General features: G+C 36.2%; 9 protein-coding genes across 13 annotated transcripts in view; 5 read left to right on the top strand and 4 right to left on the bottom strand.

The window, feature by feature from the left end:
* Positions 1-1,915, top strand: part of dbn1 (drebrin 1) — a 62,104-nt gene extending 60,189 nt beyond the window's left edge. The window contains 1 exon segment of the mRNA XM_043220894.1: positions 1-1,915. This exon segment is cut by the window's left edge and continues 481 nt beyond it. The gene's annotated coding sequence lies outside the window, so the exon portion shown is untranslated.
* A 2,607-nt stretch (positions 1,916-4,522) lies between these two features.
* Positions 4,523-11,028, bottom strand: LOC122326180 (proline-rich protein 7). 3 transcript variants are annotated; one of them, XM_043220898.1, is made up of 3 exons: positions 10,678-11,028; positions 8,560-9,248; positions 4,523-5,803 (listed from the first exon to the last, which is right to left on the bottom strand). In XM_043220898.1, exons 2-3 carry the CDS (start codon positions 8,894-8,896, stop codon positions 5,370-5,372), a joined length of 771 nt encoding a protein of 256 aa, XP_043076833.1. In that variant the 5' UTR covers positions 8,897-9,248; positions 10,678-11,028; the 3' UTR covers positions 4,523-5,369. The 3 variants fall into 3 exon arrangements, with proteins under 3 accessions (XP_043076833.1, XP_043076830.1, XP_043076831.1); XM_043220895.1 differs by having other exon boundaries at positions 4,523-5,806; positions 10,678-11,026; XM_043220896.1 differs by lacking the exon at positions 10,678-11,028 and adding an exon at positions 9,632-10,615 and having other exon boundaries at positions 4,523-5,806.
* An 8,682-nt stretch (positions 11,029-19,710) lies between these two features.
* Positions 19,711-49,895, bottom strand: grk6 (G protein-coupled receptor kinase 6). The gene is made up of 16 exons (XM_043222083.1): positions 49,739-49,895; positions 42,982-43,077; positions 34,444-34,556; positions 32,037-32,114; positions 31,812-31,912; positions 31,490-31,582; positions 30,819-30,882; positions 28,935-29,075; positions 27,924-28,114; positions 27,740-27,777; positions 26,688-26,777; positions 26,388-26,596; positions 25,853-25,990; positions 25,404-25,541; positions 24,445-24,579; positions 19,711-22,711 (listed from the first exon to the last, which is right to left on the bottom strand). The coding sequence occupies exons 1-16, from the start codon at positions 49,788-49,790 to the stop codon at positions 22,661-22,663; spliced, it is 1,728 nt and encodes a 575-aa protein (XP_043078018.1). The 5' UTR covers positions 49,791-49,895; the 3' UTR covers positions 19,711-22,660.
* A 1,306-nt stretch (positions 49,896-51,201) lies between these two features.
* Positions 51,202-53,435, top strand: nop16 (NOP16 nucleolar protein homolog (yeast)). Its single transcript, XM_043221947.1, has 5 exons — positions 51,202-51,392; positions 51,833-51,941; positions 52,027-52,081; positions 52,182-52,288; positions 52,361-53,435. Exons 1-5 carry the CDS (start codon positions 51,286-51,288, stop codon positions 52,496-52,498), a joined length of 516 nt encoding a protein of 171 aa, XP_043077882.1. The 5' UTR covers positions 51,202-51,285; the 3' UTR covers positions 52,499-53,435.
* Positions 52,713-57,121, bottom strand: arl10 (ADP-ribosylation factor-like 10). Its single transcript, XM_043221946.1, has 4 exons — positions 56,859-57,121; positions 55,780-55,954; positions 54,787-54,962; positions 52,713-54,466 (listed from the first exon to the last, which is right to left on the bottom strand). Exons 1-4 carry the CDS (start codon positions 56,994-56,996, stop codon positions 54,299-54,301), a joined length of 657 nt encoding a protein of 218 aa, XP_043077881.1. The 5' UTR covers positions 56,997-57,121; the 3' UTR covers positions 52,713-54,298.
* A 1,177-nt stretch (positions 57,122-58,298) lies between these two features.
* On the top strand, positions 58,299-94,521 carry wwc1 (WW and C2 domain containing 1). The gene is made up of 22 exons (XM_043221415.1): positions 58,299-59,267; positions 63,681-63,790; positions 64,595-64,798; positions 66,381-66,457; positions 66,664-66,743; positions 69,343-69,472; positions 77,356-77,502; positions 77,657-77,727; positions 79,021-79,263; positions 80,311-80,400; positions 81,282-81,808; positions 83,010-83,127; positions 83,212-83,379; positions 84,442-84,634; positions 84,758-84,877; positions 85,867-85,925; positions 87,145-87,292; positions 87,369-87,530; positions 87,632-87,724; positions 88,658-88,888; positions 89,003-89,121; positions 90,813-94,521. Exons 1-22 carry the CDS (start codon positions 59,149-59,151, stop codon positions 90,877-90,879), a joined length of 3,276 nt encoding a protein of 1,091 aa, XP_043077350.1. The 5' UTR covers positions 58,299-59,148; the 3' UTR covers positions 90,880-94,521.
* Positions 94,522-94,869: 348 nt separating this feature from the next.
* On the top strand, positions 94,870-98,902 carry cnot8 (CCR4-NOT transcription complex, subunit 8). Its single transcript, XM_043222132.1, has 7 exons — positions 94,870-94,996; positions 95,706-95,893; positions 96,557-96,750; positions 96,871-97,032; positions 97,660-97,804; positions 97,885-97,995; positions 98,097-98,902. Exons 2-7 carry the CDS (start codon positions 95,777-95,779, stop codon positions 98,223-98,225), a joined length of 858 nt encoding a protein of 285 aa, XP_043078067.1. The 5' UTR covers positions 94,870-94,996; positions 95,706-95,776; the 3' UTR covers positions 98,226-98,902.
* Positions 98,903-99,473: 571 nt separating this feature from the next.
* gemin5 (gem (nuclear organelle) associated protein 5) lies at positions 99,474-112,278 on the bottom strand. Of its 3 annotated transcripts, none has more exons than XM_043222123.1 (28): positions 112,002-112,278; positions 111,773-111,927; positions 111,000-111,181; positions 110,750-110,901; positions 110,259-110,360; positions 110,023-110,155; positions 109,760-109,922; positions 108,745-108,957; positions 108,555-108,640; positions 108,323-108,405; positions 107,836-107,972; positions 107,684-107,757; positions 107,078-107,259; positions 106,795-106,934; positions 106,065-106,236; positions 105,548-105,766; positions 105,291-105,407; positions 104,817-104,939; positions 104,082-104,177; positions 103,830-103,967; positions 103,443-103,590; positions 103,240-103,359; positions 102,530-102,740; positions 101,706-101,960; positions 101,209-101,371; positions 100,472-100,910; positions 100,301-100,379; positions 99,474-99,729 (listed from the first exon to the last, which is right to left on the bottom strand). In XM_043222123.1, exons 1-28 carry the CDS (start codon positions 112,141-112,143, stop codon positions 99,565-99,567), a joined length of 4,389 nt encoding a protein of 1,462 aa, XP_043078058.1. In that variant the 5' UTR covers positions 112,144-112,278; the 3' UTR covers positions 99,474-99,564. The 3 variants fall into 3 exon arrangements, with proteins under 3 accessions (XP_043078058.1, XP_043078059.1, XP_043078060.1); XM_043222124.1 differs by having other exon boundaries at positions 100,301-100,376; XM_043222125.1 differs by lacking the exons at positions 111,773-111,927; positions 112,002-112,278 and having other exon boundaries at positions 111,005-111,114.
* Positions 112,279-112,781: 503 nt separating this feature from the next.
* On the top strand, positions 112,782-114,768 carry mrpl22 (mitochondrial ribosomal protein L22). Its single transcript, XM_043221697.1, has 7 exons — positions 112,782-112,863; positions 112,961-113,003; positions 113,190-113,325; positions 113,421-113,486; positions 113,613-113,690; positions 113,807-113,876; positions 114,489-114,768. The coding sequence occupies exons 1-7, from the start codon at positions 112,836-112,838 to the stop codon at positions 114,695-114,697; spliced, it is 630 nt and encodes a 209-aa protein (XP_043077632.1). The 5' UTR covers positions 112,782-112,835; the 3' UTR covers positions 114,698-114,768.
* The last annotated feature ends 21,430 nt before the right edge of the window (positions 114,769-136,198 follow it).

Below are 136,198 nucleotides of genomic sequence, written 5' to 3'. Positions count from 1 at the left end.
ATGCCCACAATGGCCTTTTGCTTTGATGACCCTCACCTTCGTCGAAGCAAAGGCACGTCAGAACGCGATTTTAGCTTCAGTTGAGTCAAATGTTTAGCAAACGGAAAATGAAGGGGGTTTATGTGATTACGAAACAATTTTGTGTTGTGCCAATTATTTCGAGTATGACGTGTTGGTGTAACGGCCTTTTAGGACTTTAGCGCCAGGTGGCATATGTATATTTTGACTACATATGAGACAATGTGTATAAACAATGGCTGAAACTGACTTTTGGTTTTTTTTGGAAAAACTGCAATAGAGCTTCGATTTGTTGAGAAATTTAGGCAATAACAGTCGTAGTGGAATCCATTGGAAAAATCGTTTTAGTTATATATTCGGTAGTGTGCGTATTTGTATTATTACTGCAAAGGCTCAGTACTCATACTCTACGTAAGTACGCAAATGGTGACGCGAATAACAAGTGTGTAATCCTGTTTAAAGATCAGTAGTTTAAAATGAAAGTTTTGTCATTCTCTTGCAGAACAATGTAAGTCAGGCAGTGTTTGGAACAACATGAGGGTGAATTAATGGCAGAATTTTTATTTTTTGGCAGGACTAACCCTTAACGAAGCCAAAATATTTACCTTCGTATCACCATTATTCCAATATCTAGACATAAAACGTGTAGCTTACCAGGATTCAAACTGTCATTCAGGCAGGTCTCTTACTGTCATTTTTGTCTTAAAAAAGCTGGTTTACTCTAATGCTAGTTATAGAACATTGTGTGGCGGTGCTAAGAATGCACATTTTAGGAAGCTGCGGCGAGCAAAATCAAAGCATTTGTGTTAATTTACTTGCGTAGAGTATGGTTTCGACCTTGTTTCTTTTTTTTTTTTTGTGGATGTGATTTTGAACCTTTTCATTTAGTTTTACGCTCTGAGGGAAGGCTCCTTATAATCTCAGATTTCAAGCCACGGTAAATATAAAATTAATGTGACCCTTATAATATTCCTTTAGGTTGTTGCTAGTTGACCCAGGAATTAATGAGTAATGTGACCTTAGCAAGTCCAGCAATTTGTAAAGACATTTTTATTACCCTAAAATTGCAACAAAATTTGGATTTGTAACTGACTTTTACACACAAAAAAATGCAGGGACACGTTGCCTTGCTCAAGGGCAGAACGGTGAGAGATTATCTCACTTATTCAACACTGACTCAGTCTGTAATATTTGTTGTACCAGCCCACATCCTTAACTGCTAAGTTATCACCACCCACTGTCCCGGCCTTGACTGACCACTGTCTTCCTCATACTTTTAGTCAAGTTGTAAAGCGGCATCGTAACATCTTGGTTTTACAAAGGATTTATGGAGTGGAAAAGCAAGCAATAAGACTAAACCAATAGTATTGTTTTGTAAATAGCTCTAATTTTGTGCTCATGTAAAAATGTGCTACAATCACTAACATTGATTCACCGCCCATGAAAAACAGAGGTTGGCATACGTTTGGATTGGGTTTCTTATGTTTCTTTAGTGAGAGAGGAAAAAGGTCGCTCAGTATGATACCTAATAGGGAGTAACCGCATCTTTAACAGTAACTTAGCCCCTTTTGAAATAACTTTCATGTATTCCTGTTCACCCTCCTACCTCCTTAGTAGTGATTATTACTCTCTTTCTCCCTCAAACTACTAGGAGACTACTACTACTACTACCACTACTATTATTACTATTACTACTACTGTTCTACTACGGTAATTTCTTCTTTGCCCCTGAAGCAAGGCTTAGCGACTCCTGAAAGTTCTTTTTTTAATTATTTTTTTCTATCTCTTCCTTTTTCCGTCCGCTTCTCACACGCTGTTTTTGAAACAAGCACAAGATCTTTTGTGACATGCTATGTGCTTATGTATGTTAATAAAAGACTTTAAAATCCTTCAAAAATTTGGACTTGTTTTTTTTTTTTTTTTTTTTTAAATCTGCAACACACAGACACAGAAATGTTAAAACGCTGTCATAACTTCAGACTTTGTACCTCGGTTTTATTAATCAGATATCAGGCATTCACTAGCCCTGTTTGTGTATTGTGTATATTTTTAGAAAACCAACCAAAATTACTCATATGAGCATGAAAATACTGTACATAGCAGCTATGAAATAGTACAGCTCCGGCTATAGCGTGGCCGCACAAACAAGCACACTTTGCATGCTACATGAACATTGCATGAAACACTTTCACAGTTTGCCATTCACAGTTCATGTGACGGAGGAAGAAAGTGTGCTATGGAGAATTTGGAGTGTAAATTTGGTGTCAAATGGGGAGTCTAAATTGAGATTCATTTGAGATCAAAAGATCTGCACAAAACCCCTTTTGATTGATAGAACACAGACTCTTCATGATGGCTTTCATTGTAAATGGCACAAACAGGGTACATTTGGTACATAATACTTCTCGTATACGCTAATTTGCAAACCACAATCCACTTATCATAGTGGATGTGAGAAAGCAGTGTACCAGAGCAGTGACGATACTGCTCACTTCATCTATGCAAACAAATTCACACGGCTCTTCTATGGTCGCTTAGCAACACATTGCTGGCAGAGAGAAGATAGTTTACATCTCTGTCTTCAGCTTCTGTTGTGATATAACTGAATATAAAGAGTAAAAGCAGATACAGTCATTTTAAACAGCTATATTCTCCCCAAACAATCATAAAAACCTTTCTCTTAGATTCGGTATTTTGGAGCTGTAGCCATTTTGGAACATTTTAGTGTAACCTAACAGTATGTTTTTGACAGTAAAGTGCTATAAATTTAATCGATTGTCTAAATATTGTATTTTGGTCTGTGCAAAAATATGAATATTTCACCTGAACTGATCCTTTTTTTTTAACAGGAGATTACAGGGTATTTTTTTTTACATAGAAATAAAAATATGTTGTACTTTGGCCTTGAAATTGTACTCAAGGTTAACATTAATAGCATTTATTAGAAGAATAAATTTTTACCCTAGTTTTCATGTCCAACATTTAACACAGACACACTATTTCATCCTTGTAGGGATGAAATTTGAAAATTTATGTATTCTCCATTTAATTGCATGATGTAATTTAATCAGAACAGGTTATACAGGGAGCAGGGAACAATGCCTCGTACACTAAGTCTTTATAGCGTGGGTTGTGGGACGTATGATTCCTTTATGCTTTTGTTATTTTCGGGCGGTCTAGTAATGGCTGCGCAATTAAAAATAATGAACCAAAGACATCACTATGATGTAGTAAAAGCATTGTGCTGAATGTGTGCCCACATACGCTGCTAATTGCTTTTTCACATTTCCAAAATGGAGCTTATTTTAATCAAATGTCATTTGAAAGCATCCAGCGCATGCATGAAAGCAGAGTTTGATGCCGGGAAGCTGACAAAGACAGCCATTAGATGGATTGAGGTAGAATCGTTTAAGGGCATGGAAACATACATAATAGAAATGATGGCAATAAAAGAAAAAAATGAAATCAAGCATTTTCACAATGTAGCAATCACTACATTGATGACGAAAAATAGCCTAGCAATAGTGATTCAGTCGGTCTAACTCTGAGAAGCACCAGTATATAAATGGAGTTGGTTGAATAACTGCCAGAAATCCCACATGTGGCTGCAACAACAGCAGGGAACAACGTGGGCAACATGGTGAAGCGTGAAAATGTTGACAAACCCTATTCGCAGGTCATTACAAACAAAGTCTATCTTCAATCTGATGAGTACTTTATGAGGATGGATTTCATATTCCCAAAAAAAAAAATCACTGTTCATACAGAGATGCAGAATCAGTAAAAAAGAGAATTGACATGAAATAAAAGGCAGTTCCTCGATGTATCTGTGTGATCTAATGCATTAAAGGGGTCATGAACTGAGAAACCAAAATTCCCTTGTTTTTTTTCACATATAAGATGTCATTGTACTATAAATACATCCTGTCAGTTTCAGAACTCAAAACCTTTTCGTTACTCTAACAGCTTATATTGAAGCTAGTCTGCCAAAACAAGTGGCTAAACATGACGTCCGTAGAGTAAGATCAACGCCTGCTTCTACATTGCTGCCTGTTCAGCCCCGCCCACCGATTACACATAACGAATGAGGCAAATGCAGGTTGCGATAAAGATGATAAAGACGCTCCGGAGAAAGTACCAAGCTGTGGAAAAACACAGTCTTCCCATTGCTTTGCTTCTAATCCTAACATTAGAAAAGAGTGAATGAACTTCAGTTTTAATAGTTCCAGACTTCGTCAGTAAGAATTTGGTCCTTTGTTTACTTAATTTTATTGTGGTTTCATTTAAAAAAAGTTAAATTTGATGCAGGATTTTCAGAAAGATTCCAACTAAAAAGCAATGCTGTGGCAACTTTATTGGATTTGACAGTAATGTTGCACCACACGGGGCGTGAATTATTTTTTCATTACATTGTTACTATTGCTTTGTCTGAGGTCATTTGATATGTACTGAGTATTTATGCATTTTTAACCTAAATAACAGCAGCGTTCATCTATGAAAGAATGTACTGTCAAACATCCACAACTGTTAGCCTAACATAGCAGTGTGTGTTTACTTACAAATCTACACTCACTACACTAAAACATGACAGAAAATAGCCTATTACTTCTAAATCATAATATTTTTATGTAATATTCTTGAGAGAACAGTGCAAAATATTAAAAAGGCAGCTCATGACCCCTTTAAGCTGTAAAAGACAACTTTCTTCCAATGGACACCACCGACATGTTTCAAAAATCGCAGTTCTTCAGCCAACTTCCTTTTGAAGATTTGCGATTACTTTGAAGCTTTTCCGTCCACCCCCAAAAGTTCAGGCTCCTTCTCGAGAAAAGAACTGGCAGAAAATGTAAAAAGAGATGCCAGGAATTGTTTCCCAGTTTATGAAACACCATTTTTGTACAGTTGAGCAGCATTGTGTAGCTACAGTACGGACCTACCACTGTCATTTCACCATGTCATACTTCTGTATTTTGCCCCACAAAGACAGGTTTGAAATGTCATTTGTATTATATCAGTAAGCCGCAGATGAGAAAGGAAGAAGAGATGATGTGAGGGGCGAGGTGTTGGTGGGCTGCAGACAGCTCCCGGGAGCCATGGCAACAGCATTCACATAATAGCTGCTGCTCTGCATCAGGCGGAGATGCCACGGAGAGCAAGGAGGAGGATGAGAGAGAAAACAGAGTATGATGGATCTGCAAATGAACCCCTGAACAAAGCTGAATCATCCTGAACTGATGCGGCCCCCAAAAGACAGAGTTCGAAATGCCATTGGAAAACTCTTCAGACCACATATGACTCAGCATTGTGAGTATTCATCTCAGGAAGTGGTCCGGAGGTCTATTTTTGTGGCCTCATACTGCTGTGCTCCGACCCAAAAGGGGAAAGGCTGTAGGCAAGCCATAGTGTTGATCCAAACCATGGAGTCCCCGCAAGCCCAAGTCTGTGTGAGTCCGGCCCTCACGAGGCATGGTGGCGATGGCAGAGGCTTGAGGCTCAACCGGCAGGTTGTTGTGGTTAAGGTCCATGGTGGACAGTAGGTGTCCCAGTGAGTCCCAGCGTCTGACTGAAGGTAAGCGTATTAGGGAGGAGTAGCCACGTTCTGGAAACACGGTCATGGGGGCCATCTTGCTTGTCTCTGTCTCCTGGTGCTCTCTGGAGGACCTGGATGAAGGTTTGGTGTAAGTTCCTCCCCTGGGGTCCGCCAGAACCTCACTGTAAGGGGGAGGTGGGTCCTCCATCAATACGGCCTCTTCGTAGCAGGGAGGTTTTCCAAAGACATCTGTGTCTGCTGAGAAAAACAAACGGTTCACTAAAGAACAGCAAGTACACTGAAAGCTGCACCAAGTGTACATGAGTTTAGTGGCAAAGTCCTTTACATTTACGCTTATTAGAACTGTTGCCTTTGACCCCAATATATTGTGGCTCTTTTTCTTTTTCCAAGTCAGCCCAGACATCATTAAATACATGCAATCACAGAACTTATCAGATAAAAAAAATTCAGCATGAAGTTATCATAGGACATTAGACAACATAAATGAGGACTCTGTATATTTTATCAGGAGAGGGTGGAAAACTGAAGCTTTTATCATTTCTTCCAAGGTCACCTCTCACTCCTAGATGAAAGCTTGGATAGATTTTTTCCTGTAGAGGGAACTGATAAACCAGCATATTGAGGTCAGAGATAAGAATGTTTGGCTGTGACAAGGCAGTGTTTTTACCCCTATCATCTGTGCTTTTGCCAGAATGGAAGATGAAAGCCAACCAAAAAAAACTTGAGTCCTAGGGGCTAGCAGTGCCATGTAGAAGCACTTAGCTTATAGGCTTTTCTTAATTATCATGTGTTCTGACGTAGGACTACAGCAAAGCGGTGCTTCATAAACTGCACTTTAAACTCAACTTGTAGGGAAAAAACAAATTTTGACATTCACTGAGAACAATGCAAATTATTCTTGCCCATGCAAAACTCCATCCCAAATTGCACAAAAAGGTTTGTGGTGGTTGACAGCTGGTTGCAAGAGGATTGCTAGGGTGTTCTGGATAGATAACATATTGCTATGCTGCTAATATGGAATTTAGTAGGGAAAAGAGCCTTAAAAGGTGGAATACATTTTTGGCCAGATTTGGAGTTTGGATGCATCAATGCTAGCTGCCAAAATGCCACCTTAGAATAATAAGGATCTGTCTGCATTCTAAGCAGTTTTGAGATATGGAGCTTCAAGGTTTTTGCGTTCCATTGACTTCTGTAGATAGAAACCTTTTTGTTTTCTAAAAAAAATGTACACAGCTCACAAAAGAAACATCACATAATGCAAATACATAATGCAAATACGTTCTCACACAATATGTGACTAACTCAATTTGGACAAAATTGTCAGATGAAACTTTATAATTCCAAGGTGATGATAAAGTCATTGCTTAAGTCAGACTGCAGATTTTGGTCAATTTAGTCACATTTTGACAGATTTCACAAAAAAATGTATTATGTGCACAGCCTTTTTTAGCTTCAGACCATGATTCCTTGAAGTCAGAGAATATCAAACATGTTTGATATTTTGAGCCGATTTTAGAACACACATTGTTTTCATTTGTCATGTGTCTCCTAGCAACAAGGCACATTTCTACAGTATGTGCGTTTGTTGTTTTCAGAATGACCTTTTTTAGTCTTCTAATAATTCAGCAAGGGTTTCATACCTAGTGTTTTAGATGTTCAAAGCACATACAGAGAAGTTAGTCACAAATGGTTGTCTTAACCAGTCCTACTAACTAAACAATAAATCAATTCCAAACACTCTAAAGGGTTCAGAACTACTTATAACATTAACAAAAACTGCATTTATCATTAATTTTCAAGGGCAATGCCACACTCCCGATGGTGGTGTATATTCATATACAACAATGAATGCATTCTTTGGGGAAAATTTACTTATCATAGATGGTGGTTTGAATTATTCCTAATATTAAAATAACATATTAAAAATTACTGCAGATTCTTTAAAACTACTTTATATCAAATGAAATTTTCTCAAGGTATCACAGGGGACATAATGAGCCTGTTGTTGTAAAGTGATACAAAGTCTCTTTAAAGAGCACAATTCCTTCTGACTCGTACTCTTTTGTGAGCTGACATATTACTAAGACCTTGTTTTAATGTGTGGTCATCCATCCTGTGTGTTTGGCACAGGTTTAAAGGGACATTCTTCACCCATGGCCAGGGATCCACCAACTCTGGCAGACTGCCTGTCTGCCAAACCACATGATTAGCCGGCTCTAATGCTGCTAGCTCAATGCTGTGCTCGTCTGCCTACACAACACCCACACAAGACACACTGTTACCATGTCATACATGAAAGAATGCAGCTCAGCCTGCCCTCACTGCGTGAGGTGATCTGAGTGGTACAGCTCAAGATGGACGGTTGTTGTTGCTTGAAACACAACATGCTTAATGTACTAATAGAGGCTAATAAAGGTATAGCATCATGTGTTTGGTTTTTGGATTTTGCCGATTGCTCTATAAAAGGTGATAATTCTAAATTGGATTGAGAAGGTCGCCAAGTTAATTTTTAGGTTTAAAGGTACATCTAGCCTATATAGCATCATCTTTAAGGCTATAGGAATTTTAATCAGGTTATGTCTGATTATTAAGACACATTGAGCACTAAGTTAAAACAGGTTAAAAGACTTCAATACTGTGAGACATTGCATATTAGAAGGATGTAGGACAACATTAGGCCAACATTAAAGTGACAAACCAGGAACCAAAATCTGGAGAAGGACATATTGAAACTTTTGTCATATCAAAGGGTTAGTCTTATTTTGTGTTGAATTTACCTATATGCTGCTACAGGTTCATTTGTCAAAAGTCACAAACCTCAAATATTGATTTCATGTAATTTTTAAGGCATGGTTAATTGAAAATATTCTTCTGAACAATGTCCTCCGAAAATATGGTTGTACGAATGTAATTCTCAATTTTACCAGTCCCCATATCTCTGACTGCAGACAAAAATGCATCGGATGATTGAGCTTGTTTAAACATCCTACCTTCAGGGACAGTCCAGTTTGCCTGAGGGAGAGTATGTGTTACAGGCAGCTGTGGAGACATCATTTGAATGGGTGGGCAGAACTGAGGGGGCTCCCTGGGAGGATATCCCCCTCCAGTGCACTCCAGAGGCTCCATCTCCAGAGCCCGCAGGCACTGTTCCCTCAGCCTCTCTTCACGTCGGCGCTTCAGCTTGCGCTGGGCGAAGCTGCAAAAGCAGCAAAGCATGACAATGAGAGCCCAGATGAGCCAGAAGCCAGCAAAGCACGCCAGAAACGTATAGGTGCCCTGCGACATCACCATGATTATCACCTTGATGAGGTTTGGGCCCTCCAGCATCCAGTGGGAAGATTTAAAGTCTGATTCTGCTGAAGTTTAACACCATTAAGAGTCTATCCAAGTGTTTGCCGAGTTCATTTTCACATAGTTAACCAGAGGTCAGTTTGAATTGTGTTCCATGAAAATGCAAGTTTTTCGATATAATACAAGAGGGAAACTGAAGAGGCACTTTCCAATGGTCTGCCAAAGGCCTCTTTTACAAGAAATGAATATCTGCAGATGCTCTTTTCCTGACAGCTGGTGCAATGAGGGAATGCTAAAGTCTCACAGTGCCTGGGTCTCCTCCTGTGTTGTGATCCTCCGCTGAGCAGATCAGGGCTCTTCAGATCTCCAGAGGACATCGGCAGTCACGCTGCTCAACAAAGGGAAAGAACATAGAAGGGGGCAACCGTCATAAGTTATGAACTTGTCATATTTTCAAAACACAGACCTTTAATATTTCACACACAATGACCCATTTCATAATTAATCTCAGCTGTTCAAGCACAACTCGCACAATGACTTTAGGGGGTAAGTATCAGTTTCGTACATTGAGAGAGTGGAAGTACACATAGTTTTCCACAAATACTGTGAAGAAATGGTGTTAACAGCATGAATTTTCATTGCCTCATGCATTTTAAGACGCTTGAACATTAATGATGACTTTCAACATGACACCTCTTTGTCTGTTAATGATAGCTCTCAATTGCCAACAAACAAATATGCAATTTTATTAATAAGATTAAGAAAACTTACATAACCAGCTCTGATCTATTCAAATGATCTGCTGTATCCAAATAAGATCTTGGTGACCTTGAGGAAATAAATTAAATCCTGGGCATTTCCTTGGTTTTTCTACTGCATGTGGTCATCCATTTCTGACTGTATCAACATACTGCCTTAAAATTTATTCAGTTATATCATCTTTGAAGAACCTACAGATTACCTGAAAGAACTAACAAAGCTTCATTACACTGGAGACAAGTATAGGTTGAAAAATATTGATTCCTAAAATTTTACAGTTATGTTTTGTGTAACATAACTACCTTGGTAGGCATGCATTTTAGAGAACTGGTCAAATAACTCTATTAAACACTGGCGCTTTTTTTACATAAATGAGGAGGAGGCTGTCATCGCCTCTTACTTAACTGAAGAAGAAATGTGACTTTGCCTAACCTCAATAATGTCCCGTATTATCACAATGACATTGGTGTAAACGAATAATACATTGCATAATATTGCATGGTTCTTAAAAATAGGATACATAAATGAACAAATAAATAAAAACATACTAGAACCTTCACTATATGATTAAAATTAGGCTATATATGTTTTATGAAATAACCAAATATTGTTTATTTCAAAAATCTAAATTTAAAAAAAGAAGACTGTGGTGCAAATGTATTTAATAAATGAAAACTGGTATTTAAAGTTTGGTACGCTTATATCTCAGGTCCTTACAATAAATAAACAAATCCATAAATAAACAATCCAGTTATATCCGTCGTTTAATATACATGCATTCATGTGCAGTCTCTCAGGCGGGTGATATTTGTGGAAAAATGTGCGCAATTGGAAATGACAGATGAGCACAGTATTATGTTTTACAAACAGTGCAGGGAAAAATAAAAACAAAACAAATCAAGGACATGAAAATGTTTGCATCTGTCTGCATCACCACTGATCTTTTATTAGGCGTATACTACATTACCTTATGCGTGATACCTTTAATACCTTAACCACCTACAGATAACATGTTCGTAATTTGAAACAAATACACATGCATCTAAGCTCGTACTTACAGGATAAGCGTCTTCCAGTCACGATGAGTTCATTTTCAGACGCGTGACACCGTTTCAATGGACTGGACGTGACTCAATCCAAATAAAGTTGCGATAGTAGTCAGCGGCACAGAATATTACCAGCAGACCTGTTCGCAGAGGAGCGTGTTCTTTCGTGTCTTCAATAATGTTTACCTGGATAAACAGAAAGCGTTTCGAGTTCCGCGTCATTCCTCGAGATCGTGATGCGCGCGGTGGTTAATGGACACCTGTAATTGACGCGCGCGCGTCACGAAACACCCACATTGGCACTCCGCGCGCGATGCGCTGCTGCTGTCACGAGGACTCTGTGTATCAAATTGAGAATAACGGTTCTCCAAACAAACTGACATGATCGCTCCTCCTTTTTAACCGTTTGTAGAACAAAGCGATCGAAGTGGCACGATTTATTTTTTTTTTCTGAATAGACTTGTTTGTTGTGTGTTTAATGAGATCAGTTATCTCTTCGTTTGTTGGTGGTGTGACTGTTAAGGTGCGGGTTATTTGATCATTTCGAAACATGACATTTTTCACATGGACGGTTGACCTTTAAAATATATTAATATGAATTAATACAGTTACATTCACGCAAGACAAAGACTCATTTCAGTATCAAAAAAGTTTTTGAATATAGAAAATGTGCAAGAAACGTCTGTATAGGAATAAGCATGGCCAAGAGCATCGTTTATTGGAAAGAACATTTTCAAGAGCATCCTTCAAAAAGAACAAATAAACAAATTGCAGAGGAGAGAACATGTTTAAGTTCTTCTTGCATAAGAGAGAATATGTTCAACAATATTTTACCTGGGAGAGTATGTATGTTGATCATGTATAGTTCTCATGAAATAAAAACAAAAACTCGTGGTATTGCTACGCAAAAGGACTTTGGCGTATATAACACATGCACGTCTTTGGCGTGCATATAATTAAACAGTTTTCTTGTGCATATGATACCAAATTTGCTGAAGTGCATACGATATGCTGTTTTCGAGTATATATATCTAAGTACCCCACGACCCTAATCCTACTCATCGCGTATACACGACATTTTTGCTTATCAGTACCGCGAGTTTTTGTTTTTATTTGGCATACTATTTATATGCACTTTCATGAGATTGGGTAGAGAACATTCTCAAGAATATTTTGAACATTCTCAAGAATATTTTGCACAGAAGTGCATGCTCAAGAACATTCTGTATAAGGAAGAACCTGCATAAGAACATTCTTTATAAATGAGAATATGCTCAAGAACATTTTGCATATGCAAAAGCATGCTCAAAAACATTATTTATAGGAGCGAATATGTAAGCAAACATTCTGAGAACATTTTGTGCAGAAAAGAACATCTGCTCAAGAAATATAGGAGAGAACATTCTCAAGGACATTTTGCAGAGACAAGAGCTTGCTTGGTAACACTTCTGTATAGGAGGTAATATGCTTAAAAGCATTAAACGAACATAGAATTATGCTCAAAACATTCTGTATAGCAGTGTTTTTGCAATTGCTGGAGGTGCCCCAACAGTATCCATTTTGGATTTCTCCCTTGACTGGCCCATCCGTTTCAGGGATTGGAGTTTGAACTAATACATTTATTTGGGTGTGTTTGAATAGTTTGGATATTATTAATGGGGTGCCTCCAGGAACAGGGTTTCCAAAACACTGCAGAAGCAGCCTTTATCCCCTAAGTATTTTTTTTACTATTGGGAATTTATAAAGCTCAGGGTTGAATAACAACATTGTACAATGTGAATCGAAATCACTAAATTCCTGCCAACAGACAATTGACATTTCATTAGTACCATGCACAAAAATGCTGTTTGATCGGCTGTGTTATTTATCTGAGAGCAACGTCTGTGTTTAATTTTAGATGTTGTCTCTCTACTCACTTCTCACTTTATTAAAATATTTCTGGTATGCTGTGGACACCATCAATGCCTGTGTTCAGGTTTAAAAGACTTAGGCAAAACCTCCTTGAAGAAGCCTTTGTTTTCATTCTGAACAACAGCCTTTTTCCTCGCTGGCCCTGTGGACAAATAAAAGACATCAGACAGTCTGGTTTTGCTTTTTATTTTCAGGCATCACATACATTCTTGTGTAAGGCGGTTTAAAGACATCAACCTTGAGCTATGAGCATTTTCTTTATAGAGCAGAAACATGGAAGCATTTTCATTACTAAACAATTACGCTTTATCACTTCACCAGTATATCTCTGTTCTGTCCTTAGGAGCCTTCCTTGTGTTAAAAAATGCAGTATTTTAAAGATTTAGTATTGCACTATAGCTAAGTCATGAGGTGATGGTTCCATTTAACTGTAAGAGCCCTGCGAAGTGTACTTCACAGGATATTCTGCGTGTTAAGGGAGATGTCAATCTGAAGGGAGCAAATACACACAGTTTGAAGGGCAGAAAAAATGGAATAGGAAATATGGGAACATCAACTTCACAAAAGGTGGAGAGGAAAATTTACTCACCAATGATTTCGCATCTTTCTAGTGCTTAAAGTTTGAATACAAATAAGGCAGTGAAGTTTCCCAGTATACCAGTGCATATTCAAGTGTTTCAAATATGACAATTTATATGAATTAATTTATAGTAATTTGTAATGTACTTTGTATTTTCAGAAGTGTATGTATATATATATATATATATATATATATATATATATATATATATATATATATATATATATATATATATATATATATATAACAGTAATTGTTTCTTTTCATGACCATTTTAAATCTTTTAAATTATGATACATACAATTGTCAGAGCTATAGAGTATATAGATTCAATTCTTAGCGCAATACTTTTCCTATAGGCAAATGGCAAGTTATATATTTTTATGCATCACGCATTATATACAATTAACCCCCTGGATCCGAGGTGGTCTCAACTTAGGTCAACAAAACTAGCACCAAACAGACCTGCAAAAATAAGGACTGTTTCCAAACAGGTTTTCTAAACACTGGGGTTGCCAGGTCTACAATAAAATGGCAACCCATACTCAAACTTGCAAATCTGTTAATAAGTGTCCATACAAAATCCATGGATGAAACTACTCAAATGATTTGTTTTAATGTACTTTTTAAAGCATAAAAATGTTTATCATTTAAACTTGTGTAAGAAAAATGAATGGAAATCTTATGGATTTGGAATGAAATGAGGACAGAACTTTCATATTTTGGGTGAACTAACCCTTTAAACAGATTATACACATATAGGTTTATAATTAAGTTAAAGAAAGAGAGAGAGAAGAGAGAGAAAAAAAGTGGTAAAGGTTCCATCTACCACATATTATTTACTCACCAGGGCTTTGAGTCATTTTCCTGCTTATATCCCACAAGAGACAGGCAATGTCATTCATTCTGAATGGGGTAAGTGATTTAGTAAAAAAATGACACCGTGATCTCGAAAGAGGCAAAAGGTCACTCTTTCTGATTGGCTGACCTCTTTCTGCCTCGCGTGGTGCGCTCTCAATGACAGGAGTTGACCCACAGACGCTATGTATGACGGATCCCATGCCAGCAGACTTAGAGTGTGACACAATTCACCCTTCCTCACAATACAGATACAATCAGTGACACACTGACTCACACTCTTGAGACAACGAGAGTCATTGTCAGATGAGTAACAGCAAAACTTTCATCGTCACAAAGGCCTTCTTGCGTTTTTCTCTCTCTGTTTCAGCGATATTCACAGAAATTTTGCATGAGCGTAGCCGTGTGAAAAGTAAGCCTGCGACACATATTACAGAGCATGACATCACAATGATTCAAACGGCGTGACCTAACCTTGATTCCTAAGGAGACAAAATGGTTTTATTCTCTTAGAAAGGAGCACATTACTAACCTTTGAAGTAAAACTTGTTAATGATAATGAAAGTCTATAATTTACAAAGACTGTTTTTTGCTTCTTTATTAATTTGACCTATAATGTAAGCAGAGTAACGAAGGATCTTTCCATAGTTTATCAATAATTTTCAGGCTTTTTAAAAATTAATAATATTTTTTTCAGGTTCCTTTGATGAATAAAGTTCAAAAGGAAATCATTTAATTGAAATAAAAATCTGCTAACATAAATACCTCTAATTTCACTTTTGATAAATTTAATGTATTTCGATTTTTTTTTACTGTATTTTGAAAGTTTTGCTGCATTGAATGTGTTTCAGGAAATATCAGAAATGTCTGTATAACAGATAATCTCCTCGCAGAAAACGACTAGTAAATTTTCCCTACGCCTTTCCCACTCCACGGTGTATATAAGTACACTGGAAAATACAAGGGTCTTATTAAAGGGAAATAAACTGTATTATTCTGTTTTGGTGGTTTGGTAAATATGCGCGATCCATGATTACTAGCAGTTGTTACTTGAGTTGTTAAGTGTTTGGTTAAGTTCACCCTTACAGGACTTACAAAACACAGGATTTCCTCTGTTTCAGCTATTCAGCTGCAGTCTTGTGTTTAGGTTCTTTGTTGTTCTAGACGACCCACTTTCTTTTAGCTTCATCTTACAGATGGATACCCTAATACTCTTCAAGTACAATCTGCAATTCCCTAGTGACTACAAACCGCCCAGTTTCTAATTAAAGGTGGTGTTTAATTTGTCTTGACTATATTTAAAATACATTTATCCAGATGTCATGAAGAACCTAGCCCAGGATTGCATAATGTTTGCATTTTGAAGAGAAAGAGTCATATTGCTATTTGAACAAAGATTGAACTCTGTATCATCATGTTTAATGAAGCCACATCTCCTTCTTTTGTCAGGCTTTTATGTGTTTTATAATTGTGCTCACGTTTAAGGATAAACTAAGAAAGGATCCTTTCAGTGAACATTATTATTATGTTAAAATAAAATATCAATTTATAAAGCAGTGTGGATTATAAGGTAAAGCTGGCATGAGTAAAATACCTATTAAGGATTACACTTTATTTAAAGATGATGTTCTTACAGTGAAATAACACATATGAGTAATATTAATTATATACATAGAATAGGTTAAGGTAAGGGTTAGATTTTTGTTTAGGGTTATTTATTTGTAAGTATGAATACTTTAAAGAGTTACTCCATTAATCACTTAACCCCATGTCATTCCAAACCTGTAAAAGCTTTAGTTTATACTTGGAATACATTTGAAAATATTCTGGTTAGAAACCGAATGGAAGCATGGAAGACTTTATTCTCCATCTGAACACAGTGGTTCAACTGTAATGTTACGAAGCCACAGAAATACTTTTTGTACGGAAAGAAAATAAAAATAACAACTTTATTTAACAATTTTGTACCATAGAGCCACAGTAAAGCTATTTTGGAAGGTATCCACTGGACTCAAACTGTGTCAGCTGTGCAACATGGATATGTCTTCTAAATGTATTTATGCCTTGATTTGAATGAAAACAGCATATGCCTGTGTTTCTGCTGAAACAGAAGAGCATACACTATTCGCATCCAAAACTGAAAATTTAAATAAAGTCATTGTTTTCTTTCTTTACAAAAAGCAGCCTTTAACAATACGGTGGAACCACTGATGGCGGATGGACTATTCTGACAATGTCTTTCATAATGTTCTGGTCCTTGACAGTGTTATTTACTTGGCAGTCAGTGGGACAGTCACAAGCCTCTTTGTTTTCATCCAAAATAACTTAAATTGTGTTCTGAAGACAAACAATGATTTTACAGGTATGGAACGACATGGGGTAAGTGATTAATGGCAAAATTGTAATTTTGGGGTGGAGTAAACCTTTAATGTTATTACTGCTGTGAGTAAATGTAACTTTCATGATTTATTTTAGTTTGCAGTTCTGCTTGGTTCCTGTTTGGGTTGATTGTTCCGAGCTGTGTCTTGTTCATTCTTTATATAAGGCCTTTTTCTGTGTTTGTTGTATGATCTTGTTATTTATTGTGGTGTAGTGTTCTCATTCTATTTCCTGGTTTGTTCTATCCATTCCTGGACGTTTTTTTAATAAAACCAGCATTTCAACTTCAAAACATACCTAACCAGCATATGCTCTTTTTTTTTTCCGACAGGGGACGATGATATTGTGGATGATTATATCATTAATTTTTAAACAGGCATTATAAATGGCTACTTCTAGGAGTCCAAGTGGCATAAGATTTCAGAGGAAAATTCTAATTGGCATCCATTCCTAACGTCATTAGAGCCTTAGTTCACTACTTTTGTAATAGCTGTCCCTCAGATACTTCATGTTTGCTAGAACAACCTTGGTTAGGTACAGCAGAAATGCTTTTCAAACCTCTCGTCATCAACAATCCCCCCCCTCCCTCCGCGTTCTCGCTAAAGGCCCTTGAGCCAGATGCCATGTCTACACCTCACAGACGGTGTGTGACGGGCTCAGTTTCACTCTTCTCCAAATGTTAAAAAATCCAGAAGAGTCTATTTGCAGCATTATTTATTTCTTTTAAATCCCTCTTAAAGATCGTTGCCCAGCAACAGAGGGAAAAGAGTGGAGAGGAGAGCGAGGTGCAAGGGAACGCGGACGTGCATGGATGGTTTGCAGCCCGACAGGAGATGGTCTATCAGAAAATGGCACTCACGATTTGAGCTGTGTGTAATGAGGTTGAACTGAGTCTAGCGTGCTGCATAATAAAAATGACATTACCTTTCATTAGGATTGGATATCAAGGTATTGAGTGATCAGATGAAGCCCATCTGCTGTTTATCTGCCCATCTGATGTAAAAAAAGAAGGGTATCAAAAATTTAGAGACACCATTTCTTTCAGGAACACGGATGGCGTGCAGTAGTGGCCCTTTGGTTCTGTCTGTCTATTACTTTAGTTAGGGTACTGAAAAATCTGTGAACATACTGTATATATATATATATATATATATATATATATATATATATATATATATTTGCATACATATTATATGCATTAACTCCACAACTCTAATCCTACCCATTGCAAATTATATCCACATTTTGAGTATAAATGAGTACACCAAATCGAAACACTGTGCTACTGATACACACTTTCATAAGAAAAAAGTATTTAATATTTAGCAAATATTATTTTGTCTTATTCTGCTCCATCATAGAAAATAGTTCCAAACAAAGTCAAAACAGAATTATGCAAGAACTGAACAATTCATTCAAATGACTCACTCATCAAGCCCTTCTGGTGTATTGATGTAACCTGCGGTAATTGTCACTGAAAAAACCCAGATTGACAGTCTGTCTCAGAAAACTCAAACACAGGCAGCACAGAGATATCAACAGTGAAAATCTCAGTGCTCTTGGAATGCTCTTCAGAACTGGAACTTAAAAGGTCAGAACAGAACCTTTTAGATATGAACTTTTGATATGCCAAGTCGGTGCAAACATATTACTATCAAAAAGAGAAGGTGCAATGCACAATATGGTTGAAGACGTCTAGTCTACAATCTTCTAAATAAAAGATCAAGTCATCAATTGGTAAAATCTTTATCTCACTGCAGCTGCTAGTAGAAAAAATATGGTTACTAAGTGAACAAACTTATAAGAACAACTGGAAGCTCAACCCAGGCAGCTGAAACGTGCAATAAAAGTTAGATATATAAACGTGCAATAAAAATTGTTGCATGTCTCTTAACCAACTTTAAGCTGCATTCACATTTACCTTTACTCTGCTGTACATTAGCTTCGGCATTGCTATTGTGTTACAATTTGAGGATTACAAATGAATTCAAATATGAAGTAAATTCAACAACTACACAAAAACTAACCAAATAAAAATTTATTGAAGTTGAATACTACTGCAGAAAAAATTAAAACAAACAAAATTCTGTATGTTACACAGAAGACCTGCATGAGAGGCCATGCGCAATGTACAGGCTTCACAGGCCAGAGACAGACAGCAGAAACTAAACAGGGAAAATGAGCATCAGTGCTTTGACAAGAAAAAAAAAAACCAAAAAAACTCCTTCACTATCATTATCATCAATACAAATTTACACCAAAGTCTATAAGCAATGTTCCAAGTGGCATGTCTTTTATGCAACTTTAAAATGGGCAAATATAAACCCGAAACTTGACATTACATTATCAGTAAGGCTGTGTACAAATAATCAAATAAAAACATACATAACGATGGCAGTAACCTGAGTGAGAATTAACTATTGAATTCAGCAAAAAATTAGTATTTAATGTGCAATCCAGAAACCATTTTTTTGTATCACATACAAATAAGGCTTCAAGAACAGGGATAAATAGGTACAAACACAAAAGTTTTCATTGCAACAAAACATTCTTCTGGCCTTAAATGAAAGGGCTATTGGACTTCCACATACATATTATGCAAAAGAAAAGAAAATGATAGAGATATGTTAAAATTTCAATTAAGTCACTATCAGCAAAACAACTCAATATTAAGTGAACATAACAATGGCACATTGACAAATTAAACCTCATTTTGAGAAAAAAAAAAAAAAAAAAAAAAAGAATGGCCAGATTCTCCAGTTATATACCATTCTTTACTCATATTAGCACATTATACAGTAAAAAAAAAACAAAAAAACACATCTGACTCTATAGCCCTCAATGGCATGTTGTTTGCTAATGGCTTAAACTGACACCACACACTTTGAGGCTTAAAGGATGTAGGAATAATCTCATGTGTTTATACTCATGTTAAAAAACAACAACAACAACAACAGAAATACTAATATGACAGAGTTTATATCACAGGGTCTGTGTTTATTGTTGACAAATGAAATTAATTAATAACACTGACAAAGGTGGCTGGAAGTTCGCCATTTTCATTTTGACACAGAGCTCTTAAAGCACTGGCATGTCTAATTCTCAGTACAAGTCTTGTTTTGTAAGAAACTTTGAGTTTAGCTCCACCACTGCCTTGAGGTAAACATGAAATCTATGATATTGAAATGACTGGCATTACTAATAACAGATAACATTATTATCAGTGAGCCTGAAGTTCTCCATCTTTCCTCTTATAAAAGAAACAAACACTGAAAGCTCCCCTATAATGTAACATTTCACTGATTTAGGGCAAAAAAAAAAAAAAAAAAAAAAAAGAAAAAGGCATTCACTAGTGGTTATGGTAAAAAACATGGACACATGCAGTGCGGGTAGAAGCACACATACACTCAGACATACAGCATTTAGGCACACTTTCTGTACATAAACAGTTATAAATTTGCAAAAGGAAAATACCAGTGCATTGCACAAAAGAAACAAACAATGTACAACTGTGACAGAAATGATCACTTCACAGTGTTAAAAGCCTGGCTCAGGAAAACATTGAGTCAAACTAAGTTCCGTCTCGCTCTAGATTCAAAATGTTATCAATTTATACACATTTATATAGTAGTTATACCTATAAAATCCATTATTGCTAAACAAACGAAAAGATAAAATAAAACAAAAAAAAAAAAAAAAAAAAAAAAAAAAAAATCTAAAATCAAATTTACAACTGTACAGAGACTGGAATGTGTTTGAGTTTATCCAAGAGAATTAACGTAAACTGCAGATGGATGAGAAATGTGATGACAGTCAAGGAGCCACCATTTCATTAGCTGATGGTCTTTCCATGGACTTCCTGTTTTACAGACCCTTGAGTTGGCCGGTCACCGGTGTTACGCATTCAGCTAGGCTTCAATACAAAGTCCCAAAGCTTTTTGCGATTTACTATGGTGTCCAACATTACAATTCACAAGTTTTGAAACAAAAAAAAAAAAACATCCACAGGGCACAGTAATATCTGAGGTAAAACAACAGCAAAGAAAATAGAAAATGCTAAGCTAACTCAAAAACATGGCATTTGAATAAAAATACTTAACGATGTACCTTAATACTTCAAAAGGCACCTTCTATGAAGATGGAGGGCAAAAATTTAACTGGTTTGGTCTTAAGTGCATCTATCAAGATCAAATTTAGTTCCCAAGACATCATGTTTCCAAGCAACTGAAACGGTAAAGAGCTTATTGTGATTGCAGGGAATACATAACAAAACATTTCTTTTTGGCAAATTAATTTTTGTTTGACCCATGTATAAAAAAGCAGCAATTAAATGATATGCAGCCCATTAAAATTGCTCATATCTACTTTTAAAACATTAAATAACATTTTTAATGTCTATTAGCACATTGAACTGTTAACCGATGATGGCGTGCTGAGCATCAGTCGTGTATTATTTTTGTTTCACACTGGATGCTTAAGCAGAGCTGTAGAAGTGCGAAAGCTACAGAAAACAGAACATGCTCATTGTGTTTTCACTCTGGCATCTGAATTGTGGATTGTATCCTGCAGTAAAAAAATTAAAAAAAATAAATAATAATAATAATCAAGAATGGGTAAAATAAGTGTCTTCCCTAGTTTTGTTTGTTTTAAGAAGATTCCTCTGACCACTAGCTGCCATGTTTGTTTGTTACATGCTTTCATTTATAATGGTCAGTATGCTCTGCTGTAACGCTACAGTTTTCCCTTCCCACACATACCATATAAATATAGTTTACAGTCGAATAAATAAAACTTAAAGGGATAGTTCAAGAAGCTACAAAAATACTTTTTGTGCGCAAAGAAAACAATAACGTAATTTATTCATCAATTCTTCTGAACCGTATTTGAGTTACAGTACTTTGCCATTCTGGTGAGTGTACAAAAATGTAAATTGACGTAATGAGCGTTGTTTAGGTTCAGCCGAAAGAGTACGCATGTTGAACATAAACAGCACTGGTTCAGTGAAAGCATGCATGTGCTGAATGTAAACAATGCTGATTATGTTGATGATGTTCTGGGATACTCTCCAACATGCATGCGTTTTCAGGGATTGCATTTTTTCCTGGCAGTGCTAAAAGTCATTTGATGACTGTGTAAAACTCAGTAGACGTCACTTTTATGGTAAATTTTTTCATTTTTCATGTCGACATGCATATTTTGGCCAAAAATACTGCTCCTTCTGCTCTGCAACGCACTGCAGCATCGCCTCAGCGTCCAGTGTGAATGTTCAAATCTGTTAACATGAGCGCCAGCAAAATATATGCGCTGCTTACGCTCTGCTTACGTGTGCAGTGTGAAACAGGCCTTAATTAAAGTCTTTCGGTCTTCAGAGCTGGAATGACAAATTACTGTGTCATGTTATACCAGTCATGTTGTGAAATATATCGTAAATGGAAAATAATGCCTTGTGATTCAACTCATTTTGTAACATATGGGCCACACAGGATTATATCAGGATGTTTTTCCTAATTATCCAGAAAAGAATTATCAGGAAGACGCGCTGTAGACTTTACAGATGAGTGTCGCATATTTACAACATTGTACAACTGTCTGTAGTTGTTATTGTACATATATGCACTTTAGTCACGTCTATTTGGTTTTCTAGGCATCTAGCTAAGTAACCTAACATATTTGAGACTTCTGGTAGAGAATTCATGATGTTAAAATTTCCCTCTGTTTTATAGTCACTTACTGATTTTTTTTTTGTTTTTTTTTAAATTCCATTAATGCACATTTATCACGGTTTTATACAAATGGTGTCATTTGATTGTCGAGATTACCATAAGAAAATAAAATTCAAAATATAAATATAAAAATATCTGCAAAAGCAAATTTCCTTTGCTCCCCGCATCTAAAACAAATGTTCAGAGTGCATACTGTACATGTGTGTGAAATCGTACAAGAACAAAAAAAAAAAAAAAAAAAAAAAAGAAAAAAGCGCAAAGAGGCTGCAAGACATACTGAAGAAAAGTACAGGATCGGTTGTGTCAACCGGTTTTGAGACTTTGAGCAGTGTTGAATGATCTGTCCTTTCTACGTCACACTAATTTGGACACATATGTCCTTTTCATTTTGATGACTTTAAATAAGATACACTGCATGGCTATATAGTGAAAATATACATTCCAATGTTTATATAGAGCTATTTTAAAAATACAAATGTGCAAAAACTGTAAACAAATGAGATCCTCAGTGGTGTAGGGGAGGAGCCACAGCCAGGCCACGCCTTCACAGCCGTGTGGGCTCCTCCTCACTGTCGCTGCAATTTCCACAGCACTCCTGGGGGGGCAGCACAGACAAATGCACAGTCAAACACACACATTTTCACAAAGCATTAAAAGAATCAAGAATAAAAGGATTTAGGTTGTCTCTTTATGCTAGTGTGCTAATAGAAGTTCACAAGTATTTTGCAGATGCACACTATCTAGAAAACACATAGACTGACTAGTATTAACAGTAGAAAATAATGGTTTGGAAGTACGTCTTAAATTGCACAGCCCAAACTTCCTGTTTTGACACAGTAAAAAAAAAAAAAAAAAAAAAAAACTGCATTCGCTAAAACATTACATGTTGTTTTTTTATCATTTCACAATGACAGACATACTTTTTTGTCTGTAATACAAATTTGTTTACATTTACATTCTGATCTAAGAATGCCTAGAGGTCCAAATAAAATTGAGAAGCAAGGAAAAAACCTCTAAAAAGTTATACATGTATGTTTTATCAGAGTATATTATACAAATGATTTAATTTATCTGACTAAAGCCTAATCCCATTTCTAATCCTTACCCTACACTACCCTGTTCAAATCTCTTTCTTGTGGTTAGGGGTAGGGGTAGGAGGAAGGGCTTTTTTCAGGACCACAATTCGTATGAGAAAAGAAGACGCATGAAAATTATCTCAGCATTAAAAAGGCTACAGTGCTTTGATGCAACCTGTGTTGTTAAAAGCGCTATATAAATAAAAAATGATTGAAATGATTGATACAGTGGCAACATGGCTGTTTGTGCAAACAAAAACCAATAAATGTAATTATATTTGGCATTTAATTGAAAGTGATAATTTGTTTTATGCTACATTAGGTGTTCACATTTATTGTGCTTTTATTCAAAGAAATGCTTGCAAAAAAAAAAACCAAAACAAAACTCAAGTTTTATGATGTTAAATCATTACTGACGGCACAACATACGAAGAGTTTATTTGCAAAAACAGATAATAGTTTGAAAGATGTTTTTTTTCACCGCGCATTCCAGTTAAATCTCAGTTAAAACTGCAGTTGGGTTAATAAAACAAAACAGCTAACTAACACAAAAACATGATAACAAAATAAAAACATGACAAAAAAAAAAAAAATCTGATTTTGCAAATGAACTCTTTTCATGTATGATCCGAGTGATATCCACTATCGACACTCAAAATTTGATTTGAAAAAGAGATGAAAGTTGCATGTACTGAAAGCTGTATGTCTCTTCTTACAATGAGTGGATATACTTAGCGATTTAATCCTCTCATTGCTGCAAAATATAATTTTGCGATTCAGTATTTTAAATACGGCAACCTGTTTCATCCTGAAGTTGTGCAAATTACGATAAGTGTGTGTGTGTGTCAGTAAAAGCAGTGCATTAAAACAGTACAGCTGTGTGTGTTGTAGAAGCTAGACAACGTATGATAATAGGGGTGTCCCCTTTCTTAGGGGAATATTTTCCCCCCTTACCTTTCACATTCTGTTTCAAGGGACAAGGGGAAAGGGGTGGCATAAAGGTAGGGGTATAAAATTGAATTGGGATCAGGCCTAATTATATAGCAGGAAAAGGGAGCACACTGATATTTAATTTCATTAAGAGAATCGCCTGCAATGCCATATACGATTTCAGTATCAAACAGGATACAAAAAGTTTCAGATACACTTTGGCTGGGCTGACAAGCTCATTTACTAATGGAACAAACAATAATGCCATGGAGGAAAAAAAACACGGCATATAAATAATAGAAAACTGTGAGGGAAATCTCACCTGCCGGCCGAAGAGTCTCTGCAGTAAGCCCTGTTTGGGTGGGGGTGAGGGTTGACCTCTCCAGTCCAGGTCAGGGGGTACAGTGCCATCAAAATTCAAGATGTTGAGTTCTTTAAAGCACTCCGTCTCTATCATCTTAATGGATCAATGAAATAATACACTCAGAATTAAAGTCAAACTAATGTAGGGAAACATAGGGCTTGTTGTCACATGGACATTTTTATGTAATTCTGTCCATTGCTGTGATTGTTTTTAATCGTTTTTATCTTGGCTTACAATGTTGTTATCAGAAAATAAACATATTAGATAAAACACTTTATTTAATCTTGGATTACTGAAGTGCCTCTAAAACAGCCGTTTTAAATATATTTGTAAAGTTTCATTAAAATGACAATGTCAATCACCCTTGTTCATATTAAAAGTAATTTGTAAATATTAGAATTTATGAAGTTAGATATACAATTACCTCACATTCTAATATCTTGAATCTATGAAATGTATGAAATTTTCAGCGCTAATTCTTTGCTGTGCATCTTCAGTAAATCCCAACAGTACTATTTTAATGCTAAAAGACAGATTGTGCTGGCACAAGCTGTTAGTAAATCTGACCCTTAGATAGCAGTCTTTAAGCCATTGTGTTGCATCTCATGCCGATTTCTAGGTGTTATTGTTCATTTTATTTTGCAAGCACGCATCTTATGTAAAGATAAGAAACACATCAGATTCAGGGTGGGGTTGACCTAAAACCAGACCAATTATACAAGGCAGTTAATTTCATAACGGCAGGGGGGTTACATGCATGTCAAGAAAAAATATCACATATTTGCATTGACTGAAGTCTGCTTGCACACATTATCAAAGTCAATTATAATTTCCGTTTTATTGCACGCTGGTCGTAAATCGTCAATCAGGGTTCAGGGTAAAACATTTACTGAGGTTATTCTGGGTAGTGTTCTGACCTCATTTTGCCAGGGGATGGGAACGCTTCCAGTTGATACTTTGCTGTAGAAGGAGTCATCTTTGGGCTCCAGCTCCACCCCTTTCACTGTGGAGAACTGTTCGATGTCCAACACGTCCTTACAGTAGATGGCCTGAGGCTGATACATACAAAAGCACCAGATGCAATGTCTGATTCATGAACAAATCTTTTGCAAGTCACACTTTGTTCTGACTTTTGTTGTTTTCTTTACACAAATGTGTTTTATCAATAAATGTAAATCCAAGGAAAAGAGTGACTAGTATATTATTCAAAATGTCTATGTTCCAAGAAAGAACAACATGAGTCAGACTTATTTTTGGGTGAACAATTTATTAAAACAGTGAATAAGCAATAGTAATAACAACAGTAGTTGTGGTTGATAATCCTCCCCAAAAATGTGTCCAAACTAGAGGTTTAGAATATACTTACGTCTGGAATAAATGGTGCTTCGAGCATGCCTGCTGCAAGCCTCTTAAAGTTGATGGAACGAAAAATAGGGTGGGCTTTCACCTCTGTGGCGCCATCCCCCTGACAGCCAAGCCTCTCACTAGGGTCTTTGGCTAGCAGCTAAGGAAAAAAAATTATTTATATTATATATACACATACATACACACACATACTGTATATAAACAACATATACATACATATATATATACATATATATATATATATATATATATATATATATATATATATATATAGGTTTCACCTGTTACTACTCACAAGGGGTAGGAAATTATAACAGAATGTTCATTTTTACATGAACTATCGATCTTTCAAGGCATCTCAGAACTATATAGCCAACTAAAATTGTAACACTGTTTCCATTTTGCACATTTCAAAGACGAATGGGGATGGGGATTTTCTAAAGGGAATTTTTTTAAATGCTGTTAATTATTTAGATCAGTAAACGGATATAGCTTGCAATAAATAATTTGATAAAATAATTTCTTTGGATACTAACCATTTTACAGAGTGATTTGGCATCCTCTGAGAACACCCTGGAATATTCCTCCTCAACCTCTTTCACTAGCCGCTCCACTTCTTCTCTCTTGATTTTTTTCTTGCGCTGTTGAAAGGGTGATTGGCCCTCAATCATCTCATACAGAAGACAGCCGAGGGCCCACCAATCTGGACTGAATGTGTAACGCTCATTCTTCACCACTTCTGGGGCTGATGGGGCATAAACATATTCAGCTTACAATGATTGATCCAGCTGCTGCTGCTGATATTGTTTACATGTCATTAAAAGGCAAATACATACCCATGTACCCCACAGTTCCGACACGTCCTTTGATTGTCTGACCTTCTGGTACATGCACAGCCAGGCCCAGGTCTGATATACGTATATGACCTGAAGTGAAACACTTTGTTAAATGACTTCTTTCATGTAAAAACTTAAATGATGTCTGTAAGTGGTTAGTTTTACTAATAAACTATATGGAATTATATGGAAACAAAAAAAACTACATATGCCAAAATCATATATTCGAATGATCTACTTTTGAAATATTTCAATTACTGTTCCCATACTTTGATCATTTAATGTCTATGATTTGTCCATGATTTCCTTAGAGCTCTGTAACAACATAATGATTTATTATTATAATTCTGCTGAAATCACACTTACAAAAACCTTTGATTATTGCTTTCAAACCATTCAGTTATGTTTCAAATATTAGTAAAATTCCTTGCTATTACTAGGTTTCCATGAATGTGGGACTTCTGCAGCATGTCCTGTAATTAATTTGTGATAAAAATGTATTTTGTTAATAGCCCTAGTTAACAGCCTACAGCTATAACTGTATGTTATAAATGTGGATGTTGAATTGTATGGCTTGAAAACAATATTATGTACTCTACCCCCTCTTGTGGCAAACATAAATGCTACAGTTTAGAATGAGACGCTGCTATTCTTTAAAGGGATAGTTCATCCAAAAATGAACATTCTTACATTAATAATACACTCTCATGTTGTTCCAAACCTGTAAGATCTTCGTTTATCTTTGGAACACAAATTAAGATATTTCTGCTGGAATCCGAAAGCTCTCTGCTCTTCCACAGACAGCAACGTAACTGAAATGTTACCAAGGCGCAGCTGTGTTCAGTTTTGTTGCCATGTATGGAAGGTCAGAAAATTTGGATTTCACCAAAAATAAATTTGACTTAACTTGTGTTCCAAAGATGAACAAAGGTCTTATGAACAACATGAGGGTGACTGATGACAGAATTTAAATTTTTGGGTAGACTATCACAATTATCATTAGAGTAATCAGCTAATTTCATAGGAAATCACAAAGAAAACATGTTGCTAACCATGATCGTCCAGTAGTATATTTTCTGGCTTTAAATCCCTGATAGAGGATGAACAAAGAAAACAATCAAAGTAAGTCAACAATCAAAATTAGACACAAAATAACAGTATCTGAAGTAGAATTTGAATGAAATCAATTATCAGTTTTTTGTTGTTGTATGTGCAATTCATTTTGAATGTTTTCACCTGTATACTATCCTCTCACGATGGAGGTCTTCTAACCCGCAGCAGATTTCAGCAGCATAAAACACAGCTCTCTTCTCATCAAAACCTGCCTCTCCCATGTGGTAGATATGGAACTTCAGGTCGCCTCCGTTCATCAGCGTGAGTACCAAACAAAGGGCATCTTTTGTCTCGTATGCGTACGCAAGACTCACCTTTATGGGAAAAAAGAAAGGTACATTGGTTCAGTTACAAAACAGAATTCCCATATTTGATACAGCCTGTGTGGGAAAGCGTCTAAAAATGGAGGATAAATTAAAAGAAAATCCCGAGAATAACCGCCAAGCAAAACAACTCAAAATAGCGTGCTTGAGGTCAGGCCTTTGGATACACAAACCCCAAATACAGTTATCATTTCTTCAAAATAGGGATTACCATATGATGTTAAGGTTTTGAAAGACCTTTTTGTTGCATGTTGGGTGTTCAATTTGATATAAACAGTTTTTTTATTTGTGTAGGATTCTTATAATTTTATCTAACCACTGAGAGTTCAACAATTTGTCTCCTCTGCATCATCCTATACCACAATTTTGGAGCATATCACATACGTAAACAATGTATCCACATACATATATTGCATACAATGTTTATATGTGATTATTACGGTTATACCACAGATTAAGCCTTAAACATGTTAGGATACTTGCGAGGTCAGTGAGTTCTCAGAAAAAAAATCTTAATTTGTGTACCGAAGACTTATGTGTTTGGAATGACATAACATAATATACCTTTTTGGGTGAACTATCCCTTTATTTAGTCTAAATTTTAAGATCCAGAAAGAGCACTCAGTTGTGATCTCACAGGAAATGACAAGAGCAGGGCCTCTGTGAGCTAACCAGCCCAAAAACAGAAGTCAGAATTACAACAACTTCACATTTTTGTTCGTAGAAAAATGTGCGGAAGAGATAAAAAGATACGGAGACACTCTTAACAAAACACACAAGATCAAGTGATAGAAGCCTTTCATATGCTTACAACAAACCGACTGTTGACTTTCTCCAGAATCTGCTTCTCATTCAGAGCCATGGATTCTCCTTTCCTTTTTTTGATGCGTTTCTTCTCAAGCTTTTTACAGGCGTACATCTTCCCTGTGGCCCGCACCTGGCATGCACAGACCTTGGGGTGCAAAAAATAAATATAATAAAAAAATAAAAGCACAGTTAGAGGCATTTTTTTTTTTACATATTTAAATAAAAATACTAATTTATTACAAGGCTGTAGCCAGTATACAAAGAGATATTTCATGCTTTTTTGGGGTATAGATGGAAGGGATTTTTGATCAGTTTGGTAATTGTTTTTGGTTTGCTGGGATTCATTTTCTTGCCTTAAAAGAGCGAATTGCAAATTTTGGTCACATACCACCCCCCACATATATATATATATATATATATATATATATATATATATATATATATATATATATATATATATATATACACACACAAGACACAAGACACACTTGATACATATGAACAAAGGTGTCTGTAAAAATAAATAGGCATTGTTTATCCTTTTGATCTTTCATTAAAAAACAATCTTCAACTTATCATTGAAGAAATCTCATGATGAAATAAATATTTTTCTCTAATACATGTTGGCCACAGTTATTGTCACTCCTAGAAATTCTTTTGAGTAAAATATCTCCTGCTGGTGAATTGCAGAAAATAGTTGAGTCTCTGGGTCAGAAAACCTTAAAATTGTCAAACAGCACACCACACGTTTTTTGGGAGGGTTTCAAGAAAAATTCTCCTAGATCATACAAAATAAATAAAATAAAAAAAATACTCCAGTTATCAGCCCGGACTGGCTTCTATGGTCAGATGAAACTAAAAAAAAATATTTTTTTTCAGCAGCAAACACTGGTTTTGGTGAACACAAGGACAAAAAAGTACTGCATGTGTACAATGAAATGTACTGCTGTAGTTTTTTATGTTGTGGGACTATTTTTTAGGTCTTGGACATCTTGTTTAGATATATGGCATCATGGACTCAAATACCAACAGAAAATTTTTTTTTTTGACTCTTAATAATGGCCATGGCTGGCTATTCCATTGGGACAATAATCCAAAGCAAAAATCAACACAAAAAAATGAATCACTGAGCACAAAATGAAGCTTTTGCCATGGCTCTCCTAGTCATCTGACCTCAACTCTGAAGAAAATGAGTGAGGTGAACTGAAAAGAAGCACCAACATGAAGCTGGTATTCTGAAGGATCTGAAGAGATTGTGGATGAAGGAATGATCTCTTATTAGGTGTTCTCCAAACTCTTCAGGCATTAGAGAAGGAGAGAACTCAGAGCTTTTATCTTGGGAAAAGGACGTTGCAATAATTGTGTGCCAATAATTGTGGTAATTATGAATAACTGAATAATTGTAATAAATATGGACATATTTACCAAAGGTTCCAGTATGGACAATATAATATACACAATTATTAATGTTAATTCAGGATAAAGAAAGCATTATAATTAATATGCTACAAATTATAAAATATAATTTATATAAAACAAAACTAATGCAAGAAATAGCTTATATGACACAGTTCCCAAAGGGATTAATTTAAAAGGACCTTCCACAGGGCAGCAGAGAGTAATAAATAGACTCTCAATGCGATTAGCTATCTGGTAGGGAAATCAGAATTGGAGACTTGCATTCTCTATATCAGCCAACATTGAATGGCAATGTGTATAATAATCTGAAGGATTTATGTCTGATAGCGTAACAAAAATAGGATACTAGCCTTATGAACTCTGGAGCAGACAGATAGCGTTTGATTTAGTGACATTCCAGATAATAACTAATAACGCCTCAATATGTTTCTGCCATAAACAGAGCAATGCTTAATCATTTCAGACTCACCTCGCCAAAGCCTCCCTTTCCCAAAACCCTATACTGACGGAATGTGTTTTTTGTGACTGGCTGTCTGTCGAGGAGAGGAAGAGAATAATAAACAAAAGTTACATTTCATAAGAATGAATATGACCCTGTCTTTTTTAATAATAACATACTTTTACAGTAGAAAAACTTCCTGTTGCCTTCACAAGAAGCTTATATCTCAAGAGACACTGATGCACAATGTTAAAACGCATAACTTTAATCTAATTAAGACCATTTTTTTAACGTATTAAGTAGATGGTTAGTGTACTAGGCCTCTTAATGTGTACATGAGAGTGAAAGTATTTGTATCCGGCATATCATATTCTTCCCTGTAAAAGGTTTGGATGGGAATTGTCCAGACCTGACTTAGACTTTCAGTCAGAGGACATTTTTATGACTAAAAGTAAATAAATAGCAAGTTCAGAGTTCACATCTGGTTTGTATAAGCTTAGCTTCATAAATAAATCATGGCACCCAAAGGAATAATTAGAGTCTACTTGGTGGTGAAGAAAAACTTCTTAGCTAGCTACATATAATTTCTGTCATTTAAAAAGAGACTTAAGAGTTCAGAACTCCAAAAAAAAAAAAAAAAAAAAAAATCACATTATAAACAAAACTAAAAAGTTTAAAATGCATTCAGTTGATGTTTATACCTCTCCAGCCATTTCCACTGTAAGAAGCGACTGTAGTACATACTATCGAGGTAGTCTGCGAAGGGGGCCATGCTCAGGAAATCATGGATCAGTCTACAAGAAAGAAAACATTGAGATAAAGTGTTACTAGAGTGCACAGAGAAAAAAATCTGACGCTCACGTCCTGATTTAATTAATTAATTTGCATGAAAATGCTAAATTTCGTTTCACACAGAAAAACGGTACTCTGATGCCATGTGTTTGTCAGACAGTGGCAGTGTAGGAGTATCTACTAGTGCAATCTAATTGAATAATAAGAGCGTTTCCTGTCTCAAAGACTCACTTGGTGCACTCCATGAAGAGCTCTTTACATGCCTCCTGTTGCAAGCGTTCTGCACACTTAGTCACCATCTCCTCTGTTACCTCAGGGACATAGTCCTCTGACTGCAAATAGAAGAATTAGAAAATCTAAATTTTTAAAACAAATAAAAGCTTGCAAGCTCATGAATTTTGCTATGAACAAATCAAAGAGGAAATTAAAAAAACAACTATTTAAATGATGATATACCTTCAGGTTGAGGTACTTGTCTAGGAGCTCCTGTCCACACTCCTTCCTCTTTTCATCCGGCGTTACTTCATACTCCGCCTGAAAAGATAGAGCTCAATTAGCTGTAATATTTGTGATCTGTACATTCTTTATCATTTATAAACTTACGATGTCTTTGCATTACTGTCATTCAGTAAAGGTTTAATTTCAGCTTAGCATAGTGTTCTATGTCCTATCTGTAATTGCATGCATGGAAAACAAAACAAAAAAACTGAAAAAAAAAAAAAAAAAAAACAAAACACACACACACACACACACACAAAAAAAATTTAAATGCTAAAGCAGAACACACAAAACAAAAACAATACAAAAAATTAATAATTTTATAACTTCTTAAGTGTTCTGATATATACAATGTCCCATCAAAAGCAACAAAAATGATAAGAAAAGAAGTCACTACCAAAACTACATATTTCCCTACATCCTCACAAACATGTTACATAACTTATATGAGGGGAAATTTCTACAAAGCCTTATTTTTGGCTCTGCAATGCTGAAGGCTTTACCACCTGACTAAAATGCTTACCAATCAATTACTTGTCTTGATCATTTTCAAACATGCAACTGACTGTAGTCGCAGTCTATGAAAAACATACAAATATTGAAAGAGAGACCAGATTTTGACTCGGACCAGCAAGCAACCACAGTAGCATTCACATAGCAATGTGCTGGCAACCACCCGAAACACCCTAGAACTGTGGAAGAGGCATGCATCGCACAATCTGGTTTTACATTCACATTTATTTATAAAACTTCAAAAAGTAGTGGTTCAGTGGTTTCTCAAGTGAACATGCAACGTCAAAATCTTTAAAGGTGGAACAAATACCAGCATGTTTTTTTTTTTTTCACGTGGGTGTGCACATGTATGTGAAAGGCGATATTCACATTGTGATGTTTATGCTCTAGCTTGCAGAAACAGAGTAAGCGGTAGTCTGCATTCCATACCTGAAATGGCATGTCAACGTCAAAATATTTACAAATAGAAGATTTGCCTTGAAATGCAAGATTTTGAAGGGCAGAAAAAGCGTTTTTGTTTGAATATGATTTTATTACCAAGGCCACTATGTCAAGCTTTTAAGTTACGGGTGTGGAAGAGAAATTCTGACGTTTCTTATAAGTTGGACTTGCTAGTGTGTATTCACTTGAGGTAGAAGCATAGTGTTGCAGATGCGACCCCAAAATTCCTGCACAAAGTTAGGTCAACTTTTGAAAATGGTGAAGGCAGAGAAACAAATGGATGCAGGCAATATAAGACTAAATTAATGTCTGTATGATTGCTTTGATTAAAAAAAATATTTGCTCTGTTCAAAATCTTAGGCAGCAGACTAACACTGAAATGCTCTACATTCAGAAACTCTGTTGCAGGGCCCAATAGTAATAAAGGACAGTTTAAAAGCCCACTTGACTGAAAGTTCACTTTCTGTACTAGGTCAGTGCATTTGCTTACATCCCGTATTTTAGAGCTATGTACATGCATTTTATGCCTTGAAAGCTTAAACATTTTTTTAAACGTTTTCTGTAATAATAATAATAATAATAATAATACGATTTTAAATGTAATTTAATTTAATGGACTACAAGTTAACTGCAGATTTAGAGTCGCGTTATGCCAATATACATGTAAAACAAGAGATTTTCACAAAACTGCTGAAATTAAATGGCTTATTTTGCACATTATTAAATTTTCACTTCCTTCAACGGGTCAGCACTATACCTTGTAATTTTGACTATGCATGCCTTATACAATCTGAGACATTTGGCTTTCTTTGATTTCTAATGAATTCTGCTGGTCAACTTTTAAATTTGTCTAGCTTGGCAATAAGCATATAAATACTTGCAACAATATTTTTGTTAGCGCCCACACTTACAGACTTCAGTTATGGCATCTGTTGCTTTAAATGAACAAGATTATTCATTTCAGGTGACTGTTGATGTTTTTATCGTTCACGAGCTGGAAAAAATAAAATGTTCTAAAAGTCATTCCAAAAATATTGTTCCTCTGTGTCCTTATTATATCTGTAGTGTGGACTTCCCTATTCTCATAGGATAAAAATTATTATTAAACTTTATCACCTTAACGTTATCAGCCTTGGTGTGAACAGCATTTAAAGTCTATTTCCAAAGCCAGTTAATACGTTTTTAAGTCTAAGTTTTAAAAATCCTTCATAAGTCTTCCTAAGCCCACGCAAACAGCACATTGACCTAACAGGGTAACAAAGTGTTAAAGTAAATCCTATAGTTTGAACACTGCTCTAGAACTACCCTTAACTTACTAGTTTCACTGTATCCAAAGCAGGTTGCTGGTTAAGAAAGGAAACAAAAATGTTTCGTCTTTAAAGTGAAGAATAATTAGTGGTCTGCTTCTCACCACAGCATCCAAAAATTTGACACAGCGCCTCAACTCCGGCCTGGTGTCGCAGAACTGCCGGAATAGCAAGCGTCCGATTGGCTGCTTCTCACAAAGGCTGTTGTAGTCTTTCTCTGTGGAAATACAGCAACATATAACACAGTGACTAAGGGCTTTGAAAAGGTGGAGTTAAGCATGCACACACACACACACACACACACACACACACAAATGAGTAAATATCATTTGGAGACAATCGATGAATACAATAAAAATCAATAGCACTTTCCTTTCTTCTCGCTTTGGAAAGGAAACCGAAGAGACAAAACCATTAGTTGACCACAACGAAATGGACAATACCATCGACAACATCCTAAAAATATTAAAGGCACACCCCAAGGTTAGTAAGGCTGTTCCTTTTAAGCCAAATTCAAAAATAATGCATTTATGTTCATAAATCAAACACTGAAATGTCATCATATATTCTTAAAGTACACAGGCTGAACAATATGCAGAAATTATTGAGAACTAAGAAGTAACTGAGCAGTATGCATTGAGAATATGCACAGTGTGCTAAATATAATTTTAACTTAATATAATTAAAAAATTATATTTAAAATTACTTTTTTTTTATTTAATTTCATAAATGTATAATAAACCAAGTTCTATAGAGATCGGGTGGCCAGTGAACAACATGATGCAGATACACAGTATATGTAAGACAATTAATTTATGTAATTTGGAGTGACTGAGATTTACACAAAATTGCTGAAATGCAAAAGTTTTTTCCAAAATCCAAAATAAAACCAAACAGGCATGATTACCAATAAACTAAAAATGTCCAAATGTTTGCAGATTAATTGCTCTGATTTATATATAAAGCTCTGTCAATTTGATTATAGCCTATATGTACAATTGTAATATAGCCTTACGTACAATTAATTAATCGTTGCAGTAAAATAGCCAGTAAACCACACACCTAATACAGTGGTTGAAATGAGTGTGATTATGAAGAGAAAATGCATTGAAGTGAACAGAGTGGGAAGGCAGTGGCCAATGGCTGAGATTTGCATTTGCTGCTCAGGTATATGCAAAGAGACAGTAGGATTTATACAGAGGCATTTGGGAGTGTGTGGACCTGCAGCGATATAGAGGCAGTGTGTAGGAGGCTGGTATTGATAGCAATGCCGCATAAATACATGGAGAGCTTACAGCTACTTCATAACGCTGCTGGCAAAAAGTGCAAAGCTGTACTGCAGATAACAATCAACTTTACTTTGGTTGATATACATTTGTTTTAATTGGAGAAGATAAGATCTCTTGAAAGAATTATTTGTCTTCAGCACTATTGTTGAAATTGAATGGTGGCCACCAGCATACATTGTGTTTTTCATATTGATGCCCAGAATGAGTTGCTGGGGACTCCAAGAATCTTAACTAATGCTAGCTTAGCAAAATAGATTCTCATTTACTAATCTGAATTCCAAATTCAATTTTTTTTTTTGAACAACTTCTCAAACTTTAATATTTATGCAGCACTTTTCTTTAACCTTTTCTTTAATATATATATAAAAAACATTATTTTCCTTTCTTTATCTTTTAACCATAACAAAGTTACAAAATTTAAAAAGCGTGTTTGGGCTATATTTCTTTAAAACACAGTTTTAAGTTTTAAGTCTCCAAACATTTTCTGGGGCAACTGTATTTGATTGTACATACAGTTTGATGTCATAAAAATGGCATTTTGCCACACAATGAGCATGTAGTGCAAGATTTTGTTCAGTGGTTTAGGTCAAAGTCTTTCTGGTTGAAGCTTTACTGATGAGTTACAAACTGCCTCAATTGTAGCCAGAATACAGAATGATTATATGGTATTAATAATTGATCATGACATGAGGCCGCTTTATTTTCCTCTTCCCCCCTTCCCCCTCCCGGGGTGGTCTTTAACTATATAACACCACTTAAAAAACAAAGCAGGTTTGACCCCCATGAACATTTTATATAAATGATTAAATGAGCAGCAACATGGTTTCATTCATGTGGTCACAAGGTTTCCTTTAAACATACAAAATCGTCAGGAGAGATTGGCCTTTCGAAAAGGGTCTCACCATGTTATACTGTAACTTCTCAGAAGGGTTTAATGACCTGTTATTAAATTGACAAATGAGTTAAGAGATAGGAGTTAAGAGAGAAGCTCGTCATTACAGTCAACATTGAATACAAATTTTAAATTTAAATGTTTTATTACACAATTCATTGCTTAAAAAAACCCTAAACAACAACAACAACAACATCAAAATGCTATGCTCAAAAGGACTTCTATAATTCAAGATTAAATCAAGTACAACGTTTGCTCTATGAATATGGAAATGTGTCATAGTTGACACATGGTTGACAAGTGTGCAGCAGTTGCATATTGAAATTAATTTAAATTTTGTAAAAATTTAAATGTTTACAAAAAACATTTTTACCTCTTTTTTTTTTAAAAAAAGATTAGAGATTAAATAAATCATGCCAGAACTGTCATTTTGCAAACAGAATCTTAAAAGTACTAAAACAAATACAGCCTGTTACTGTTAAATTTTAATTCTGACTGTGTCAAGTGAAATAGCAAGCTTGGAATCACTGTAAAGATATGAAAATGGTCCACTGAAATGTATCTGTGCAATTCATTCATGTTTACATATCACTGTGAATGCTATGCAAAACATTTCAAAAGAATCCATCAACTACAGTCAAACCATTATTGATGCAAGACAATTTGACAGCATTGACTAGCCACTCAACATTTTCACTGGTCACAGTTTTCTTGTTGCTTAACTAGGCTCTATGCTATAAATATAAAAACAAACTTCCAATTTGATTTTTCTATTTTACTCCAAGAGCACTGGGTGATTTTAATTTCATTTGTCATTGTTTAGCTAGTGGGGGCAATTCTGTGATAACAAAGTCAAATATACAACCAGGGAAAAATACAGTCAATGTCGTAAACCTGAAAGGCTCATTAACAGTTGCAGTAGTGGCTCACAAAAGCCATATAGACAAAAGCCCACTGAAGCCTGACATGGAAACCATAGGCCCCATAATGACTGTTTGGAATATGTGCCTTGGCATGGATGCGTGTTGAGCCGGTTTGTTTTTGTCAGCCTTCCTGACTGTGTGCAGAGAAAGTAAAACCCAAGATGTCTGGGTGGATTAGAGTGTGCTTCTGGGCATGTTGTCATTTGCCATGAAGGTTGTCTTTTGGTTTCTTGCATTTAAACAGGAAAACTGAGAGCTTTCTAAGGTACTAACTGAAGTGATTGGGTTTTAAAAATAGAGAAAAGCATCTAAAAGTCTGCTTTAGTCTGGTCTGAAGCACCATGTAGACACCTTCTAAGCTTAAGAATCAATGACAATAAAATAAACACTTTCTCATATATAAAACTGAAACGTGACCTTTGACAAAAGCCAATGCAGACATGTTTTCTCAATTCCCTTCGGGTCTGTCATCACAATCTGACACAACTGGCTGAAAAATTCCCAAGGCTTTCCCGAATGACCTTTTTCATGAGAATACCAATGGATTTCAAGCACAACAATTAGACAAGACTGAACATGCTTGGAAACACTGTCTTGCATAAAGATGTGAGAAAGTGGTCTTTGAATCTATCTATCTATCTATCTATCTATCTATTCATATATCCATCTATACTGTTCAATCATGTTTATATGTAGCTGTGATTGTTATTTAAAACATTTCAGAGGATTTCAGTATTTAGTGAAACAAGTTTCCTTAATGATATATTTCCATGTGAAACAAGAAAATGAAAGTACAACAGGACTTGTTTTTATCCTTGAGGACAGGATCATGAACATAAGCAATGAATAAAGCAAGATCTGAAAACCATTTTGCAGTTTTTTAATGGAGAGGAAGAAAATTCAGAAGTTGAGTCATATTGTTAAAATCAAGTTCACTTCGAGAGCACTTCAAAATATGCATGACAATAAACGTCTTTGAAGTGCTCACATTTATAACAAAAGCTACAAGCGATCAAATTATGTATTTGTCATGTGTTCTATGCATCGTATTTCATGATATCATAATTGCTTAGTTAATAATGCGTGAGTATGGCACTCATCATGAAAAAAAGCCTTGAGAACACATGCTTTCACTGTGTGAAGACTACAGAATGTGGTTAGAATGGCATTGAAAACATTGTATTATTTATGCAATTGTTATTGCAGTAAATGCATTTATACCACATCTGAGCTGAATTAAACAGTATTTGTAAATACATCTACTGTAAATGTCACTTAAAAATGCAGCTTCTATGCAAAATGGATTTTTTAATACAGTTTTTTTATTTGATTGGTAGCAACCCTATAGCATATTGAAATTATTGATCAAAAAAAAAAAAAAAAAAAAAAAATAACATTAAAAAAAATATTCATTTACTTTGGGGGCGGAGCAATAGTGATGCGTTTATATATAAATAACATTTTAAAACACTACCAAGACAGTTGTTTTTTTGAACAATGTGCACTATGAATACTAAATAACATGGGTCCAATTCTGTTGTCGTTGAAACTGTACAAACTATTGGTTCTTCATAATAACAAATGGTCGTTTATGATATTTTGTTCATTGTGATATGAATGTACACCATGCAGCCTACTTTGTCGCAATTTATTGTTAAATATTATATAAAAACTGTAAGAGAAAACAGATAACGAACATTTGATATACTGTAACACTGTCGACAAAGTGAAGAAAACTTGATCACACTGATCTTTAGCCCCCCTCGAAGCAATGTGGCAAGACATGATGCGTTCACAATGTCAAATGATGAAGAGAGGTATTATTGAAGGAGCACATTAAATGAAAAGGGAACACCCCAGGCGTGAAAGGTTTAAAATAATCAGAGACGCCTAGGGGAACTTTATTTCTTTAGCTCTTTTAAGCGTCCTTTTAAGCATTTTCAATGTTTATATTGTTTGGTCCTTCATTTGTGGTTTTGCACTTAAGTTCCTGCCTCAGACACCTACGGCAAAGCCAGTGTGATTCTCATAAAACTAAAGAGGCAACACAGTTAGATGGGAAATCGGATTATTCACAAAAGTTTTATGGCATTTGTCACAGTCATAATTCTACTAATAAAAAAAACTTGCTGGAACAGCTTGAAACAGTAACTTTAACAAAGGAAACAGGAAGTAAGTGAGCAAAACGTTAAGATGTTCGATGGGCACAGTCGTACACACACACACACCAAGTGTTTCACTTCCTGCTCAAGAGCAGTTGGTTAATATTTGTAGGACTGTTTCCTTTTGAACCAGTTTCACCAATGAACTCTGATTAAGTCAGGTATTATGCTAATACAACTGGATAGTGGGAAACAGAGGAAGCCTTCTTCAACATCATGAATCAATGCTTTTCCATACAAGACTCCAGGGCGTCTCACAGCTGATTCCCATCTAAACCACAACTCATTTGCAGAATCTGGTGACATTAGGGTGAATTAGGCTCCAAATTTAGGAGGAAATTATATGATTGGATTTAAACTAATAAAGACTTTTTTGTACGTGCACTGTACATGACTTTTGTGGCATTTACAAATTAAATCTTATTATTACTTCAGCTTTGCTTATACATGGGGTTAGGGTGTGAACCATCTTCTAACTCTAAGTAGTAGTAAATATGAAAGGTAATTCATCCCACACTGTTAGTTACAATGAATGATAATGAAAACCACGCACCGCTGCACAGCCATGTAGCATTTACATTTTCAAAAACAAATGCAAACATCTTCTACATTCTTATTTATTTGATTTAGATACGAGGAGAAATTTTTGGTTAGAGACTGGGGGAAAATAGCATATTTCCCTGGCATTGCACATGCTCAAGATCACACTAGCAATGGTCAGGAAGTCAGGAAGAGTGGTTGTGCAACACCTTAAGATTTCTTCCACAACCATGCTGCAAAAAAACTGCTCTATCACTGACATTACCACCACCATCTAAGCTGTCAAAAGACAAATCTGTGACAGAATACCAGTATCGTGACCCTAACGATATTTTTTGTCACATCAAACCTATTTGAATCGCACATTTCCTATAATATTGAACTGACAAAGTTAGGAGGTGCAGAAGTGAGAAGATTGCAACTGTATTTAGTAAGAATACTATGTGATTTCTAAAGGAAACTGATTCAGCAAAAGTTGATCACAAAGCAAACCGGCAAAAATAAAATTAATTCAAAAATGTATCTAGTCTTCATTTACCCGTGTGAAATCAAAGATGATAACTGCACAATTCACAGTTTTTTGGTTTTTATTCTTGAGAAGGGTTAAGTGACAAACATTTAAAAAAAATTACAGTCAACTTCCTCTTTTTGGCCTGGCCACAGTTTCCTCTCCTCTCTACAACAGTAGCACATTTAATCTGTGTACTTTGTTGCTGACGAAGGCATAAAATTCTGTGGCCTCAACGTCCCAGTTTACGCTTATTTTATATAACTTTTAGCCAATATAGAAAAAACATTTTTGACAGAAAAACAGGCGAACTAATATACTATCCTCAGAAGGTGTAAGAGAGACAAAAGAAGATGGGAAAGTATTTTGTGTGGGAACCTATGCGCTTGCTATTCTCTGCATATGTGTGACAATAATGAATGCAAAAAACACCCTGTCAATACCAAGGTACTTTCAACTGAATTGTCATTGTAACAAAGAAACAACCATTTGTGGTGCCAAATAGTACTGCAAAGAAGCCAGTAAAGTCGCACTGCAATTTCTGCTTTTCCATCCCATATTTTCCTCTTCAATATAAAGTATAATAAATAGTGTGGTAAAGTGTAGTGAGATTATCAGTAGTTATCTGCTTGCTAAGGTTCTGTATTTTTCCATTCTCAAAGCAAACAATTTTAGGATTGGATCCCTAGCACATTGGCATATTGCTCTGCGAGTTCAGATAGTTTTTAATAACAGGTCCATTAAAAGGTATCTAATTGTTTTGCTTTAAGTTTTTAACTTCATTCAGTTTGTAATATTGCTGTTTTTTCACTGCTGGATGGAAAACATTTGCACATTTATTATTAACACCAAGCACTGTTTCTGAACTCCCTCAAATGTCTCAAATGCAGTTTTCTTCCGGGAATGCACACGTCACAATATCCCTCATTTAAATAATTCTCGCCCAAGGCATATGCAAAAAAATAGGAGTAGGCGAAACTTGGTTGAGTTGTGTTAATAGTGTGTTGTCGCCATGTCCAAAAGATGCTGTTTCTCAGATCTAATTCACTGACACACAGCTACTTATTCTCGCAGACAAATTTACGTGAGTTTATCTGACGTCTATGCACTTAGAAAACCATATATCAAAAGGCTTTAAAAAAAAAAAAAACATAAGAATAAACTTTTTAAAAACAGATTTTTGGTTAAATTGTTTGTTGTTAAGGGAGTAATCAATGCACAAGCTGTAAAATTCCAGCCCTCTCTTTTGCATTTAAAAATACATTAAACAGCATATAGTCTTTTGCATTTAAAATCCACAGTGAGGTAAATTCTACAAAGAAGGGTAGCCACACACACAAACATCGACATCACATGAACGCAGCATAGACTGGACAAACTAACACTGAACGGAAGGCAACTTATATGGGGAAGGTAATGATGTTAATTAAACAAGGATGTGCTTTCTGCCATCTTGAGTTCTGTGGAACGGAGTGCATCACAAATATGAAAAATCTATCTATTTTTATCTATCTATCAGGAGTGTAACGATACGTGTAATGCGTATCGAACGGTTCACAGGCATTTTCCAAATCAAAGTGATCATCTTTATCCCCTTGCTAGTGGGGACTTTGAAATGAGAAGGGCATATGCGTGTTATTATTTAATAGTTTGAAATGCATTTGTCAAAGGGAGCGATGTAATGTCCTCATTATCTTCAGCTGGGATGTTTCTGTGACAATGAACGCAGCACAGTGCGTTACAAATAAATAGACATTTTCCACTTCAAAAGGTTTTTAAAATATGCTAATTTCTAAAAACTAGTATGTATACAACTTTTTAAAAAATATATAAAATGTCACTTTATTTTAATGCCATCCCAGCTGAAGATAATGAGGAAATGATATTGCTCTCTTTGACGAGTGCATTCCACCAACAAGGGGATGAGGATGATCACACTGATGTACCCTTCAATACATGATATGTGTATCATTACACTCCTAATAGACTGAGTTTGGGAATCGGTTTAATTTTTGTGACACACTCCTCAAACGAATGTTTAGTCAACTATTAAATCCCTAGGCTTCCACCCAAACAGAGGCCCTTAAAGCACGGTATAATAAATTATCCTTGGGGTATTTTTAGCCGAAAATTCACAGACACGTTCTAGGGACGCTTGAGATTTATATCTTGTAAAAGTAGTATAGAAGGACCCCATGAAAATGACCAAGAAACTAATAATTGAAGAGAAAACAACCTTCTTTTTGTTTCTACATTTGATTATATGACACGAGTGACTTATATATTAGCTCATATATATGTCACGTAATGTAAGCACAAGATGAGTACCTATAGTCTGACGTAACTCCTCGCACAGGCTTATGTGAGGGAACTGAAGCATCTGTTTCCATTTCTTGCTCTTGCCTTTTCTGTTCCCACCCCCTCCTGCAAAAGAATCGAGCAAAGATCAAATTAGAGGCAGGAACTGCATACAGGCTCTAAAATGCTATTAGATTACTATCTTAACACAGGTGGGCTTTCGAAGACAGAATGGGATATGAATACATTTATACCCTCCTATAATGTAAGTTATATACAGGTGATTGTTTAATTAAGGCACTTTTGAAAGCTTGAAAAATAAGACTTCTTTAAACCGTTTCATCAATGTTAAAGTGTTTATCAGATTTATCAAGTGGATTCTGGTACGTGTATGGATGTTTGATATTGTGTGATGGTAATGACAAACTTCAGACTGGCTAACAAACCAGTTAGCTTTGAACTGGAAATAAAACTGTTTCTACGTTTAAAATTCTTAAATGCAGACCTACTTGCACATCATAATGTAAAAACCATTAAATTATTTGTTTCTGTTATTATTTAAGTACAGATGTGTGTTATCAATAACCAAATAGAAATGTTTTGTAATAATATTTGCTTGAAAACATGTAATGTGCAGATTGAATAACTATAGTATAATGATGGACAGGACAATGTTTTTATATTATGATACATAATGTATACATTTAAATACACACAGCTTCTTAAAACACTTCTGATTGTTACTTTTTTACATTACATACTGTATTACAGTTCGCATACCAACATGAGGGCTCTTTAAGAGGCTGACAGAGTAAATAAACCTGATTGTGCAAAATGTCAATTATATTAAATTGCGACAACATAAAAGTGTTCGTGTCAATGAAACTCTACCAAGAAAGGAAGATGCCGTTGCTAAAGGGCAAGAAACACGTGGCTATCAGTGATAAAATATTTTCAATTTCATATTTCGTTGATATTTTCCAGTCTAACACAAGCTGGAGATGTAGTCCTTCTTGTCTATCTATGTCCAAGTCCCTGGATTGAATTCAGGAAAAGAATCACGCCAATGCCATGAGAATGTCCCACTGGCCTGCGCCAGTCCAAGCTGACGTCATCAGACCAGCTCAGGCTCCCTGATTAGAATGACTGGCCCAGGTGCTGGGCCTGATGCGCTTGTCAACAGACTGCGCGGGGAAAGGTCAGGAAGCGATGCTGTGCGCTGGACGCACTCTCTGGGAATGGAGAGGACTCTTGTGAAAGCTGCAGCCAGGTATTTGCATTGTTGCTAGGCTATGAGGGGATTTGAGGAATAGAATCGACGCTAATGGGATAGGATGTGAGGTAGGCAGATCCAAAGATTACAAATGTACAGAACAAGCTTGTGACTGCAATCTGATAAGAGTTCAAAACACGACTGTATGTTACAACGAAGACTTTCTCACATGAGAGACACTAGATGAGCCCAGCTGTGAATCCTCATTATCTTACATAATCGAAATCTGTTGTGCAAGCCCAGGCATTGCACCTCAACTTACCTCATAGATATAACTCAAGAATAATTAATACGTAAAGTCAGCCAGGAGTGGAAGCTAGCAGGAAGCTAATACCACGGTGTTCTATTTGCAATTCAAACAAATGCTTTGCAGTTAAGAGATTGTGATGGTACGGGTACAGCAGCAAACCCCCGGCATTATCGTTGTGGGAAGCTGCCAAGATGCAAATGGCTTAAGAAATGTATTGTCTATGCAGCATCAGTGCAAAGGTGAAGGGGTTCCATTCACTGTGTGCGAAACTTGCCTCCAGCACAGTAACAAAAAGGCCCCACTTTCATCAAATTATTCACAATATAAATCAACAAGAAAATATAGAACATGATTTATATAAAACTGGTGGCAAACGCTCATCTTCCTTGTTCTGACGGAAGAGCTCTTCCGAGAAGAAAAAAAAAAGAAGTAAAATAAAAAAAGCTTGAATGTGACATTAAATAAGAACTTATCATGTTGTTAGGGCAAATGGAGTAAATAGCAGTTAAGTATTTGTTGACATTTAATGTGCGGTCAGATTAACAAAAAAAAACGAAATGTAAATACTTATGAACAAAGTAGTTTTGTCTTGGTGGTGAATGTGGCAAATTCACATGACCACCTTTAACATAGCAAAATCAGTGTGAGTAACTTTTTGCTTTCCCACAAAAAATGTGCAGCGTCTTATTAGCAGTGCTTAATTTGTAAATTTCGAGATCCTGGAACAAAGCGGGGTGATGGATCCGGCATGTGATTAGAGGAGGGAAAGGTAACAGAGCATTTGCGAAATCACATTGGTGGGCCATTTTAAGTGATTACAGCGTGCTTGCTATTATTAGGGCTTGTACATGAAAAACCTGGAAAAGTCATGGAATTTTGAAATGGCAAAGTACAGGCCTATTTTTGTTAATAATAATAATAATAATAATAATAATAACAACAACAACAAATATCTGTAATAGAGTTTGCTTAATCATGTCCAGATTTTCAGTTGGGGGATTGTGTGTAAACATCACATAGCTTTAATCATCCTTGCAGCTTTCAAGTTTATAATAAGGTTTCCTGCAAACAGATTCAACAGCATGCAGGTTAGATGGCTAAATACACACAAACTATAAGATTAAATCTGTCCTTTGAAAAAAGCGTGAATCAGCTGTACTGTGTCTTCTTTCTTTCACCAGCGTTTGCAATACAACGCGCTGCTGCACACTGAGCCAGCTCACATTTCAGAACAGTTGACAGAATTATCGCTTGCCTAATCTAGGGCCCTATAAAATCTGTTTGTTTTTTTTTATTTTATTTACAAAATTATTTTTTCCCCCCTCCAAATTCTGTTATTATCGTTAAAATTTTTCTTAACACCTTTTTAATAGTAAAATTCAATTTAATTTAAATTAAAAAGCATGTCTAATTAATTAAATCATGATTCACATCAAGTCTAACAAAAATTACATATTAAGGGCACTTTAAAATGTTTTATTTTTTTCTCACCTGTTTTAGCATAGCTAATTATTTGATAGCATAAATTAATTTATTATATTCTGTTTTAGAGTAAACTTGTGTTTTATTATATGTTGTTTATTTTTATTTTTGGATATCAAATGAAGGCATAAAACTTGAATTTCATTTATCTTTTAACAAAAAAAAACATTTTAGGTAATTTACTATTAAAATTAAAACATTAAAGAAAGGTTCTGTCATTATTCCTCAAAAAATAGGCAGACACTGTAAATACCGTGAACGTCATGCATGTAGTAAACAAACTGCATGCCTGCGCCATTCATTAAAAGACATGCAGAACATGTAGGTTTCATTTTTAAAATCGACATTTGTGGCTTAATATTGACAAATACTAGTCCATAATCACAATTTAAGTAACGACTCACTTTTGATCAGATCATTATATATATATATATATATATATATATATATATATATATATATATATATATATATATATATATATATATATATATATATATATATATATATATATATATACAGACGTGGACAAAATTGTTGGTACCCTTTGGTCAATGAAAGAAAAACTCACAATGGTCACAGAAATAACTTTAATCTGACAAAAGTAATAATAAATAAAATTCTATAAATGTTAACCAATGAAAGTCAGACATTGTTTTTCAACCATGCTTCAACAGAATTATTTAAAAAAATAAACTCATGAAACAGACCTGGACAAAAATGATGGTACCCCTAACTTAATATTTTGTTGCGCAACCTTTTGAGGCAATCACTGCAATCAAACGCTTCCTGTAACTGTCAATGAGACTTCTGCACCTCTCAGCAGGTATTTTGGCCCACTCCTCATGAGCAAACTGCTTCAGTTGTGTCCGGTTTGAAGGGTGCCTTTTCCAGACTGCATGTTTCAGCTCCTTCCAAAGATGCTCAAATAGGATTGAGGTCAGGGCTCATAGAAGGCCACTTTACAATAGTCCAATTTTTCCTCTTAGCCATTCTTGGGTGTTTTTAGCGTGTGTTTTGGGTCATTGTCCTGTTGCAAGACCCATGACCTGCGACTGAGACCAAGCTTTCTGACACTGGCTACATTTCTCTCTAGAATTCCTTTGATAGTCTTGAGATTTCATTGTACCCTGCACAGATTCAAGACACACCTGTGCCAGTCGCAATCAACAAATCCTATGAAGGCTAACAGAGAAGTCTCCATCTTTCAATTAGGGACACAGGTTGTCTTGCACAAACTTTTTTTCATCTGTGAACATACAGCTGATGCCTGAGGAGGGGGATCAGCCAGAATGAGGATTTGAGGTTATTAAAATGACAGAATTTAGTTTGCAAAATTTTCATAAATGTGACAGCACCTTTATGCACTTTAAAAGATCTTGCCTCTTTGTCGCCGTCTCTTCAAAACCTGCAGTTGCAGTTATTTGTGGAATTTAATTAAATAATTTTTGTATCACAGGAACATCTAGTTGCTTGGTTCTTATAGTTTACAGATGCTAATGTAATGTTTTGAGGAATGTGTGTGGTACACACCATCAAAACACTGCATACCTGGAGCCATATATATAGGCCAGTAATCTTGGAAGAATAAACTAAATAAAAATTATCACCAGAAAAATGTTATATGAGCAAGTGAGAGTAACACTACTTTTGTTCTGACCAACTGAGAAAAAAGCATTACAATACATTCCAAATCTAACAATTGCTTAGCTCATATTGCATCAAATCATGCAAATGATTATTATTGTCATTACACTTTGTTATCAAAATGTTAATAATAACAACATCATCATTCTGTGACTAAGTTGCGAGTATTTAGTGTGTATTAGCTTTACTTGTTAACTACAGGTTGACTATGGGTGAATTTTCAGTTGTCACTGACGACTATCTGATAATAAGTTGATAAGTTTAATTACTCCAGCTGCTGTAAATAAATGCTATTAACGACACACCATCTGCAGCATCCGTATGTGCATTATTATAGCCAACTAGCCAGGACTCCTTTTTATGTTTTTAGATGGTTAACGATCGTAATGCAGATTAATGATGATTTGAGGAGCATGGCTGTGTATTTTCTTGGAAAACCTACTAAATAAAAATTATCACTACAAATAATAACACAAAGGCTTCTACTTTTTTCTGACCAACTGAGCCAAAATTAGGAGAGTTTTGAAGACTAGCTGGTATTGCATAAATCATGCAAAAATTGAATTCAACACTTTGTTTTTGTTAATAAAAAACATCATCATTCTGTGACTAAGTTGCAAGTTTTATAGTATTAGCTTTACTGCAACTACAGGTTGACTATGGGTGAATTTTCAGTTGTCAAATAATAAGTAAGTTTAATTACTCCAGCATGTAAATAAATGCTAATGACACACCATCTACCGTATGTGCATTATTATAGCCAACTAGCCAGGAGTTTGAGACATAAATGCATGAAAGATGATTTGCAGCATGCTTGTATGAAAACCAATAACACTACAAATTCCTGAGATCCCTTAGGAGAGTTTTGACCTGGTTAATAAAAATGCTGAATTAAAAAAGCGTAACCGACTGCAAGTTTACATAGTAGTCTACTGCACAAAATTGCAACAAATAGACATAAATCATAAAGTGATCTACAGAATGTTGAAAAGTTCCTGAGATCCCTCACACCTTAATAAAATGCTGACACGTCTCAAAATAAAACATTTATGAAGTGCAACATAAATATACAGCCCTCCATACTTATATGCTGATGCTAAATGTCATCTTAAAACAGGAAGAGGCAACATGTTAAGCAATCATACAGCGGTGACTAAACTGAAACTCGCTTTCAAAATTTCAAAAAGTCTTGAGAACTGTGAACAACAGTAACATGCAATACATTCCCTATTACACGTAGTATGAAGTTAACTGCTGTTTTGAGACTTGTAACGAGTGTACGCTTACAAAAACTTATACATGGCTCTTACACAGTTTAAATGAAACTGTATAATTTTACCTGACATTAGCTATAGCCACTACGATCTTTGAATGGACCTTATGGCACATTTTACGTATGTTTGTATATTCTAATTAAGCTTATACTGCAACAAATGTGGAAGCCCAAGTATGCCGCCCAAGAACGTTCGAACACGGACAAAAAGAAAGCAGGATTCCCTCATGTTCGAGAAATACACCTGCCCCCCCTCAAAATTATAAACAGCTGAAACTCCGTACTAGACCGATTTTTTTTTTTTTTTGCTGGCTCACTATCTAGTAGGTAGTTTACAATTTACAAAAACACTTTTGAAAACCAGAGGGTCCGTTAATTCAAAAGGTTCAGTTAATTCAGGCGCTTATCTCCAGCACACAGGCACTAAATGAATGTTGCCAATATATAACTACTGACTACAATGACTATCGCTTCTCCTTTAACGTTATATAGAAACTTAAGACTTTTCACAAAAAAAAAAACCCCGGTAAAATCTAAACAAGGTTTTGAAGGTGGGATTTAAGGTGGGATTTTATTTTGTTGTTTTTTTGATTGACAGGTCCATCTTTTTTTTGCTCAAGGTTATGAACACAACAAAGCAAGCTGCGAGCAACCCACCGTGATCAACGTGTAACCCTCATGTTTGATCCAGTGATTCGTAAATAAAAAAGCATCATAAAGCATGCATTTATTACATTGCTCTTGTCATTTTTGGCCTAACTTCCTTTGGGGGAATCCCCCATCGTTTTGAGAGAGCTAGCACGGCGTTTGAGAATAACAGCTGTCAAAAGTGACAATGATCAGGCGGGCTGTCATGTCTTACCTTCTCTCGCCTTCAGCAGAACAGTGTTGGCCACGATATTCTCGAGCTCCATGTTTCCTGGGTTGCAGGCAGGCACCGCAGGCCCAACCTCGTCGCCGGGTTGGCAGTTTATGTGTGTGTCTGTGTGTGTCCTCCCCCGCTCCCCCCCCACGGCGGAATATTATTAACCCTGAATGACTCTCCGCTCTGCCGCTTCGCTCCCCTGATTCCCCGCCCAGAAGCTTCAGACTTACGTCGATCGTAGAGCCTACTATGGCGAAAGCCTGAGCTTATGAATATTAATGAGACATGCTGACGTTGCTTGGTAACCAACCTCGAGCGTCCCGCTTGAATGGTCCTAAGCTCAAGCTTAATTTATGAATATTTATAAGATCAAGCTGAAATTAGGCGGTGATTATTATTAATATCTCTGTATAATTCTCTGGTTTGTGTTCATGTTTATTTAAGGCTTCACAAATGATCTAGTCCTTTAACCTAACGTTTATCATTTGTTATTATAGTAACATTATATAGATAATATGTACATTCTTAATTTCACATTGTAAATTATTTATATATTACGGAAAAATAACGTTTTAGTATGTTGAATGTTTTTGTATGAAAGCATTTATTTGTTTTCCGTGGTGTTTTATTTAGTTTGTTCTGCATATAAATAGTAATATTTACAGTAACTGTAATAGCCATTATTATTTGTACATTTGCTTTGTGAAGCAATTTTTTTTATAAAACACCACGTGATCTGTTTAATATTCATGACCAACGTCTTCGCCATAGTAGGTTTCATAGTCGCAATCCAGACTGCTAGTTTATCAAAAGCTTTGATCTTCGTACTTTTATAAAACACTCTTAATATTTACGAATCCTGTACAAACTGTTTATTATAGTTTAGTATTATAACAATATATTGTTTAATAAGTCGGTCGCTGTCTATATATCAATGTCTTCCATGTCTCTTCTTTGATAAAACAGATGCATATTTTTTTCAGACATATGGAGTGCCAAAACACATACCATGGGCTGCTTTGAACTTGTATGTACATGAACTGCAGATGATTAATGCAAACGAAATAACCCTGCTCGCTTGTGAGTTTTGCGATACTTAGTTTATAACACCATCTAGAGGTAAAACTGTTACACTGGTTATTAAAAGCTAATAATCTAATAAATCTAAATGCAATCATCATCATTATAATAATAATAATATTAATCATCATCATCATCATCATCATCAACAAAAACATATTTTTTGGTATGCCGCAAAGTTACATCTGAATATAAAACGTACTATCAAAAAACACTGCCTCCTCGTGAACTGAACAACCTGTTTAATGTTTTTATTGACGTGCGTTTTCTATTCGCGATTGCACCAAATGATTTCACTAACGTCTGTTTGTTTTTAACGATTGCCGTACAGTTCTTTCCGACAGGTGGCGATGCAGAATTATGTCTGCTTGTTTTCTGCTTAGAGAAGAAGTCGCTATTTCCGTGGTCCCGAAACACGCGTGGTAAATAGTCCAGGCGGTTGTTCGCTTGTGTGTTACGCGAAAATGGGTAAAACAAAGAAAGCTCGCAATCGCAACAAGTTTAATTACAATGCAAACAAAAAGAAACTGAAAAGGAAGATGAGAAGAAAGGAAAAACCGCAAATAGAATGGTAAGTTGTCTACGTGACAAATAGAAAAAGGTCTGAAGCTATATAAACAACCTTTTTATACAATTACTTGTTATTTTGCCCATCTGTCTATCATTGTAAAAATTAATATTAATAATTGTATTGAATGCCTACTTTTGTTCTGGTATACAATATAGTATTAATGTAATAATTGCACACACACACACACACACACACACACACACACACTTTATTTAAATCATTTTTGTCCAACTCTAAAGTACATATATTTTGTTGTTGACTAGCATCCTGGAGTGTGGTGATATTACTTAAGTTTTAAAAATGTACACATTAACTTGTAGTTACAAGTAATGACGTCAACTGTATATTTTAGTATCTGCTGTTGATTTGTACTGCATTATTTGTGTCATGCATTATGAAATTTGTCATATAATGGGTCGATTAACATGGCTGATTCGAAGTCCTCAGATACGTAAAGCTTGGGATGAACACAAAACAGTAAAACAAAATCTACAAGACATGGGACTGTCACTTGGGACAAAGGGTATGCTTCCTATTAAAAACAAAAAGGCAAGTACTTAGCTTAAATCACTTTGCCATAATGTAAACAAATCCTTTCTGCTTATGTTAACGATGCATTTAACTGATGTTTCAGGATATGGGAAGTAAACCAGCGGAGACAAAGGTATTGAAGCCCCACGTCATTGAAGGTATCTAGAAGAAACTAATGGTTCTCGGCTGGTTTTGAAATCTGTCACATAATAAATGTTTTCATGGGCTTCATAATGTGATTTGGTGTCTAAATTGTAGCAATGGAGGTAGAGGCCAGTCAGCGTGGTGAGGACAGAACCACATGCTCCACTGACATGATGGAGTATGTTCAATACATGGTGAAGGAACACAATGAAGATTACAAGGTAAAAGATGTGATCCTCCTAATCATTCAAATGTCTCATTTCACATAACTTATTGTATAATTGTCATTTCAGGCAATGGCAAGGGATGAAAAAAACTACTATCAGGACACACCGAAGCAGATTAAACGCAAAGTGGAATTATACAAACGTTGTCATCCTAAGGAATATGCTGCATTCATTGCGTCTCTGCAAACTCAGACGTCTATGTGATGTCACAGCGAAGAACTGGTGTCTTAAACTAATGGTCATAATGTCACCGCAGTGTCTGTCAAGTGTGTATACACAGAGATTCTCAACCGTTTATTTTCTACTATGACAACTTTCTTAAAGAATGTTAACTTTTAAATGGTGTGTTTATGAATCTAGACGGTATCTTCCAAATTACAAAAAATGTACATTTGGTAAATTCTGATTTATTAATGGGTAAGTTTAATGCATTTTGGCCAAAATATTCAATACACAGGAGTGAAAACAACTCTTCAGTGCAGTGCAACATGAAGAAAAAAATCTGGGTTCAGTGAAAGTTTAGCTAGTTTTTTTTTTTTTTTTTTTTTTGAAGAGGGGTATGACATTTTATTTTAAACATTCATTATTTATTATTAACTTTGTAAAGGTGCTACATTAGCATTACATTAGCAAACTATCAGTACAAAACATCTGTTGTTCACTGTCAGTAGTGAAGTAGTGCACAAAGAAGTCCATTTTAAACCGAGCAGTATTCTGCTGGTGCAAATTTAGTGTGGGCAATGCAAACTCAACTTGAAATATGCATGCAAAAATGTGAGCAGTAGATTCCTACTGAAATGAGTTTTTTGTCCAAAATTTCATAGAGCGACTTTAAATGTGACCGCACCTGATAATAACATAAAGTAATTATTGCACCATTAAAGTAATAAATAATGTTTTAAATGATAGATTTTGTGTGGTGGGGACAACCAACGAGTCAGATATTGTTTGTGTTCTGTTATGCCAATAATGCTGTGTATAGAGCTGAACCCAGAACATTGATTTAAGACACAATAATTAGAGATTTGTTCATGTTTGCACTGTAGTAGTGCTTCTGTAGACATGGTTGTTGCTTCATAAACTGTTTCTTAGAAATGTCACATGCTACATGCTAAATAAAATGCTCATGACTGGTTGTGTACAAGAAGTCTGAATCTGTCGGCAGCTGTTATATAACAAGTTATATCAAATTATTAGCAAGACAGAATTTCCAGGATTATCAAATGTGTAAGGGTTCCGATTAATTTAGTACTGCATATACTATAATATTAAAAACAATGCATTTGCATGTATAGAGGCCTTTAATTTGTTCATAAAGTTCTAGGTTAAGCCATATTTTTCTAGTGACTGAATGTGAGATGAAATTCATATAGTTTTTACTAATATACCACCAGCTCTTGAAGGTAAGTAAAATCGCTTGCTTAAGTAGACCATACTAATTTTACAGTAAAAAGGCCTTATTTTTGTACAGCTTCAAAACAAAATCTCCATTTGAAGCCTAAATCGCAGATATGAAAAGAGAATTACCTGAGGTATTCACTGTCAATAACACAATCTGGCATGCAATGATAAATTGAGTTAATCTCATGGAATGTCCTATTGGGTGTGTGTATATGTATATATATGGGAAACATGAACAAAGAGCATTCATTTTTGAGCTAAATATAATTTCTTGTTTTTTTTTTGTTGACTCCACATGCAGAGATAAAGCATATGTAACGTGCGCCTTGTAATACTGAATATAGTAATCCTATTAATGATAAGTCAATGTAAAATGTACAACTAGCAGCAATAATGCCCACAGTACTCATTTTGAAAAAAGTGTTTGCTCAACTCCTTCAGTGTCACAACATCAGCATTGTCATGATGCAAGTCCTGTTTACTCCTCGCACGATTTAAGGATGAAACCGATGCATCGAACGCTCCCTCATTCCTCAAGATCTCTTTGCCAGTCTTTTCTGGCACAGTGGTGGTGCCAATTTTGTGCCAAGTGGCAGCTTGGTTTCATACCAATGTCAGAAGCAGGTCTTGAAACTTTTGGAGACTGCAGGTTCTGCTTAATCCGTCAGATCCTGACTGAGCAGCCAGCAGGAAAAGCTTCCTCTGATCGGCCACTGAGCTCAGTGAGAGAGCCTCACGCAGCTCTGGGACGCTAACAGCATCAGGCTTATCCTGGATGAGGGTATAAAAAGCCTTTTATTCGAGATTCACAAAGAAACATAAACAAGAACCCTGATGCTCTGATAAAGAGATGAATATCATCAGAGAAAAAAATAACATCAAAACCTGTATGACTTCCTTTTGTGAAACAAAATAGGACATTTTGAAATGCTAATTCGATGTTTTCCTCTTCAAAATAGGATGAACTATCAAATCAAGTAAGCAGCTTTAGGGAACTATCCCTTTAACTACGATCTAGGAAATCAATATGAAGCCTTTCTGACATTATAAACATGGTTAAAGTTTAAACCAAGAAATGAGCCTTTGGTTACCTGCTTGTTTCCCAAGACCACCACTGGTAGATCAGTGTCTACTTTAAGTAATCGATGGAGCTCATCTTTGGCCTGAGGGAGCCGGCCTCTATCAGAGGAGTCCACCACATACACCAAGATATGTGTTCTCCTTAGGTAATCCACCCAGTACATTCGCAAGTCTTCACCACCTCCAACTGATAGGAATAGATAAAATAGGAATGAACTGTATGTTGTATTTTTACTGCCATAGACACAGACAAACAGGCTTTTCTGAAGTAAGAAATCATAAGGTATTAACTGAATCATTATTACTTGTAAAGCAAGAATTAAAGTATCCCGCATGAGAAATATGTGCGCTTAATTGTACTGAATGTGTACTAATAGTGTAATTCAAATCATTAATATAATATTATTAATAATATTAATGAAATTAAAGACAATGTAAGAGAGTACACTTGAAATGATTGAAATTACACCAATGTCTACACTAACTTTTTTGTACTTTAAAGAACATCTTAAATCTTCATGTTTTAAAAACATGAAAGCATACATAAAGTGTTTGATATTCATTTATATTTCATTATTAAACAATCTTTTTATTATTATATTTGCATAATATATTACACTTACGTTAATATATTCTAAATGTACTCAATGGTAACTTTATCATTACAAATGTCTAATTACAAATATATTTAAATACAGAGTATAAACATTTCAATGGAAATTATATCAAGGTATAGTTTACCATAATTGATTCTCAATATAATCAGCTTAACACTTTAGCCATATTAAAAGACAAAAGCGATAAGAAAATGACATATAAAGATAATGCATAATGGCTTAAATACAGTATATTCAAATGTAAATAATAACAATTATATGTCAGGACACATTACATTCAGTATGTTATTCTTTCTGTGAAAGTATTCTTTTTAAAATTAAGGTAAATTGTACTTCTTCCCCACAAAGGGATGCAAGTGAACAGGGTGGTCTGGCACTGATCCATACTTTCCAAGAAGTCCAGCTGGCATGCAGGTGTGTGTAGGCTGATGAAGTTGAAGCCGCGTGTGGGTCGGCAGCCCCTCTTGGAGTCTGTTCCACTCAGCCCCTGCAGAACACTGCTCTTACCAGCACCATCCAACCCAAGAACAAGCACCTGCTTCTCACTGCGCTCTTCCTCTTCCTAAATATATACATGGAAAAATGCAGTGAAATGAGCAATGGAACAGAATTGGATTTAAACTCTTGTTTATCCACAGTCTAGTGCTGGGATTTTAATGCAAGCTGCCGGAATTAATTATGCAACTCCGTGTACAAATAGTCAGAGTCTTGCCATCGTTAATTAGGGTCTTAGTTGTGTAATAACAGACAAACTTGACCCGGTTTCTGTTACTTTGGGTATTCTGTTGCACCCTACATCATACAGTGCAAATGTGTCTTTGCACCATTGCAACTTTATGTTCAAAATTAAGAATCTTAAGATTTTGATCAATGAACTTTCACGATCTTTCCCCAATGAATCATTCAGAACAGATGGAATTCATTAAAATAAACCAACTCAAAAGAACAACTAAACATCCCTTGCAAGCAATCTCTTCCAAAATCATTACCTAGCTAACAGAACATTATGATATTTTTGAGTATTCCATGACCTTGAGAACTATGTGCTCTTCTAAATATAGTTTCCTTTTTTGATAAAAACAATGTTTGCATCAGTTTTTGTGGTGTCTTTCAGGCAGATTTGTATTGAACTTAGTGATATACATATATCACTATATATATATATATATATATATATATATATATATATATATATATATATATATATATATATATATATATATATAAAGATTACAGATAAACAAAAATTATATAAAGATACAATAAGACAAGCATGATTACTCTTCTTTATGCTATGAGTTATCAAAAAGTAAATTTTAAGTACAATCTGTATGCACATGAGTCGTGGCAGGCTACAGTGCAGTTCAATTAACTGAGAGTTCCCTCGACGATTGTCTCTACCTCTCAGTCACGCGCGACAGTCGGCATCACAAAAAGAGAAACTACTTCTTTCGTTTCATACTCACCTCTCGGAACGTGTAGTAGTCTGACTCTGGTGTCCATACCCGTCTTTTATAAAAAAGATTGAGTGCGATAAACAGCGCGGTCCCGACCGCAGCCATAGCGGCGCTAAACGCCACGGAGATATGACGCAGTACAACCATGAGCGCACCTGAAGCGAAATGCCGTGTTCCGTGCGCGAGCTGCCGCTTTTGCTCTCCAGTGCACGTGATCCGCCCTGGTTTGTTTTGAAAAGCACGCGCCCAGTTTCCTTACAGCGGGTTACAGGCAAGGGGCGGAGAAATAGTCATGTCTTGAGATTACAAATGTTGGACGGTAACAAATTTTCGCATGGGTAAGCCATAGCAATAGTAATAATACAAATAATAATAACAACAACGATAATAATAGGCTAATAACAAAAATTACAATAACTAATTACAATTCAACTTAAATTTGCTGTATGTAAATTGTGTGGTACCGTGAATAACACTATTATATTAAAACATGTTTGCTTTGAAAACAAAACTAACAAAGAGACAGGCAAAAGAAAAAAGTTCAAACCGACTGATCAAGTAATACTTTCCTGCTCGCCGTTGGAGGGCGTTGTTTAGTTGAAATTTGGAAGAGGACGACTTCCCCGAGTCGACTATGCCTACGTTATGCCTACGTTATTTATTCTTGGTAGAAATGACCATGCACAGTTAGCAACTGCACACTGCTAGATTTTGATTCAGTTGTTTTAGAATAAAAAGCAATCAACACACAGCTACAAAAAATAACTAAATTATTATTTTTTAATTGTCGTTTTAAAATTATTTATTTATGAAAACTATTACAACGTTTATGTTGTGCTATATATATATATATATATATATATATATATATATATATATATATATATATATATATATATATATATATATATATGTGTGTGTGTGTGTGTGTGTGTGTGTGTGTGTGTGTGTGTGTGTGTGTGTACAATAGTCAGCTTTTGAAGTGGATCAAAAAGTTAATCAAAGATGTCGCGTTTTGGTTTTAAGCCGAATATTTTTAAGACGAATATAAAACCTTTGATGAAAGGTTTTGAACCACTTCAAATGCTGACTACACAGACACACACACACACATACACATACGCACGCATATATATTTACATAGGCCTATGTAATTTTTTTATTTTTATTAACTGCAAGTTTACTTTTAACATCAACTATTCCAGGGTTTTTTCAACCCTTCAAACCCTCAATCTCATCACACACTGAATATTAAAAATCCTCTTAAAAGTTGATCCTCATTCCAAAACATGTGACAAATGTCCCCAGACCGCCCATACATAGTATACACGTAGGAGGAATTTTTTTTCATCATTTATAACATGCGAAATGTCAAAACCTGTCTGGGCTTCTAATAAATAGTCTGCGCGTGCACTGCTATTAGAAGGGCTACGGCCATCACCTGTATGACGTAATCCATTCCAACCGCAGCATAGCGACCGAGCTTGACTACGGGGGAGAACCGCACACAGCCACTTAAAGGAAAAGACAACATTTGGAAACAAATGAGAAAGAAACGCGCTACTTTTAAAAGAAATTGCCGAAATGATGTGGAAGTGACGCGAATGCTCCGACAAAACGAGAAGATAAGGAATACGTGCGTGTGGAGTAACTGTTTGCGTTGCCTATATAACGAGCTTTTGGGCTAACAAGCTAGCACAGTTGTCGCTAAAACATGGTGGGCAGACACTGAGCGAAAAAACCCTCTAGACGCGCTCAAATACTTGTGGATAATGCTGGAGAATTAATCCGTTTGCTGTCTTCGCTGCTCGGAGGGAATTTTGTGGACTTTGAAATTTCTTTTTGGTTTACTTTTCTTGGAGGAAAACTCTCGCACGACCTTTGAAAGTTTCGCGTTCTGACGTTTCGCGCAAGTTAACCATCCATCAGGCTCCGCCAGAAAAGATGATTGATTGATGTATTGCGTACTTCACCGAGAATGCACAAGAAACGAAGAGTTTCTCACCATAAGCGCAACTCTTGCGGCAAAGTTACCCGATTTAGAGCATCACACCCTCATCCATTCATTTAACAGCATTCGCTCTTGAAAACGATGCCCAATATATAGGCTGCAGGAACTGAATTGGAATATTGGAAACCGTTTAATGGATTATATGGAATATATCTATGTGGCTAATTAATGGCACTTTTCTTATGCGTTAGCTTTACATTTGGACTAGTCCAAGAAAAGCAACACATGTTTTGCTCTCAAATCAATTTAGAAGACTTACAGAGAAAATTACATGGAGACTAGTTGGTCATGCCAAGGAAGGAGTTACCATTGCCAGAGGGTTGGGAAGAGGCCCGAGATTTTGACGGAAAGGTCTATTATATAGACCATATTAACCAAACCACCAGTTGGATTGACCCAAGGGATAGGTACGTGATGAGCACTGCATGTCCTGGGAATGCATACTTGCTTACTCAGTATGCAGATGCATGCTGAGTCCATTACTCATTATGTGCAGACTCTTTGGTAATTCAATTCCTATTTGTTTTGTAGTACAGTTCCCTTGCAAAGCATATACACACGTCAGTGCACCTAAAATGCATTTTAGGTTTTCTCAATGTTGAACTATTGCTTTGTTCATCCAGGAACACATGAGCATTGCCAGCTTTGCCACTTAAGTCCTCTTGGACTTTATCACAAAATCTGTACAGGAATGCCTGAGATTATATTAGAATGTTTTCAAGCTCCAGTGCCTTAAGCTGTGGTATGTTCAGCAATTTTGCACTGGGAGTGTTTTTCCTTTCCTCCTTTTGGTTTTTACCGATGTAGTAATTTACAAGGTGCGCAGAAATGGAAAGGTGATAGCAATCAGACTGCATATTTTCCCCTTTGTGTGGTGTAACAGGTTTGCCTGTAGCCAGGAAACCAAGATGGCAGAAAGTTGTAAACAAGTACCTGGGATACATTCCTTAGCATGAGCGAAGCCCACAGCTGATTCCCTCAAATCTGTTTCACAGCAAATCAATGTGCACGACAGGTTCAAAGTGCACCTCGAGCTGTGCAAACTTTAACAAGAATGGTCAAATAGTTTTCAGTGCATTCCACACTTGTTCATATGTTACAAGAGCTGTGGTCAGAATTAAACGGATACTTGCACATGCAAACCTGAATTGCTTTGTTTTGTGGGACACCAATGAAGACATGAAGAAATAGTGTTAAAAAGAAAAGGCAAACAGAAAATGTGATGTGAAGCTGGCTAGTCAGCCCCACTATTTTTATTGTTTATTTTTTTTAACCCCAGTGTAATTATTTTTGTTTATACTAAAATGGTGCAGAAAACTCAACAGCTTTGAGCTGAGCAACTGAACAAAAAGTTGAGGCATAACAGACGTTTCCATGCCTGTTCGGCTGGTCTTCTTGCACAGTGTGGTGCATCAAAGGCGCTGATTAAAAATGACAAATATTTCAAATCCTGACCCAAAACTGTCAGCGGACCCACCTCCCTCCCATCCCCAGCATGCATCTCTCAGATGGCTGGTTCTTACTGCTGAGCAACAGTTAGTTGACGGTGTTATAACGTTAGTGGATGTACTTGGTAATGAGCTCCTTTTTGACAACCTACCTGTGGCAAATGCCTGGAGTTGCTGAGGCGTTGACTGTCCTCCAGTCATTAAATAATAATAAAAGTGTGCTGCATAGAACTGTTATTAAATTTTAATTGGGTTATTTGTGTAATATTAGTGCTAGTGTAAGTGCTAATTTTTTTTTATGTAGTTTTTTTTTGAGTAGCTGTTTTGTTTTATGTTACTGGTTCCCTCATATTAATATACAACAATATGTAATTTTGATAAAAGGAAGTACCTGCAGGCCTACATCACTTTTGTGTATTGCCAGAATGCGGTTATGTTACATGTAATTTGTTTACATATTACATTTGTTTCTAATTTTCATACATTTTGTAATTATGCTGGCAACTGTCAACTTTGAATGGAATAACCAGATTTCCTGGTTGAGAATGTAGCCATGAATTTAAGCCTGTAAGGAGCCAAAGGTACACACCAAGTCATATAGACATATAGAAGGTGTTTAATTTAATCTAAATCATGGTTCCACTTTTCTCTGTCATATGATTTAAATTTTTATCCTATGTCTATAATATGTAAACAATATAGGACAGTTTATTTAAAATAAATGTAAAACATTTAATGTGTCTTATGTATTGTAATGATCTTTTTAAGCAAATAGGAAAAATGCTAAAAAAAGCAGTTTCAGTAGTGCTTTCAGACTTGAATCCATTGCTTATGATAGAATTAGAATCAGAATCAGAATCCACATAATTTGTTTTGTTGTATTTCTAAAGTTGCAAAGTTGATGTCTAACCTCATAAATGCAGAGAAAGCATTTTTGCAGCCTGCCCTCATGTACCACACTGGGCAGAACTGTTTTGTTTTGCTTCAGTGTGACATGCTGAAAACATGCGCTCAGGTAAATGGAATGTTATCTCGCTTTCTCTGATAGGAGACTGGCCGTCGTCGGGGTGTAGCAGCGCGCTTTTATTGTCGGACCTTGAGCGCGGTGTGCTGCTTGTTGGAGCCTCATAAATGACTCTGGAATTTATGGAGTGCGCTGAATGAAAGTGTCTGACTCATCAGTTAGCTATGTCCTGTGTTTGCACTCGACTGTGCGCTTTGTCATTTTGCATTAGACCATGGGTCCTGAGTCTTTGACTTCATAGGGTTTGCTAGAGCTTCAAGAAAAGAATAATTCTCGCTTTACATAATTTTAAAAAGCAGGCCATTGCACCATATTCATTCCGTTCCTTCCTAATCATTCTAATGCGCAAATCTGAACAGCATGCTTTGGGATTGGGATTTTGAGCTTTTGAGTTCCCTTGGCTCTTCTCCATTTTAAGATCTCAGATATGCAGGCTTAAACTCAGAGATTAATGTCACCCATTCAGATGAGATGTCAATGAGTCTGGAGAATTATGGCAGGAGAAAAAGATAAGTGTTTCTCACTGTAGCCGTGTTCTTTGTTGTGTCGCACAAGTTTCTATTCTCCAAGTTAAATATAGAACAGGCCAGTGGGGGTCTCTCAGCACAGTTTCATTATTCATAACATGAAAAAGGAGCTAGTTCAGTTTCACCCTCTTTGAAAGTCTTGAATCGGCATGGGAAGGCAACAGCATGCACTCACTTACTGCAGACGACTGTAAGATGATTTGAATAAAACTGTTTGCCTTGGAACTGAATATATAGAATTCCAAGGCATTCCATATAGATAATATACAAAATTAAGATAAAGGTACCACTCTTATGGCTCGGAAAAGTAAAGTTATTTCTGAGAAAATAACCATTTGTTTGAACATACCACTTTGTTTGATATTTTCTTATGTAATAAATTTATAGGCCTACATTACGTGTGGCTTAATGTGACTCCTTTTTTTGTGGAAAATAGTTTAATCCTTTAAATATGCTGCACAAATCAGATTTAATGTGGAATGTTCCTGATAATCTGAGAAGCACAGAGCTGAAATCATTGCGTAACCCTGCTACAGGACATAACAGCATCAGAAAATACTCCTTTTAAAGACTAAAATTGGAAGTATTTGAAATTGGGAAATATGACATTCCTGTGCTGCATGAAAAACAATGCCTTAACTCTCATGTAAATCTTTTGTGGTTGGAAAAAAAAGAAATGTATGTATATATCTATATAGTTATAAAAATAATATTATGCAAATGGTACAGAAGCAATATCTCTGACAAACCATTAGACCTCACTTGGTTGCTTCAAGGTGATTTGGTCAGGCTGTAATCTCTGATATGCAAGAAAATATCTCAGATACTGTCAAAAAAGAAATATTGCGAGATGTTTATGTATTTGTTTTACCATACAACTTTTGATGCATTAAATTGATCAGAAGTGATAGTAAATAAATTTATAATGTTACAATAATGTCTATTTAAAATAAATCTTCAATTTAACATTTGTTTTTGAAAGAAATCTGAAAATGTTGATAATTTTGAACAGTACAATTTCCATTATTTTAGGTATTGTACAGTGCAATTACTGTTTTATACTAAATCTACATCATAATTGAACAGTTTATGTTTTCATGTATTGGTATTAAGAAATTGTAAAATTTCATTCAAACTAATTTCTCTGATTAGTTGATCTAATTGTGAAATTACCCTATCAGAATATTAGTAGGTCATTTAGGGCAAATATATATATATATATATATATATATATATATATATATATATATATATATATATTTACCTGATGCCTTTGGTTAGCTTCCTCATTAGCATCCTTATATCAAGTGATAAACCTCCTACCCTAGGCTCTTTAAATTTACTCTAAAATCTCCACAAGCTCTTATTTTTTAATTGATTAGTCTAGCTAGCGGGTGCCAACAGAACTCTCCACTGAAGTTCAGCCAGACTACTTTGCTAGCATTAGCGAACGTCTGCTAATAAAAGTTTTAGCGTCACTGTTTTTGGCCAAGTGAGTGTCCCCATTGCTCTACGGTGATCCAAAGCGCTGGGCTTGGAGAGCCACAGTGTGTTGCCTCAGAAACCTCCAGGCGATGGGTCAGCAGGACCTGTGGAATGCCCGGCTTGGGTTTCCGGCTATTGTGCTCGGCCAGCACACTGGAGGTGAATAGCCCGACATTCCTCTGATGCCCCTCCCCCCCACACATGCTTGTGCCACACTCAGACTTTCAGTGATATGCCTGGAGTGACATCCTACAGAAAATAGGCATGAAGTGTAGAGGTCCAACAGCACACTGTCTGCCTTGTGATTGTCCACTGAGTCCCTGTTTGATTTTCCAGGCAGACTAAGCCTCTGACTTTTGCCGACTGTATTGGAGATGAGCTGCCTGTGGGATGGGAGGAGGCCTACGACCCCCACATTGGAGCCTATTATGTCGACCACAATACCAGTAAGTTGAGCGAGATTCAGCCCACCTCATGCATGCACAGGAGTGTAGGGTGTCTGATATGTGGTTCTGTGGGTTTTAAAAGATTAAGTGTCGTATTTAATTTGACACAAATGAAAACAAGGTTTTGAGAGGCAAAACTGAGTTCATTCAGTGGCCCTTGTATATAAAACATGACTAGAATAAATGTCTTTATAAATAATTAGTTGCAAATGGCCACTCTTTTTGCTGTTGTTACTATTTCAATTGAGAAATTTGGACATGCTTATCTAGGTGTTGTTTTATTATTATACACAATTATATATTTTTTAAAAATACTGAGAATAAGCTTTTCAGTTTTAATTTTTGTTAAAGTTTTAATAATTTTGTGTAAAGTTTTTATTTAGTTTATTTTTTGAGATTCTTTGAGAAAATGAAGCAGTTATTTGAAATTGATAAGCTATTTGAAAATGATAATTACAACTATAATAATAAAAAATGTTTCCTGAGCACCAAATCAGCATATCAGAATGATCTGAAGTATCATTGACACTGAAAGCTGCAGTAAGGATACAGAAAAGTCAGTTTTTCCATCACAGGAATAAATTACACTTACATAACAGAAAACATTGCTTTCATTGCATGACTGTTGTTATATTTTAATCAAATAAATGCTGACTTCTTTTAAAAACATCAAATAATTTGTATTTACTATTTGAATTACATATAAAAAAAAAGTCATAATGATTCCAAACGTTTGACTGGTATGTATGTATGAATTGTATGTATTCCACTAATTTCGAGGTATTTTTATCTCTCATTCCACAGAGAGCACCCAGTTGGAGGATCCACGGGCCCAGTGGCAGCGGGAGCAGGAGCTCATGTTGCGGGACTATCTGAATGTGGTTCAGGAAGCGTTGAGTGCCCAAAAGGAGATCTACCAGGTCAAAGAACAGCGACTTCACCTAGCCCAGCAGGAATATCGGCAGCTAAATGATGCTTGGCGGGACAAGTCGTCCTCACAGACTAGCTGTAAGATTCTATACCTGTACCTAAGATGCCTATACCTTCTTATTTATTTAAGTACTTGACACTGATTGTTGGAAAATAATAGGCTATAAACATGTCTTTTCATATAAGAAATTAGTTTGGATTAATCTGTTTAACACGTTTAGAATTATTCTTTTTTGAAAAAAAAATTCTAAAAATCGCTGTCCAAATTAGCATATTAACCTATGAAAAATATTTTATGCAGTTAATGCTGGGGCAGAGCTAGGGTTGGCCACCCCATCCACAACTGCTTCTTCTAGGTTTTTTTTCTTGACAAGAATTGCATTTATTTAGATGCAGAATGTCTAAATTGGCACATCAAACGGGAGCTTTTTCAGATGCGTACTCTACTTTGCCTCAGCTCTAGGTGTTAGTCAAACAAGCGCAGAAACGGTACAGGGATGTGGGAGCTTTAGTAGAAGAACTGCTGTCAGATGAGATGTTGTCAGCCCATATGTCAGTAAAATATTTTCCAGTTCCGTTACCCTTTATGCTGTGTTTGTAGCGTGTGCTCTTCAGTTGCACACAGATATATGTTGCACACACTGTAGTCTGTATCATTTTTTATTAAAGCATGATTGAAATCATGAGTATGCGTATTAGCTAAAGGTAAAAGTAATAGCATCCAAATAACCTAACCCGCCTGTTGTGATGCCTTTTAATCAAAGAACAAAATAATAAAGGAACATAATAACTTTGTAGCTTTAAAGATGAATCTATATTTAATTTCGAATTTATTCTTTGGTAACTTTATTAAATGTCTGTGTATTTTCTACTTGCTGAAGGGCATAGGAAAATATGACATTTACTGGGATGGGTTTACGTGAAGATTGTTTTAAATTGTCTTAAATTAGAAGTAATTTTTTTTTAAAGAAGTCCAATAAATGTTAAAATTGATAGATCCCAATTATACTGAATTGTTAAATGGCTGTAGTAATTGCCTTCATACTTGCCTTCAGTCATAAAGGAATATGCCATTAGATAAGTAAAAACAATATAGCATACTATCTTTGTTGTTTCTACATTCATTTGAAAATTGGGTGTAAAAATAATTTGAATGTAAAAGTATATTTAAAAACTTCAAGGTTAGATGGGTTAGATAATATTGATTCATTTAAAAAAACTTTGAAATCTAACCCCTAGATAAAAGGCATAATTTCTACATTATAATCTATACCCTATAGTAGTTTTTCCAACTATGTCAAGTTATAGTCTGAAAACAGAAAAAAAAAGATTAAAAACGTTTTGTCCCATGTCTCAATAATCAAAGAACAGTCATAATTAAAACCACCAAATCATCTGCGGAGATAAGATGGTGGGAGCTGCATGCTTAATTGATGGGGTTTTGCAATCCTGAATTCACTTTAAAATATTTGTGCTGCCCAACCAGCAGTGACCTCACTCTTCCAGCATCATTTGCAGGCATTTTTTTATTTGAAATAAAATAGTAGGTCTGGCTGTAGCATTACTATTATTATTATTATAAATCACTATGGAATTCCAGAGCCGTGCTGAGTGGTTTTACAGATAAGATAAAGCCTTTGAACTCTTATCTTTCCTACAGTAAATTCCAGATCCTCATCAAGCAGTAAATATGACCCTGAAATCCTCAAAGCGGAGATTGTTACAGCAAAAAGCCGGGTAAGAAGCTCTTCCACCTAACATGGAGCCTTTGATTATTTGCTGTGAATGCTCTCTTGTTTATGTAACACACTCATGTGGTGATTTCAGATGTGGTGGTAAGAATCAAGATTATCCCTAATGTCAAATGTAAGATGTCTTGTAATTATGCAAGTGTTTCATTCATTGACCTGCTCACTTTTTCTCTGTTGCTGTCTTTTGTTCAGGTAAATAAGCTGAAGAGAGATTTGGCCTGTATGAGGCAAGAACTCCTTTATAAGGAACAAGGCTTTGAGACATTGAAAGAGTAAGTGTAACCTGGCCTCATTGCATGATCACGTTCCAGATCGCTACCTTGTTTAAACTTATTCCAATCTAAAACCACCTTGTCACCATGTTATCTCTTGGCATTTTATGATCCCATTGTCACTTTATTGTGATGTAGCAATATCACACTTGGTTGGTCTGTGGTTGTAAAAGTTGCTGTTTTTACTATTTTTCAGAACATTGTGCACCTAAGTATGAAGCTGTTCATATTTCATATTATTTTATATCGTGGTTGATGGAGTGTCTTAACAGCTAGTCGACTAGTCCAGTGATTATAAATTGGTGATTCATAAATTTGTTTCTGAGGTCCTGTTTACGGTAGTGCATTTTACAGTAGTTTGAACTGGAAAACATTTCTGTTGACTGCATGAAAAGCATTAATATAATGAAAATAATAAATATTTTTGCTTATTATCTCTTTGGATGCGTATGGCAAAGGCTGTCGTTTTGTAAAGCTATTTTGGTTCTAATCTGATATTTTGACTTTTTGACAGTTGGATACACCACCCCAAAATTATTATTTTTTTTTCATTAATCACTTGTCAATTTAAGATATTTTGGATGATATCCGGAAGGCTTGTAATTGTCCAATCAACTGCAAAGGAAATTATACTGTCAAGGTCTAGAAAAGGAAAAAATAATACTGAATACTTCATCTGCCATCGGTGGTTCAGCCATAAGGTTATGAAGCAACAAGAATACTTTTTGAATGAAAAAAACACAAAAAACAATTTTATTCAACAGTTTAGCACCTTAAAGTCACATAGCTTATGCTCTTCTGTGACACACATATGCTTGTGAGTGTTCAAATCAAAGCATAAATAGACAAAAACAGTGCATCCCTGTGTAATGACTGACACAGAAGAATGTACGCCGATTGCGTCCAGAATGCTCTTAATGTCGCTTTTATTGTTTTATTTCCATACTAAAAGTATTCTCGTTGCTTCAAGATGTTACAGTTGAACCACTGGCACATGAAGCATTTAGACAATGTCTTTCATGCTTTTGTAGACCGTGATAGTGTTCATTACTTGGCTGTTGATGGGACAGTCACAAGCATCCTGGTTTTCATCAAAACATTTTAATTGTGTTCTGTGTACAAACTATGGTTTTACGGGTTTGGAATGACAAAGGGGTAAGTGATTAATGACAAAAGTTTCATTTTGGGGTGGAGTAACCCTTTAATAGTGTAGCTATTTGCAAAGCAGAGTTTGCATAAGGGATCGCTTTCAAATCAAGCTGCTATCTGCTGGGAAATTTTCTGCATGACGAACTTATAACCAAATATCTGAATCTTCATTCGGAAATCATTTACCTCTTACAAAGTAGTAATTGCATGGATTCCCATTTAAACGGCCCAAAAAATTTGATAATCGCAATTGTGGCCACACTTTTTATAAGCTCCGTGAAATAATAATCCAGAAAAAATAACCTAAACAAACATGTAAAAACTCAATGATATACCACAATCGCTAGTCGACCCTTGTCACCACTCCTGCTTCAAATAAGGAGCTTAATAATGTTCAGTCCTTGTGTTTCCACCTGTAATTGCTCAAGATATTTTTCCCGGAGGGCTGTTTAGGAAGCCGTTGACTTTAAGCTTTGGATTGGGCTTTTTGTATGTGAAAGGGCGTTGAGATGCTGGGCTGATTCCTGTTGACTGCCTCCCTTTCGTTCTTTTGCCCAGAGGAATGTGGACTAACCTGTAGCTCAGGTCTGCACATGACTTACCAATGACTCGCTTTACATGCCCACTTCTGCTAAAAAGAGGCCCCCTGTATTCTTGCCTCTAGTGGAGCTTGTCATTCCAGGAAATTGCAAACAAAGCATTCAACAGATATGAAAGATTCTCTGTTATGCATTCTATGGGACCTCATGCCTTGCTCAGGTGACTGGTTGACGGGTGCCCTGCGGTTTAACAAACATTTCAGTGACAAACCTTTGCACAGAGCGATTCCTTGCATTATTTTACTGTTCTTGATGACTCATATTACTGCTATGGTGGTTTGGTAGGAGCCATAACTAAATGTCCAGAGTATCAGTTGCTTTCAGATATGGGAAAGCATTTTAGGACAGTGCTCAAACAGAGATACTTTGGTAGTCATGCATGTCATTGGGACTACAAGTTTCAGCAGGAAGTATGTTTAGTCTTTTTGAATTGAATCATTCATATGGTTTGTTTCAATTAACTGATTCTATAGCTGAATGAAAAATCAAAACTGGTATTATGATTCAGACTTAGCGATTATAAAATCACAAAGGCTGCGATTTTAATTAAATATATGCTCTGGCTGTTTCACAGAGTAAAAGCATAGATCCTTTTCAACGTGGCACCTGTAAAGTCCCCTGTAAATAATCGATATGGCGCAGTAAAATATTATTGGTAAATCTTTGTCATTAGGATGCATACAGACTTGAGAATCTCAGGCTAGATGATCTCAAGATTTCAAATGAACTAAAAATAAGTCATGTTCCAAATAAAGTGTCTTTTAGACAGGGAGTTGATGCAAATGATTCAACCGAATCATCAAAAGAAACAATTAATTCAGATAAATTTTTCTTTTACTCTCTTTCACCAGAATCGATCACAAAGTGTCCAGTGCTTCACATGGCTACAAACTCCATGAAGCTCAGGCCATCCTGAAGGAGGTAAAGATCATTAAAGATGCCATCAGCTCTGGAGAGAAGGAGAAACAGGAACTCATGCAGGTAAAAATAAAGATTGATCGTTTTGAACCTTAATTCAGTATATTCTATGAGCAGTGAGACCCTGAATGAAGCATTTAAACATCGCCTAGGTCACAAAAGGTAAAAATGTTACACCTTGACGATGTTCTGGGAACACACTCCTGCATTCTTTCTTCATTAGGACATTGTGGAGAAATTTTTGTCTCAGTTCCAGGTGTACATATAAGCGTAGACAGGCCAGTGATACTCTATAATGGCTAAGTACACACTAGAGAAGTAGGCAAACATTTAATCCAAATAAAAAACGCAGTGAAGTGTTCTACTCTAGTCTTATTGTCATAATAAGCTAATGTGTAAGGTGGGGCTACAATGACAAGCACATAGTTTTACCGACATTATTTGTCTTTTACTCCCACAAAAATTATGTGTATAAATAATCGACATAATAAAGTCGTGTATATGTATAGTCACTCAAACTTTGTGAAAAATAGTGCTTTTTCAAGCTTTAGATAAATTTTAAATATTATTTTAAGTCATATCTGACTTTTGTTGCTGATGTGTTGGGTTTGGGGTCATAATATTACTATTTTTACAGTATTTTCTAATCCGATAAATACAAAATTGTTACCATAAAGAAACAAAAAAAAAAAAATAGTTTGAACATAATGTGCATACTGTATGGTACGCATGTACTACCATGCTATCTTTAACTGCAAACATGTTTTTTTTTCCCATGCCATTACAACAGTCAAATTCATAAAGTTGACATGAAACTGACAATGACAAAAGTGTACAGTACATACAGATAATGTCATGAAATTAGATTAAAATTTAAGTAAAAGTGGATAGAATGCAACTCAATCCAAAATGTACATTACGCTGGGTGTTTTTTGTTAATCAAACTGATAAAAACATGAGCGAGTTTATTATATGGCTATTATAATAATTCATATAATGTGACAACGGATGAATGTGAGGATCCGTTTGTTTGATCCAAGTGTTTGCACTAGCATTCGGAGTGTGAAGTTTCCTTGTTTGCATAATGTTTCGTTAACCTACTGCTCTTGAATGTAGGCCTAAAGATAATATTTGGTTATGTACCCTTTGCGTCCTTACCGTAATATCAGGTTTTACTGGAGGCTTAAATTTCGTCAAGTTTGCTTGTGTGTTGTTTATGTAATTGGATTCATTGCTTGTACTAACTCAAATTCAAAGAAGGCAGTAAAGACAAAGTGTTTTTGACGCCTTCTCAAAATTCAAATATTTTATATATATATATATATATATATAAATAAAAGTGTCTTATGCTCATCAATTCTTCATTTTCAAAATACAGTGAAATAGAAATATTGTGAAGAATTATAAACAAACCCTCTTAAAAAGACAGACACGTTTCAATCTTCATCAGCATTATAAATTAACTTTTTTTATAGTTATTTTTTTATGTACATAACACTATACTTCGTATTATATCGCTTTTGCATCAAAGTACAAAAACAACTAGTTGACACAAATTTTGTGTCCTCTTTTTGAAAGTCTAAAAATAGATTTTAAATTTTAAAAAAGTGTGCCAATAGAATGATTAATTTCTTTTAAAAAAAAAACACCTTACTGACCTCAAACCTCTAAATGGTATTGTGGCAGATGGAGTCTTCCCAAATGTCACTGTAGTGTTTAAGCTTTCAGAGAGCAGCTTTTCTGTTCTCAATGAGCCTAAGCTGACCTCATTTTTCAGTGGGTATTATGCTTTCTTGTTTTTCCTTTTCTTTGTTGTCTTTTATTAATTTATTTCCAACTTTTTGCTCTCACTGTTCCTTGAGCATATGGAGAGGCAGGCAGTGCTAAATAATGCATGCCCCCTGCTGCAGCTGGCAGACTTCTTCAATCATGCGTGTGCTTGCCCATTGCATGTGCACTCATAGCTTTGTGTTGCTTTCTTACAAATAAACTCTCGTCCCTGTAGTCTCACTGCCTCTCGTTGCTCATCACTTAATAATCACACAGGTACCTTCAGTTCTAACACAGAAGGTGTCAGACGAATGAATTATGCTAAAGCCCGATGGCAGTTGTCGTCGCGGAAATAATCTGAAGGTGCTGTCAGCAAATAATATCTGAGAGAACAGAAAATAGTTTAGTTTAGGTCAAAGTTTATCTGCACTTACTTTAAAGGTGTGTCAGGACAGACGAGCAGACCCAATTGCAGAAAGAAATTAACTTTATTTGAACAAAAGGTCTTTGTGTAATAATCCCACAAAGGGGTGAAACAGATGGCAGTCTACTCCAGCCACGATCCCAGCTGCAGAGGAGGTGAAGGATGGATCATCTAACTGACACAGTTCGATGGGGCAAAAGGTGAACCAGGCCCAACCGGTGGAGCAGGACAAGGGTGGCTGGCCAAAGTGGTCGCCGCGAAGCTTCCCACTGTAGCCACGTCCAGCATCCGCCCACTAGAAGACCGAGACAGGCACTGGCACCCAAAGGTCGTCGGTGAGGGGAGAGTCCTGAGCTGGGCAAAAAAGCGAGAAACTAATAAAAATAGAAAAAAACACAAAAAGCAGAAGGCATTAACTAGACCGAGAACAGGACTAAGACTGGACAAATGCAAACAGAACAGACTGGTCAACAGAGGTTCAGAGTCAGAACAAACTAACATTAGACGACGGACTGACAAAGGACAGAAAACACAAGGAGACTAAGTAGAGAGGGTAATTAACGGAAATGGGGTGCAGGAGTGTGAAACAATTAGGGTTAACAAGAGGGGAGGAGTTAACAGCAAAGCACATGGCGAGCTGTCAAAACAAAGACCATGTGCTTCAGGACAACAAAACACAAGACAAACACAACAGGCCGCTGCCAACCCCTGACAGTACCCCCCCCCTCAGGGACGCCCCCAGGCGTATCAAGGAGGATAATCCCTGCGCCGGCGGAAATCCTCGATGAGTGATGGATCCAGGACGTCCCGAGCCGGAATCCATGACCTCTCCTCAGGTCCGTAACCCTCCCAGTCCACCAGGTATTGAAAACCTCTTCCCCTACGACGAACGTCAAGCAATCTCCGGACGGTGTAGACCGGAGAACCATCCACTAGACGCAGGGGAATGGGGAAGAGGCATTAGTGTTAAGATGGGAGCGAATGACAGGCTTAACCTGGATACATGAAAAACAGGGTGTACCCGACCAAGGGAGGAAGGTAACTTGAGCCTAACAACCACCGGACTGAGAACCTTGGTGATCTGGTATGGACCAATGAACCTGGGCGCCAGCTTGCGGAAGTCGCCCTGAGAGGCAGGTCCTTAGTGGAGAGCCATACCTTCTGACCACAAATGTAGCGCGGGGCTGGAGTCCGATGACGGTCAGCTGCTGCCTTGGTGCGCCTAGCGGTCTGGGCCAAGACCCTCCTGGCCTTATTCCAGGTGTTACGACACCTCCGGACAAAGGCTAGGGCAGACGGCACCGCAGCGTCGGGTTCCTGAATGGGAAACAAGGGGGGTTGATAACCAACAGAACATTCAAAAGGTGACATACCTGTGGATGCCACTGGTAGAGTATTGTGGGCGTACTCTACCCAGGAAAGCTGCTGACTCCAGGAGGCAGGATTACGGCGCCAGGCAGCGGAGTGCTCTTTCAAGATCCTGGTTGGCTCGCTCACATTGACCATTCGACTGAGGGTGATAACCTGAAGACAGACTCGTAGAGGCCCCGATCTGTCGACAGAATTCTTGCCAAAACCGGGAGACAAACTGGGGACCCCGATCAGAAACCACGTCCGTAGGCATCCCGTGGAGCCGAAAAACGTGGTCGATAACCAGTAACGCGGTCTCCTTGGCTGAGGGGAGTTTGGGGAGGGCAATGAAATGGACCGATTTCGAGAAAACGATCCACCACCGTAAGGATAGCGGTGTTGCCCTTAGAGGGGGGAAGACCAGTAACAAAGTCCAAGGCAATATGAGACCAAGGACGGGTGGGAATGGGGAGGGGACATAACAGACCTGACGGAGGCTGGTTAGAGGTCTTCGTCTGGGCGCAGACTGAGCAAGCCAACACAAACTGCCTGACATCTTGGCCTATAGATGGCCACCAAAATCGTTGACGGATGGCTGCCAACGATCTCCTGACTCCCGGGTGACAGGTTAGCTTGGAGTCGTGGACCCCACTGGAGAACTTCAGAGCGAAGGGACTCAGGAACGAACAACCGACCCGCTGGACACCCCACAGGAATAACCACTCCTTGACCGGCCTCGCTGACAAGTCTCTCAATCTGCCAAGTAAGAGCCCCCACAACCACCCCATGAGGGAGGATCGGGTCGGTAGAAGCCGCTTCTCCCGGGGGCTCAAAAAGGCGAGACAAGGCGCCAGGCTTGACATTCTTGGATCCGGGCGGTGCGAAAGGGTGAACCTGAAGCGGTTGAAGAAAAGTGCCCAGCGAGCCTGCCGAGAACTCAGCCTCTTGGCTGAACGGATATATTCTAGATTCTTGTGATCCGTCCAGACCAAAAAGGCTGAGTGGCCCCTCCAACCAGTGACGCCACTCCCCAAGGCCAGCCTGACTGCCAACAGCTCCCTGTTGCCGATGTCATAATTCCGTTCGGCAGGGTTCAGACGGTGCGAAAAGAAAGCACAAGGATGTACTTTCCCATCCTGGGAGGAGCGTTGGGACAAGACAGCGCCGACCCCGACATCAGATGCGTCAACCTCAACAATGAATTGTCTCTTAGGATCTGGAACAGAGAGAACAGGAGCAGAGATAAACCGGGACTTGAGATTATCAAAGGCCTCCTGAGCCCGAGAATTCCATACAAAAGGTGACTTGGTAGAGGTGAGCGCGTTAAGGGTGCAGCCACCTGGCCATAATTCCTGACAAACCGCCGATAAAAATTGGCGAATCCCAGGAATCGCTGCAGAGCCTTTCTAGAGTCGGGTACTGGCCATTCGGCGACTGCCTTCACCTTGACAGGGTCCGGTTTAACCTCCTTCCAAACAATGAACCCAAGGAATGAGACCGACCTGGCGTGGAACTCGCACTTCTCCGCTTTGACAAAGAGCTGATTTTCTAGCAAACGTTGGAGAACAAGGTGAACGTGGTGGGTGTGTACCTGGAGAGAGGGGGAGAAGATGAGAATATCATCAAGGTACACAAAGACAAAACGGTTAATCATGTCTCCCAACACACTGTTAACCATGTTCTGGAAGACAGCAGGAGCGTTCGTGAGACCGAACGGAAGGACCTGATATTCGTAGTGTCCCGAGGGAGTGTTGAATGCTGTCTTCCACTCATCACCCTCCCGGATCCTGACTAAGTGGTAGGCATTGCGGAGGTCTAACTTGGTGAAGACCTTAGCTCCCTGCAAGAGCTCAAAAGCAGAAGACATCAAGGGTAAGGGGTACCTATTCTTAACAGTGATGTCATTGAGTCCCCTGTAATCAATACAGGGACGCAGAGAACCATCCTTCTTTTTAACAAAGAAGAAACCAGCACCAGCAGGAGATGAGGAGTGGCGAATGAGTCCATTACGCAGCGATTCCTGGATATAAGTGTCCATAGCCTCTCGTTCCGGAGCAGACAGGGAGAATAAACGTCCCCTGGGCGGAGAAGTGCCTGGGAGGAGGTCAATAGCACAGTCGTAGGGCCGGTGGGGAGGAAGGGATAGAGCTCGGGACTTGCTGAACACCCGACGCAGATCGAGGTACTCCACCGGAACGCCAGAGACATCCACCTCCTGATCCTGAGGAAAGGAAGACACAGAGACAGGAGAAGCAGCACCCAAACAAGACACATAACACGACTTGTTCCAAGACAAAATTAAGTTATGGGACCAATCAATGTGAGGACCATGCCGCCTCAACCATGGATGCCCCAAAACAAGACAAGCCTGTTGGGAGTCCAGGAGAAGCAGCACAATGTCCTCACAGTGATTGCCCGACACGACCAGACTTACACTGGGGGTGGAATGCGTGATGGTGGAAAGTTTTTGGCCAGACAGACCCCATACAGGAACAGGAGAGGTGAGTGGGATGGCAGGGATACCCCAATCTTTAGCAGTCTGGACATCGAGGAAGTTGGCCTCGCCCCAGAATCAATCAGAGCCTCACAGCTGTGAGAGGTCCCTTGACAGGTGACTACTGCTGGAAGGAGGGTGCGGGAATGGGAAGAGGGCATAGGAGATGAACCCACTAGGACGCCCTGGTACTCTAGTGGGCCTTGGCTTTTAAAGGGCACGTAGAGACCCGATGTCCAGAGTTGCCACAGTACAAGCACAATCCCCGAGTCAGACGATGTTGTTTCTCCTGAGCCGTGAGGTGGAGACGACCTAATTGCATGGGCTCAGGATCGCTGGAAGACAGGGATGGTGGGCCCTCGACGCTCTGGGAGTCCTTGGTGAAGACCCACACTGACCGTGGGGAAAGACGCTTTCTGCGGTTGGATCCGTGCCTCGATGCGTAACGCCAGGCTGATGAGATTCTCCAGATCTGCCGGGGTCTCCTGGGCCGCGATCTCATCCTGGATCTGAGGATCCAACCCCTCCCGAAACAAGGCACGCAAGGCCCCCTCATCCCACTTGCACTCGGCGGACAGTGTCTTGAACTGGACGAGGTAGTCAGTGACGGTTTGACCCTTCTGACGGAGTCGAACAAACAGCAGCCGCCTCATCTCCCCTGACGGATCGGTCAAACAACCTTTTCATCTCCGTGCTGAACTCTGCAAAGCTGGAGCATATAGGTGACCGAAAGTCCCCACACGGCTGTCCCCACGCTCGAGCCTTGCCGGTGAGAAGTGTGATGACGTAAGCCACCTTCGTTTGTTCGGAGGCATAACGGCCAGGCTGAAGGGCAAACACCAGAGAGCATTGGGACAAAAAGGCCTTGCAAGAGTTCGGTCCCCGTCATAGGGAGGTGGATTGTTGGCATGTGGCTCAAGGTGGGAATGAATGCTGGATGATACTCGGATCTCCCGCTGCAGATCTTGAACCTGGTCGTTTAAATTAGCCAGTTGAGAGGTGTGGGAATCAACCTCCTGAGAGGTAGTAGACAGCTGATTGGCATGATGACCAATCATAGCCCCCTGGTGGGCCAGGGCGGTACGGACGTAGTCTTCTTCCGCTGGGTCCATTTTGGTCAGTCCGTACTGTCAGGACAGACGAGCAGACCCAATTGCAGAAAGAAATTAACTTTATTTGAACAAAAGGTCTTTGTGTAATAATCCCACAAAGGGGTGAAACAGATGGCAGTCTACTCCAGCCACGATCCCAGCTGCAGAGGAGGTGAAGGATGGATCATCTAACTGACACAGTTCGATGGGGCAAAAGGTGAACCAGGCCCAACCGGTGGAGCAGGACAAGGGTGGCTGGCCAAAGTGGTCGCCGCGAAGCTTCCCACTGTAGCCACGTCCAGCATCCGCCCACTAGAAGACCGAGACAGGCACTGGCACCCAAAGGTCGTCGGTGAGGGGAGAGTCCTGAGCTGGGCAAAAAAGCGAACTGGAGAGATGGGGGACAGAAGACGGGAAAAACGAGAAACTAATAAAAATAGAAAAAAACACAAAAAGCAGAAGGCATTAACTAGACCGAGAACAGGACTAAGACTGGACAAATGCAAACAGAACAGACTGGTCAACAGAGGTTCAGAGTCAGAACAAACTAACATTAGACGACGGACTGACAAAGGACAGAAAACACAAGGAGACTAAGTAGAGAGGGTAATTAACGGAAATGGGGTGCAGGAGTGTGAAACAATTAGGGTTAACAAGAGGGGAGGAGTTAACAGCAAAGCACATGGCGAGCTGTCAAAACAAAGACCATGTGCTTCAGGACAACAAAACACAAGACAAACACAACAGGCCGCTGCCAACCCCTGACAAGGTGAACTTTTTTTCAGATCTGACAATCTGTTTATGATATTTCTTTTAGAAACTGGCTGTGCTGAAGGATGGTTTCCAGTTAGATTATGGCTCTCAATCTGACCTGTGGGCCAGCAATCCGTCCTTGGCCAACTCAAACCTCTCTCTGCCCCGCCTCTACTCAGACGCCGAGTCTCAAACAGACGTACCTGCTGAGGTGAGAGACAGCCATCAGAGCTGAGCTTTATATGGTTGTAAATGATGAATGAATGCGCTTTAGTGGTTTAATAATGTGCAAGTCAAGTAAAAAGTCTTTTATAATTGCTAAAATTTGCATTATTTGTTTAAATTGTTATGCTTTTTTTATGTAGTTTGTATCAAACTCAAATAAACTGGCTGAGAAGGTACGGCTGAGCCTGAAATATGAGGAGGCAAAAAGAAGGTATGTTTTTTTTTTTTTTTTTTTTTTTTTTTTGGATATCCTCCTAAATTATTCGTTTTTAATTAGCAGCAGTCATCACTGATGCCAGAGCAGGAGGACTGATGATCAATAAAATGAGAGAGACAAAAAATAAAAAGTAAAATTAAAAATAAAAATAAATAAATAAATATATATATATATATATATATATATATATATATATATATATATATATATATATATATATATATATATATATATATATATATATATATATATATATATATATATGTATGTGTGTGTGTGTGTGTATGTATATGTATGTATGTATATATGTATATGTATGCATGTATATATATATGTATGTGTATATATATATATATATATATATATATATATATATATATATATATATATATATATACATACATACATACATACATAAGAGGTTTAAAGAATGCTTAAACAAAATATTGTTAATTATATTTTTAATTAATCTTTGAGTCACTCATCAAGTAAGCAAGATGGCAAAGTTCCAAATTCTAAGGAAGAAGTCTCATGCTCACCAAGGCTTTGGGTTTGATTAAAAATATTGAAAATGTTGAAAAAGTGAAAAGTTACTTGTACAAACAACTTACAATGAATGTTTTATATTTTAATATATTCTAAAATATAGCTTATTCCTGTGATGGCAAAGCAGATTTTTTTACCTATGCCTTCTGTGTTACTTGATTCTTCAGAAATCATTCTAATATGCTGATTTGGTGGTCAGGAAACATTTTCCATTATTATCAATATTGAACGTTTTGCTGCTTTATATTTTTGTGGACATTATGATTTTGCTTTGATTCAAAAGTTTTGTCAACTTTTAATTTGTATTATTGTAAGCAAACAATAATTCGTACTTAAGAATGTATAATGTTGTCACAAAATGCTGTTTTAAACTTTATATTCATCAAAGTATAATTAAAAACATGTATGATGGTTTCTACAAAAATACAAAGCAGAAAAAACTGGTTTCATCATTGGTAATAATGCTGAGCAGAATTCAGAACATTTAAAAAATGTTAATACAGTACTGTTTTACTGTATAAATGAAATATTCCAGTTTCACTGAGACACAAGACTTGTGCATGGTTATATTTTTGACCCGTTTATGTACACACACACACACACACACATACATATATATATATATATATATATATACACATACACATACACATACACATAAACCAGTTGCTATGTTTGTCTATTACAGTAATTTAATGCTAAACCTTCTTGACATTGCCTTATTCATTTTGCTGCCATCAGGATTGCAAATATTGAAGTCCAGATTGCCAAGCTGGATAGTGAGGCATGGCCAGGCCTTCTGGACCCGGAGAGAGATCGCCTGATCCTCATCAACGAGAAAGAAGAGTTGCTAAAGGAACTGCAGTACGTAATGCCATGCAAGCGGGCACCCAGCGAGGCAGAGAAGATAGAATCTGAAAAGAAGCGTCTCGAGAAGGACTTGCAAGCTGCACGAGACAACCAGAGCAAAGCGCTGACTGAGAGGTAAGATAGATGAATATAAATATAAAGATATAAAGGTATGACCTAAACATTTTCCCTTTCCTTGATAGCATGTTAGAACATTTTATCTAAAGCTTAGATAAATCCATTCTAATGTGGACATTAAATGTGTAATTATTGTGGAAATACAACATGACTCTCATCTGCGACATTACAGCTGTGCTCTCAACAAACCCAACCCAACTTTGAAAGCCTCTTTCAGAACTTAAAAAATGTTCACTAAAAGCTTAGTGTGCGGAGACCACACCCACAAAGATATTTTGCATTATGCAAAACGAGCAGCACAGCAGTCACTTTGTACCTCATATCCTCATATACTTTACTGCAGGCCTCATCTATTATAACTGCACAATTTGGTTTTGTAAATCTACAGCTACAATGGCAGAAGTTGAACGTCATGTATGCAAATGATTCATAATCGTCTACTGATTTCCTGCGTGTGGTTTGTAGTGAGTCTTGCACTTTTAGAAGAGGCACCTGTGTTTTGAAATCAGGTTGCCTAGGTGAGAGAACCAATTAGGCCTTTTTTTTGCCTGACTTACTGTCTTTCATTCTCTCTTTCTGTTGGTCTTTTCTTCACTTGTTCTCTGTTATTTGAACAGGGTCCTTGTTCTCTACTCTAGATACTGTATCCTCGTTTAGCTTGGCGTTCAGCACTCTTCCTGTAACCTGAGTGGCACAAACGCTGGATCTAGGTTGAACACAATGGGTGCCTTCTTCAGCGCTGCCATTTAATAACAAACCAACATCATTTTATTAGACCCACGGGGAGACATTTGTATAAAAATATTCAGTCACTTAATACTTATTATGTATTTTTAAAAATGTGTCGATGGGCAAAAGACAACATCACTTAGTCTCTTGATTGTTGTCATATCATAGTTTTTTAAATCGATGTCCATGTGAAAACTCTTAACTGCTTGAAAAGTATGTGCTCACTTCTCTTGTTAAAAACACACTTGGTCTGTTCCAATTCCTAATCCCAATATTGAGCAATTTTCACAAAGTACTATTTGTTGCTTTGCTCAGGTTAAAGCTGCACTATAGAAGAAACAAACTAGTGAAGGAGCTAGAAGAGACGGTGAGGTTGGCATCTTCCCTGCATACCCAGCTGAAAAGGTAATTTTCAACCTCATGAAATTGGCTATGTTTATAATTATAGTGTCTGTTAGCTAATCTGGATGTGCCAATGTCAATTATTCTATACAATGAACTGTTAAATAATAAATTCATATTAACAGCTGTTATGAAAATGTTATTCACAATGACTATTCAAATTCTGTACTTTTTAGTCGTAACATTTGTAACATTTAATTTTTTTTTTTTGAAGATTAACTTTTTTAACCTTTTCTCACTTTCCTTTGGTTATAAATAGCCTGTAAGTGTCACTCTTAAATCCATAGAATTGTTGTTCATCTTTGGAACAAAGAGATTTATTATTCAAGATACAGATATTTGTAATATTCTCATTTATCAAAAAAAATGTCCATCCATTGAATTTTCATGCAACCAAACCTTTCAGGCTTATAAATGCAACTTGTAAATTTGGGCAGTTTTGAATATCAGCAGGAAGGGGAAGCTGCATGTCATTTTCATCACTGTGTATGATGTAATCATGCTGCAATGAGAATGCTCAAACTTATCCAAAGAATTAGACTTCTGAAGTTATAAAACAATGCAACCGAATGCTCTTGGTAACAATAGCTTTGCATTTACTTTTTATTTTAACTAATGCCTAATTCATCTTCAGCATCTAGTTAAGGCACATCAAAGGCATGTTGCATGGAGGAACAGTCCCTTGTGTGTCTAATGAGCCAGCCATGCCTTAATTAGCATGTTTGCTTTAAAGCAGAATGCATTTGATGTTAAGACATCAAATAGGGTAGAATGAGATGATATGGAGGAAGAAAGAAGCATGAACTGGAGCTGCTTTCTGAATAACTTCCTTGCTTTCCTTCTGTCCCTCCTGCTGTCTCTTTCCATCGACGTCAAAATTCCAGTCTGTCAGCCAGCACGCTGTCATGTTCCTCAGGCAGCAGCCGTGGATCGTTGACTTCCAGCCGAGGATCCCTGGCCACCTCCAGTTTGGGCTCCACTTCCTCTCTCAGCTTCACAGACATCTACCTGGAGCAGCCCGAACTGGGCGACCCTGACTTCCAGAACAAACTAGACTCTATTTTGCAGGAGGGAAGCACCTCTGGCTACAGGCCTTCTAGCTCCATCACCACCATCCATGAAAACGAGGTCTCGTCCTCCTCCAGGCAAGTTGGCAGTGGGCCAGGTGTGGGCCAGAGAACCCAAGTACTGCGGCTGTCAGAGACACCTCACTCCATGAGCTCCCTGTCCCCACGTTCCTCGCTGTCTTCCCTCTCTCCTCCTTGCTCACCCCTTGTTACCGATGCTTCCTTCTTGTCGGGAGAGGCCTTCTCTGGTCCGGCCTCACAGTTGGATTTAGATCTGCAAACCAGACTGATGGAACTACGGTTAGAAGAGGACCACCAACAGGGTGCAGTAGAGTCTTTGAAAGGTACATGGACATTTCTGATAGATGCCTTTTACTTCTTGCCATGGCTAAAGGTAATTGTTTATAGGCAAGTTAACTAGTGCTGTCAAAACCTTTTTGTTTACAGAATATATGTTTGTGTGGTGTGTATATTTATAGTTTTTAGTTTAAAGCTAGGTGTTTGCCCAAAAATTGCAAGTTGTAGAAGAACAAAATAAATATCTAAATAGAAAAATGTATTTCTTAGTTTCTGAATGTTCTAATGAGTGATATTGTTTAAAATTTAGAAACCGGTTTGTGTTGTTTAATAATAATAATAATAATAATAATAATACTTTTTTGTCTCTTAGAAATGCACATTTGCACATTTGATTATTTATTTGGTTTCCCATAGTAGTGTACATTTTAAATCATGATAAACACTTACAACCTCGCATATAGCACCTCAATACCATGATAAAAATGATAAATATCTCATTTTAAAGGTAGGCTATTTGTATTATTCTATAGCTTATTATTCCTGAAATAAAATGCAATGCAAATATCCCATATTTCTGCCACAATACCATGGTGTAGTGAGTGTTACTATAGTAAATCCAAATGATGGTGATTAGTGAGTCATTTGTGTTCATTGGTCTATTAGAGCTTAAAACTTTATCTCACAGTGCTGTTTATTGTTCACAATTTAAATGAGTTGCGCTGTTTCATTCCGTTTGTGGTGCATGAACATTAAAATCGAACATTCATCAAACTGTTTATATCGTTTTATCAAGGAAAATTATATTTCAGTAATTATTGTTATCGAATTATCGCCCAACCCTATAAATACATAATAAATACACACAGCACACACACATACATTATGTGAACAAAAACGTTTATTATGGATGTGATTAATCATGATCAACTGTTCAGAAAGTAATCTACATAAAAATCCTAAAAATAATCATTAGCTAAGTTGATAGATAAAGCACTAGATTTACTTTTTTACATGAAACCAAAATGAACGAAAAGTTTTCCTTTTCATAATACCTTTATTTGTCATCCAAAATACAGAATTCCATCTGAAACAAGAGAATCCCTCCAAATGTCTAGTATGATAGTGTAGATTTACAGCTCACTCCCATCTAGCCCAGCAGGTGAACTCGCTCAAGATCAGGAATCTAACACCCATCCAGAGTGATGTGGTGTCACATTTCTACTCACCCCTTTTCTGTACCTGCAGATGCTGTTTCTCAAACAAGGATGTCTGGGCCGGGAGCAAAGAAAGCAGGTGTAACGTCAGCAGTGTCTGACGAATCAGTAGCAGGCGATAGCGGGGTATATGAGCCCTCTGAGAAAAGGTAGGCCTCTAGAATATTCTTATACGTTACATTTTATCACAAACCCTGATTCGGTTAGTAAAATTGTGCTGTTCATTCCCACAGGTCGGGGCTTCCTGTTGAGCAACCGCTAGGTTATGATGATGGGAGCTCAGCAAGCAGTGCTCAGATCAAACTTGGCCTGAAGTATGAAGCGAAAGACAAGAGGTTCACAGTGTTCGTAATGCAGCTCTCCAACTACAGTGCACTCTCCCTGCCAGCCAATCAAAACATGTGAGGATTGCGCTCTCTCACCCAGATTCATTTAAAGTTGATGGAGACATTAATTTTAATCAGCAGAATGTAATTTTGATGAAGGATATCTGCTAGGGAAATGGGCTGGGTTTTACAAATGGATTTAACCCATTCAATATTTGTCAGATGGTAATATAAAATGGAGGAATCGATTCACAGATGCTTTGCAATTATTTTTCAAACGATTCTTCAAATGAAATTGTTAAATATGACTGGAAGTAAAAGAGTTACACCCTAAAATAAAAATGTTGTTATTAGTCACTTACCTCCATGTCGTTCCAAACCCGTAAAGGCTTAGTTAATCCTTTCAAACACAATGTAAGTTATTTTATATTAAAACCGGAAGCCTATTGAGTGTCCCATTGACTACCATGTAATAAACACTTAACAGAACGACATGTCCAGTTTGTGTCCAATGGATACCCTCCAAAATGGCACTATGGTGATGCAAAGAGACAAATTGTTGAATAAAGTTATTTTTAAGTGTTCTTGTCACTTCATAAAATTCCGATTGAACCACTGATGGCAGATGGACTTTTCTGGCGAAGTGTTTCATACTTTTCTGGGCCTTGACAATGTTCAATATTTGGAAGTCAATGGGACAATTAACAGCCTCCCGGTTTTCATTCAAAATATCCTAAATTGTTTTCCAAGGACAAACAAAGCTTTTATGGCTTTAGAATGACGTGGTGATGCATGATTTAATGACAATATTTTCATTTTGGGGTGGAGTAATCCTTTCAAGGGAAAGTTTACCCAAAAATGTCGTTCTAAACTCATAAGACTTTCGTTCATCTTTGGAACACCACTTAAGATATTTTTGATGAATTCTTGAAGAACTCTTTGACCTTCCTTTAACAAATATAATGTCTTAAATTCTTTTGAAATTCAATTTTTTATTGAATCTTTTTTCTGCACCCATTTTTGGTGCTAGTTGAGAACCACTGGTCTGTGACTGGCCTCATCTAAGACTTGTCGAGTGCCAACCTTTCATATAAAAGTAATTTCTGATTGCAGTTGTTTGGATTTGATCTATTGCAGATATATCCGTGTGGTAGTACTGCCGTGCTCAGAGCCCATTCGCTGCCTGTTCCGCACCCACGGGGCTCTGCCGCAGGAACCTTTGGAGTTTAAGGAAGCGTTTAGCCTGCAGATGTCCTCCTCTGCTCTCAGACAGAAGACTCTACGCATTGATGTCTGTAGCACCAGCAAAGCTGGTCGAGAGGACTGTTTAGTGAGTGTCTGATTTGAGATAACAACCAGATTGAAGAGGCCTAAATGCACTTAAATACATTCAAATAATGATATTTGAATGAAGGCTTGGGTTATTCAGTTCTTGTCTTTTTTGTCTTGGAAGGCTGGTGCTCAGATCAGTTTGGCTGATGAAGAGTATTCAGAGGAGTGGTGCACCAAGTGGTACAACCTCCTCAACTGCACATACATGCCAGAAATGGATGGAAAGCACAAGGAAAGAGAGGTCTCTGTTCAATAAAACAAACACACGCACACATACTTTTTTTGTGAATTGTGGGGACATTCCACAGTTGTAATGGTTTTTATATTGCACAAACTATATGTGCTATTGCCCTACACCAACCCTACACCTAGCCCTACCTTTTACTGGAAACATTGTGCATTTTTAATTTGTAAAAAAAATTACTCTGTATGATTTATAAGCATTTTGAAAAATGAGGACATGAGGTATCGTCCTTATAAGTCATCTTCTTGTAATACCTTTGTCATACCCATGTCATTATACAAATGTGTCTTCATATGTCACAAATATGCACACACACACACAATCCTGAACTCATTTCACCTCATCACAGACAAATGCCTTTCTAATATTTCTTGGAATTGGTCTTGCCAAACTGCTAAGCTTATTGAGGAACAAGGAGCCTTCATTAATATTATATTCATTTCTTTCATCATTCAGATGAAGAAATGGATTCTTTCTTGCCCAAATGGTCCTTTCTGGTCTCTAATACTGTTGATTATCAAATTACATAGAATTAGTTGCTTCACTTTTTATCAGCTGTTTCAAATTTACAAACAGCCTGTTCTGTTAAGATAGATTAAGGAAATGCATTTGCATTTTACTGTCACTATACACGAATAAGGTACAAAGTGTGGCCTGGGGCTCGTACTATTTATTTGTTACTTTCTCAAAATGAATATTTTGTTTGATTTTAATTGTTTTATGCAATGGAGAAGGTTCTACAAGCTGGGACTTACCAAACTTACCATTTCAATATATATATATTTAATTTTAATAATTTTGTACCTTATTAAAGTACCTTAAAAGTGCCTCATTTACGCATTGTTTGTCAGATGCAGTTTTTCCAAAAAAAAATGTACAATTATACAAAAAGGTCTAGATAATGTCTGGTAAATTCCAAAAAACATAATCTAATATTTTATGTTTTGTTTCAAATATGTGATCTTAATCTCTTTATTTATTTTTAGGTTCCCAGCACCTCAGAGGGCACTGTTGCATGCCTGGAGAACGCTCCTCTTGAGGACTGGTATGTTACCTGCCACAACTTGTATAATAAGCTTTAATCCTGTTTAGCACAGCTGCCAACTTAACAGTATGTCAGTGTAACTCTGGGTTTCATATCACATCCCATATCCTACACAGCATCCACACGAACAATTAATAAGCTCTTTCGATCTCATATTCCATCTGTTTATTTTTCCTTTTTTTGCTATTGAATTTTTGCTGACCTCCTTTCTGCTGCCTCGTGGGAATTTAGCACAGCGTGATGGCACACCATGACTCACTTTTCCTGATGTTTGATCTTCTCTGCCAAAATGACATTAGTAACGTAAACAGGATGAACATCTAATCCAAGTGCAGTGCAGGAGCAACACTGAGTGCGATTCTTCTCTCATGCCATTTTCTGGACTCTAGTTGCTTCTTAGTAAATTAGCTCATCGTGCCGCATGTTGATTGGCCACAGGGCAGTCTCATGATTGTAACCAAAACTGCACTATAATACCTGATTGTTTCAGACGATGATTCAACCACAACCACCTTTCATAGAACTTAAAAACAAAAACAGGAATGTTGCATGGCTGCATTTTTCAAGAGCATTTCCACCCTTACTCACACTTGCTTCTTAAAGGTTGCAAACTACATAAGTAAAATTGTTGCTCTTTTAGGAACATTACGGTTTGACTGAACCATGTCACAGGAATAACTTTCGTTTTATTTTGGAGCACTGTGACTTGAGTATTGATGAGTATTGAAAGTGTTCAATACTTATTTTTAATATATTTATGCTGTCATCTTCATAGGAATCAATATTTACAAAATTTTTCAATGTGGATTCAAGTTTGTTCAACTGTTCAGCTTAGCTTGAAAGCGCTGCTTACACATTGCTACATTATCCTTGCCCCTTACGTTTTTTCTTTATAAAAATTAATTTATTCAAAGTTAAATTAATTATTTGGACAAAACAAGTTTTAGGTTTCATAGGAATTTGGTCTTAATCTTTACTAAATGGATTAAATTTATAATAAACAATAATAAACTATTTTTGGCTACTAAAATTAAAACAAAAAGTAACTCTGAAACTAAGTGAAAGCACAACTTAATGTAGTAGTTTTCATATGATGTAAATTAAATATAATTTAAATACATTTATGTACTGCTAAAACTGACTAAAAAACATGCTTGGGAAATGTAAAAATTTGGAGCAATAATTTCTCTGGTGTCAAATGGTATGTGTGCTGTAACAGCCCTGCAGAGGCTTTGGAGGGTGACGTGTTTGTGGATGAAGAAGGTAGTGATGGCGAGGAGGATGAGGAGTTCTACCCTGATGACTGCCAGTGGGAACAGGAGGAAGAGCCAGTTAAACCTGGACCAACAGCAGTCATAATGGAGAAGGTGATACTGATGATTCATTTCGTTTTGTGTACCTTTTATAATGGAACTTGTTGACATTCTCCCTTTGCCTTATCAGGTGAATAAACAGACAAATGTGGATGGACTCCCACATTCTGCTTCGGTTGTTCGGCCCAAGGAGCGGCGACATGATGTCCAGCAAAACCCTTTTATGCGAGGAAACACCATCATCCGCTCCAAGACATTTTCCCCTGGACCTCAGAGCCAGTATATCTGCAGGGTAAGAACAGAAATACAAACTTACAAATAAATAAATAAATATATATATTCTGATAATGGTATTAGGCATTTTCATAATACTAACAATCATTATATAACCAGATCAACCGTAGCGACAGTGACAGCTCCACTTTGTCTAAGAAATCTCCCTTTGTCCGGAATGCTTCAGAGAGACGCAGTGTTCGCATGAAGAAGGTAACATAAAAATATTGACATTGGCATCTGTTCATTTTGGAAACAAATTGTACTGTTTAAAATTGGAACCTTGTAAAATGTAATAATTTAAATTTAATAATTCAATAATGCTTTAATGGCTCCTGCTAATTTTGTGAGAATTCATTCGAAAGAAAATCGATAAACACAATCACACTCTTCAACCATCCTTCATGAAATGAATGTTTGAGGCCTCATATATGAAAAACTTTTCTCAGGGAACTGAATGCATTTGACTAACCCTAAAGCCAAATGTTTTCCTTAGAAAGGGGGAGTTAAAGCTTTTTAGTAAAAGTTTAATATTTAATACCTACATTTCTGTACTGACCTGAGGTCAGTGTTAATGAAGCACAGTCTCGGGGTGAGGAAATGGGTTTGCTGAGCACTTTTATAGGTCCTTAAATAGTCTATAAAGGTCAGGTTTGCTCTCACTGTACCTTAGGAGACACATTACTTTGAGTCTATTAAAGACACTAAGATGTTGAAAGTTTGCATTGATTTGCTTAATGAAGCTTTTACAGAGAGCATCAATGATTTATAGTACAAGCTTTAAAGTATCCTAAGTTATTTTAAAATGAAAATCGCATGTCCCAATCTACAAAGTTAAGGTAAACCAAATGGTGGTAACCAAATGACTATTGTTGCCAAGCAGTTTTTTTTTACTAAATGCTAAATACTTTTAATTTATATGTGCCAACATAACAATACCACTATCGTGGTAATTAAATCTCTGGGTATGTCCAATTTCAAAACCTAACCTAACATGGAAATTAACAGATTTTAAGATTTTAAAGAATTGTTTTCATCATTGGTTACAGACATTTGACTCTCCATCTACAATGCAAAGCAATAAATAGCACAAGACACAAACATGATTCAGAAGAATCATTGATAGACTTTCCTCCCCCCATACAGCCACAGATTCAGGTCAAAGGTCTGGACGGGCTCCTGCGCACCTCTCTGGATCTGGAGCTGGATTTGCAGGTCACTCGCACACGACACAGCCGACTGAATGAGGAGCTGCGTGTGCTGCGGGAACTAAAGGAGCAGTTGGAGACAGCTCGGCAACAGGGCCAACATGTCCTTCCCACATGGGTGCAGGAAGATGAGCGCTTTCGTCTGCTGCTTAAACATACAGAGAAACAGGTGAGTCCCACTAGAGTTCCAGAACTAACAAATCCACAAATGGCCTGTTATTTAACAATGCCCCTCTTACACAACATTCCAGCATCTGATTTTGTGTTTCCACTCTTTCTTTAGACCCATGAAGAGCAGCTACAGGAGCAGAGGGTAGAGAAGATGATGCGAGCGGCAGCCAAGGATGTGCACAAGATTCGTGGGCAGAGCCTCAAGGAGGTTCCTGGGGTCCAGTCCTTTAGGTGGGCATCTTTTGCTACCCATCCAAACCATTGCTTTTGAACTTATCCTAAACAAAGTCTTAAAGGGTTAAAAGAAAATTCTCCTGTTTTTCACTTACCTTCAAAGCATCCTATGTGTATATGACTTTATTCTTTCAGTCGAATCCTATTGGAGGTATATTAAAAACTGTCCAGACCCCTCTGAGCCTTTCCAGGTGTTTGCCGTTTACAGTTGAGTAGATGTGAAGTGTGCACATCTGTAATAAAATGTCACATTTTTATAAGATAAATATCTATATTTCAAACAAAATAAACACTTTTTTTCTCACTTACACTGACTGTGGCACGCTGTGGATGACATAAGATGTATTGAGTTGCTTAATTGGGGACGAAAGCGGAGAGAGAACAAAAAAAAAAACTGGTCACTAGACTTTTAAAGGGAAACCACCTGCCTACTGCGATGATAGAGCTTAGAAGTACCAGGATAATTTGTAATATAACTCACATTGGATTTGTCTGAAAGAAGAAAGTCACATACACATAGGATGCTTCAAAAGTAAGCATAACGGCCTATTTTTCGTTTTTGAGCGATCCAACTCTTGAAGCATAGGTTATTGGAGGAAGAAATAGAACATCCTTTTCAAAAACGTAAGCTGCAGTACTGTCTTATCGCTACATAGGGAGCTACCTTTTTAAGTCTACCTTAAACTTAAATGGAAGCTCATGAATGACTGATTTGGAATATTCTACATAGGTAGCAGCTGCACGTGATTCTCAAGTAACCCTCTTCACCAAGTCCAGAATCAATTATTGAGTTTTTTTACTAATAATGAGAGATTTTACTAATAATGTGTTACAGATTGTGCTGATGCTTTCACAGTTATTTAAAAAAAAAATGAATGTACATTAATAATACTATAGTACTGTTGCAGTACCTTGGCATTAAATTATAGAACATCGGTTAATACTGCTGCAATGTGATTTTCTAATGAAGGAAGTAATTGTAAATCTTTTTTGCTATTGATTGTTGTAATCTCTTGGTATTTTGTCCATCTTTTGGAAAATCACAGCGATAATTTTGTACTTTTTTTTTTCTTTTGTGAATGGAAATGCAAAAATTAGATTTGTTGTATTTCCATTCACCATCATAGACTTCCCCAGCTATGATGACTTTGGCTTTCAAGAAATCCAGAAATGTTAAAAGGGCCCATTAGCATAAAAATAAATCTTTAGGTGCAAATATTGGGCTAATATAATACATTTTGAAAGACATTGATGATTCTTTTTTTTTATTATTATTATTATTATTATTATTATTTAATAGGATTTACTTAATAGGATTGCCTTATGTTTCCTGCTCATTTTCCAATTAAAATATTTTCTGTGAAGACTTGAGACAGCTGCTATAGAGAAATAATGCTGAAGGAAGTGCTGTTAACTATTTATGCTACAAATCAGTGTTTTTGTAAACAATACATTAAAATAATATAGTATACAATGTGGTTTACTGTATAAAACAAAATAAGCTTTGTACAGCTACAGCTACAAAGTAACTGGAAGCGAATGACACTGAAAGGCAAAATTTTTCATGGGTAGGCAGCTCATTACGAATTGGAACAGAACTAATATTAAGTAATAACCCTTCCATTGTGTTTTTATCTGACATCTTTCAGTTTTAAGCTATATTTATTGTCTGCTGTAATCTCTTATAGAGAGAAGATGGCCTTCTTCACCAGGGCAAAGATAAACATTCCCGACCTACCGGCTGACGACGTATAGAAGATATCAATCTTAAATGCTATTTCCGTGGAGACAAAACTGACATCTGGCGGTATTATGAAGAATGGTGTGACAGAAAAAAATTATGTTGGGCAGGAAAAATGTACTTTTAAAACACTGGGTTTTAACTCTGAAATTGAAAACTGAAATTGTATAGATCCTTGTTTTTTTTTTTTTTTTTTTTTTTTTTTTTAAGATAGATTTATTTTTTAATTTCACCATGTTCTGTTACTAATAAGAGTATGTCCGTATCTGTACTAGGTATTTTACTGGTCATTTAAAAACACCAGTTCGTCTTTGAAACGAGTGTGAAACATGCTGCTCTGCTAATTGGGCAGAACTGCTTACTGTAACTCTTGAAGATGTGAATACAGATACTTAGGGTACTACTTCTGTTCATAGCACAAGGGTTCAGGACAAAATGAATGGGCATAAATCCTGCTATTACAGTCACGTCCCTCTAAAACAAGCACATTTGTCCACATTTATGTTCAACAGTTGTTATTTTAGATTTTTTTGCAAATGTGTAAACGGTTACAGATGTTAGCAAGCATGAATCTAAAGCATGAGTTAATTAGACCAATTAGTAGACTAAATTAATTGCTAACAATTCTCCATGTTCGTTTTGTTAATTGCACATGCAAACAAGACACATGTTAGTGCAAATGTTCGTAAATATGATGTAGAAACTGCACTTAGTTCCACAAACTCTCAGGTAGAATATCAGATAGTTCATGCACTTTAATAGATAAAAGGCATCAATATAGAGAATTAAGCAAAAAAGCACATTGTGAACGCTAAGATCGTACTATCCCGTATACTAGCTCTTGTTGCATTTTTGGAAAACGTTAAGCGTCTTTTTAGGTTATATTAACTTCCCATTCTAGTTCCTACAGTGGCATGTTCTAATAGTATTTAATTTCAAGTGGTTTGGATCTCTTGTAATCTAAAAACACCGCTCACAACTGTCTACAGGTTTACTCTAGACTACAAACTTGGCTTTGTATGAAATTAATAAGATGAACACATACTGTAGCATAATTTAATTTACATCAGAGCCAGTATCTTAAAGCTTATTTTAATTGCTACCTACCAGTACTAAAAAAGTCTTGGTGTGTTGAATCTCAAATAATCTTATCATATTTCACTCCATAAACAGGAGAAAAATAAGAAATTATATTTTGCATAAGATTTGCAAAAAATTTATAAAATGAATTGAAGTGTAATTATTTAAATGAAATACAAGCACATTTTTCTCTAAATTCTTAATACTGTAATGTGAAGGAAAAACTGCATTATTGTAATGAGAATATTTTTGTTCATTCTCTTTACCATTTTTTTTATGATGGAAAATTAAGTACTGCTATAATGTAGCAAAGTTGTTCTTTGTTGTTTTATACAATAATGAGACTACTATATGCTAATAATCCAATCAAATCAAGATCCAAAATCCATAATGGCCATAAAAAAATATTTTTAAAAAATATATTAGTCTTTTGAATTTGGAGAAAAAAATATGACCTGGATAATTTTTGTGAGATTGAACCGTTTAGGAAGAACAGTATTGAAATTTGGAACCGTATAATTGCTGTGGCAAGAAAACGTCAACACATCTAAGGCACCGAAAGCTGTAAGGCATGCAGTTTATAATTCCCAGCTCTCCCTGTAAACACTTAATAATGAATCGCACGCCACTGCAGAGATCGGTTTGCAGACTCCTCATACGGAGGGAGTCACTGGTGATTTGCATTATGTAAATGAGCGCTCCCAATATACTAATCTAATATTGATTTTCACTAAACTCTTTATCTACATGCAAAATGTTCAGTTAAAGTACATTTTTTGTAAGTATCTTAAAAATAGATGACTATGAATGTTACTACCATGTCATTAAAACCCCTTTTGAACAATAGCTTTGCATCACAGGCCAAGATTTTAGTCTGAATGTAGCACTTTAAAAAAAAAAAAAAAAAAAAAAAGCCCCCTTTATTTGATACTGATTATGTCGGTCTAATTTATCCAGTTATGAACGGTATTACCCGCCCAATTTAATGAATTTTGCTCACGTTTAAACGTTACATGAAATCTCTTGCTAAACTACACCTTGTTAGGCTATGGTGTAATTCATCTTTGTTTTGCATTCACTCAGTTCCCCTGCTGGTATGTCTTCCCATGTACACTTATGTTCTTATTGAGATCCTTCTGTGCTTCAGTATGTTTTTTTTTTCTTCCTCAAGGAAATATTGAATGTACTGTCCTTGGTTCAACCTCAGATCAACTAATACGCCATAGGAATTTTAGTAGCAATATTTCTACTCTCACTGTATTGCATAAATGTACCTGTATGTACTAAGCGGGCGATGATATGCTCCAAAATGACACAACAATGTTTGAAACTAGTGTGAAGTCTGGTACGGATGGTCCAGAAGACCTCCTTCATCTGCAATGCACATATGCATATGGCCTAGTCTCTTACTCCACCTAGTGGCATACAGAAAGTGAATTGAACTTGTAGTAGCACTCCTTGTTATGAAACCCTAATTTGTCCTCCATTGTGATTTTGCCTAAAATTGGTTTAGGGGATGGAGGTTGCACATTTATTTTAATGGCATCACATTTTATAAACTACATGATCTAAGACCCAACCGAAATGCTGTCCCAAAGCTTTTAGCCAAATATTTAATTCAACTAGAAGCATCATATAGCTTTCACTTTAAAGCCATTGTACTCCGTTGTTTAACTTTAGTTTATGAGAGTACAAACATTTCTTTGACTTTTGTTTCTCCTCTTTAATGTATTATTTCCTCAGATTAGACCCGGTTAAGACAGTACACTGCCAAACATAGAGTACATCCCAGCTTAGTTTAAGATGCTGCGTGATGCACATTTTTCTCACATTGGCATTTTTAATCAAGGTACTTTTTTACTATTATTTTTACCTGAGCTTTTCAGATTTACAGTTTTTACGAATTTACAGTTATTTGAATGTGAAAAACAATAGGTCCCCTTTAAATTTGTACTGTTTACCTGGAAACGCTACAGTTTCTCATTTTGAGAGTACTCGAACAATAGACAATGTCTTATGTTTTCATTGGTCGCACAGTATCTACCATTCACAGTATGTTTTGGAGAGAGTTGTCTTGATTGATTATGTGCTCTTCAACTATCAATTCTGAGGTTCGTAAGGACATAATATTTGGCTTTTTTTTTGGTTTTTATTTGGACCCTTGGTCCAATCATGCATAAATCATGTAATACTTGCTCAAAAATAATCACAAGGATACAAAATATGCTGTCAGTATATGATGCTGGTAGTCATGAATGATTCATTTGTTTGTTGTTCAAAGTAGGATTTTTTTTTTTAGAAAACTCCAGTGCATTTAATTTTTTTTTTAAATCTTGTATTAATGATGGAAAACAAACCTGATCTGATCACAGAAATGGTTTGAGAAGTACAGCTTGTATTTATTGCACTTTTTGTGATTTGGGTGTGCTGTCTTTCTTTTTCTTGTGAGACTTCTGAAAGCTGTGAATTTTATCATCGACACTGTCTGTCAACCAGAATTGTAAATATATCACCAGCACAATAGTATGTTTTGTAGTTTCACAACAAATATAAAAAAAATTCTTTCTTCTAATCTGTATAATGTTTTGTGTGTTTTCCTAATAATAGATTTGACTGTACAGAAATTTTAAAGCCAAGATTTTCTTCTCATTCCAAGTAATGTGCAGTTACAGTAAAATATATAAAATGCAAAATATGTGTCATTTTCAGTAAATGATTAAATTTATGCTACAGAAATTCATACTGATGGTGGGGTCTTACAAATGGCCCATATATAAAGTTTGTCTAACGTTCTTATATGTGCATGACATCTCACACAAACTCTTCACTACTACATGAAAGCTTAACCACATAAAACTATCTAGCTATCTATCCATCTACGTTTTTTTCTTACATTCTGCTCCGCCAATGATTGAAAGGCTTTAGTTTTGGCGGGTGTTTTCCCACAATCCCGCAGGACCGGAAGCAGCGCGCTGTGTGTTTAGAGTCGCTGCTAGCTGTCCAGCTGCACAGCGGCTTTACATCTACATATAACGACTATACTCGTGCCAGGTAACTAGTCATTTTGAGAGTTTGCGTTTTAATATCTGTGTAGTGTCGTTTCATAGTATCGCTGTAATGCAAATGTTGTCGTTTAACGTTTTAAGAGGCGGGAGAGAAACAGATGCTAACGTCTTAAGCTAATATGATCCCCATCCAGTAAAATTATGGCTATTTTCATATTATGTTACCGACTTTTTGTTTGAACAGTTAAGATTTTTAATTAAATGAGTTAATTGCCGTTTACGTTGGAAATTCATTGGAAGATACTTAGGTAGTCAATTGTTAGAGGTGTGAATATTAAACTTATGTGATTTTAATATTCATGAACGACTCGTTCATACGTACACGCACACACATATATATATATATATATATATATATATTTCCACGGCTATAAATGCTACTTTTGGAATAAATGCTTTTATAGACTGAAATCTAATCTAATGATAGTTTGTTTGGGTTTTCGAAGCGTTGTTTGTTCATATAAAATGTAATATTCAGCAGCATTTGTTGTGGTTTTCCGCCATGAAAGTGAATTAAAAATCCTTTCCCTGTTAATAGTTTGCGAACATTTGTCTTTGTTATTAATATTCACCGGTCTTTCGTCAAAATGTCTTCTTTTTAATATGTCCATGCTTACAAGACTTAAATCAAAATAAAAGCCATGGTATTTTTAATTCAAACCTCTAATTAATAATCTAATTGCACTTCTCCGCAGAGTTTCTTTTGCCTGTGAGAGCTTCAGAATCGCTGGGTTACTAGGTTAGTTCCTCAGCCTTCATCATCATCATGCCAGCCGCACTTGCAGATACCAGTCAGATTATCTGTGAGGTCTGGGCCAGCAATGTGGAGGAGGAGATGAGGAAGATACGACAGATCATTCAAAGTTACAACTACATTGCCATGGTGTGTGCGCCTGTGTTGATGTTCCATTATGGTTTGCTGTGGTCTAACAACATAAGAAATGTCCTATAATAATTTTAGTGTGAGCATTAAAACAGTGTTATGGATCAAATAGCACATCTACACTGCACGTGATCAAAATACACTGAATAGTATGAAATGTATAAATAAACGGTTTTCTGTTTTTAGTATATTTTAAAATGTAATTTATTCCTGAGATGTTTTCAGCAGCCATTACTGCAGAGTTCAGTGGCACATGATTTTTCAGAAATGATTCTAATAGAATGATTTGCTGCTTAAATATTTAAAAAAATCAAATGGTTTTGTGGAAACATGATTTCTTTTTACATTACTGAGATTATAAACTTCTTTACTGTCACTTTTGATCAGTTTAATGTCTCCTTGCAGGTTTTTACTTTTTTTTTTTTTTTTTTTACTTTAAATCAGCATGGGTGTTTCTAAAGGATCATGTGACACTGAAGTAGTAGCAGCTATTAATGTTTGCCATCACAGGAATAAATGACTTCTAAAATACAAGGCTCGTTCACAGTATTACTCCTTTTACTGTGTATTTGATTAAATAAATGCAGATAAATCACAAGTCCTTTTAAAATTAGCAAAATGTTGTGCATGTCTGTTGTTTTATACTTGTTTTTTTTGCGTCAGGACACTGAGTTTCCCGGTGTGGTGGTTCGTCCCATTGGAGAGTTCCGTAGTACTGTTGACTATCAGTATCAGCTCCTGAGGTGCAATGTGGACCTTTTAAAAATCATCCAGCTTGGCTTGACGTTTATGAATGAAGATGGAGACTACCCACCTGGAACAACAACGTGGCAGTTTAACTTCAAGTTTAATCTGACGTAGGTGGCCAGAATTAGCTTTTTAGTCTTTTGTTTATGCCAGGTATTTAGAAATTTCAGGCTTAGCTAGTAATGGTACAAGTGGTAATGGTGGGTGTCGTTTGCCCCCGTGTATTGCAGAGAGGACATGTACTCACAGGACTCCATAGATCTCCTTCAGAACTCTGGGCTACAGTTTAAAAAGCACGAGGAGGAGGGCATCGACACACTCTACTTCGCAGAGCTCCTCATGACATCAGGCCTTGTGCTTTGTGAAAATGTCAAGTGGCTTTCGTTTCACAGGTAACAAATAGCACTTTCTGTTCATTTACTTTTTAAGCGACTCATTGTTGGGTTCATACTTCATTTTTTTCAGGGCGGTACTGTCATGATACCGTAATAATGAGGAAAAGCCTCAATATGAAACGGTTTAAGAAAGTGTTTTGTATTTGTTTTTTTAATAATATATTTTCAATAATTATATATATATATATATATATATATATATATATATATATATATATATATATATATATATATATATATATATATATATATATATATATATATATTTTTTTTTATGACAAGTAAAATTAAAGATGCCTGCATATTAGTGAAATTTGATTAGAAATTTGGCTTGCAAACAGTCCATTAAGTTTAGTGACGTATGAAATGCTGCTGATGCAAATTTCTTGTCAACTAGTAGAGATGTGCTAAAACCTTGGGCAGCAAGCTCTCTCAATATTTTGGTTAAATGTGTTTTTTTTTTTTTTTTTTTTTTTGCCACAGGCAATTGTTCACTCTACTGACATGTTTACCTGATGTAGCTTATGCATAACACACAAATAAGTATAAACAGGACTTGTATTCCAGAAAATATGACACACATAGTGTATTCTAAATTTGATGTACTTTCTCTGTTCTCGTTAGTGGGTATGATTTTGGTTACCTGGTGAAGCTGCTCACAGATTCTCGGTTGCCAGAAGAAGAACACGAGTTCTTTCAGATCCTAAATCTTTTCTTCCCAGCCATTTATGACGTCAAATATCTTATGAAGAGCTGCAAAAACCTTAAGGTACGAAAAATACTGTAACCTAATTTATATGCGCGTTATGTACTGTTATTGTTACATATGGCGATTTCTGCTGTGTTTAGGGTGGACTTCAGGAGGTGGCAGACCAGCTGGAGCTAAAAAGGATCGGCAGACAGCATCAGGCTGGCTCAGACTCGTTGCTCACAGGAATGGCTTTCTTCCGCATGAAAGAGGTTAATATTAACCAATGAGACCAAAGCTGAATAATGGGATAATAATTTTAACTGACCAGTCTTAACCTATTATTCTGCTGTTGTTTCTTTTTTTTCTTCAGTTGTTTTTTGAAGACAATATTGACGATGCCAAGTACTGTGGGCGGCTCTATGGTCTGGGATCCGGTTCTTCTCAAAGTCAGAATGGAATCTCCAACTCCTCGCAGGAGGAAACCAACAACAAGCACTGACCAAAATCTAGTGGATGATGCACTTGTTTTAATCCCACCCAGCAGATATTGTTCTTTACTGTTCTTTACAAAGATGATTTCAAATGATTCATGCATTCTTAAAGGGACATTGGGAAATGCAAACAAGCTAATCTCAGATTCTGTTCTGCTCTGTAGTCCGTCATATTGCAACGTTCCAGGACTCCAGATCCTATTTCTTCCATCAGCTGAGAATTGAAAATTTTATCTTGTTTTACAGTATTAAAAACACCATTGTTTTAAGCATGGGACCAGCGCTTGTGTATCTTATGGCTTACAAGACTCCAGGCATTTTAATATACTCAGTCCTTTTTAGAAATGTTTTGATATTTTCTAGAAAGGCTCAAGACTTCATTACTGAGATAAGAGGAAATGCCCTCTCACTATTGGTACACACGATTGTGGGGTTGTTTTTAAAATATGCCAGCATGTATATTAAAATTGAAACTTTCAAAACAAACTGCTATCTTTAAGAATTTTTTTCTGTAAGGAATACATTTTAGATTCAGGTTTGGGGCATCTTTGGGAACATGAGTCCACTGGTCCTGTGTAACAGTTTTAAATGTGTTCGTCTCACAATCTTGCCTGTTTGTGGTACGTGTTTTTATTGTATCTGTTGTTTGAGGCAGTTATGTATTAAAATGTTTTCTATCGCTAAATGGTCTCATGTCTGTTTACAAGGCATGTGTTCTTAAATCAATCGTTTGTTCCAGCTTTCAAAGCCAACCTGAAGTGGAAATTTACCCTTCTACCTATCTCATGAAGACTTCACCAGTGCATGTTTGTTTTGGGCTTTCAAGCTGATGATTTTTCATGAAAATTGTAGTGCAATGTGATTATGCTGTACTTCTCAAATCATTGTCTAATTAAACCCATCCCCTTTCTTATGAACAACTAAGCATAGCTTCAAATGTACACCACAGTACAGAGAAAAATCAGTCGCTGCAAAAACTACATGTACAAATTTTTGAACCTTAATATTAAAATATCATATAAAACTAGGCTGTGTTGATAAAATGCTAATCATAAAAGTGTAAAAATATTGAAAAAGTATTTTACATGTATGTGCTAATCCACAGCAAAGCATGAACATGTAAACATTACAGTATTGAAATATTAAATGTAAAATCTTGGAACGCTTTAAAAATGAGGTCAAAGACATGTGGCTGACAGAAACATTAAGAAATCCCTGAATTACAGGATCTGTGGCTTCAGTAACAACAATTAATATGTGGGGGAATTTTTTTATTACATTAGTCAAGTGAATTTTACATATCAAACAACAGTAATTGCTTATCAAAAACACTAAGTGCTATAACTGTTATTGTGTCAGCCTCTTCCAGGCTTTGCAGAGAGATTCTGCAGTTCCATATTTGTGCAACAAAGTTGTTGCCTTGGAGCAGATGTACTGTGGAAACGGCGTAAGATGTTTCCCCATGTGCAGCAGGACTATACAACATTCCATAACATCCGGAAATGGGTATTTCTAAAATATCATTAAAAAATACATTATTATAAAAAGTATAATATGAGCAATTATATATTGATTGATAACATACGTGACCCTGAACCACAAACCCAGGCTCAAGCAATAGCCAACGGTAAACTGTAGGGATGAAAATCAATTTCTTTTACGCCAAAAATATAGCTAAACATCGTGTTCCATTAACATATTTTATAAACATCTTACTGTAAATATATCCAAACTTCATTTTTGATTAGGTATATGCATTGTTAAGAACTTCATTTGGATCTTTGGAACTTTAGAAGGGAATTTTCTGAAAATTGAGATTTTTCTTTTTTTTGCATCCACATATTTCAGATATTAAATAGTTGAAACGTATTTTAACAAACCATGCATCAATGGAAAACTCATTTTCCTCCTTATGACTGGTTTTGTGGTCCATGGTCATATACAAGAAAAATATATTGTCATTGATAAAAAATAATAAAAGTTACTACTATATATAAATGATGACAGTAAAAAAAAAAAAAAGAAGAAGAAACCTTCGGTAGCCTTAAAATATTATACACGTTAAACTGACAGAGCCACTTACTTTGAAAATCTCAGGAATAGCAGTGAGTGCTTTGTGGTGTTCAGCAACCTGGGCAGTCAGAGCAGAGAGGGATTCACTGCTTAAAAGGAGACAAAAAGGAGCTGTTAGACATTTCTTTGAAGCACCAGAATCAAAGCACAAACGATTCAAAGGGTACGGCCTTAGAAATACCTTTTCCCACTCAAAGATCCTCCATGTCCCTCTGAGGTTTCAGGTTGAGAAGTACTAAGTGCTTGTGGGCTCTCATGAGTGTCTTTACACTGATTGTGCTGCTGAATGAGGCTATTGACTCTCCTCTGAACCTCTGCTATGGCTCTCTTGGTGGCCTGAAGATTGGCGTGAGGTTCAGAGAGAAGAACCTTCCAGAAGCCCTCAGAGAAAATAACATCCGATTGAACTTCTCCATTACAGTTTGCTTTGACTTCACTGTGGTTCTTCTCTGTTAAACCGTGACCATTGGTGATGGTGTCGTTGTTCAAAGCGCTGTACTTCCACCATTTCTTGTACATGAGCTGATAGCAGACATACGCCTCCACACTTTGAGAAATTATCAAGCTTCTTTCATCAGTTGGGTCTAGTTTCTGTTTATAGAACGTCACAGACTCCAAACCTGCGTAAAAAAACAAAAAATAAATCACATTATCACGATATGAGTAATATGTCACGATCGAGATATATATATATATACATGTACTCAAATTAAACAAGTAAATGGTCAGGGATTAGGAACTACAATAATACAGACCTACATGACAAAAATCAAGAACTAGAAATACTGAAACACTTCTTAAATTGTATGTTATGCTGTCTTCTCAGTGTAAATGTGCCTATCTTAAATTGTTCACTTTAAACTTAATTTGAAGTGATTTCGTTTCATCTCAAAACACAAACATATTGACATCTCTAACCTTGTGTTAGAAGCAGCTGGCACATCTCCGTCATTAGTGTGAAGTGTCCCACCTCAGAACCTCGAGTAAGAGCTCGCAGCAGATCCTCTACGACAGATGGCCAATCACACAAGAGCTGACTCAAAGCACACAGTGTCACGTCCAATGAAATGTGAAATAAGATCTGAGGAATAAAAGAAATGAAAGAGTGGTAAATTTGATGATGAAAATATACATTATACAGCGGCTATAAATTATATAAACGAGGTTAGAAATGCCATTTTTGTATTCAAATATTGTAAAATTATTTGCTTAATTCGCCTGACGTTTAATATTATCAACTAACCAAAATTATATATATATATATATATATATATATATATATATATATATATATATATATATATATATGAATAATATCATGAATTTCTGTCTATTCAATTTAATTAAATATTATACTGTATTCTATATTAGATCTGTTAGTGTGTATCTTTTTTTTTTATTCTCTCCACACATACCTGCTTCAGAGGAACACTAGTGCTGGCAGGAGGATTCTCAATAGCTCTCAGCTGTTGATGGATCGTTTTCACTTTGGCCAGGTCAGCAGCCGCTACTCCAAACTCATTCTGCCACACTCTGTGCACCGTGGAGAGGAAGTTCTCATCACAGGACTTAGACCAGGTGTGTGAAGAAGCCACACTCCAGGTGACCACATCTGTATCTGCCAGTCTTTGAGTGAGGATTTCATTAATACAGAACACCAGTCTGTGACCCTGTGGAGTACAGGAGAGAAAGATGCTTTATGATATTATTTTCTTGTTACATAGTAAAGAATGAGAAAATTAAAAATGTAGAAGTCTCATAATAATGTATAGCTACATAATCGGCTGCATGAATGTATCAGAGCAATGGCAACTTGTTCAAAAGAATTAACTTTTAATGATGTGCATAAGTGACTAGATGTTGTGGAGGTTTGGCCCTTTTCATAAAACTTTCTGATTGGTGTGTGATAAATTTTGACTCTTAGTGTTTCCACTTGGGTGAAAAAAAAAACTGAGCGAATGCTCAATGCTGAATGCAAGTGCTTTTTAAATGAGCACATGATGCAAGCACTGAGAAATGTGTTCTGAAGTAACAGTTTACCAAATTTGACTCATGTGTCAAAGCAGAGAATAGTGTTTATAGTTTAGGGAAATGCAAACGGGGGTGCTTTTTGAAAAATGGAATAAAGGTTTTCAAATAGTAGTTAAAAACTAACCAGGCTTTTGAACAATTGAGAAAAACTGTAAGTGGATGCACACATGTATCTAAAAACCACCAATGAAGACAGCCAAAAACAAACCAGAAGTGAGTCTTGCATCCTCAGGACTTCCTGTGCTGCAGCCCAGTCCTGGAAGAGCATCAAGTCTTTGGCGCACCTCAAAGAGAGAGAATGTGCAAGCTTGCTTTCTCCTGATATCTGCGCCAGATTAGCTGCAGTCCTTAGTGATATCATATCCCCCTTCTTGGCAATCACTTTAGCTGCATCAAAGCTGGAGTCTGAAGCAAGGTAACTGACAGGTGAAGAAACAAAATTCTTTTTTAGTCAGTTTAAGTAGTTTTTAAAAATCACACTCCCTGAATGCATGTACCTTTTCCAGTATACCTCTCTACATGTAGAACACTGTAGAACTCTGATATCCCTGATCCATCCATATATTTTCCTTTTTATATAATAATAATAATAATAATAATAATTTGAATATAAATATTTGCCTGCAACCTAGGGTAACTAATACTAATATATATGCATTTTACACGCACAAATATCCTGGACTGTATACAACAATTACATTATATACATATAATATTTTAGATTTTACAAGTGTTACATTGATATTCAGTTAATTGTACACATTTTAAATTGACTTAAAGGGTTCCACTCCAAAATTGTATTTTTCGTAAATTGTTTTCTGAAAATAAACAAAGCTTTGGAACGACATTGGTAAGTGATTAATGACAAACTTTAGGCACAAACATCTGTGTGCATTGTTTTCCTATTTGTTTTCTCACCACTTTGCTGCAGTAGTGTAATGGCCATCCTTTTCAAGCACTGCAGCCCAGTTCATGTAGAGATCTTTCAGCACGGGGTCCTCCGGTTGGAGTCTGGCTCTTGCTAAAGCTATGGCCTCCCTGAGAACAACACAAACGTTACCTTCTGCTCAGGCCACACACCACTGACATAAAACACAAGTGCCTATTGTGATGTTTCTAACCTGTAGAACTGGTGGCTTTTCAAAAGGTTGATGGCTTCGTAGAGTTTATGGATGGAGACAAGATGTGACGCTGCTTTGAGGAACTGCTCGTGGTGGCAGAGCTGCTTCACATACACCTCTACAGTCCTAGCCCACACTTGATAGCCAGCTACGAGAGGGTCAATATCCAATAGGGATCCAGGCCCGGAAAAATAAAAAGGAGAAATCCTTTAAATGCATGTGCCAAATTTATAGAACGTATAGGCCTACAAAGCATGCTTTTGTGATTTTTTTTTCCTTGAAAATATTTGTGCATATTCTTAACCACACAGACACAACAATACACACATACACAACAAAATAAAACTTTGTTCAACAGGTATAATACAATACTTCCAGACATCTTACCCATTGGAGCTAAACTGATGAGATGGTCAGTCAGTTCTCCTTTCTCCGCTGCAAGATTTATTGCTCCAATCAGATCTCCTTTCCACAGCCTCAGATAAACCATTGAGTCATAATGACCAGCATCCACATGGCTCTCCTCTGTATAAAAAAAAAAAAAAAAAAAAAAAAAAAAAAATCAATGGCTTCATGATTTACCTCAGCATATTAGCACACACTCGCACTACCCTACACTGGGTTCAGCTGTTTCTGTACCTTCCTCCTGAAACATCCTGTAGAGGGCATCCCTGTCTGTGAACAGGCCAAGCTGAATATGATCTCCAGATCCTGGAACACATGCTCCGCTTTGCGCTAATGAACAAAAGAAAAGAAAATACTTGTTTTTTCTTATTTTCTCATTGCATTACACCAAATACATAAAACATCTTTTTAGCAACATCATGTGACCCCTTTAGGCACCTTTAACACAACTGTTCAAATGATTGGTGTCACAATAATTTTTTTTGTTTGTTAGTTTGAGGAATTAATACTTACATCAAGGGCACTTTTAACTGATCAAAAGTTACAGTAAAAACACTGAAAATGTTACAAAAGCTTTTATTTTTAAAAAACACTTAAGTTTCTATTCCTCAAAGGTTTGTTGATTGTCACCACAGGAACATTTTAAAACAGAAAAATTATCTAAAATTGTAATAATATTTTACATTATTGCATTTAATGAGAAATTGAGATTGGAAAGCTTAACATTTAAAAAAAAAAAAATGAATCTAATGGTTTTTACATTTTATTGTTAACGGTTGCATAAATCTTTCAGCATTTAATTTTAAACCTTTCACTTAAAAACCATCCCTTTTGAGAGAAAGTATCTCACCAAGACACCTGCAGTAATACATATCCGTAAACATCTCAGAGATGCATTTATACTTTTAATTAATAACTTCACAAGATGGGCAAAAATATTATATATAGCATGCTGGTCTCCTGACGTACCATGTGAGAATCTTACAGTTGCGAGTGTCAGACAGTCCTGTTGAAGTTCCTCTTTGGGTCGGTGATCCATAGAAGTACTCAATGGCAGAATGGAGCGTGGCTTTCTCTTTTTTAGAGACAGATCTAAACGTTTAAAAAAGAAAAAAAAAATAAATATCATAAAAGCCTTTCCACTGTTTTTGATTAAAATGAGACCACACATTAATTCTTTTTTTAATGTAATTTAAACGTGTTTAACATTAATTAATCATCATTATATACAATAATTATTACAATAATAATTGTTCATAACAGTTGCTATGAAATGCATCTACAAGCCCCCATTATAGATGATGTGGTCACAAATACATTTATTTAGAGGAATCTGAATGATCCATTTCATAAATCATTCTGCATGATGATTTTTTGAAAGATTATTGATTATAAAAATAAATTTGATGTGAAAAATATCTTTACTACAAAGTAGAAACTGACCTGGTTTCTCTCTTTTCTTCTCCTCTTTGACCTCCCTTTTAACTGGATGGCTGAATTTCTCTCCATTCCGAACCCTCTCAGTGCCACGTATGTCCACACTGCTCTCTCTGGACCAGCCTGTGACCCCAATGATAAAGGTTATTCATCAGACGACACCCAGACAACCGGAGTGACATTTCAAAGACTGCTGGAAGCACAAAAGCGAGAGGAAGCGGAAGAGACAGCGAGAGATGAAAGCAAGAAAGATGGGCCGTTACCCATGACGGATGGATCGTCTGTGTTCTCCCTCTCTTCTTCCTCCTCGTCATTGTCTGATTGGCCCTCTTCTGCTCCACTGCCTACTGCTCCTTTAATTTCTTCACCTAAAGGCAATTCCCTTTCTTCTGCCTTCATTCCTCCTTTTTCTGGTGCCTTCTTTTTCTTCTTGGACTTTTTCTGCGGTGCTCTTTTTTTCTCCATCTCAGCCCGTTTCTTACCTGTTGATGAAAGCATTAAAAGGTATGTGTACAGTTAATGATTAAAATTATTTATATATTTTATATCTATATTTTAGAGCTTTTAGCTCTAATTCTTAACATGAAAAAGAGCAAATTACAAATATGACCACTACTAGTAGATCAAAAATACAAATTAAATATCCAGTTTGTTTTACATGTAATAAATATTATAGAAATTATTTAAATTAAAATGCAAAACTAAAACACTGCAACAACTGCTGCCCAGCTCAGCTCTACTTGTGTATATACACTAATGTTAAAAATGAGGCAGACATACTCTTCGGAGGTGTGATGTACTCCTGCTTGGATACGGCCCATTCATGGAGGGTGAAGTCATCTCCACCGGTCCAGACTAGGTCTGGGTGAACAGTGGACCACTGCACACACAATAATCGGCCCGAGTGACCCCTGTAGTTACACACAGGCTCCTCTTTAAGCACATCCCACACCTGTGAAAATCATTAAGCATTGTCAGTTTATTAGAACAACCCACACCAATCAAATTTACATGGCATTTAGAACAATGGAAGCAAAAGATGCTATAACAAGTCTCAGTTATCTTAAAGTAGTACATGTAGCAAGTTTTTTTATTATATAGTAAATAAAAACAAAGCAAATGCATTTATTTAACTGCATTTTACAATCTATTCAGATTCTAGACATTTCATGATTAAGAGTTTTTCTGTATGCTGCATGTTCAAAAATATACATTATATAAAAAAAAGTAAGAGTAAGTTGTCACATAATATAATAAGGTAGAAAAGAACACAAAACACAAAGAATGGAAAAAGAATAGAGCAAGCTATTCCTAGCTTTTGCTTTTGTTAAAAGTATAATAAATACCAAAAGAAATAAAGTATTAATAAATATAAAACTGCATAATCTAAAACACAATATTGTTTATAATATCGTCATTCAATTTCCTGATAAAATAACCTAAATTTCCATGTTATTACTGGGAAATAAATATTTATTTATTTAATTACTTTTAGCAAAAATGTACTTGCCTGAGCAGTTCCATCATAACACACTGTCACCAGACGGCCATCGTGATGGGGGCTCCAGGCTAGGCTAGTGATTTTGTTAGTGTGACCAGAGAGAGTTCTAAAAGGCTCTGTCATCAGCACTGGACTCTCTGATGGAGATTCTGTAACAGAAAAAACAAATGAGAAAAAATATACATAGCTATGGTTTGGCTATGCTCGGAATACCATACTATCATACTATTCTTAATAGCCAACAAGTATAATTACGACAATAATCAAACAAGGATGAAAAGCTGATTCTCACCAATGGCGCTCTTTAGGTCATGGATATAGACTATGGCATTACTGGAGCCAGACGCCAGAAGATACTGCAGATCATTCTGAGAGGAGTGTTCATGATGCCAGCGCAGAGAATTAATGATCTTGTGATGCTGCTGCAATGTGCACAAGAGCTTCAGCATGGGAGCCTTCAATACCTCTATGGACCTAAAACAAAAACACTTATGGAGTGACACACTCATCTCAAACTCTTTGATTGCTCTAGCCCTCTAAATCATTGTACAAGAGTGCATAAAAACAAATGTAAATCATGATTTATCTGTGTTATTCATCTAAAGAAGTAAAATTACCCTAAAATGACTTTTCTTTTCTGCTAATGTAAAAGAAAAACTCATGTGGAGAAACATTATATTAACAAATAAGTATTATTTTCGTAATATTTCATGTTTTATAAATTAACCAACTTTTTTATAATTTTTTTTTTAATTAAAAATTGTACAGTGCTCATGGGGGGGCTCCAGAGTCTTGTCTGATCTACATTACCACTCATCTAGAATAATAAAGTATTTAGAGATTGATGCATATAATTAATCAATTTATGACTTCAGGAAATAGTATTGATCAACATTACCCATCTTCATTTCCAATGGCCAAAACACTGCCGTCTGGCTTCCAGCTGATGTCTGTATGGGGGGGGATCTTGTGCTAAATAACAGAATAATGTTTTATTTTTAAAAAAATATATACATTAAGATGGATATAAACAAATTATTTTTCATTTACTTTGATGTTGTTGGTGTCACGGATGAGTTTGTCAATGTTACTGGCCTCCCCTGAGAGCTTCCAAGGGTCATGCTGAAAGATGACCCCCTCTCCACCACAGCTGTATAAGCTGTAGGACGGCTTGTCTCCTGATCCCCCTGCGCCATACACGTACATAATTATTAGCTGCAACATCACCGTTACTGTTGTTCATACCCCTCAGAACAAACAAAAGCAATTATCTTCATCCCCTCGAGCATTGGAGATGGATACAGTGATGAATGTGTCATTTTCAGCAGTGAGGTGAAATTAAGTTTTCTTCATTTCTTGTTTATCCAACAAACTCAACAGAGGGAAAGTAAGCAATTTGTCCACACTCGCTCAATTGCGGAGTGCGTTTAAGAGGAGCTGGGCGTCGCTTATTGCTGATGGATTGTTCTTGGTGCAATTCCAAGTTCAATGTTTACTGGCCTTTGTGGATGTGTGTGTAGTTTATGAATTAATTTACCAAAAGACAAGGGCGGCACAGGAGGGCCCCATGAGAGAGAGTAGACAGTTCTGCGGTGGTAAGTGCTTGAGATTTGAGGCGGCCTGTGTATTAAAAGATAATGATTCGATTCAATCCAATCTTGCATATTAAACGCAATCTTGCAGCCTAATGAACCTAAGAAATTGCAACATTTCATATACATAAATACTAACCAAAAATCGTGAATATTGACTACATCTGTTGTTCTTACTTGTTAGAGTAAACCTCATAGATGCCCACTTTACCGTCATCTGTACCAAACGCCAGAGAGCCCTCTTTTAGTGGATGCCATGCCAACTGGAACAGAGATGGGAGCAAAAAGGACATTTACGGCCTTGATTTTAAACTAACTGGATAGTACTGAGGGAAATATAAATGAGACTTCAAGACATCTGACTCACGGCTGTGACTTTAGATTTGATCCCTTGCCAAAATGTCTTTATGTCATATTGGTTCTGAATAGACAGGGTGTTCCAGACCCGGATCATGCTGTCCCCGACGCCTAGAGCCAGGCAGCCGGTGGCAACTGGAGAAAAGCTGAGACAGTACACAAACCCACCCAGAGTGGGCAGAGTCCAACAACATTCCAGAGATGCCAGGTCCCAACACTTAATCTAAAATGACAATGAATTTAATTGTTTGGATCAAGAAAGTCTAAGAATGATAATAAACAGAGATAAATCGAAATGGATGAGGGCCACTCATTTTAGTTTTTTTGGAATTCATATAAAAGATGCTTACATATAATCCACAAGAGAAAATAATAGTTGAATTTATAAAAATTCCCATTCGAAAGTTTACATCCACTTGATATAAAACTTGAAAACTTTTGAACAGAATGAAGTCGATGTTATTTTGCGTATATTTTTAAATAGTGCCCTTCAATAGCTAGAGAAGGTACTTGTTTACCACAAGACAGAAATTAAATTAACCCTGATTAAACCTTCAAATTCTAAATTAGTGAGCGTATGAACCTTCTGTAATAGTTGCATATGGGTCTCTCAGTTGTCCTCAGTTGAATGAATGGATCTCAAAATAAGGCAGTCATTATGGGAAAGGGTTCAAATACATAAAAATGCTACAAAAATTATTTGTAGGATCTGAAGCATTTTTCTGAAGAACAGCAGTCAGTTGAACTTTTCAGGACAGGAACTCATGAAGAACTACCACAAAACAAAAAACTAATCAAAACAACTATTTAACTATTATTTTCTCTTGTAGACTACATGCAAAAGTCTTTTGTGTGAAATACCTCATTCAGGTCTGTACATCATAAACAATAACATGCATTTTGTAAGATTGCTCTTATTTGGGTAACATAATTAGCCTTTTGCAGATTCTACAAGGGGGATGTAAACTTTTGACCTCATATAAGCACCACCTTTATAAGCACATATTATGGGAGGAAGGTCTCACCTCTCTGTCCATTGATGTACTGAGCAGAAGTTCTTGTTCTCCAGAGCGAAACGAGCTCATGTTGAAGACGATACGGCTGTGATTCTGTCCATCTGAAGAACTGCCCAGTAGACTCCACTTCTGCTTGCCTGACTTCTTGAGATCCCACATTATGATCTCACCGCTGCACGCCAACATTCTCAGTGAGTCAACTCACGTTCATTTACAAGAAAACATCTTCTGACACAAAATAACCATTTGACATCTCATTTACACAACCATACCCGAAACAGCTGGACACAATCTGTGAAGGTCTCCCCTTAGGCCAGTGGACAGTCAGCCAGAGTCTTTCCTTCACTGCTGGATCAACTCCTGTTCCTCGTCTCTTCAGGAAGGGAAGCTTTAGGGTCATTACACCTGAAAGAAGACACACTGTGATCTAAATGACCCTGCATCTAAAAGTTACCATGAACCAGTTTTGTTAGTGCAAGCTTTGGGCAAATGAGTCTCTCTCCATCACCTTTTCCTCTGGCTGTGCTCCATATCCGCACGGTTTGATCTCGACTACCTGATGCCAGGTAACACCCCATTTCTGCTCCTTCGGTCACCTCATTGCTTCCATCTACAGAAAGATTCAATGATGTGTCACTTATTATTTTTCTTCTCTATTTTTGGGCTATTGCAGATAATAATTTTATTATTATTATTATTATTATTATATTATTTATATATAAGATATTTTCTCTGTTTTCATTTTAATTTCAGTAAATTTGTTGTGTGATTTTGATATCGTGTCATTAGACTTTTTAAAAATATATTTATATTTAAAATAAAATAGGTTTAATGTTTTATTATTTTATTTTAAATAATTTAAAAGTTAATTTTACTGCAGGTACCAAACTTCTTATGGTCTTAATTTTAGTTAACTTTACTAACCACAGTGCTGCTCTTTATGTAAATTTGCTAAAACATTTTAAGGCAAAAATTATTCATTAAGCATATTTTGAATACCCGTGTTGTCTTCTGATCGCCCATATAGAGGCTCTTCTCTGGGTTGAGGGCACCATGCCAATGCGTGAATCTCATCATCATGCCCCCTCAGTCGATGAATCACCTCCCCTTTCTTACTGATGTCTATCACTACTATCATTCCATCCTTATACCTTTAGAGGAAGAATAAACAGTTAGCATGCACCTCTGATGGGTCTAGAGCTCTCTATCATCATAACATATATTGCATAATTATACAAAGAGTCTTTACCCAACTGCAATGTAGTTTTCTTCATGTGGAGAGCAGGACAAGCAGAAGATTGTTCGAGGTTCAGGGAAGAAGCTCTGGGTGTCATTACTGCTAAACCAATAGCACACCACAATGCCCTTTTCATCTCCAGTGACTAGAAGAAGTTTTTGCACCGGAGACCAGTGGATTGCTGAGATGGTGTTCTATTCAAACAAATGGTATGTCAGTCAGTATGATGTTCTATGCCTTGCCAACTTGAAGTCAACAGGAAATCAAAACAGACTATTCAAAAAAATAATTTATCTCATGCCAGCCTTAATGTTGCAAAAATGTCACAAATTATTTCTGGCAGAGTATATGCCAACAATTTAATTTAATTTCATCTTGATTTCACTAGTGATTTCATGGCACTTACAGCATAAAGTCAAAGGTTTCCTGACATTGACAGTAAATAAAAAAATCTAATTCTAATTTTAAAAAAGTGAAAAATAAAAAAAAAATAGAAAAAAATATTCATAAAATATGTAGTATTGTATGTAGTGTTCATCTATACTTATAATTATTTATAACAATTTAACAAAATGTTAATTACACCGACAAAAACACTATTTGTTTCATTTGGACACAGTGAAACTGTTGTAAATGAAAATGTTATTGTTGAGTCTGGAAGAAACACTTCTACTACTGTAGAAAATAGCAGAAAGAAAACTGTAATATAGTACAAAACTTCTTAAATGAACAAACTGTGAGCCAGTCACAACACTTTAAGAAAGAGCGGTAGAATATTCACTCACTTGGTGGACATTGTGCTCTTTTAACAGAATTTTCTGCTCAGTGTCCCAGATTTTGACCGTCTTATCATCTGAAGTACTAGCACAAATGTGTTCTTGTCCATCATGGGAGCAAAATGCAAAACCAGAAACTCTCTCAGTGTGTCCAGTGAGTTCACCTGCAGAAAAAAAGGTCTGATCAGATGAATGTAAATTAGCAAAAGCATAGTATTAAAGCATTCTGACCTCCTACCTGTTACTGCTGGACATCCTGCAGTTACATTTAGCAGATAGATTGTATTCTTTGCTCCAAAACCCAGCACTCCCTTTCTATTAATGTCACTGCAGCGTGAACAGTACCAGTTTGGAGACGCTGACAGATTTCGTTGATGCATTATAAAGAAAAAATGACCGCTGCATCAAAATCATAGAATAAATTCACGGAAAGTAACAGTGAATTGACTTCTCTCATCTACTCATGCTGCCGAAAACACACCGGCTTGCCGAATATCAGCAGCGTGTGCTGTAAAAATTATACGGAACGCGAGAAGGGACAGTTAACGTATAACTTTTAACTCATTCTGCAGTGACATTTGCCGTAAAGCAAAGCGTCGTAACATATTCAACCGAATCTCATTTCCGAGAGTCTATTCATTCAAGTAGTTCAAAAAACCACTTCAATGATTCATTTAAGTATAATTTGACCAAATCTCGAGACGTAGAGTGGCATATTCTGCTCTACAAAAAGCAAATCCATGTATGCACTTACTGCCATTTTTCGATATATGCATACATACATACACGTATGGGAGTACATTATGATTTAATGTGTCCCTGTTCAGTTGTTGCAGTCATAATTTAGCTAATAACATAAGTCATTAAGAATTAAAACATTTGCACTGACCTGGCAAATATTTACATTCACTCCCATCTTTTACATTTCAGTCGGATTTGCAAACAAATAAATCAGACTTTTAACGAAGACTTTGGTTTCGTTTCAACGGAGGTGTCGGTTCAACAGACTCACTGAAAAGATCCGAATCAAAATAACGATTCGCGCACGAATCGGACATCCTTGATAATCAACATGGCGGCCTCCGTTGTGACATGGGCTGGTGAGTCAAACCAAATATACGTTCTTTTTATTTATAGTTATATATGCGTTTCTGTTGATTTTGTTTTAACAGGAAACTATATTTGTATTATTAATAGGTTTAGCCGCCATTGGTCGTGCTTGTGGACATATCCGCTCTAGGTAAGAAAATCACATACAGTTGCTGTGCAATGTAAAAGACACCGACTGAAAGCTAATATAGATAACGTTATATATGATAAAGATAAACAGTATTATTGTGCATCAAAAGTGTTGTTTAAGGCTAGGTTTTACATAGTACATGTAGCAGCCTACATATTGTTTTACAATTTGTCTTGCTCCATTTAGGTTGCTTGGATCTTCATCAACGTTGTCTCAGGTGTCTTGTTTTCACACAAGTACAGATTTAAATAGCAAACACTGGGAAAGGAGAAATTTGGTTGTATATCCACCCCAACAGAAAGATGAACCACGCAGACCTGCTGTTAGTAATTCATTTAATTTACTTTTGCATGTAACAAAGTTTATTGTGGGGTTATTTAGAGTTTGATTTTAATATTATTTTATTTATTGTCATAGGAGATTTATCACTCCAGACGACAAATTAAATACAGCAAAGACAAGATGTGGTACTTGGCTAAACTGGTGAGTAATACGTCAAATGTCTCCAATTCTTATAAACTTTAAATGCACTTAGGTAACGTGGCATGTGCATAGCATATGGAGTAGTAATACATAGGTATGTTATTTAAGTGATGAATGTTTTTACAGATCAGAGGTATGACCATTGACCAGGCACTTGCTCAGCTTGAGTTCAACGACAAGAAGGGAGCTAAAATAATCAGAGAGGTAAAAATACAAACTGTTATATGACAGGAATATCTGTTAAACTGCTTACATTGTATTGATTAAAATAGACATTTTGCATTAAAAATTTTTTTTTGAAATGTAACTATGTGTTAAAGGTAATTTTGGAAGCTCAGGAAATGGCGGTCAGAAATCACAATGTGGAATACAAATCGAATCTGTATATTGGTAAGTTGGATTCCTGTCAAACATTAACATGAAAGTCAAGTAATGATTTTTTTTTTGTGCACTTAAATTATATAGAAAATTATATAATCTACAAAATGTTTTGCAAGCAATTCTTTTAGACGCAGAACAAAAAAAGGTTTGCAAGCTAGCCTATTTCAAATTTAAAAGTTATGAGTGAAAATTTCCGAGACCCTACCACAAAACAAAACTTAAAAGCATTGGTGGTTTACATTACAGGTGTGCATCTTGACAAAGAACAATGACACTGATATATTTTAAGACATGTCAGCAAGATATTTTCAGTTGAGAAAGCTCAAACGTACATTCAAGCCTTGTCTTAGAAACTGGGGGTATGGGGCAGAAAGCCATTTCATAAAACAAAGATTAATTATTCTACATTAGGCCTAACCACGCCAAAATCAATCTATATTTAGTGTGTAAAAAGGCAGTATTTGATGTTATATGTTTTGTATGCTGCTTTTGTGTATTATTTTAAATAATGCATATATACATTTCTAGATTGAATGTAATTTTATGAACATGGTTCTTGGACAGTTTAAACCTTTTAATTGTAACATCTGAATTATGTTTTCTTTGGTCTGACTTCAACAGCTGAATCATTCTCTGGCAAGGGAAAATACCTAAAGCGTATTCGTTATCATGGACGTGGAATGTTCGGCATCATGGACAAAGTGAACTGCCACTACTTTGTGAAGCTTGTTGAGGGAGTTCCACCTGAAGTTGAGCAGAAGACCGGATTCGACCAGGCCAAGGAGTATGTGGAGCAACTGAGGAACAGAACAATTATTTACTCGCTATAGTGTGAATTGTCAAAAAACAATTAGTTAATATGCTCATGTAAATAACTGAAGAATAAAGAAATCACACCAAACACACCTTTTGTTTTTTTTTATTGTGGATCAAATATGAAAGAGGCTTTTCAAAAACATTAAAATGTAAAATGATGACCATTATGCATTTTTAGCATGATTTACAGGGCAAAAAAAAATACTCAGTATGACACAATAGTTTATTTACTAAGAAAATCTTTGTCAAGCATGTTTAAAACAGGAATCATTTGAAGACATTAATAAATCAATTATAAATATTTTTTAATATTTACAAATCATTGACACTTTTTCAAACCACTTGTCAGCAGGTGGTTTTTAGGCACAAAAAAATTAAATGCATATGTGTTTAAATACAAAGTTTACTTCAAATGGTGGAATATATTAGGCTGCAAATACATTTTAAAATTCATGTATTGGAAAAGTTATTTTGAAATTAGGCAAATATAGTGATTGGATCAGAGCATCACCAAAACAGCAGGTCTCGTTTTTGGTATACAGAGGTTAGAACAAAAGTGGTGGGGAGTGAGAGGCAGCTGTGCGGTCACATAAAATAGGTACTGTAAAAATGTGATGCTGGCCATGATAAAAAAGGTGTCGCAATGCATCGCAGTTTTGCTGCATATGGGGCCAGCAGCAGACTGGTCAAAGTACAAAAAAAGACCCCTGTCTACCACCAAATTCCCCAGATCAAAAGCCGGTGGGATATATGGGATGTGGTGGACCGACAAATCCAATATGGAGGCTCCACCTTGCAACTTGCAGGACTTAAAGGATCTGCTCTGCTGCTAATGCCTTGAAGCCAGAAACCACAGGACACATTTCAAGTCTCAAGGAGTCTATGCCTCTGCGCATCAGAGCTGTTTTTGCAGCACAAGGAGGGGCTTTACACAATATTATCCATGTGCTTTTATTGTGGCTATTTAGTATGCTGTATATAAGTGTGCACTTCTACAAGTAGAAGTTTAGCGCCCACAGCCCCCTCCATGACTGAAGGGTTGGGAAAAACTGTCACATCAGCCCTGGCAACAGTGATTAAACAAAACAAAACAAAAAAAGCATATTATAAAGTCTTGATTTGCATTTGCATTTTGCTATTAAAACTGATAAAAAATGTATAGTTTTGGCCTTTGCCCTTATAATCTATACAATCTGTACAGACTCCCCTTGTTTTGTATGAGGTCTGTGGATTATATTCAGTGAGAATATCTACAATGTATTTAGGCCCTATGCCATTGAGTGATTTATAGAAGAGTAAAAGTACTTTAAAATGTATCCTAAATGTAACTGGAAGCCAGTGTAAGGACCTGAGGACTGGTGTGATATGCTCAGATTTTCTGTCTCTAGTCAGAAACCTGGCAGCAGCTTTCTGGTTGAGCTGCAGCTGTCTAATGGTCTTCGTAGGAAGCCCGTTGAGGAGACCACTACAGTAATCCACCCTTGCTTGTGATAAAGGCCTGAACAAGTTTCTCCAAGTGATTACTGGGAAAAAAACATCTAATTCTTGCAATGTTTTTGAGATTCTTGACTTGATTTTTAGTTGTTTGGCCCTCAGAGTCAAGGTACGCATTCACCTTGAGAAGTTCATCTTTGTTTCCAAAAGCAATGATTTCAGTTTTCTCCTTGTTTAACTGAAGAAAATTCTGGCACATTCTGCCTGTTAATTTCATCAATGCATTAGCAGAGGGAGTCAGTGGGGCTATAGTCATTTGGAGATAAGGCTAGGTAAATCTGGGTATCATCAGCATAGCTGTGATAGGCAATTTGGTTTTTCCTCATTATCTATCATTATCATTAAGTCTAATGGGAGCATATACAGGCTAAACAGGAGGGGTGCAAGAATTGAGCCTTGTGGGACTCAGCATGTCATGGTTATCCACTTATTGATACCACAGACTTCTGCTCTTCTATACTCACATAATAACCTCTCCCTACTAAGTAGGACCTGAATCATTTGAGTACCATCCCAACAAGCCTGACCTAGTTTTCCAGTCTCTCTAGAAGCATGTTATGATCAAACGCAGCACTAAGACCTAGCAGTACCAGCACTGATATTTTGCCAGAATCATAATTAAAGCAAATGTCATTTGTGTGGTCTTGTGCCGTGATGCACTCTGAAACCAGATTGGAAATTGTCAAGGTATCCATTTGTGTTTAAGAAGTTGTTCAACTGGATTAAAAACTACCTTTTCAATAATGTTCCCTATAAAAGAAGGGGCTTAACAACTGCAGTTTTTAGGGAGTTTGAAAACGTCCAAGAAAGAAGTAAGGTGTTCACAACTTCTAAGAGATCTGCTGCTAAATAGTTTAACACACTTTCAAGATAACAGGTTGACGATTTTAGGTGCTGTACCGTTTCTTCCAAAATTTTGCTATGAATTGCTTTTTTTAAAAAATAGTTATTTCTTTTTGAGATTTCAGTATGACCTCTGCACTAGATGGTTTCCCAATCTCCTTTCTGATATTACTTTCTGATATTCTCAGAAAAGGAGGAAACAAACTCATTGCATTTGCTGTCAGAGAGCATTTCAGTAGGAATCTGACTTTGGGGGGTTTGTTAGTCTCTCAACCGCAGCAAAAGAGTGCGAGTGTTGTTTAAGCTACTATTTATGAGGTTTCAGAAGAAGGTCTGTCTAGCTGTGGCTGTCTAGTTTCACACTGAAAGCATGGAGACTGTCTTTATAGATGCTATAATGAATTTCAAGTTTCATCTTCTGCCACATCCGATCTGCTTCGCTTCGCTCCATTTAAAACAAAACCAAAGACAAAAAAAAAATTGTAGTTCACATTTTTAATTAAGCTTAGTTTTATAAAGAAAGAAGCACTTTAACTACTGGAATTAAATTCTTGGATCCTGCTGTATATCGAGTAGGCCTATGATTAATTTGAATATGTAACACTGTTTCATCTGCACAGGGAGGAACGCAATGAATTTTTAATTTTCAATAAGTGGATTTAATTCACCCAAAATGTTTGATGCCATATTACCTTAAACCCCTCCAGCACACGGTTGTTCTATCTGAAACAGACACAGTCCTTTATCCTGTTTTGCAGTGTCATTATTCCTCTCATTAAATTAGGAGAGTGAAATTGAAGCAGCTCCTTAATGGCTTATAATTTGAGGGAATGGTGTTGCTTTGCACATTTTCCTCCATCTATCAGCTGAGACCTAGTAAACAGCACCTCAACTGGGCTCCAATCTGATAGTAAAAGAGTGTTCTAGCCCTCCGAAACTAATAAAATACAAAAATAAAAATGTGCTGAACTGGAATAAATAAAAACTTTGTGGTGTACAAATTACCACAAATATTAAATATTAAATATTTGAATATTCAAATAATAATAAAAAACCCTGAAATATATTAAAATAATAATAAAAAACCTTGTACTTGCAGAAAATATAATAAGATATTAATATTCTTATTAATATAATATTATTTAATATTACATTTGAAGTTAATATTTTTACATTTACTAATCCGCAACTTCTTAAATACAAATCGGTAATTACAATGATGTCAGATGTCAACAAAAATGTCATATTTTTGTTTACTTTAAATACTTGTCAGTACATTTAGCAGTACACCATATTTCAAAGACAAGAGAAGAAATTATGTAATTAGATATAAACATGCACTAGGACTCTTAGGTTCAACTAAATGCATTTAATATACATTTAAACAGTAATACGTTTTCATTTAATTGCGGATAACATGCAGTGTTTGAAAACATTACAATTTAGTTTGCACCTAAGAATATTCTTTATAAATCTATTATTACTTTAATAAGTAATCTTTTTTAAAAAAAGTATTCAAAGTAGGTTTGTTTTTGTTTTTGTAGGCATATCATAAAATTTTTAAGAGTTTTTGGACTTGAAGAAAAACACACTCATGCTACCCTAGCTGTGTTCTATCTATATAATATGGACTAAAAATGTTGTTCAATTTCCACCACTGGGACTTTGAGGTTTCTTGCTGCAGGCATATCTTGCCCTTTTACACTGGTCTGGTTTCAGACTTCTTGACCTTAATCCATTAAAACCTCAGCCATCACTAGAGAGACGCAAACCTGGATAAGATGAAGATTTTAGTGCTGGGGCGTACAATGTTGTCACTAATGTCCCCATAGTACCGTAAGGCTCTTGTTAGAGAGCTCTGCTCCTGAGAGCTGCAGTGTGATCTCAAATAAAATGCTATCTCCTGGCCCCAATTTCAGCGGACAAGTGCCCTCAATTTCAGGATAGAGCCCTGGTCTCCCCCTTCACTCCCACTGTTATACACAGCACTACAAATACCTGCCACATTTCTTTAAATATAGTTGGAATCCCAGCTAAAATACATATTGGCACCATGTAGTCTGTACAGCCCAAAATATGTCACCTTGATTTATATTGTTTCAAATAAAAATGGACTAGCATTTTGGTACCACTAATACAACTGCTCATATGCCATAATAAAGTGCAACATTACCCACTCAATTTTTATTTGGTTCCAGAAGTATTTTTCCCTTAGTTTAAAAAGTGTTTGCTAAAAGCCATGTTACGTTGAAAGCTGTAAACCAAACCAGTCAGCTATGAGGTGAATCGCGCAGTGCAAAAAGCAAAAAATCTGAAAATTAGACAAAAAGAAAAAGGCATAATACTGTGTACTTCACACCTTTAATGAGAAAAAGGGTACAGTAACATGGAGCATTGCATATTGGATAACCAATATTGTTGTAGCACATCCTTGGCTGCAATTTATTCATCACAATTCTCTGACTGGTAGAGAATATTTGCAAAATCAAATGTAATGTAGTTTTTCACCAGGATTTGTGCTGTTTAAGGCAATTACTAAAAAAAGATGATGATGGCTAACAACAAACAACTTAGATTTGTCTTTAATAACTGCGGTCGGCCAATTACGCACTCCAAGCAAATCTTTCATTGCATTATGACTTTGCTATTTATTATTATTATTATTATTATTATTATTATTATTATTAAAGGGGTCATATGATGGAATATGATGAGATTAAGTTTTCCTTTTACAAGCTGAGCATGGATAAAGTTACAAAGGTAAAATAGAATTTAAACACATTCCCCTGACATATTGAGCTGTGACTGTACTTAAAGACTATAGACCTTATCCAACTTTTCAAATAGGCCTATATTATTTAAATAAAACACATCTTAGGAGTGCAAAAGCAGTCACTGCATGATGAATGCAGTTAGAATGACCTTTTAATTCCAGCAATGAAACAAAAAATATCCATGAATATCCATGATCCATGTGTTTTTGTTTTATATTCATTGCACAAAATATGTACTTTTTGTACTGAATATCAGCATGTGCTTTAGTACAAATGTGCTATTAATTTTATACAATAGTGCAAAGCAGCATTGCGCTCTGTTCTTTGACTGAATCTGTTTTTCAACTAATCGAGTGATCTAGTGATTCAACCATCCATTCAGATAGACACTCCCTGCATCCCAATCTGTATTCTATCCACCTCATCTTCACTAAATAATATCACTACTAATATCACATAGAATTTAAGATGAATAGTATGTACATTGGGACGCAGACACTTGTTTAGTTTCTAGTTCAATCAGCGTTTTTAAAAGAATCGTTTGATTTGAATGATTTAATAGATAATTTATTAAAACAGGGACTTTATGAGCACAGACTTGCTTATTTTTGCATATATATTTTGAATCATTGATTTAGAGACATGCCTAACCCATCACAAATTTAAATGTCAACACAAGGGAATAGCCTGATCAATCTCCAAGCTTTGTCTGTATGATGAACAATGATAAATAAGACATGCTTAAAGAAAAGCAAATGGAACTAAGCTGCAGAGACATTTTGTTATACTCAAACCAATATTTAGGTCATTTATTTGCTACATGCATAGCATTTCACTTAAGTGCAATACATAAAGCATGTTCAAGGTAAACCATGCATAAGACAGATGTATATGGGATTTGCCTTTGGAAACAAGTGTTAAACTGGAGTTCTGTGGCTTTTAGCCCATTTCTCTTAGATTTGAAGTCACATTCAGCAAAATATCTCTATCCTATAAAGTTATTTATTAATTTAAGTACATTTAAAAAGTCTTTGCCTTTAATGACGACAGTTCGTGCATGGATAAGATCCCTAAAGTTGCAAACACTAAAGTTTCAAAACCAAAGAGATATTCTTTATAAAAAGTTATGACTTGTCCACATCCCATAAAATGACTCGTTTAAACATGCCCCCATTTCTCTATTTCACAGTGTGGGTTCATTTTCATAAAACCGCCAAATGTTTACCCAAAGCAAGCAGGCGGAGCTATTATACTCGCTGTAGTGTTGTTGCTGCCACAATGTTCTGGAGACGTTGTTTCGTTGTGAAAGTGAAACTAGTTTGTTTGTTTCTTTTCAAAAAATGGACATAACTACAAATAAGTGGTTAAGTTGTATTTACAACAGTGGTCCAGAACAGTTCAACCCAAATATTAGTGTGTTTAGAACGATTCCTGAACCAGTATGCTAGCTGTAGGCTATAAAGAGTGGGGCATTTCCAACAATGCAAGGACAGTCCAGTGCTTCTGATTCACAGTCTCTAAGTAAGTTACATTTTCTTATTAAAAGAACCTGCTACTTACTATTCAAACGCAAGATTTGAGCAGTGTAGATGAGTGATTGTTGTTTGCCATTTCTCCAATCACAAATACAGACATGGTGGTATGTTTACTAGGTGCGATACACCATCATACATAAAAACACAGTACTAAGTCAGTAAGTGTATTTTTCCTGTCCAGGTGTTTAATCAATCCCAATAATGTGATATTTAGCAAAAATACCAAAATTATTAAATTTGGTACCAGACTCGCTGCAAATGCTCACAACACAACCAAATAAAGAAACGAACTGCAGATTTTAAAAAAAGCTAATTAAGAAAACAACTGAATTTATTTGACACACACTGCAAATGCTCGCAACACAAACAAAGAAATGCGCAGCAAATAAAACTGTTTATTTGTTTGTGTTATGAGCCTTTGCAGCACGTTTCTTCATGGTACGTTCACGTGTGGTCAAGTCGCGTTTAAGTTCGCTATTTCAAATGTAGAGGCTCGGTTTGCGCGCTAATAATGGAAGGATGTGGTCGCGACGCGTTCGTTTTTCCAGACGCGTCCGCGCAGCGTCGAGATAAAAACGTGCAAGAAGGCCGCAAGCTGGTGTCATGTGAGAAAGCGGCGTGCCTAGCGTTTTTAACGCGTTTTAAGAAGCGATATGTGAACGGTCCCTTATCTCGATGCGCCAAGGCCGCGTCTACAAAAACGAGCGTGTCACGTGCACGACATTTCAAATAACTTGTGCGCGCAAAAGACGCCACATGTGAACTGCCCGTTATTTGGTTGCGTTGTGAGCATTTGCAGCACTTGCTGTCAATCGGATGATGTTTTCTTTTTTTTTTTGCTGGTGTTTTATTATTTGCATGCGTTTTCAGAAGTTGCAGTGTATTGAGCTCTCTTGGCCACCGTACAACCCGGCCAAAACCACCTTCCAATATGGCCAGGGCTGGCCTGGCCCGGTTTGAAGAGGTGGGCCAACTAGGGGCAAGGTTCGGTTGAGTTCAGGCGCATGTAGCGTTAACGCTATGACAGAGCAAGGAACGGATACTATTTTGTAAGTACTCTCATAATTATGAACGCAAACATATACTATTACTACACTACACGTTTCAATTAATTTTATTTCAATCAAGTATATTTACTTTTACAATGAGTCTGGTTATCACCTTATTGATAATACAATTGTGGTCTTTCCTTAATGTCAGCCGCCTCTGTAATAATTCTCTAATATTTACAAGCAAAAATTAAAACTTGGTATAAATTGCAAATTTATTTTTAGGGAGTAGGGAAGGGTATAATCGTGTTTGTGCTTGGTAAAAGGCAACTCTGCTTAGTGTGAGTAGGCCTACGCCTCTATATACCCCACAAAATGACATTTTGTTATATTTGACTGTTATAATAAATTATATGTTGGGTATTTTGGAAATAAACCTTACAGGCACATTCTGGAAACACCTAAGATCAATATTACTTTTTGTCAAAAGGGGCATAATAGGTGCCCTTTAAACAATAAACGTCTATAATCTGCCTTAACTTCCTTTTAAGAAGACTCAATTATTTGTAATGTAGAGATTTATGGTTTATACAGGACAAAGAAGCACTTTGCAAAGAAAACACTTTTGCTTTGAGCTATCCACTGCCTGGAGAAGTTCATTTATCAGCCTGTGGGGGGGATAGTAACAAATGATTTCGGTTTACTAATAAACTCTGTGGCAGATACCACTTGGTCCAAACTGAAAAGCACTATATTTTGCCTTTGAAAAAGCTAAACAACAATTTCACTTTTTCCCCTAAGTGTTCTTTCTTAGAAACTCCACCAAGCCATATTAATTACCCTACATGTTTACCTACTTTAAAATATTTTTTTTTATATACAATATTTCTGGTATGGTTTTTGCCCTTATATTTCTTCTTGTACTAACAAAAAGGCGGTGGAAGCTTAAATAACGATCCTATTGAACCGTTAATCATATATTAAATGAAACATCCTTTGAAAGGGTTTGCTTCCCCTCAGTGCCACCAGATGTCTCTATCCACAGAATATGACATTAACACACTTGTTTTTCATCAGACTAAAGGTGTATTCATACCATGTCGTAATGATCATAATTAAGAGATACCAACTTGTAAAAAGCATTCATGTCCTCGTGGAACTCATAATTACTAGTTGTAAACTGAGATCTATGACTTGTACCACATGACCGCTGTACCACATGACTGCAGTGCTTTGTTTAGGTATTGGTAGTTAATAGCTCTGAGCAGATTAGCTCTTCATGTGTTGTCATTTCGAAATAGCAGCAATTATGACATGTCATGAATGCAGCATAATTACTGGTGACCTATGGAGGCACAAAGTAAACACAACTGTTTAGTTCTGTTTACTTCTGTAGACCAATCTCTCAGAGGTTTGCCAAAATGTCAGAGATTAGATTGTGTGACGTCAACTGGAAATCTGTTGTTGTTGTTGCTGTTATGGGACGTAGCAGCATTGTTTCAGAAAATATAAGGATTGGCTGTACACTACTTAAATACTAAGCACTTTCTCACCCTGTAAAAAACTGCGCTGTTAAATAACAGAAATTTTCTGGCAGCAGGGGTGCCAGTAATGTACTGGTAATTTACAGCCTTCTACCTGCTGTTAACAAACAGAATCACTGTGTGAAAGAGAAACACAAGAACTACAACTGCCTTCAGACATAGATGACATTATATCGTTCAAGATCTAATTTAACAACTCCAAAATCAGCATTACCAGCTTCACACATTACTAAGCAGACTGATGTTATTTCTGTCAGACGTCTACAGAGTGCTTATTGAGAATTAACAGAGATTTAATTATTGGATATTCTTCTTGTTTTTGGATACTACCATGATGGAGATCAGTGTTGGGTTTAGTTGGGTCTTTGAACAGATCAAAACACAAAACAAAAGCACACATAGAAAAAAATAAGATTTTTTTTTTTTTTTTGCATAATTTATTCATGTCGTAATGCCGGCTTTCTTCTAGAATCAGCATTGAAATCTGATTCTCTTTTATGCCCTTGAGATTCACTTGACTTTGTGTATCTTGCTTAATAACCATGGTTATATTTTGTCACCTCTCTACTTCCAGTGTGTTTGCGTTCATTGTTATTCTAATATTTGATAAACGGCACATGGATCCTAACTTTAAACAGTTGTCTTCTCATAAGCTACTATGGTCTATTCTCTTCATCAGCAATTGTACAAACTCAGGGAGAAGCTTATCAAATGAGTGCAAGCACTCCAACTGCCATCCCATTTGAAGTTGCTGAGCATGCCTAGTTTTAATAATGATTATTTGCCCACTGCTAACCTTAGTCCTCCAGGTCTATGGGATTCAACTCTTGCTTACCCATACCCAATAAGTTTAACTGAACTCCAGCATGATGTTCCTCCAACTACCTTACTATTTTCTAGCACAATAGCACGTCTTTATCCCTTGGATGAAGCGAAAATACTGTTCATGATTTCACCTATGGGCCACCACATTTTGGCAGAAGAATACAAGTCTTAGTTTTTCATTTTCTCATTTCTTGTCCTCTTTAAACATCCTAAGAGTAACAAGGAAGCCAGAGGTGAGTTCTAATTAAAAAAATGCAATGTTAGAAATACTAATACTTTCCCATTTTAACTTGATTCCGTAAGCCAGGGATTTCTAACCCTGTTTATATGGAAAGCTCCTGTTCCAACCGTGCTTCAACACACCTATCTAAAATTATTAAGTACAACTGAACACCTTGATTAATTGGTGTTTGATTGGGGTTGTAGCTGAAATGGAATTAAGGACATAAAGTGCGTTCTTGGGTTTCCCACAAAACGTTATATAAATGTCAGACCAGTGTGTGGAACTGTAATTCTGCCACAGAGATACACTAAAAACAAAGAAGACTGCACATATACCTTGTTGTATACAAACCCAACATAACAAGAAACGCTAGTAAATTTAGTAGAGCTCAATAGCTTCTGCAGAACAAACACAAGCATTTAGTTGACTATAGAGCTCCTGCAGTCAAGTGACCCATTCTGTTTACTCCACCATGCTGGCAGGCAAGAACTGCTGGGAGCATATATGAAATGAATGACACCAGCATGGGTTTTAATGCAAAAGAGTTCACTGCACACTTTAATTCAAAAGACATACCCCTGTATATAGCAAAACTTAGAACATAGCAGATCCCTAAAATGCCCACGTTTTTGTAACATGTATCAATAAAGAAACGGATAGATTTCCTGACAAGTGTCCTCATATATACAACTACCTCATAAATTTTCCATCCTAACTTTACTCTGAAGAGTTTTTACTAGCGTACAAAACCTAAGGTGGAACAGATGTGCTCAATCTAAATGTTTGATAAATATTTAGGAGTCTGCCGGCTAAAACCATACAAACCATACATTCACTGGAATGGTAAGACTGATGTTAGCTAACGTAAACCACAGCATAGCTGTGTAGTATCATAAATATCACGAAATCTTACAAAAATACTACGTGAGGGGGTGAGAAACTGGCTAAGGGAGGTCCACCATGTTTAAATGGTGTAAGGTTTGTAAGATCTAAATAGTCTGGTTTTAAATTATTGTTCTACAAATGTTGATACCGCTCTAGCACTCTCCTGATTGTTAAAATGTCAGAGTTTAGATTGCGTGATTCTTTTTGCTGTTACGGGACGTAGCAGCTTGGTTTCACAAAATATATGGATTGGCTGTACACTACTTAAACACTAAGCACTTTCTCAACCAAGGCCAGCGATCCACTCCACTTTTAGACACGCATTCACGCATTTTCAAACGTCCCTAAGCACTTCCTCTCAGGGAATCCCTGCTGTCATTTTGAAGTTTATATGGATGGGCCCTCGAACTCTCGATTTTGGACCGAGGGAGCGAGTCTCCTTCGTATGCACAATTCTGGCAACTCCATAGACCACAATGCAACACAATCTTGACGTCCTCACAGACCGTGTTTAATTTATCTCCACCCCAAACAACTCTATAATAATGTTTTTGTTTTTACCTTTATAACAACCTAACCATACAGTACCCACACTGTAAAATTTTTTGCTGTTAAATAACAAAAATGTTCTGGCAGCAGGGGTGCCAGTAATGTACTGTTAATTTATAGCCTACTGCCATTAATTTTTACCAAATAATTTTACAGCATGTTACTGTTATACTACCATGGAAATGAACTCCGTTCCAATTGTTTCAAACAGTTTGAGTTTAAAATACTAGTATTTATACATTTTTAATCATGTGAATTTATATAGTTTGAAAAAAAAGATTTCTCAGTATAAATCAGAAAACACTTTAAATAACAAAAAACGTCTTTAACTGAAATCATTGCAGATTATCATTAGCTATGACACACAATCATGTTTTAATAGCTAACATGTTATAGCTAACTAAAATACTTAAAAAGATTATCACTGCTTCAACCTCACAGTTACTGTCTTTGAATAAAGCAGCAGAACATCTGTGTTCATTTCTCGTCATTGACTGAATCACAGACTTCACTCTCCAGCACAATGGTGACCTAACCATTGAGGTGAGGTGAGAACTAAAAGATCTCTCCAACAAGCACATTAATACATTTCTGTTAAATATTTACTCTGATTATCAGTTCACAGACTTTGCAAAACTCTTTTCTGTGGACCTTCATTAGTATTTCAGTTTGTTTGTTTGGTTGTTTGATTAATTTGACATTTACATTTGACAAAAAAACACTGTATTTCATTCAATTGAAGAGAATTTCCTGGCAGCAGGGGTACCAGAAAGTAACTGTTTTTCTATAGGTTTTTTTTTTGCCATAAATGAATTATAGTTAATTGCTGTTAAATAAGTTAATGAGATAATTCTGTGATTAATTAAGTGATGATAGAACATTAGCGATGAACAGCTGCTGTTAACAAACAGAATCACTGTCTGAAAGAGAAACACAAGAACTACAACTGCCTTCAGACATAGATGACATTATATCGTTCAAGATCTAATTAAACTACTTCACACATTACTAACCAGACTGTTATTATTTCTGTCAGACGTCTACTGAAGTGCTTATTGAGAATTAACAGAGATTTAATTATTGGATATTCTTCTTGTTTTTAGATACTGCCATAATGGAGATCAGTTTTGGCTTTAGTTGGGTTCTTAAACCTTGAATTTCTAAGCATAATTTTTTTTCTTTGGCTGCTGTAGATGTGTTTGAAAACACATTTATTATGGCAAAAAAGCCAAGGTAAAATCTTTGATACTGTAAATTCTGTTTTGTTTGTGATATATCCATTATTATTTGCCATATTCACTGATTTCACCCGCGTTGTCTCTTTTCTTACCAAAGTTATTTTGTAACACACTAGAGCAAAATAATGAGCAGGCTGTTATACATGTTAAACATCAAATAAAGAATACAAATAAAGAATTAGCGTTTGAATCTTAACAGCGGTGACAATCAACCAAAATAGATCAACTCTGAACATCACAAAACCTGCTACTAAAACTCTACACCAAAACAAAAGCAAAAATAAAAGGACATATAAAAAAAGAGCATGAAACAGCATGAAGCTTTTGACTCACGATTGTTGAGATTCATATGCTGATTCTTGATGTCTGTGCATGTCTAGATGATGATATAATACTGCAGGTTGTGTGCTTAAGATTTTAATTTTTCAGTGTAAAAAATATAATTTAATTAATAAACCACACCATGGCATTGAAGTTTAACCACTGAATGTGATCCAAGAAGCAGGCTACTTCATGATGACTGCGATGCATAAACATTTACTTACAGTTTTTCTGGCCTTTCTTTTTGGTATAAGAAATGTATTCCTCAAACACAAAATGACAGTAGCCAGAAAAAAATGTGTTAAAAAAAGTAAAGGGTTAATATAATATAATAAAAGGTTTGTTAATTCTCAAAGAATTTTTGTAGATATATCACAGGAATAAAGTCATACTTTAATGTGTGAAGCTGGTGATGCTGTTTGTGGAGTTGTTTAATCACCCTCTGCTGTTCTATTTCAGTTAATTTTATCTAAGGCTGTGGCTGAAGTGGTAGTTTCATTTTTCTTTTTATTTTGAGTGATTCTGCTGATTTGAAACAGTCTCTGAGTGTCGACTCACAGTTAACTCACAGGACTGCAGAAAGTAATTTTCTCGAGAACAAGTATTATCCAAAATGCTTTGATTTTTATACAATTTTACTGGATTTTGATGTATTTTTACAGCATTATTTTTACAGTGTATATATATATATATATATACAGTGTATATATTCTATATAGAATGCTGGACCAAATATTTTTCTAGGGAAAAAATAGAATCTGCTATAAAGTTGGTTTATTGTTTATAAGTGATCGAGGGCTTTGGTCAGTCTAGTTCAGCCCATTGCAAGGGTGCTGTCAGAAGTGTTCAAATTGTGCACTATTGACACTACTATGTCCGAAACCATAGTGGAAGTTCTTGAGTGTACTCAATCAATCCCACAATGCACTACAAAAACTAATGTACAACCAATGTACACTCAAAAACTAGAGCATTCCCATAATGCAGTGTGAATTTCAGCATTTTGCCAGAATATGGCGCCCACTGCTAAATCATCCATCAATTCATTTTACAAATCACTCGTCCATGGCGTAATACACCATAATACAACACAGATACAAATTTATTGAACAATGGTTATTAATTTGTTAATTATTAATTACTTGCATAATTTCTGTGACAGAATTCAAGATAAATTATTTAATCTTATTACTTTAGGTACCTGTTTCACATGATTATGAAGCAGTGAGCAATCTATGGCAAAGAATGTTTAAAATGAAAAGTAGCCATAATATGTTAGATACACGGCAAGTAACCTACTTCTTCTCTGCTCTTAAAATATACAAAACGCTGAGTGAGTTCAAACCAATGGCATTACAAAGCTTTTACAAGCTCTTTTTAATGATTGTCATTGGTTAAACATTTTTAAAACCCTCTGATTTTAAATAAAATTGAACTATATGTAACTATAAGTATGGATAGTATGGATAATTTTTCATGACAGACCTGACTGTATGGCAACTGCCATACTCTTCTATATGGAAACGCCGCCCCTGTGTTCAGGATTACTACTAAGCTACAAGAAGGTGAGTTTGAGCAATGTTAGAGAAAACTCTGTAGGACAATGGCCCTCCAGGATCAGGGTTGAGAACCCCTATTCTAAAGAGTGACTCTACTGAGCGTGTTAATATTTATTTTCATTGTAACATCCAGTTAGTATACTTTACGTGAATTTTAACTTTTAAACCTCCACATTACAGGAGGTTTTACATTTAAGGGATAATTTACTCGCCTTCATGGTGTTTCAAACCTGTATGACTGACATGCCTCCATGCAGCACAATAAAATATTCATTTTTTGAAGAATCTTGGTAAACAAACAGTTTTAGTGCTGACTGTATGGACAATATATAGACATATACAGTATATGACAAAATATTTAACACATAATGTCTAGATTTAGTTTTTTTTATTTATTTGTTTTGACATTGTTTAACATACAGAATAGTGCAGGCAACAACAGGAAGTAAAAACAAAAAACAATGACAAAAATACTCAAAGATTTAAAATCTAATATGCACCAAAATATACAAAAGACTATACATGCAAAGATAATGTGTAGTTGAGGTATCAATGTGTCCTGTGGTTCCACAGATACTATTTGTAACGGTAAGATACATTTTTCTCATGTTATTTGTGTAAAACTGTCACACCATGTGTGTGTATAAAATGGGAACCCAATATTGCTTATTTTAAAGGAATGTGGAGGCTTCCATCTTGTGACAGTTTTCTTGGTTTCTGTCAAGGCAGCTAAAAGGACTCTTTTAAGATGAATATCGGAAAGATGATTTAAAATAAAGACAGAAAAGGAACAACGGGACAAAGACATTTAATATAGTGAAAAGTTTTTCTTTTACCATATTCCAAAAATGAGCAACTTTAGTGCAATCCCAAACCATAAAATATCCTGTGCCCTGTGCAATTAGAATCTGGGTTAAGTTTCATGCAAGGGTTTATGTGAAGTAAATCCAATGAATAAAGTTTAAATTGATTTATTGATAATCCGTATTCCTAGAAGCATACATACGCTTTGCCATAGTCAAGATTCTGTCCCAATCAAAACTGGGTGAAAGGTCTGAAATGTCCGTTCACCAAAAAAGCTCTATTGTCAAAGGAGTATTTTTTTTCCCAGGAAATAACCGTATTTAGAAATAAATCCTCATTCCTCACATAATACTTTGTCAGTTTTCTGTTACATGCTGTTTTTAGAAATCTTGTGTATAAATTTCTAAAGCGACTTGAGGTCTCTAAGAATGGAATTATTGTGATCTTAGAGAAGAGCACTTTGAGGCACTGGAGAAAGTGTTTATACGGATATTAGATGTAAATGATTCTATTGCTTGTTGTTGTTGTTGTTATTTATGTTGTATGCCTTTTTTCTATTTTATATGGACCTTTTTGAGTCTGAAATAAAGGTAACATTAATTCTCTAGAGGAATAAACATACACTTCCTCTTCATGTCAGACTCTAGGTGTCACTGTTGCTATTTAGAAAAATTCTGTCCACAACTTTAATCTTTAAGCAAATAAGCAATCTTTTCTATTCAAATTTTTAATGCAGAGCAATAATAACAATATGTTGTAATATGCCACTGCAATATCACACTGAACTAGGTTAAGGGAAGACTCCTCTGTAAATAGGTGAACTCTGTTAGGTAGCATAATGTAGGCTATCGTTATTTTTATATTTTATGTACATTTTTATTGTTAGGCCCACTGTTGTAATGTTACAACATCACTTTTAGCTTGACTAAAATAAAGCTGCTCACGATTTACACGACCACTTACACAACTAAAGTGTCTTAGTGCAATGCTATTGGAAGTTAGATTTTAATCAAACTTCCCCTAAAGCTAGAATATATAACTGGTATAACTGATTTTTTTTCTATTTCTTATTGGGTCTTCCAGGGTTAACCAATATACTAATCTTGTCACTTCTTTTGTCTTGGATCATTCTTTTTTCCCACTTTTTAAAGGCCATCTGTTGAATTGTGGTAAGGATATCAGATTTTGAAAGCGTGGATGGCTAAAATGTTTCTTCAAATAACTTCATGCCAATGTCTAAAACATTGTTTTAATAAAACACTTATTGTTACTTCAGTGTGTCATACTGTACTGTACACTGGGGTATTAAACTTGCGCAGAAACAAAGTATGAAGATTTCATCCCCTTCAATGTTTTATATCAGCTAAACTTTTAACTTAAGTGCTGCAAAAATTCTTTTTTTATTAACATTTCGCCTCTTTCCAGTTAATGAAATATTGATTTGGGAATGTATTGTAAGCCATGGAAGTTTTTAAAGTGGTTAGTGCTTTAGCTAGGAGCCATTTTGATCCTCTATTACTTTTTGCTGTGCCCAACTCTGGAGTGATAATGTTCCTCAGGCTGGAGGTATTTTGAGGCTATTGTACAGTAATTAGCAGAACCTCCAGCTATTTTGAGAACACAAAAAGGCTATTGAAAAGATTCATTATTGATAATGCTCTACATTTTATCTCTTAGCTGTAGTGACACTTAAAGTTTTAGACTTGATGATAGATGTGATTAGGATTAAACATTTTCTGTAAAGGTATGCTTATATATTTTCATTTAGCGGACAGTTTTACTAAATAGTTTTTGTTGTTTAGCTTATAATGCAAAAAGTACTTTAAAAAAGTACTTTAAAAAAGCATTAAACTTTTTGTCTTATATTATTCAGACACTTTGAAGGTTGGGAAATATATTTTCCTTATGCTTTTAAAGATGATACAGATTGTTCCCTTTTATTTGATGAATGTAAAACTGTGGGGACATCTTTTCTGGTTCAGTCTAAATATATACAGTTACCTGATCAATATTGTTTAATATGTAGCTGAGTAAAATGTGTTTTTGTGGAAGAAAAATCTCACTTATTGACTCATCTGTACTTTACACCTGGAGAAGAACTGAGTGTAACATGTCTGGGAACTTGGCCAAATTTTACAAAATGTGGGAAAAATTAAAATGTTAAGAAACTGATTCTAGTGATTGTAAAAATAAAAACAAACTGTAACCCTGTGTGGCATTTGAACAATGTTTCAGTTACCAACCTAGTCCCTTTTACATCAACACGGGCCCATTAATTTTGGTACAACAGCTAGACAAATATGGAATATTTGAAATATTGAGTGTGCTAAACTAAGTCTTGAGAGCCTTAAGATCCTCACATAATGCTATGATACCATCATCACTTAAGCAAACGGATTTACTACAGACTGTTCATGAATAATTGGAAAAAGGCATTTACTTAATTAATTTCAGTGCTGACATTTCTCACTATCCCGCGGTGATTGCTCAGCACTACAGGTGTTCCTTCACAATGACTAAAATCATAATCGCTTTGAAAATGTCACACAACTTTGAAAGGAGGCAATGGGATCTTAAGAAACTGATGCTTCATAATTGCTCTTAGCCCCAGTAGGATGAATGAATTTATTGCTTTTTCCTTTCTTCTTCCTCTCCCTCTTCTTTAAAATGCATTCTTCCAGAAACTAAGCAACATTTGCTGAATGTTAATTCATATAATGTCCAGAGATTAAGTCTTTTGTAGTTATCAGGTTCTGAGACTTTGTTTGTTTTTTATACTAATACAATCCCATTTCACTATTTCAAGTATTTTAAAACTGCAGATCATTTCATTTTCTTATTTATTGCCATATCCCATGTCAGTGTCTGTTAAGTCAAAATTCTTATGAGCAATTTTACTTTGAAAATGAAATCCTGTTCTCATACAGATTCCCATTTCTTTGTCTTTGCATTACATACTGCTACAGCTCTTTTCTACATCCAAGTGTACCTATTGTAGACTACAGACACCTTATTAGTATTCTTTATTTTAAATAGTTTAATTTTATATTATATATGTATATTAACTTTTAATATAAAATAAAATAAATACTACAGTTAAATTAATATTGATTGCTTTATATGTTCTTTAGTGTGTTCAATCCATCAAAACAATATAAAAAGTGATTTTTAACAAGTCTACTCTTTTTGACTACAAGCAAATGTCCTTGTGTTTAATTAATTATTCATTGTATTATTTGCAAGTACAATTTTTTAAATATACTTTCAAGATCTTATGTACATACATATGTACATTCTATACAAGTAAGCACAGTTTAGTCTCTGTTAAAATGGCTATCACTTCATTTATACATTCTTGCATATTAAACACCTCTATTCCCTATGCACAAACAAGCAACACAAGGTGAGAATTTCATGGACATGACTGCTCATGAAGCAGTAAGGACACAGCTGCTGACTTGCCAAGTGTCAGGACAGAGTCAAGGCTACACGGTGATGACTCTTGGGTATCATTAAGGCAGGTGATTACAGAGCTCAGGGTTGAAGAAAGCCCTGAGTAAAACACTCAAATTGATCCAACTCCTCTCTCTGACACACACTCTCCCTTTGATCAACATGACATATTGGGCAGGATGCACAAACACACGGGAGTCACCAGGCATCGGTTATATACAAGGAGGACATTTATGATGAGCACTTTTTCAAAATGCCGAGGCCTAGTCATAAATGTTTACAGTCAAGATATAGAGATATCATCTCAGAGATTTCATCCAGCTAGTCAGCTGGACTTTGGATCATTGTGCCCTTGGGGTAAAGCGACTGTATGCAGAATAAAAGTGGACCTTTCTTCATTTTTAATCGCCTATATGATGAAATGTAATTGGTGGTTTTCAATCTAACCTTTCATTATATTAATAGTTCACCTAAGAATGTAAATTCAGACATTACCATTATTAGTATGAGTTTCTAGTAAAACGATTTTTGGTGAACTATCTCTTGAAATCACAGACATACAGTATACAGAATGACTTCATGGTAATGAATTAAGCATTTATACCCCTATGAATTTTCAAAAATCGCTACAAAGTTTGGGCCAAACAACACTTTCCTTAGGACTAGAGTTGATGAGTTAAACATGAATGCAGCCCTTTCACTTACATTCAGTGAATCTGCAAATCAAGTAAATGTGGTAAGAAAACCTGCAATTATCTTCATTTTATCATTTATCTTTACGGACCTTTGGCCAGACAGTTGCATCCCCTTTTAGCCTGTCTGTGATTATTAATCTGTGACCCCCACACACTTGACCCCTGTGTATGTGCTAATGGTCATTTATCAAGTTCCTCGTAAACAACTCTGCCCTCTGGGAGGACTGCAGTTTACTCATGCACATATGCTAATCTTTGTAACTAGGACAACAGGCTATTTGCCAACTGTCTTTGTCCTTCTTTGTCATCATCCATCGTAGGACATTTCAAGATATTAATTGCTTTTTGTCAGAGTGACGATGTATGAGTTTATATCTGCGCACACTGAATTATGCTGCTTTCCCTGTGCAGCTGAGTTAGACTAGTATCCAAAAGCAGATTACCAATCCTCTGATTCAAAATGGACTTTGCACCCCTTATATTTAAGATAACTCTTTCTGGTGCTGTTTCATTGCTCTCTTTTTCTGTGTATGGGAGTCTAATTCGATGAACAAATGCAGATTAGGTAGAGTGGGGGGAAAAGAGACCTTAAGAAGACCTTATTTTCTTTTGTTAAACAAAGTGCAGTAAAATATGTCCAGAATAGTAATTATAGTTGTAGTGACAGTAACATGAATTATTAACCAAATATGAAAAAAAAATCATGTTATAAGATATGTATCTAAAATTACAGTAACACTTTATTTTATGGTGTCATAATACAAAGTAATTACCAAATTAGGTACTTAGCAGTAGCCATTGTACTTACATTAAATAAAATGTACTTATCATGTAACTAAGTTATGGAACAGCCTGTACTTACAGTTTGGATTTATGTAGACAGATACTGTTACACATATGTAACAGACCAAGTCTGTTAAACTACTACTTACATTTACAATCTTTATACATTTTAAGTAGCTTATGCCTGTCTAATATTTAATGTAATTAGAAAGGTATTACATTTATTTAAGCTGTGTACTGGTGTGTTAAATTAAATTAAGGTGTACAGTATAGATATACATGAAGTACATGTATCTTGATACACTTTATTTTAAGTTTTCTTGAATATATAATTAAATATGCCACACATATGTCACAATCTTTTGGTTACATAATTAGCTGTGTAACAAGTATTTTTATTCAACCACCCAGTTAGAGCACATTAAAAAAAGATTTGATTTTCAGAACAGTTATTAAAGTAATTTAGCCATAATTTAGAAAAATTATCTTAAAGAGTTTGAAAAATAAATTCTATCATTTTAAAAATGTAATTATATTTATCTTAAATAACATACATCTTATCTACAGGCCTTACTATTTCCATACCATACTGTGGTGCTGAACAACAAGCCTTAAAATCCTTACAATCCTTACTGCTGAAAATGAGATCAAGGTCTTTGTACAGAAAAAAAGTCAGAAATTCTTGTGCAAATTTTCACTCATTAAAATATACAACCTCATGTTTTGCCAATCACATTTGCACACTCCCTCTGAAACTTTACTTTAGAATTTATATTTTTTAATTTAAGTACAACTGTAAAGACATGTAACCAATAAATGCATTGTACCAAATTATTCATTTAAATGTAAGTACATATTAGTTAGGGCCACCTGATATAAAGCGGGACCCACAGCAATAGTGGAATAATTGTGACTTCACCACAGATTTCTACATTTCAATAGAAATCACAAGAATTTCCTTTTATTTCATAGTAGCATCTTATTGTGGTATTTTGTTGTAG

The sequence above is a fragment of the Puntigrus tetrazona genome, chromosome 21 (assembly GCF_018831695.1).
Source record: "Puntigrus tetrazona isolate hp1 chromosome 21, ASM1883169v1, whole genome shotgun sequence".
NCBI lineage: Eukaryota > Metazoa > Chordata > Actinopteri > Cypriniformes > Cyprinidae > Puntigrus > Puntigrus tetrazona.
This window is presented reverse-complemented; position numbering and strand designations above follow the sequence as displayed.

Excerpts from the sequence above, each read along its gene's own strand:
- nop16 (XM_043221947.1), top strand. The coding sequence starts at position 51,286 with ATGGGTAAAACAAAGAAAGCTCGCAATCGCAACAAGTTTAATTACAAT. Across the intron at positions 51,393-51,832 it reads GAAAAACCGCAAATAGAATG|TCCTCAGATACGTAAAGCTT; the intron begins GTAAGTTGTCTA and ends GCTGATTCGAAG. Across the intron at positions 52,082-52,181 it reads GAAGCCCCACGTCATTGAAG|CAATGGAGGTAGAGGCCAGT; the intron begins GTATCTAGAAGA and ends TCTAAATTGTAG.
- grk6 (XM_043222083.1), bottom strand. The coding sequence starts at position 49,790 with ATGGAGCTCGAGAATATCGTGGCCAACACTGTTCTGCTGAAGGCGAGA. Across the intron at positions 30,883-31,489 it reads CAGTGGAAATGGCTGGAGAG|ACAGCCAGTCACAAAAAACA; the intron begins GTATAAACATCA and ends TCTCCTCGACAG. Across the intron at positions 25,991-26,387 it reads CCAAATCACTCTGTAAAATG|CTGCTAGCCAAAGACCCTAG; the intron begins GTTAGTATCCAA and ends TTTTTTCCTTAG.
- gemin5 (XM_043222123.1), bottom strand. The coding sequence starts at position 112,143 with ATGCATCAACGAAATCTGTCAGCGTCTCCAAACTGGTACTGTTCACGC. Across the intron at positions 108,641-108,744 it reads TCAAATCTAAAGTCACAGCC|TTGGCATGGCATCCACTAAA; the intron begins GTGAGTCAGATG and ends TCTCTGTTCCAG. Across the intron at positions 101,961-102,529 it reads GGATGCAAGACTCACTTCTG|GGTCACAGACTGGTGTTCTG; the intron begins GTTTGTTTTTGG and ends TGTACTCCACAG.
- wwc1 (XM_043221415.1), top strand. The coding sequence starts at position 59,149 with ATGCCAAGGAAGGAGTTACCATTGCCAGAGGGTTGGGAAGAGGCCCGA. Across the intron at positions 66,744-69,342 it reads GGCTTTGAGACATTGAAAGA|AATCGATCACAAAGTGTCCA; the intron begins GTAAGTGTAACC and ends CTCTTTCACCAG. Across the intron at positions 81,809-83,009 it reads TGCAGTAGAGTCTTTGAAAG|ATGCTGTTTCTCAAACAAGG; the intron begins GTACATGGACAT and ends CTGTACCTGCAG.
- arl10 (XM_043221946.1), bottom strand. The coding sequence starts at position 56,996 with ATGGTTGTACTGCGTCATATCTCCGTGGCGTTTAGCGCCGCTATGGCT. Across the intron at positions 54,963-55,779 it reads CCAGCTGGACTTCTTGGAAA|TTGGAGGTGGTGAAGACTTG; the intron begins GTATGGATCAGT and ends TATTCCTATCAG. Across the intron at positions 54,467-54,786 it reads TGGTCTTGGGAAACAAGCAG|GATAAGCCTGATGCTGTTAG; the intron begins GTAACCAAAGGC and ends ACCCTCATCCAG.
- cnot8 (XM_043222132.1), top strand. The coding sequence starts at position 95,777 with ATGCCAGCCGCACTTGCAGATACCAGTCAGATTATCTGTGAGGTCTGG. Across the intron at positions 95,894-96,556 it reads GTTACAACTACATTGCCATG|GACACTGAGTTTCCCGGTGT; the intron begins GTGTGTGCGCCT and ends TTTTTGCGTCAG. Across the intron at positions 97,805-97,884 it reads AGAGCTGCAAAAACCTTAAG|GGTGGACTTCAGGAGGTGGC; the intron begins GTACGAAAAATA and ends TGCTGTGTTTAG.
- LOC122326180 (XM_043220895.1), bottom strand. The coding sequence starts at position 8,896 with ATGCTGGAGGGCCCAAACCTCATCAAGGTGATAATCATGGTGATGTCG. Across the intron at positions 5,807-8,559 it reads AAACTGGACTGTCCCTGAAG|CAGACACAGATGTCTTTGGA; the intron begins GTAGGATGTTTA and ends TGTTTTTCTCAG.
- mrpl22 (XM_043221697.1), top strand. The coding sequence starts at position 112,836 with ATGGCGGCCTCCGTTGTGACATGGGCTG. Across the intron at positions 112,864-112,960 it reads CTCCGTTGTGACATGGGCTG|GTTTAGCCGCCATTGGTCGT; the intron begins GTGAGTCAAACC and ends TATTATTAATAG. Across the intron at positions 113,691-113,806 it reads GAGCTAAAATAATCAGAGAG|GTAATTTTGGAAGCTCAGGA; the intron begins GTAAAAATACAA and ends TATGTGTTAAAG.